The 137,368-nt window shown below is 41.5% G+C and overlaps 16 protein-coding genes across 25 annotated transcripts in view; 8 read left to right on the top strand and 8 right to left on the bottom strand.

Moving 5' to 3' along the window:
* Positions 1-38,455, top strand: part of runx3 (RUNX family transcription factor 3) — a 40,393-nt gene extending 1,938 nt beyond the window's left edge. Inside the window, exons 3-8 of the mRNA XM_079572983.1 lie at positions 14,495-14,733; positions 15,115-15,271; positions 16,192-16,296; positions 28,505-28,645; positions 32,726-32,800; positions 35,978-38,455. Coding sequence (XP_079429109.1) covers positions 14,495-14,733; positions 15,115-15,271; positions 16,192-16,296; positions 28,505-28,645; positions 32,726-32,800; positions 35,978-36,459 — 1,199 coding nt within the window. The 3' untranslated portion in view covers positions 36,460-38,455. The remainder of the gene's footprint in view (positions 1-14,494; positions 14,734-15,114; positions 15,272-16,191; positions 16,297-28,504; positions 28,646-32,725; positions 32,801-35,977) is intronic.
* A 9,674-nt stretch (positions 38,456-48,129) lies between these two features.
* clic4 (chloride intracellular channel 4) lies at positions 48,130-58,255 on the bottom strand. The gene is made up of 6 exons (XM_079574357.1): positions 57,829-58,255; positions 50,808-50,917; positions 49,633-49,758; positions 49,453-49,559; positions 48,456-48,637; positions 48,130-48,375 (listed from the first exon to the last, which is right to left on the bottom strand). Exons 1-6 carry the CDS (start codon positions 57,895-57,897, stop codon positions 48,211-48,213), a joined length of 759 nt encoding a protein of 252 aa, XP_079430483.1. The 5' UTR covers positions 57,898-58,255; the 3' UTR covers positions 48,130-48,210.
* A 181-nt stretch (positions 58,256-58,436) lies between these two features.
* srrm1 (serine/arginine repetitive matrix 1) lies at positions 58,437-65,601 on the bottom strand. The gene is made up of 17 exons (XM_079574199.1): positions 65,496-65,601; positions 64,736-64,825; positions 64,516-64,638; positions 62,625-62,795; positions 62,465-62,550; positions 62,196-62,405; positions 61,926-62,111; positions 61,437-61,556; positions 61,157-61,350; positions 61,010-61,078; positions 60,860-60,946; positions 60,634-60,769; positions 60,477-60,560; positions 59,702-60,145; positions 59,435-59,621; positions 59,172-59,348; positions 58,437-59,088 (listed from the first exon to the last, which is right to left on the bottom strand). Exons 1-17 carry the CDS (start codon positions 65,514-65,516, stop codon positions 58,978-58,980), a joined length of 2,496 nt encoding a protein of 831 aa, XP_079430325.1. The 5' UTR covers positions 65,517-65,601; the 3' UTR covers positions 58,437-58,977.
* A 675-nt stretch (positions 65,602-66,276) lies between these two features.
* On the bottom strand, positions 66,277-68,377 carry tdh2 (L-threonine dehydrogenase 2). The gene is made up of 7 exons (XM_079573680.1): positions 68,253-68,377; positions 68,109-68,179; positions 67,882-68,031; positions 67,627-67,799; positions 67,457-67,547; positions 66,759-67,028; positions 66,277-66,650 (listed from the first exon to the last, which is right to left on the bottom strand). The coding sequence occupies exons 1-7, from the start codon at positions 68,258-68,260 to the stop codon at positions 66,499-66,501; spliced, it is 915 nt and encodes a 304-aa protein (XP_079429806.1). The 5' UTR covers positions 68,261-68,377; the 3' UTR covers positions 66,277-66,498.
* A 1,876-nt stretch (positions 68,378-70,253) lies between these two features.
* LOC306976156 (myotubularin-related protein 9) lies at positions 70,254-74,072 on the bottom strand. Of its 2 annotated transcripts, XM_079574043.1 has the most exons (11): positions 73,690-74,072; positions 73,475-73,531; positions 73,006-73,111; positions 72,805-72,930; positions 71,798-71,971; positions 71,483-71,700; positions 71,245-71,406; positions 70,992-71,133; positions 70,682-70,902; positions 70,463-70,614; positions 70,254-70,386 (listed from the first exon to the last, which is right to left on the bottom strand). In XM_079574043.1, the coding sequence occupies exons 1-11, from the start codon at positions 73,869-73,871 to the stop codon at positions 70,286-70,288; spliced, it is 1,641 nt and encodes a 546-aa protein (XP_079430169.1). In that variant the 5' UTR covers positions 73,872-74,072; the 3' UTR covers positions 70,254-70,285. The 2 variants fall into 2 exon arrangements, with proteins under 2 accessions (XP_079430169.1, XP_079430170.1); XM_079574044.1 differs by lacking the exon at positions 73,475-73,531 and having other exon boundaries at positions 73,690-74,071.
* A 560-nt stretch (positions 74,073-74,632) lies between these two features.
* On the top strand, positions 74,633-76,541 carry fam167b (family with sequence similarity 167 member B). The gene is made up of 2 exons (XM_079572950.1): positions 74,633-75,011; positions 75,618-76,541. Exons 1-2 carry the CDS (start codon positions 74,709-74,711, stop codon positions 75,879-75,881), a joined length of 567 nt encoding a protein of 188 aa, XP_079429076.1. The 5' UTR covers positions 74,633-74,708; the 3' UTR covers positions 75,882-76,541.
* A 1,778-nt stretch (positions 76,542-78,319) lies between these two features.
* Positions 78,320-87,819, top strand: lck (LCK proto-oncogene, Src family tyrosine kinase). Of its 3 annotated transcripts, none has more exons than XM_079574159.1 (13): positions 78,320-78,439; positions 79,425-79,536; positions 79,716-79,776; positions 79,879-79,969; positions 80,560-80,658; positions 80,801-80,904; positions 81,353-81,502; positions 81,592-81,744; positions 83,174-83,353; positions 85,654-85,730; positions 86,960-87,113; positions 87,212-87,343; positions 87,466-87,819. In XM_079574159.1, the coding sequence occupies exons 2-13, from the start codon at positions 79,429-79,431 to the stop codon at positions 87,660-87,662; spliced, it is 1,506 nt and encodes a 501-aa protein (XP_079430285.1). In that variant the 5' UTR covers positions 78,320-78,439; positions 79,425-79,428; the 3' UTR covers positions 87,663-87,819. The 3 variants fall into 3 exon arrangements, with proteins under 3 accessions (XP_079430285.1, XP_079430283.1, XP_079430284.1); XM_079574157.1 differs by having other exon boundaries at positions 79,674-79,776; XM_079574158.1 differs by having other exon boundaries at positions 78,334-78,439; positions 79,428-79,536; positions 79,674-79,776.
* A 219-nt stretch (positions 87,820-88,038) lies between these two features.
* LOC306976235 (putative histone deacetylase 1-B) lies at positions 88,039-91,720 on the top strand. 2 transcript variants are annotated; one of them, XM_079574133.1, is made up of 14 exons: positions 88,039-88,186; positions 88,674-88,786; positions 88,877-88,994; positions 89,086-89,160; positions 89,234-89,372; positions 89,465-89,606; positions 89,691-89,783; positions 89,856-89,964; positions 90,033-90,173; positions 90,255-90,363; positions 90,445-90,575; positions 90,692-90,844; positions 90,968-91,019; positions 91,094-91,720. In XM_079574133.1, the coding sequence occupies exons 1-14, from the start codon at positions 88,135-88,137 to the stop codon at positions 91,119-91,121; spliced, it is 1,455 nt and encodes a 484-aa protein (XP_079430259.1). In that variant the 5' UTR covers positions 88,039-88,134; the 3' UTR covers positions 91,122-91,720. The 2 variants fall into 2 exon arrangements, with proteins under 2 accessions (XP_079430259.1, XP_079430258.1); XM_079574132.1 differs by having other exon boundaries at positions 90,692-90,862; positions 91,094-91,716.
* A 180-nt stretch (positions 91,721-91,900) lies between these two features.
* On the bottom strand, positions 91,901-94,063 carry tmem54a (transmembrane protein 54a). Its single transcript, XM_079573254.1, has 6 exons — positions 93,938-94,063; positions 93,120-93,316; positions 92,834-92,893; positions 92,478-92,669; positions 92,274-92,411; positions 91,901-92,178 (listed from the first exon to the last, which is right to left on the bottom strand). Exons 1-6 carry the CDS (start codon positions 93,948-93,950, stop codon positions 92,062-92,064), a joined length of 717 nt encoding a protein of 238 aa, XP_079429380.1. The 5' UTR covers positions 93,951-94,063; the 3' UTR covers positions 91,901-92,061.
* A 1,053-nt stretch (positions 94,064-95,116) lies between these two features.
* Positions 95,117-101,675, top strand: pabpc4 (poly(A) binding protein, cytoplasmic 4 (inducible form)). Of its 2 annotated transcripts, XM_079573253.1 has the most exons (14): positions 95,117-95,731; positions 97,379-97,572; positions 98,318-98,433; positions 99,188-99,327; positions 99,399-99,493; positions 99,846-99,983; positions 100,064-100,159; positions 100,227-100,496; positions 100,573-100,663; positions 100,753-100,845; positions 100,942-101,072; positions 101,144-101,234; positions 101,319-101,449; positions 101,541-101,675. In XM_079573253.1, exons 1-14 carry the CDS (start codon positions 95,539-95,541, stop codon positions 101,640-101,642), a joined length of 1,881 nt encoding a protein of 626 aa, XP_079429379.1. In that variant the 5' UTR covers positions 95,117-95,538; the 3' UTR covers positions 101,643-101,675. The 2 variants fall into 2 exon arrangements, with proteins under 2 accessions (XP_079429379.1, XP_079429378.1); XM_079573252.1 differs by having other exon boundaries at positions 100,753-101,072.
* A 404-nt stretch (positions 101,676-102,079) lies between these two features.
* On the top strand, positions 102,080-104,291 carry ppie (peptidylprolyl isomerase E (cyclophilin E)). Its single transcript, XM_079574055.1, has 10 exons — positions 102,080-102,127; positions 102,365-102,463; positions 102,527-102,570; positions 102,675-102,701; positions 102,786-102,867; positions 102,946-103,052; positions 103,133-103,256; positions 103,327-103,512; positions 103,584-103,726; positions 104,149-104,291. The coding sequence occupies exons 1-10, from the start codon at positions 102,097-102,099 to the stop codon at positions 104,215-104,217; spliced, it is 912 nt and encodes a 303-aa protein (XP_079430181.1). The 5' UTR covers positions 102,080-102,096; the 3' UTR covers positions 104,218-104,291.
* A 1,077-nt stretch (positions 104,292-105,368) lies between these two features.
* On the top strand, positions 105,369-107,266 carry gjb10 (gap junction protein beta 10). Its single transcript, XM_079573003.1, has 3 exons — positions 105,369-105,441; positions 105,870-105,892; positions 105,931-107,266. Exon 3 carries the CDS (start codon positions 105,956-105,958, stop codon positions 106,766-106,768), a length of 813 nt encoding a protein of 270 aa, XP_079429129.1. The 5' UTR covers positions 105,369-105,441; positions 105,870-105,892; positions 105,931-105,955; the 3' UTR covers positions 106,769-107,266.
* gjb3 (gap junction protein beta 3) lies at positions 105,960-111,649 on the top strand. Of its 2 annotated transcripts, none has more exons than XM_079573002.1 (2): positions 105,960-106,081; positions 110,131-111,649. In XM_079573002.1, the coding sequence occupies exon 2, from the start codon at positions 110,171-110,173 to the stop codon at positions 111,035-111,037; it is 867 nt and encodes a 288-aa protein (XP_079429128.1). In that variant the 5' UTR covers positions 105,960-106,081; positions 110,131-110,170; the 3' UTR covers positions 111,038-111,649. The 2 variants fall into 2 exon arrangements, with proteins under 2 accessions (XP_079429128.1, XP_079429127.1); XM_079573001.1 differs by lacking the exon at positions 105,960-106,081 and adding an exon at positions 109,496-109,647.
* A 410-nt stretch (positions 111,650-112,059) lies between these two features.
* hmgcl (3-hydroxy-3-methylglutaryl-CoA lyase) lies at positions 112,060-115,219 on the bottom strand. Its single transcript, XM_079573943.1, has 9 exons — positions 115,086-115,219; positions 114,800-114,883; positions 114,345-114,452; positions 113,968-114,063; positions 113,457-113,605; positions 113,314-113,377; positions 112,847-113,035; positions 112,647-112,772; positions 112,060-112,578 (listed from the first exon to the last, which is right to left on the bottom strand). Exons 1-9 carry the CDS (start codon positions 115,179-115,181, stop codon positions 112,477-112,479), a joined length of 1,014 nt encoding a protein of 337 aa, XP_079430069.1. The 5' UTR covers positions 115,182-115,219; the 3' UTR covers positions 112,060-112,476.
* A 718-nt stretch (positions 115,220-115,937) lies between these two features.
* Positions 115,938-119,441, bottom strand: zbtb8a (zinc finger and BTB domain containing 8A). Of its 2 annotated transcripts, none has more exons than XM_079573844.1 (4): positions 118,891-119,441; positions 117,224-118,065; positions 116,953-117,119; positions 115,938-116,879 (listed from the first exon to the last, which is right to left on the bottom strand). In XM_079573844.1, exons 2-4 carry the CDS (start codon positions 117,885-117,887, stop codon positions 116,532-116,534), a joined length of 1,179 nt encoding a protein of 392 aa, XP_079429970.1. In that variant the 5' UTR covers positions 117,888-118,065; positions 118,891-119,441; the 3' UTR covers positions 115,938-116,531. The 2 variants fall into 2 exon arrangements, with proteins under 2 accessions (XP_079429970.1, XP_079429969.1); XM_079573843.1 differs by having other exon boundaries at positions 119,054-119,441.
* A 123-nt stretch (positions 119,442-119,564) lies between these two features.
* On the bottom strand, positions 119,565-122,529 carry gale (UDP-galactose-4-epimerase). Of its 3 annotated transcripts, none has more exons than XM_079573802.1 (11): positions 122,441-122,529; positions 121,757-121,882; positions 121,534-121,652; positions 121,051-121,164; positions 120,649-120,825; positions 120,458-120,571; positions 120,309-120,375; positions 120,145-120,230; positions 119,988-120,065; positions 119,809-119,923; positions 119,565-119,702 (listed from the first exon to the last, which is right to left on the bottom strand). In XM_079573802.1, exons 2-11 carry the CDS (start codon positions 121,878-121,880, stop codon positions 119,638-119,640), a joined length of 1,059 nt encoding a protein of 352 aa, XP_079429928.1. In that variant the 5' UTR covers positions 121,881-121,882; positions 122,441-122,529; the 3' UTR covers positions 119,565-119,637. The 3 variants fall into 3 exon arrangements, with proteins under 3 accessions (XP_079429928.1, XP_079429930.1, XP_079429929.1); XM_079573804.1 differs by having other exon boundaries at positions 121,534-121,649; XM_079573803.1 differs by having other exon boundaries at positions 122,355-122,486.
* Between the last annotated feature and the right edge of the window lie 14,839 nt (positions 122,530-137,368).

The following is a 137,368-nucleotide window of genomic DNA, read 5'->3' as shown; positions in this document are numbered from 1 at the left end:
GTGAAGTTTCTCAAAGCACTTCTAAAAACACATAGACTGTAGATGTTTGACCTCTTTCAGTGTAGACAGAATAAATGTAGCATGTGATGTGCAATATCAGATGCACTTCGCGTGAGAAGCGAGCGCACAGCTCACCTCAGAAACCTCAGTCCTCTGCTCCAGCTTGGGAATGCACACGTTCAGCTCCTGATACTTGCACATACATAGTATCACATGTGCTGGAATCAAGATAAAGGACAAGAAAAGGGAAAAACTTCAAATGAAATGGAGTTTTTACGAACAAATTAATGTGACGTGATGCCTAGAGCTCCTGGCCACCATGACATACACCTGCTCACATTCCTACTGCAGAACTCGCATGAAAAAGCTACATTTTCTGCACAGGGCACTGTGCACAGGGGGTACCTATGCTAGTGGCTTGTAGCAGCTGTGCTGCGGTTGGTCATATCCTTGGCTTAGTTTCTGCCACCACATTTCCTTCCACTGAGTTTTCTGTTTTATATGAGGGTCCATTTTAGAGTGTTACGCTGTTAGGAGCCAGCTCCTTTGTGGCACAGAAAAAGACTCTGCTTTATTAGGGTGGGAATGGTTTTATGTGTTTGGCTTATTGCTTTGAATGAATGGATGTGTGGGACTGCGTGTGAGAAGTTGCAGGAAGGTTATTTTGGACTATTCTATGGGACTGCTTTGTTCTCGCAAGTTTAGTAAGGCCTACAGAGAACAGTGGGAAGTGCACATGTCTGCAGTACTACAGTGAAAATTCCCAGGGGATAAGAGAAACTTTCAGAGTCACAGATACAAATACAAGCAGCAGTCTTCAAATATGTCGTCAAAAAGCATGTCTTAATGCTTTTATTATTAATACACAATATGTGGAACATATGTATCCCTCTTCACATAACTGTGCTTTAGTGGACGCTGCTGGTCAGAGCCCTGCTGTGGTGGAGGCTATAACTGACGCCAAAACAAGAAGACCGGCTGTGCGCTGCAATGTGTAACCAGATATTAGGAGTTTCAATGGTCTAAAATGAAGCCAAATAATAGAAAACTCATGATGACCAGGGAACGGTGAGATCCTGTCTCCAATTTAACCCAATATCTATTTATAAAACTCTGAAGGCATATTGGACAGAAGAAAAAAGACCTCTGGACTTGATTAGGTCTGTAAACGTTTTGGAGGTACTTATTTACTTTTTGGTCTGTCTCGCCGTTTTCACCGTCTGTCAACACGACTTTATAGGAAACACTTATACTGGGCTTGCCAGTAAGTCGGCTCGCAGGTAGTGTATCCAAGCGGCTGTGTTGATTATGTGGCGGGCTAATCCAAAACCCGCCTACGCCCTTAAACTTTTTGGCCCTTACCGCCACGTACTACTTTGGTCAAGGTTAAAGTTGTGCTATGCATGGTAGTAAATACAATTTTCTGGTGGTCGGCGAGCAACCGCAAAGGCCAGACTCCAACGGTTGATCTCAAACATGATAATATGAGCGTTACTTTGAGTAAGAGGAGAAAGTGCTTTGAGGGATTCAGTATTTTTAATGAATTCACAAGGGATTTGGCGTTGTATGTTTGACTAAATGATTACAACTACAATACGGCTCAGATCCATCGGTGTTTGAAGAATTCCTTACCGTTTGACAAACAGACCGCAGCTACTTTGTTCAATCACTAAAAGAACAAAATGTTTCGTTTTAGTTGAAGATAATATCTATACGTGCAGCAGGGTTTTGCGGCTTGATAGAAAAAAGCCTGCTGTTGCCAAATAGGAGCAGTGCAGCAGAGATTGATCTTTGTTAGTTTTATTTTTAGATCTATCTGCTCTCCTCTTCTTTTATTGTATCTTCTGAAAAAAGTCAGTCATATTATAAATCAACTCCTAACCCAACTATGTCATGGAGTGTTTCAGTTGTGCTGGAAAATGGTGGCTTTCTGAATGGCCGGTCCATTCACAGAGCGGAGGAATTTGTCATGTCTAGACTGCCCTGAAACTAGACTGAGAAGCTGCAGACTGAAATGATAATTGAATAATAAGGTGGAAATTGTTGTGATATAAAAATGCTTTTGCTAATTTAAAAAGAAAAAAAAAAGGCGGATGAGGTTATACTGTGTCTGTGAGTCATTTTTCATGGCTTAATTAGCCCCACTTACGAGCTGATAATATTTCATGGAAGCCCTGGCTTGAAAACGATTACATTGCCATTACTGCTTTTAGACTGTTCATGATCTCATTTGCCCTGCTGCTAAATTAAGGAAAAGGCCTTCTTCCTGCATTATTTTTTTTATTTTTTTCATTTAGTTTGAAAGCTACACCCAAAACCACTGGCCTGACCCATAACTCATTACACGGCAAGGTACAGCTGTCAAAGAAATATTGAAAACTAATTATTCTGTCGCCCAGAACACCTCACATCTAAAATAATCTCGCAAAAACAGGGCTTTCAGATTCTGGCGACAACATCCTTTTTGGTAGAGTGTGACTCAGCACGAGCTATGAAGCAAGGCACTTTTGTTTTTGACATTACAGTCGCGTATAAGCCACAAATGACTTTAATGGGTGGGCATGAGTCTGCTGCCGCCGCGAATCAAATCGCTTTAACTCATGTAGATCCCACATGTTCAGAAACAGAAAGGCTAGTTTTTCTTTCTCGTGGATGTGACACACGAGGGGGAAAGGTGGGGGGGGGCTTTATTTTATCATGTGCGAAAGTTTAGCGAAGATCTGAGGCTGGAGGAACTCATTCTGTCACCATCAAAGGATTAAGGGGAATGCTTCTCACGGACTCCAGACGAGGATCTTCACTTCATTACGAGCGACTTTAATCACGGTCAAAAACATCCTCATCGCGCTCCCCCGCTTCCCATAAGCAATAAAGAAAAAAGTGAATTACGGCGAAGGGAAATATGCAGATAATGAGAGGACGCGATGGGCTGCCGGCTGGAGATGTTTTTGGATTCTCCATTTTTACCCCATTTCTGGCTTTATTATTTTGCACATAGTTTCCACAAAAGCACAATTATTTCTCACAATTACTGATGGAGTCTATGAGAACACACTACTAAAACCAATTCAATACAGTCATTATTTTTCAAGATTGTAGTGACAAAAGGATCTTTAAAAATGCTGCACAAAACATATATCGTAGGTTGCATCATTTTAACCTCTTACTTAAAGGTGCACTGTGCAACTTTTTAGGCGAAAAAAAGAAATCTTAATATTGCCTTGAATTTGACCTTTTAATGACTCGGTGGCGTTATGGGTGCAGCGTGGCACCTTTGTTTTCCCTCACAGTGGCCCCTATGATGCTCCAGGATCAGTTGTTATTAGGGGTTCGTACCAGAAACGGGCCAGAAAGCCAAAAACAATTGATTCTGGAGCGTCAGAAAGGCTGCTGTGAGGAAAAGCAAAGGTGCCATGTTGCACCTATAAAGCCATCAAGTCACTAAAAGGTCAAATACACACAAACATCAAGTCTTTTTTCTTCCACATAAAAAGTTACATAGTGCACCTTTAACCGAGGCCATTTTCTCCAGTTTTACCCAAATCTAAAAGCTTCTGGACTGAAGCTGACAGCCTGTAGGCAGAGTACTGCCTCATTTGAAAGCTAAGACCAACAACACTGATCCTCACTTTTTTTGTCACTTTCTTTCCCTCTTTTTTTGTCGAGTTTTTGTCATTTTTGTTGCTTTCTTCTTCACTTTTTTCCCCTTGCTTTTTATGTGTTTGTCATTTTTTCAATCGTGGTGTTTTTTTGACGCTTTTATATTGTGTTTCTGTTGCTTTTCCAACACTTTTTTGTCACTCTTTTGTGGCTTTTTTATGTTGTATTTTCATCCGGGATTTCGTGGCTATTTTGACGTTTTGGTCAAGATGCTTTTAGATTTGGGTAAAGCCAAACTGGAGAAAATGTGCTTGGTTCAGGTGGGGGGGGGTTAAGGGGTTAAAATAGATGAGCTTAAAATATCCTGTAGAATTTCCTCCATTTTCGAAACAATTGTCAAAGTTTTTAATGCCACACGATGCACCAGAGTAAACTTGAGCGGCCGCCCTGTGCTTTCTCCAGAGCGGCTCACTTCTGCATTAGCTCAGTGGAGACACCGAGCCAGGGATTCCCCCTCAGCTGTGCGGCAGAAGTAGCCCCTACCCCTGCTGTGTCTGCTGCTGTGAGGTCAGTCTGTCTGCAGCCAGCGCAGTGTCATGAGCTCTCACACACGCTGAAGTGGACTTATGGACTACACGTGCGCCCTTGTACACACACGCACACACACACGTCATGCGCCTGACGCTCTCCCCGTGCTGCTGACGAGCCACATATCAACATGTTTCTGCCTCTCAATGCTGCTGGTCTCACTGTACGAGCTGGTCCAAAATGCCTCAGTCTGTCACAACTACTATACCGCTATTTAGCACCATGTATTGTTGTATTGTATGTCGTTGTCGCAAGAAGGCTAAATATCAAAACACTGAGGTCTTCCATCTGAGATTGACACATGTACTGGAACCTAAACATTTGCAAAAGTTCAGTTTTAGTCATATTTTTTTGTCATTTACATGCATTTCAGCCTTGTTTTGGTCCTGATTTTTTATTCTTCTTGTGTTCATTTAGCCACAAGTGACACTCTACAAAGCTATACAATATTGTGATATACTCAAATCCAGCACAGTAACAAAAGAAAGCCCTAATTGGCTTGTTGCACGTTCTGGCTACACTAACACTGCTACCATGAAGTTACAAGCACCAGTACTTCCTGTCCAATTCACTTCCTGTGGAGAACACCATTGACTTGTTCAAATAAATATATTTGGTTAACATTAATTTGAGGCATATTCAAATTTAAAGTGCAGCAAAACTGAAATAATCTGTATTAAAAAAATAGTTTTGCATTAATTTACGTATTTAGCTTCAGTTTTAAGCTTTATGATAAACTTGCCCACACTTTTATAAACACAGACATCTCCTCTGGTGAAGTTTTGACATCCTACAACATGTTCTTAACACACAAGTAATCATCAACCAGGATTTTACAGTTCGCTAAGTAATATTTAAAAATATATATTTGTTCGAACAGGTCTAAGTTAATCCCCATTGGAAATGAATATGATGGGAAGTACTGGCGCTCGTAACTGTGGGGTAATGGAAATAGCACAGCTACATTGAGCATGCGCCACTTTTTAAGTTCAAGTAGTCAGTAAATCCAAAAACCTTCCAAAAAGGGCCAGCCAACAACACAAGACAAACGATTGTGTAACAGGAAGTGAAGCTGATCAGGTACCTAGTTCAAGTTCAAGTTTATTTATCATATGTGTCAAGTACAAGGTGCAATAAAGTAAGAGAGTCAGATGGGAGGACAGCTCTCTGTCCAAACACTGGTGGACTCGTGTGCCCCCTTTAATCAGCCCGATGACCCGCTCTTTCAGTCACTGTGGTTTGATTGACCTAATCATGCTACTCATGGGTTTTGCAAATGTTTCTTGTCATCGTTTTGTGTCATTAGTTCGTAGCCACCCTGACGTGGTGCAGCGTAGTGCCAGGCTTCAACACAGCAATCAAAAGATTAGTGTGCAGTTACCTCAGCAAACGCTCAAGGCTATGAGTAAGAAGGAGAGACGAAGTAACAGACTAACTGCTAACATGCGCTGCTATCAGTGCTGAAGGAGATGGACTCAATATTTGTGATGATTTGGGCAATAGCTGCACAAAATGAGAAAAAAAAACATTGAAACATTGACTATTGCAATAACAATATTATTGTGATTTTTACTGTTTCACTGAATCAACAGTTCAGCTAAACTGAAAAAATCAATTTTATCAAATTGTGTCAAGACAAGGAATAAAAAAAAAAATAGATTCAAAATAGTGGAACTAAATTAGGACAATCATGACTAAAACAGAACTTTTGCCAATTAATCTATTGAACTAAATTGCATGCTAAAGATCACGTTTATGAGAGATGACAGTATTGTGTGTATGAGGGCTCTCTTGGGCACAGCTCCGGTCAGCTCGAAGACGCCACACCCTGGTTCCCTCTGATGAAAAGCCTTTGGGTCTGGCCAGGACTTTCCAGGAGCTGTCTCATGTCTGCAGAGAAAAGTGGCATGGGCAGTTGTCAGGAGGCAGAGCTGCTGTTGGAGCTATGGACTCTATGGTGACTGAGATGGTGCTTGGGAGGCTGAGCCCCAGAGAAGAGGGAATTCAATGAAACTTCAATGTAGAAACTCTTTGATGTTATTCAAAACATGAATGAGTCTGACAGAACCCAAGATGACCCTTAGAAAGCAAAAGAACATTCCAATAATCACTATAATTAAGTAGAAGAAAAAAAAATCCATGTTCCTCTGATCATTTGCACAACACAGTTAAAGACCAAAGGGATTTACTGAGTTTGTCGCATCTCAAGTCATCCTCAATAAAGCACAGAATCAAGAACAATACAGTTGGCACCGTGCCCAGTTGGCACTCACTAATGATGGTTTGTGGCCATGTCATACTTGTCATACCTTACCATGTTCACAACTAAGAAAATACAAAAAATAAAAACATGTGGTTTTTGTTGCAGAGAGGAATGAACAACAGCATTCCACAAGCAACCACATCAAACATCCACACTTCTTTGGGGCCAAATGAGGGCAGACTGTCCTACTTGTCCCTCCTGACACTACTGACAATAATTAACTAAAAATGCCTTTATTCGAGATTCTCAATCTTCTTATCAGAACTTTAATCCGCACAGAGCACTGTGTGCCAAGCATCCCTTCGACTTCAGATGGGACAGTCACCAACAAGCACAAAAGGGCATTGTCTGCTGGTGAAAATGTGGTTTACAGCCTCTGCTGTAACGTCTTGGCGGTTGCTGGAAGCCATGCACATTTCCTAATATTCGTCTCACATGCAATTTCATTTTGAGACAAAGACAGAGTTATGAGGTTTTGCCTTTGTGTAAGAGAGTGGGCTCGCCGACAGGCCCGGGCTCCTGTGCCCCCTCCCCGCTCTTCCCTCTTTCCCCTCTCTGGTGGCACTACTATATTTGAGCGCGATCTCTAGCAATGGAAGAGTAGACACAGGCTGCATTGCCAGTCAAACGTGTTGGGGCTGTCAGACTGAACGGCTTCCAGCTCTGTGATGTGTCTCCTCTGCTCGTCAGTGGGAGTTGTTTGATCTGACAGAGGCTCCATTAGAGACACTGGGAGGTTGGATGGCTTCAGCAGTCAGAGAGGAAAAGGTTTGCACACAGTCTGGTTGCAATATTGGTGTCTGTGCTGTGTATCTATAAATGTCTCAGTATTAGCTGTCCTAGTCTTTCTACTAGGTGTGTGTGGTTTCACATTGGGGAGTGCATTGCAGTGATATATTTTTGGAACCTGCAGCATGAAAGAGTGATGGTGTAGCAATGACATAGTAATTGTGAAGCGTGGATAACAGTTAAAGCTCATTCACTATCATAGTGACTTTAGCTACAATTTCCTCATTTGGAAATGCCTGCTAGATTTCCAAAGGATTTGACAGAATGGCTCTTTCATTTAATTACGTACCAGCTTTCACTGACCAAGAGAAGTGCCAATAGCAATATTGTATCACCTGAAATAAAGCTTTTGCCGTGTGAAGCAGAGTGAGATGTGGCTGTGTGAAAGATGCTTATCCCAATCTGTGCATGGCAGCTGGTGCTGGCAGGGCTTTGGCAGCGAGGCTCGTGGCAGTTAAACTGTCACTGTCAGGAACCAGAGGTCTTTAGCAGAAGGTAAATGCAACATGACAGTGCCACAGGTGTTTGTGTGTACTGCTCGCCCTTTACCAGTTTGTCACAATGCCCCACTTTACTGACAACACCGCTCAACTGACCTGAAATCCTCCCCAAAACATTCTGTCCGGACACAGTTTGGCAAAGTCCAAAGCGTCAAGATACTTCTGAATGGGGCGGGGGTGCTGTCACTTTGGCAATGCAACTGCACATATTGCAGCGATTACCACAGCGGAAAAATGTTTTTCTGCAACATGCAATTACTACAGATTACAGATTGCCGTCTTTGCATCAGAAGCTTTGGCCAGAAAGAGAAACTGTGTGACTATGTGGATGTGTTTTTTGTGTGTGTGTGTCATCACATAAATAGAGTGAGAGACAAAGAAAGATGAGAAATGATTATAGCTCACACCATAAACCACAACTGAAAAAAATGGGGAGTTGACGTATTTATGGGACTGATTTAAAAGTTATACTGAGTTTCAGCAGAATAAATAAAGATGTTGGGGAAAAACACAATCTGCCCTTTAATGAAACGAGAAAGTCAGGCATGGCACATTTCAAACCGTTTGTCTATCATCATCAACATTATGACAAAAACTGGACGATTCAAGTCTATCCAGAAATCAATATACATCACTTTATTTTGAGCTTTGTTGAGCAACCTTCAGGTCACGTCATGCTCAACAATATAGCTCAAACGCAGTAGCCTGGAGCAAGACCGGGCCCTATTACAAACCCACCAGATCAAAACTCAACCCAAAGTGCTCTTTTAATAGTAGTGAGGCCTTCTGGTTGAGCCTGCCATCCTATGCTACTTTTAGTGGGTTCCAAAGAATAAACAGGCTGCAGGACCACATCACAGGGTGCTGACTGTCATCATGGGGTGAGTGTACCCGACGAATGATGTGAGGGAGGAGCCACAGTCACACTGGGGTTTCATCGCAGTCCCCCCTTTTTGCCGTTTCGGGTGTGGTGTATAGAATTGATGTGCCATAGAAAGGACAAAGAGTTCATCTCGAAGCTTGTCAGGAAGTTCCTAACAGCAGAGATCTGTGGTAGCCCACTCTGCAGCAGTAATGCTCAACTGGTGCAGCTTTGAGACTCACCATCAGCCAAAACAAAAGAGTAATTCCAAAATATAAAAGTATGTTGCCGTTTTGCAGTCCTTGTAATATGTAGTAGCTAGTCTGTTTTTCCCTTCATCGTTCTGTTAACAACATAACTAACATCAATTGGAAAGATGATCAATATAAACATGTTTGGCACTTGTCGGGCGCCCGCCCCAAAGGTCAATGTAGTTAAATTGTTTTGGTAGTTTTTGATAATTCATCTTATTGATCAATGCCTAGAGCAGCAGAACTCTGAGAAACAATTTTGCAACTTGACATTACACCTGGGCTGTCACAATAATTCCTATATCGACTCATCGTTCAATAAATAACGACATATTTTTTCAGTTACATCATATTTCATGTTTATTGCAGCTTGTGTGATATTTTAGGATAGTAGTTGAGTTGACAGTATCCAGAGTCAATAATATTGTTTATCGCGATACTTTCAATATATCGAACTTCAAATTTGTTATCGTGACAGGCGTACATTACACATTAGAATGATGTTTTTATTAAAAGTTGACTATTTCTACTTGGGCTTATCTTCGTGGGTTGAAGGTTAGTCCTGAAGCACTGCTCTAAAGGAGGGGGAAATGAAGAGCAAACAATCGGACACTCATGCATGCTTGGTGTGTTTGGAACTTACTAAGACATTTACATTCGGCAAATAAAAACACAGCCTAAGCAAGATTGTAGTTGCAGTCGTCCCCCAACAGCCCTTATGCTACTCAATTGATTCTGAGGGTTTAATAAGCCCCTGGCTCCACTCTGGCCCATGTATAAAATGTAGGCAGAGTATTAAAGATGGATGAGATGAATGTGCTCATTGTCTCGTCTGGTGACTTTTGCATCTCGGCATCACGCTTACATGGTAATTAGCTGCTGGGTTTGGCTATGTCACCCTGCTCTTCATCATTTTTATGACAATATATAATCTAAACGCCTTCAAGGACTCAAAATTGTGACTGGGTTTAAGCAAAATTGCCAAACTGCAGAAAAGCACGGAATGAAAAAGTGTGCTTCGTTTTTTTATGGATTATATGACCCAAAAAGTCACACAGACTCCAGCAATAATTAAAACTAACACAGACGGCTTGAGGAAGAAAAAAAACAACATAAATTTACACAATACAAACAGTTCAATGTGTTTCATATTTTCTCGTCTGAACATCAAAATGGACAAAAATGACCACCAGTTGTGATGTGCTGACATGTTATATAATCAAAGTTCGAGAGGGAATCAGGCATCAGAGCCGCACCAGCCCCAAACCCAAACAGTCTGAAGCCACTCACTGTTGTTTAAAAGTTTCTTCATATACTTGTGTATATAAACACACTGACGCTACAGTATGAGTTGGCTTTGAGGAGACTGGCACAAATGGCTTTGGTGACTTACATCATGCTTGGACCTCTAATCACAGACACTCTTGTCATATCAAGCAGAAAAAGTCCATTTCATAGAGAGCTGTGTTTCAAAAAAGGGAGGGAAGAGTAAACAAGCCTGGCGTTCCAGAGCCACCGCAAAATTCATCATTCATACAAAAAAATACCCAAAGCCCCAAAGTAGAGCTAATTTGATCCTGGAGGAATAAAACTCTATTTCATAGAAGTTGTCCATTCACAACACTCATATTTCCACCAAGCAGAAACCCCCGGCTGAAATTCGAGCAGACACTTTTCGGAAGGAATGCATTCGGTGGGTTGAGGGCCAAACTTGCCCTATAATTTGTGAATGTACAGAAATGTGTGACCGCCACAGTTTTCTCTAAAGATAGAAATCTTTGTCTTATGTCATCACTAAACCTCAAACTATTCCTAATTGCCATCGTACCCTGTATCCAAATGAATAGCTACCCATCCAAAAGCTTATGTGTGCATGTCTGAAAATAGCCCGGGAGTTTACGCAGACTAATAGATCATTTTATGAAAAATGAAAACTTTGAAGGTCTCTGTGTATCTAAGTCAATCCCCATCTTCAAAGTGGCTTCAAAGTGGCATTAATTTTGTGTGGGTGGCACTGAGCATCAGGTGTACATTTACACACCCCAAAGGGCTCCCCTATATATCACACTCATTACACCATTTTGATGTGTTAGTGGACGAAAAGTGCATTGGTTTAATAAATGTGGGATGGGAAACACTGACATCTGAAACATTCTCAAATGCGTTTGGCAACAGAAATGCAAGGAATCAATGAGTCTTTGCTGCGACATACCACAAACTGTGTTAATATTCGTATCAAAAAGGATTCGGTTTCTTTTGATCCTGACCGGTGCAAAATTGTATATGCTGAGGCCTATTAGAGGTGGGTTCGAGGTTTCACATTCTGTCTTGATTTCAGACTAAACCCAGCCAGATCATTAAAAATCGTTCAGGGGCACAGCGGGCTCTGTCCTCAATGCCTGTGCGGCTGAAACTGTAGAAAGTGCATGTTGAAATGCGGAGGTCTAAATGTGACAGGCGCCCGGAGCACACATTAAGGCTGAGCAGGGAAAGCCGGAGCATGTGGTCACATATTAATAATGAACAAGGGTAGGAGCACGACTAAAATATCAGCAGCACTGTCATTGTCCTAGTCAAGCTTTACTTAAAATAGAGGCAGCGTGATAGTGATCTGTCAAGGGTGAGCTTCAGTTCCACTGAGTTATATGCCATTATTTGTGTAGAGTTATATTTGCGTAAATATTGTTTTAATATTATTTAGGTGTAGACAGAGGTGGGTAGTGCTCAGGTAGTAACTTTTTGAAGTAATTCTACTTTAGCCAGTAGTTTTTTCATACAGTACTTTTTGCTTCTACTTGAGTAATATGAAAGTGAAGTATCTCTATTCTTATTTGAGTCAAATAATAAAGTAACTAGTGCCACTGTAAGTAATCTTTAACAGAAAAAAATCTTAATTTTGATGCATAAAATGTATGTATTTTGTGTTTGATTTACTTCATTCTTCATGATGATTTCTTTTTATACCTTTTTATGGAATTTCCTTTACATTATTTCCTCTTTTGTTTCTCAAAATGAATGTCACGACAGAATCGTAAATCAGACTTTTTTGCTGAGTTACTCAATACTCATAATATACTCAAGTAAAATTTTCTCCTCGTAAGACTTCTTACTCTTACTCGTGTAAATATTTGGCCATGTCACTATACTTACATATTCACTACTAAATATATACTACTTTTTTACTTTTATTTAACCAGGAAGGTCTCACTGAGATTAAGAATCTATTTTACAGGGGAGTCCTGGCCACAGAGGACAGGCTATTGTACATGTTTTAGTGGTAGGGGAAAGCGGTGTACCAGAAAGGCCCAGGTGGGAATCAAACCCAGGACCTTCTAGCTGTGAGGCACGAGCGCTAACCTCCGCACCACTACTTGAGTAAAATTATCATAAAGCAACATTACTCTTACTTGAGTAAATATTTTGGCTACTCTGCCCATCTCTGGGTGTTGACTGTAAAAAAAAAAAAAAAATTAATGCCGAAATTAAGGCTTGTATGGTCAATGTGGAACTTCACAAAAATACAAAGCAATTTTATTAGCATTAAAGAGTTGTTCTCAAAACTCCAAACAAAGCAAATGTCTTTTTTGCAGCTTAATGACAGTGAGTTACATAACAGCAGAAGGAGTCAGACAAAGGCATTGCGTTCTGTCCTGACTCACATTAATGTGGCCTGTGGCTGGTTTGTCGGTGTTGCCACAGCAGCTGTTGTGCAACAATTCTCTAATATTCAGACAGAATCACGAAGAAATTTAAAAAAAAAAATCTTTCAATTCAATCTTTTTTTCTGTAACAGCATGCCTGCTTTGATCGGTTTGGATGAGAAAGAAAAAAAAAGAAAATAATCCGCCATCGCACGACAATTACTGCACGTGTGTGTGTGTGTGTGTGCGCATGCAAAATAAACTAATTTGTCCTCAGACGGCTGCCTTTTGAACAAAAATAAGCAATTTTTTTAAGACAAAAAAACAACAATGTAGGCTATAAAAAAACCGTCGATTTAAACAAATATTGCCAGATTCCATAATCAGTGCTTACCTTAAAGATCTTGCGTATTACCTCATCAAAGTTTATAAGCTACTATTGAAACGCTCACCGGTTATAGCAGAATAAACAGGCTATAATAGATTTGAGATGAAGCCTTTTATCTAACACTGTGTCAAATATGTCTAATGAAAAATGTTTTATATTGTTCGTTCTACAATATTTTCTAATATCCTTCTAAGGACAATTTAAATTCTCTCCTTAATTTGTGCACGCAGCCGTCGGAAATGAAGCCTAAAGCCTGACGTTATTTGTACTCTAGCCTGCAATTATTTTCACTCTACGAACAGACGTACAGATTTTATTTAAGCGGCTGCTTGTGCGCGAAATATCTGAATCAGTACGAGCTGATTGAAAAGGCAAACGCGCCAACTAGTGTCAGAAAGCAGCGCAGCGCGTGAGGAGCGGGGCGCTGGGTGCGCGGCTGCTGCTGATGGAGCCTCTTCATGCCTTTGGCGCGCGCACGCACTGTTTGATGTGGAGGATGGGTTTCGGTTCTCTGCTTGAATTCAGTAATTATTTGTAATTAAAGAGATACACATCTGTCCTAAACCAGTTTGATGTTATCATGCAGCAAAGTGGCGCAGCCAGGTCTACAAAAACAATAGGCCTCACACACGGACCACACTGGCATCACGCCCCTCCTGAAGCCAATCACTGTGACGTTTAAGTCACAATATGCTTTATTATAGCAGCTTAATTTGACACCACAGACTGAATTCATGAAGTCCTAATGAGAGAGTGAGTCTATTCGAAACTATAACGATGATTCGGGACAAAACAAAACGTTCAGTCTACAGCATGTCAATAGGCCACACACACAATGGGCTGGAATATTAATTCTGTCGAGCACAAAGTTTCAGATCAATAAGCACATCGAGTGTGTGACAGTAGCTAAGGTTCAAGGGGGAGAGAGCGAGCGCTGTGATTGGTGTAGCGGAAGCCCAGCCCAGCAGAGTCATTGGTGGAAACCCTCTTTACACTCCCAACCACCAAACACTAAAATGACTTGGGTAAAATAATACCGCGGCACTCTGCTCGCACAGCTCGCAGTCGTCTCTGCGCGTAGGATTCAACAACTTCAGCAACTTCAACAAGCGCCCCTTGGAGCGACGCGGCAGAGTTTAGCGCAACTTTTACGCACGGACACGGACTTAGATTTTTTTTTTTTTTTAAAGAAGTTAAGTTAAAGCAAGCTCGCCAGGACACTGTACGCGACATAGATAAGAGCGTTAATTTAGTTCTCCCAAAAGAAAAGGGTTGTGTGGAGAGGCACATGTTGGCTCATTGCTGGAATATTCTGACTACCCCAAAATATTGCCATTGACAGTCGCGCGCAGCGGTTTAATTCTGTTGAACTTGCGGCAACTTTGATTCTTTTAAGACAGTCGTGCCTACAGTTTGAATGCCAAAAGTCTAGCGCACACGGGCATCTTGATTTTGTCGCTGACGCTGTGAGAGACGTTTTCCTTAAACTGGGCAAAGTGTGGACTCTCGAGACTACTGGTCCCCGGAGACGCATCTTTAAGAGTGTGAGACTTGTGACAGAGGCCCAGTCAGGTGGCTCTGACCCCAGCTGTTGTGATGCATATTCCCGTAGAGCCGCCCACCACGAGACGGTTCACGCCGCCCTCCACCTTTCCCTGCAGCAAGATTGGAGACGGAAACGGGACCATGGCCACCCCGGGGCCGCTGAGGTCGAGACCGGACACCAGGAACGTGGTAGACGTTTTAGCAGACCACGCCGGAGAGCTGGTCCGGACCGACAGCCCCAACTTCCTCTGCTCTGTGCTGCCGTCTCACTGGAGGTGCAACAAAACTCTTCCAGTAGCGTTCAAGGTAATCAGACTTTTGCCAAGTAATTAACATAGGCCTAATTGATAAACAAATAACACTATAATAAAACGTACGAGCAGTTTCATTTATTTTCGGGGGAAATGTGACACTGGCATTGTATATTTTCATGACACTTCATGTGCTAGAGCCTCTTATAGAAACGCGGGTCTGTACACTTGATTGTTTATTTAAAATTACACGCCATGTGTATTCTTCAAACGTGGCTAATAAGGAGCACAGAAGGAGAATGTTTTACGCATAATATTGTGATAATTCAGAAAACACTAAAATAGGCCTAGTGTCCAGGGGTTCTCCAGACAATTCGGTGTTTTACGCAAGTGTTGGTGACCCCAAATGACCGAGCCGTTATGTGTCCGCGCGCAGGTCGTGGCTCTCGGTGACGTGCCCGATGGGACGCTGGTGACGGTGATGGCTGGGAACGATGAAAACTACTCTGCTGAGCTGAGGAACGCTTCTGCCGTGATGAAGAATCAAGTGGCCCGCTTCAATGACCTGCGCTTCGTGGGAAGAAGCGGCCGAGGTGTGCGCACTTGATTTGAAAAGCCCAAATGATTATGCAGATGACTCACGCGCATTACGGCGCAATTACACTGAAACTGAGTTTATACAGACAATTTACTGGCCTTATTTTTACATTTCAAAATCACGGTGCGGATGAAAAAAAAAACAATCTGAAAAAGACCATCTTAAATTGCTTGTACAAATGCGGTGAAAAACATCGTGGCATTAGAAAAAGAGACGCGGCAGACTAAACTAAATGTGGAATCGTTTATGCGCGGAGTACAGCAAGTGCCCGCAAACTGCCAATTGCTGTCCACGTGTGTCACGCGGAACATCTGGCTTGTGTCACGCTGAACTCTTTCGATGTGACTGGTAATTTTCATAATCCAAGGAAGAAAAATAATTATCCAGGAGGAAAGGCCTGAAGGACATGGCACCTCAATTACGTCCCGAAGTAATTTATCGAGACACCTTCATTGTTGGGACGTTTCTCTGTTTAGAAAGGCCTTTAAATGTTTATGCTGCCAATAATAAATGTAGGCCTCAGAGCCCACCTTTTATAAATAGCATGTTTTCTACTGTAGGCTTTCTATGTGATAATTAGCCTATATATATTGGCCAAGGGGGGTCCGTCCATTTAGTGATTTTAAATTCGGGTTAGGCTATATTAAAAACTAGTGTTACACACGACATTTACGCCCCTCTTAAGTGCAGCTTTATTTTTTTCCTTGTGGGCCGGGACTTGCGGGACAGTTCAACAATTAGCGCAACTGTTGCAGCAGGCCTCCCGGAACCAAACACAGCAGTAACCTTGTTCAACACCTGTCGGGCTTTTTAGTGCCAAAATATGCACAAAGTAACGAGGATTATTAATTGGTTATTTTTGTAACAGAAAAAGTGCATTAGATAAAAGACAGTTAAAATGATTGCTCTGCGCAGGAAAGAGCTTCACCCTGACCATCACTGTGTTCACTGGGCCGCCACAAGTGGCCACATACCACCGCGCCATTAAAGTCACCGTGGATGGACCTCGTGAGCCGCGAAGTGAGTACAAATCACAATATAAAGACATTTGTTGCGCATATATTAGTACTTACAGTAATAAAGAGGATAGCTTTAATAGGCAAAACCAGTCTAGATTGAAATGATTTGAAATGCTGGGTTTATGTGCCTGTGTGATCCACATTCAGTGGCTTGCTCTTCATGTGATTTGGGGATGCAAATAAAGGATTGGTTTAGTTATGCCGAAATTATGGGCAATGCCTTCACAGCTCACAGCAGGGTGTGTGATTTTGTACATGGTGCGGGATAGGGCCGGAGGACACTGTGAAGTATATTAGTGCAGACCGCTAAGAGCTGTTGAGTGAGCTTCCAAGCCGCAGGTGGTTGAGCCTCCTCACCCCTCTTCACCTCCAGCGCCTTCTGCAGGGCTTCAGAGACTTCTACCTGCTGACCACATAAGTGCCTCCTTGATTTAACACAGAGAAGAGTGAGAAAGATGTATCTGTTGTGTGTGCCACTGGCTGCTCAGCGGCAGCGATGTGGTTTGGTGTCTGAAAAAGTAGGTTGCACAAATGAGTCAGTTGCTCAAGGGTAGTGTTGCATGTCCACAGTTTTGAGCTTAAGGTGAGAAATACAAGCTGTAAGCTGTAGATATCACACAGATCTTGTAGTAGGAGATCCAAAATATAGGTTTAAGGTGTCAGCTGGTGCAAGGTTGTGGTCTGGACTCATGTTGTTGAAGATATTCAGGGCAGGGTGGATTCAGCCTATAGTCAAAACAAAACGGCAGTGGGGAGTGAAGTGCCACACATGTGGGAGTCTATGGTGGCACAGAAGGAGGGGCAGCAGAACCCCAGACATCTCTGCACATATGAACAGTCTGAAAGCTACACAAATTACCAACAACAAGCATAGAGTATTATTCAATAGGTTTATTCAGCTGCCTCATTTTGTGACATTTTATTGGGGCCTCTGCTTGAAATAACTGATGGTTGAGAATGTCTCCTCTCTGTCTGTCAGATGTAACTGCTCCAGCTGGGTGTGCTACTTTTACACTGGCGCTGCCGTTGTATAAAGTCACACCGTTTAATATAGGCCAGGGAGAATTTAGAAGTGCAGTCAACTGAGAGCTGTGAAGAGATTCACCGACATCTTTAAATCATTAACATATTTAGTTTATTTTTATCAGAATAAATGAGGGAATAATAAATGGACGCAAAGCCTCTGTGTACAGGAATAAAAAACAAACACATGAGTAAACAAGCACTAAGCAACACGACTGTTTAGGTGCAGTAGCACAGTTTTTCATCCAAAGAGACTCCATTTGTCGCTTTTAATATTTTTCTCATTAGTGCCAGGTTCAGGCTTTGTCACTGTGTACTCACCCGTGTGAGCTGGACAGCGCGCACTAAATTTACAGGCTGTTTTGTGTAGGGCATTTGCATGGCTGCTAGCCATACAGTGGTGGGAAGTAGCACTGAAGGGGAGGAGATTTATTAATGTTTACAGATCCAGTCAGGAGAACCTGATGGACAGGACTTCTGCAGATCTCGCCTGCAGCAATATGCCAAAGCACACATAGCTTTGCAAAATACATCGGAGTGTGTAAAACTCAACTGGGCATGCATGGGTGCACACATTCACACTTGAACATGTTTAAGTGAATGTAAACAGAAACCGTAATATCTTCCTCTTTAGTCTAAATAAATGCTGAGCAGCATTTTTGCCATTTCTCTACCAATTTCCTGATCACAGACGCTGTCCAATCATTTCTCCGCCTCTACGTCCTAGTGGCTTTCTTCTTACAAAAAAACATTTAACTATTCATTAACTTGTAATTGTAAATATTTTTGAAATAATGTATTAAATTACAAATAACTATTATTAATTAATTAAAATCATTACATCAATAAAATAGTTAATCATGTGTAGTATTAGCTATAGGACCATGTCTCAAATTCTGCGTTGATGCTATTTATTTGGCTGGGTGTGTTCACTGGGCTCACAGAATGACACGAGGGAGATGGCGGGTTGACTCTATTTGCATTTGACACACAGACTGTACAAAGTATGCAAATAGACAAACAATGACATTTGCTGTTTTATTTTCCTTGTGATATTGCCGTCTCTCTAAACAAAAAGAGCATGATGTTGCTGCATACAGATTTGCGTGTGCAAGTGCCCAGCTCATGCACCTGCCAGGTGTATCCATCTTTTTAAGTTGACTCCATGAGCCACGCCCATGATCCACAAATCACATGAAAGGCTTACCCTCAGTGTGAATTGCTCTCTCAAAGGTAACTTTGATGTAGGAAAAAGGAGCTGGAGTCTTTGAAAGAAAGTCCTACAGGTGTAGAAGTGCCAGGGGTGGGGAAAACCAGTGGCATGTCTGATGCTGGGTGCTTTCCTGTCTGCCTGTCTCGCTGTAAACAAGATACACAGTATTCCAGACAAACGCAAGACTAATGGCTAGGCTCAACAATCAAACTCATGATCATTTTATTTACAATTTGGTTAAGGAGATAGTTTGCCTCAAAACCACCCTCAGACAGATTATGCTCGATAAAGGGTGACTTTTATGGTTTATAAGTGAAATAACTGTAACTTTTGCAGACTGTGGCGCTCCCTCTGCCTGGGGTCACCTCAGATGTGTCATACTTGGCCCCAGTGATTAGATTTAAAGCAAATATTGACCAACTGATAAATACAGAGGAATGCACCAGTAAATGTGGAGTAGGTTTGGATTAATTTCAGAAAATTCTTTGCCATAACAAAAGCTTCACTGAAGCTGCGCTGACTAACTACACAAGTTAGAAAAGTCACATAAAAAACAATATGTTGTCAGAATCAAGTAGATTCTTTGAAGATCGTCTGAATAGCTATCTTTCAACTGCAAATAGACACTAATCTAGAGATGTTTGAGAAAGAATAACTAATTAAAGCCGCAAGCGGCATCGAACGGCCCTCGCGGGCCGTGCCTCCTTTAGCGCCTCTATCTATCCACGCCATAGCCCTACCGAGAAAGCCAGCGTGGCCACACTGCTTTTTATTGCCCTCATATGCCATTAATCGTTGTGAGTAAACATCTAAGCTACATTTTTAGCCCCTCCATGTAAGCAATGGCTCCAGCCTGCAGAGGGCGCAACCCCCCCCGTAATCTTTTTAATTTCACAATTAGCATCAGACGGCCCTAATGGGCCGTACTTCCATGACCACTGTCCACAAGCTCCTGACAGAGGGCGCTAACGCGCTGTGATGTTGTAGAATGTGAGATTTATGTGTCAGCCCCATTAGATTAACATAGGAGGCCTTGGGCGTCACCATGGCAACACCGTACAAAATAGGATATGGGTCTCATTGGCTTTTTGGATCGGGACGCCATCAACTATTTATGTGCCGAATTTCATCCATTTCCGACAAACTAATTTTTTTCCCATAATGCATTTTTTCTTCTGCACCTAGAGGGGGCGCTATTGCGCCCAATGTCACTTTTTCACATTTGTTGTGTCCAGGGGTTAAAGGTCAACAAAATGTATATTTCCGATTTTTAATCGGAGTTTGTTTGTGCGAATGGGAGCGATTTTTTGTTTCCGATGAATCGCAAAATTCTTCTCAAAGATTGCGGCGTTGCCGCAAACAAACCGTAAAACTTAGCCAAAAAATTTGGATAACTTTTGATGCCCCACATCTCGAGATGAGCTGGAGCGATTTTGAGCTCATTCGGTGAAACGCCCTAGGAGGAGTTCGTTAAAATGTGATGTCAGAGAAAACGCTGACTCAGCATTTTCCAGACTTCCTGTCAAAATGGCGGACTTCCGGTTTGTCAAGGGGCGTGGCCACAATAATATTTTTTGTTTGTCGTCACATGACGAATATCTGTACCGAATCTCGTCGCTCTCCGACAAAGTTGACGTTGGTCCCGCCTCCATGGACGCAATGTATTTTGATTCACCATGGCAACACCGTACAAAATAGGATATGGGTATCATTGGCTTTTTGGATCGGGACGCCATCAACTATTTTTGTACCGAATTTCATCCATTTCCGACAAACTAATTTTTTTCCCATAATGCAATTTTTCTTCTGCACCTGGAGGGGGCGCTATCGCGCCCAATGTCACTTTTTCACAGTTGCTGCGTCCAGTGTTGAAAGGTCAATAAAATGTATATTTCATATTTTTAATCGGAGTTTGTTTGTGCGAATGGGAGCAATTTTTAGTTTTTGATGAATCGCAAAATACTTCGGAAAGATTGCGGCTTCGCCGCAAACAAACCGTAAAACATAGGCAAAAACTTTGGATAACTTTTGATGCCCCACATCTCGAGATGAGCTGGAGCGATTTTGAGCTCATTTGGTGAAACGCCCGAGGAGGAGTTTGTTAAAATGCGACGTCAGCGAAAACGCTGACTCAGCAATCTCCGGGCTTCCTGTCAATATGGCGGACTTCCGGTTTGTCAGGGGGCGTGGCCACAATAATATTTTTTTTTTTTCGTCACATGACGAATATCTGTACCGAATCTCGTCGCTCTACGACAAAGTTTACTTCGGCCCCTCCCCCATTGGCGCAATGTATTTTGATTTTTGTAGGTGGCGCTGTCGCGCCATTTTTTTTCCCCCCAATATGAAACACACATTTTAATTAATTTTTCGCCGGACCTGAATTTTGGGCAAAGTTTGGTGAGTTTTCGACTATGTTCAGGGGGTCAAATTCCTGCTCAAAGAGCAGAAGAAGAAGAAAGAAGAAAGAATTAAAGCCGCAAGCGGCATCGAACGGCCCTCGCGGGCCGTGCCTCCTTTAGCACCTCTATATAACCGTACCTAAGGCGCCAGCGTGAACGAATTGCATTTTATTGTCCTGATGAGCCATTAATCTTTGTGCGCAAACATCTCAGCTACATTTTTAGCCTCTCCATGTGAACAATGGCTCCAGCCTGCAGAGGGCGCTAGCGCGCCCGTAATCTTTTTAATTTCATAATTAGCATCAGACGCCCCTGACGGGCCGTACTTCCATGTCCACTGTCCACAAGCTCCTGACAGGGGGCGCTAACGCGCTGTAATGTTGCATAAGGTGACATTTATGTGTCAGCCCCATTACAATAACATGGGGGGCCCCGGACGTCACCATGGCAACACCGTACAAAGTACGATAGGCGTCTCATTGGCTTTTTGGATCGGGATGCCGTCAACTTTTTTTGTACCGAATTTCATCCATTTCCGACAAACTAATTTTTTTCCCATAATGCAATTTTTCTTCTGCACCTGGAGGGGGCGCTATCGCGCCCAGTGTCACTTTTTCACATTGGTTGTGTCCAGGGGTGAAAGGTCAAAAAAATGTATATTTCCGATTTTTAATCGGAGTTTGTTTGCGCAAATGGGAGCAATTTTTAGTTTCTGATGAATCGCAAAATACTTCGTAAAGATTGCGGCTTCGCCGCAAACAAACCGTAAAAGTTAGCCAAAAACTTTGGATAACTTTTGATGCCCCACATCTCGAGATGAGCTGGAGCGATTTAGAGCTTATTTGGTCAAACGCCCTAGGAGGAGTTCGTTAAAATGCAACGTCAGCGAAAAATCTGACTCAGCATTCTCCAGACTTCCTGTCAAAATGGCGGACTTCCGGTTTGTCAGGGGGCGTGGCCACAATAATATGTTTTGTTTGTCGTCACATGACGAATGTCTGTACCGAATTTCGTTGCTCTACGACAAAGTTGGCGTTGGCCACGCCTCCATCGACGCAATGTATTTTGATTCACCATGGCAACACCGTACAAAATACGATATGGGTCTCATTGGCTTTTTGGATCGGGATGCCGTCAACTATTTTTGTACCGAATTTCATCCATTTCCGACAAACTAATTTTTTTCCCATAATGCATTTTTTCTTCTGCACCTGGAGGGGGCGCTATCGCACCCAATGTTACTAATTCGCATTTGCTGCGTCCAGGGGTGAAAGGTCAATAAAATGTATATTTCCGATTTTTAATCGGAGTTTGTTTGTGCGAATGGGAGCGATTTTTAGTTTTTGATGAATCGCAAAATACTTCGGAAAGATTGCGGCTTCGCCGCAAACAAACCGTAAAACTTAGCCAAAAAATTTGGATAACTTTTGATGCCCCACATCTCGAGATGAGCTGGAGCGATTTTGAGCTTATTTGGTGAAACGCCCTAGGAGGAGTTCGTTAAAATGCGACGTCAGCGAAAACGCTGACTCAGCATTCTCCGGGCTTCCTGTCAAAATGGCGGACTTCCGGTTTGTGAGGGGGCGTGGCCACAATAATCTTTTTTTTTGGTCGTCACATGACGAATATCTGTACCGAATCTCGTCGCTCTACGACAAAGTTTACCTCGGCCCCTCCCCCATTGGCGTAATGTATTTTCACTTTTGTAGGTGGCGCTGTCGCGCCATTTTTTTTTTCCCCAATATGAAACACACATTTTAATTAATTTTTCACCGAACCTGAATTTTGGGCAAAGTTTGGTGAGTTTTTGACTATGTTCAGGGGGTCAAATTCCTGCTCAAAGAGCAGAAGAAGAAGAAGAAAGAAAGAAAGAATAATAATATTTTTTACAAAAACAATATCGTCGCTTTCGCGACGATGTCATATTATACATTTTTGAAAAGCTTTCAACGATCCGCACGCATCCGTGGGGCTCCTGGGGCTCCTGGGTGGATGACGAGCGCTTTGCGCTCGTCATCCACTATATACCCCCATTCACACTATATACCCCCGTTCATTTTAATGCAATAATAAGTATAAAGGCCCCACACCTTCGGTGTGGGCTTCACTGTTTTACATGGTGAGTTTACGGTTGATATGGGGACAGCGCTTCGCGCTGTTTTTGTGCGCTCCGCGCACTTAGGTTCAGTGCGCTGCGCGCACTGCGCTGTGATTACGATTACAATAGGCCCTTGCGACGGCAGGCCGCTCGGGCCTAATAATAATAATATTTTTTACAAAAACAATATCGTCGCTTTCGCGACGATATCATATTATACATTTTTGGAAAGCTTTCAACGATCCGCACGCATCCGTGGGGGTCCTGGGTGGATGACGAGCGCTTCGCGCTCGTCATCCACTATATACCCCCATTCACACTGTATACCCCAATTCATTTTAATGCAATAATAAGTATAAAGGCCCCACACCTCTGGTGTGGGCTGTCACTGTTTTGCACGGTGAGTTTACGGTTGACATGGGGACAGCGCTTCGCGCTGTTTTTGTGCGCTCCGCGCACTTAGGTTCAGTGCGCTGCGCGCACTGCGCTGTGATTGCGATTACAATAGGCCCTTGCGACGGCAGGCCGCTCGGGCCTAATTATCACAATACTAGTTCAGGTAAAATGTTACCCACTTGCTTATTTTCGTGTGAAGACATGCCTCAGGCCAATGTTGTAAATTATTTCTGGGCTACAATCTGGTATTTATGAACATGATGCTGTTGAGGTTTCAACACCATCTGTTTTGAACCCTGTTCAATTCTGTGTAACTACTAGAAGTATGCAGGTTTATGTGATTTGTGACAGTGAAAGACACACACAGAACTGTGTTGGCAGTGCTTTGGTTTCCTATGTTTCTGTCCACTTTTTTACTGGACACAACCCTCCAAACTAACAGGCCAAATGTGGTTCCTGTTTACCTGCCTAAGAGGGGGAGAAAAATGCCCACTCTGTATGTGTTCACTCATATTTACACTAACCCACGTAGGATTCAACCATTGCAGCCTTTCAGCAGTAATTCAATAAAAGTTTCGAAATCTATTTAAAAAAATAAATGCCCAGTGAGTGGAGGAATATTTTCTTTAGGACAATAAACACATTTCTATGTTGAGGTACAGGCTCTGAGGATGGTGTGGGAGGCTGTTAGAAGGAAGAAGGCACTTGCAAAGTTAATGGAAATGATGAACGGTACTACCTTGTGATTTTGGACATTTATTTCCTCAGCCGTTAATTGTCAGAAACAGCAAGAAAAATACTGCCACTTTGCATCCCGCACTGATGTCCAATTACCATGCAGTGCTATACAATTAACCCTGATGGTGCTCAGGCCTAATGATAGAAAGTTATAATCCTTATTGTAAATGTAAATTAAAGTTTACGTTTATAATAAAGAGAGGTCAGCTGCATGGACAGCATGTCACACTCAACAACAACAAGCTTTCTCAGTAGAACATTGCCACATCTCACACCTTTTATAAAAAGCACCTGAGATCTCGATTGTCATGCTGAGGGTGTGTTATGGAACAGATACTTGTGGCACTTTATTGTGTACAAGTACACACTTAGGTGTGAAGGCAACATTGTTTGACAGATTGTCTCTATGTGACAGCAGCTGTGTTTCCTTTCCCACAAACCTATGCAGTCACAAGCAGATGCGGCTGCCCTAGTATACATGAGTACAAAGTATGCCAATTACTGCAGGTTACTACTTTATTATGACTCAAGCCCAAAATATGCTCAGTGCTACACAAAACCAAAGCAAGCAGAACTGAGAAATCTACTAAGCTGTCAGGCAAGCAGCCAAGAGGGTCTAAAATAGAGCACCCACAACACACCTTAAGTTTCAAAGAGAAGACAGTTACCCACACATAAAAGCCATTGAAGAAAAGGACAAAAGACAGGTGATTGCGATCAATCTGCTACGGGTTTTCTGTTGTTAAAGAATCATGGTGTTTGGGCTTTATATGGCACCCCTTTTCAAAACAACATGTCTGAACCCGTCTCTCATAGTAGTGCCCTTGTGTGACTGCAATGTCAAATACAGACACTCCTGCTCCTCTTTATGTCTTATCAGAAAAGGAAGGCTGCTCAAACAGCCACATGTAGCAATTTCCGCTGTGTCGGGCTTGTGTTTTAGGCCTAGTAGGGGACTTTCACACTTTCGCACTTAATATTCCCAGAGGGACTGATGCATCGGAGTGTGGTGCTCCAGGCATTGACAGCCCTTCAACTGTGCCTTCAAAGGGTGGGCTACAGACAAGAGATAAATGAAGGCAAAATATTTGTAGATACCACCCAGAAAAACGCGTAAGTAAGTAGAAATGTAATTCAATGTTAGGATGCGGTAGCGTGAAGTAATGAAACTGCGCCAGAAATGGTAGCCACAATCTTCAGCCGAGGGTAAAGCCACATCCTCGTGGGTCAGCCTCAAAAGAGTGACTCCTGTTTTATATACTGCCAGGCTGTGATTACTGCTGCATTTCTTATCACAAAATGGTATAAAATTGTTATTAAGCCTTACACAGGGAAGAGTCATCAAGATGCAGAAGTAAAAATGTGGAAGAAAGTGCGTTTGTCAGACACAGGGTCAAAACACCGAGTCTGCTGAAGAGTAGGAAGTGGAAGACAGGTGTAGCTTTAGCTCAACAGATGTTGAAACCTCTGCCGCGTCTGTTGAGAGCAAAGGAAGTTTGCTTGCTGCAAGATAGTTTTGCTCTAGAATGTGTTCAACTGTCACCTGCATCGTAGGCTGTTAAAAAAAAGAAATAATAATTACATGTTGCAAAGTATCTTCAAAACCAAACCATGTTTTTTTTAGGGGTCAGGCATTTTTCTATGTAATTCTAAACCACACAAGACTACAGGCCAGACATAGTTTTAAATGCAATACATGCACTTGAAGCCAATTCAAGTCTGTTATCAGGGTCCTATCAAGTCCATTTATACATTGAATACAAATATTTACACTTCAAATATATTCTGTGCAGACTTGGGTTTGAGCCAAAGCACGTATTGCCCTTTGCCGTCCAGATAGAGTTTCACTTTGCTCCTGAAAAAGCGCTCAGCCCTTTACTAAAAAGAGCTTGTGTTTAATGTGTCTCCCTTCGGACGTGAACATATGTTTCTTTCTTTCATAGACATTGAGGCAGGCAGACTGAGAGAAACCAAGAGAATCTGGCCGTCAGTGTTTAAGGCCTGGCTGTCACCTTACTGCACAAACAGAGACTCTGGCTTGAGCTGATATGAACATTGTTGAGGGAAGGCTCTCCGGGCTACGGCAGCGTTTTCAATTGTGCTCTTTCACAATCACTCACAATTATACCAGTCGCTTTAAAGCTAACAGGAGAAAAGCATTAATGTAAATGTAAATTTTCTTCCAAAACTAGAGTCTCAGAGTGCATTGTTAATACAAGATATTTTAAGCATTTTATGTATTTTTCATAGAGTACCCTAATGCTTTCAAATGATGCGACCACTGCTCTAGGAGGGGGCTAGTAAATCAACAACCGTTAGCATCCATTTTGGCTCCGCTTATTGAGCGCAAGTGTTTAGGACTCATGTGCACACAGGCCCCATCTCCCAACTCTATCTTGTGGTTATGATATCATAGAGAGAAAAACAGGGCATTCTCTCCTAAGTGCACCCTGACCCATTAAAAATTCATCTGACCACAGAAACCCCTCTGAAATGAGGGCTAGTGTTGAGTGCCAGCACCCTTCTGGCCCCCCAGCTATACAGTACGAGTCAAATGTTGGTGGTCAAACCTGGAAAACTGTGGCTGATGTGGGGTCAAACGGCCAAAAACAATATTAACACATGGTTTAACAGCACAAGAACAGCCAAATAGAGTCAAACCATTCTGTTGGTAGCTGTTTATGTTGCAACACGCACAGAGCAACAGTTCCACTCCAAAAGTAGATAAGTGTGAGACAGCATAAGTAAGTCTATTTAGATTTGCAGTATTAAAATCGGGATTCAGTTCATAGTGCAGATTTCACCAGGAGTGTGTTAACACAAGAACACAAGCTAAACAGGTTTAGACTACAGGGTTTGTATATAATTCATTGCCATCGTGTATTTTAATTTGAGCGCGATAAATCGAATAAAGGTGAAGATCAACTCCTCCGAACAGAAAACCAGACCTTTGCTCGAGCTGGGTCCTGGGATCTAGACTCAAGTGTGCATTTGTGGCCAGCTGAATGATCACTTTCATCCTCAAGAGCAGCCAGACTTGCCGTAGACCACCAATGGCCAGAGGAAAACGGTCCAATTATCATTTTTTTGCTCTCTGTAGGGGGATGTATCATTTCCTTGACCTCAGATGTTTGAGGTGGTGTAAATCTCTTAATAACTACACACGGATACATAGAGAGACTATATTTGGAGGGTTGCTCCCCTGCTTCGGACTGGAGCACACAGTAGACACACTGTGGGCAATGGAGCCTGCTCTAGAGGCGCACAGAGTCCATTTGAGGAACAACTCTGGCCTTCATTACAGTGTTTAAAAGGAAAAGCCTATAAACAAACAACAACAAAAAAGTCTTAATTATTTGATCTACAGTATATTGCACTACAAACTATAACAGCAAATCTCTCTGTTGGCATGTCGTCACTCCTTTGGAAATCAGAATTTTGAGAGCACTCAGTTTCTTCAGTATTGGACTGTTAAAGTGAACGCCAGCATGCTCTTTTTTTTGAGACTCGCCTCAAGTCAGTGGGGGTTAGAAGCTGGATCTTTCTATACAGTCGAGGTAGAGAGGATGTAAGGGAGGTGGCGGGCACAAACAAATGGACAGAGCGGTAAACGAGAGGAAACTTTACCCATGGGTCAGCCTCGGAGGGAAGATATATTGCCCATGGGTCAGTGAGGAGAAAGGACGGGCAAAATCCATATTGGTCCGTCTGGCTTGCCCCCTTTATATAGTGATAAAATATTCAAATACAGCCATTACTTCACATTAGGCTACTCTACAGAGATGCCAGCGAGAAAACCACAGAATGTATACATGCTAGATTGCACACAGTTTTGGTGCATTGATAGTTACATTAAAATCTCGGCTTCCCATTAGAGGCAGAGCCCTCATCCGGACTCATGTCTGACGTTTAAGGTGTGTTCAAGTGGATGTATGTGTATGTGTACATATGAGTTCTTTCTTCATGGACGGGACAAAGCGCTAGGGCTGTTCCATTGTTTCACTGGGACTGGACCACAATCCTTAACACGGCAGTTTACTAGATTAGAACTATTACTATAGACTATTTCCATTTTCAAATGATGTTGTCAGAGTGACACTACGACAGGTGCAGCGCGAATAACAGTGTCTAGCAAATGTATTCCAAGGTCTCAAAACATTCTAATAATATTTGGTGTTTGGAGGCTGGGAATGAAAGCGAGGCACCTATACTTACATCATTGTGTGTGTGGGTGGGTGGGTGTAGTGAGCAAATAATGAAAGCTCAAAGAGTAATGAGTTTTAGTTTAAGGTATAATGTGTTGCCGATGTAACGTGTTGTGTGTTTTATGTAATTTCAGGACACCGGGTCAAAATGGAAGACCCTCAGAAGATGCAGTTTTCTGACAGGCTGTCTGAGATTGAGCGTTACCGGACAATGAGGATAGGCTCAGTCAATAATAATCGCTCCATTCATCAAAGCCACCTCAGCACTCCACAAGGTGAGAATCATCTCCATGACAGAAAAAGAGTTTTTTTTAGGGGGGGCTATTATCTCTGTCCCTAGATGCCCCACTTTGTTTGTCCTTAAGTGTGCAGTTTCACTGCATGACCAGGTGGTAGCAAGGCAGTGCCAAACCAAGTTGGTCTATGTTCCAGAGCTGTCCTCCACAGGGCACTACTACAGTAGCAGGAATGTAGCAGCCGCCTGTTACCTTGGCAGTCACGTCACCGTCAGAGCGATGGGGCTGAGGCTCGGGCTGTGTGTATGGGAGCAGTGGACAGCTGTGTGGGTGATGTTCTCTCTGTCATATGTCAGAGCCTCTTTAACAGGATGCCATGTCTGGAAGCATGCAGACAAAACACACAGTGCCCTGCTTCCCCGCCCACTCTCTGGTTCTCATGCGAGCTAATGAATCTCATCACCTTTGTATCAGCATGTTGCTGTGTACAGAAGGGCTTGTTTGGGACTCTTGGCAGCATGTGGGAGGGACTCTATAGCTGCAATATACCAATGTTTGGCCTTGTGCTGGAGCTGAGTCACCATTATGGACATATCTATCAGCTGACTGCACAGAACATGCTCGCCGATGTTCCCACTGAGTGTTGGTATCGTGTTCCTTTGGACGGTCACTGTGAGATCTCAAATGAATTTAGGAAAACCACTGACCAATGCCAAGTTAAAACAATCCGGATTCACAAATTGTTGTCTGTCAATATAACACAAAAAAGGGCAGGAGCAGTACCCAGATTTGGTCGAGACTCCAGACACAAGATGAAGCGCAGCACTTTTGCTCCACTCACGTCTGCACACAGAGGATTAGGACAGGAATTACACTGTCATACACTTGACAGGCTTCAAAGCCTGCAATGGGGCAATACGCGTACACACTGATAGTATGCACTCAAAAAACATTAAGATCACAGGGTACTTTTGGAGACAAAAAGGCCTTGAGCTTCATCTTACAACACTAACTGGAGGCTGTCTGAAAGACGTAGGCAGTATATGAGTGTGAATGGGAAAGGTTGAGAAAACCACACGCCTTAAAGAGTGTTATTATTGTTATGACGGTGTACCGCAGGGCAAGAGTTGTAAAACAATTAAAGAACAAGCCGAGTGCATCTTTTATAAGTGTATGAGCCCAGACTGAAGGACGGGTAGGATATGCCCAACATTACAGCATTAGAGAGGAAGCCCAAGCAAAAATAGACTTGTTGTAATAAATCCTGTGCAGAGACACAGAAGGTGTTTACATATCAACAGCACACACAAGTCTGCTTTTGGCAGCTCTTCCAGACACGGTTGTATTTTGAAGATACTCTTAATCTTGGTCTTTGTTTGTTTGAGGATTGCCCAGCAATGGTTGATCCATTAGCACATCATAACTAAATTGATTCCAGTTTTGCTATTTCAAAATATGTTTTACATAATCTGGGATTTGAAGATTGTATTTTCAGTTGATGACAACAAAATAGGAAAATACTGGCACATCTCCCTAAGGCCACCTTGTTTTATTTTACTGCATGAAATACCGTCCGTTTTGTTGTCAACAGAGCGCAGCTCCAGACAGCCGTACAACACAGACCTGGTTATGAATGCGCACACACACACGCAAATGATTGCAGCAGACTGTTTTGTGCTTGTGTTGCAAGGTTTCTGCCTGTGCCCCAGACAGACAGGGTAATTAAGAGCTCATTACAGTGCATGCAGTGACAGGATCGCGCACCCTGGCAGACGCTGTTTTTTCAGTCTTTGTTATTGTTCTTCTGTGGCCACAGGTAAGCCTGCTAGACATGTGAAATGATTCTGCGAGAGGGAGGAGGGAGAGTGTACACAGCTCAGAATCTGGGATTTTAGTGCAACCAAGCGCATCTGACACTCAGACAATCAAGACCTAAACTGTTTGCCTTCTATCTCGTGTGTGATTTTAGCGTTAGCACATTAGTTTATACATCACCATTTTCAACCAAATATTATTGTCTTGGCACATTTATTTATTTCTCTGTAAATTGTTTTTAATATTATATTTAAGAGTGCTTCTTTAAATGCTTGCATCCTGCTCGAGGTTTGTTTGCGTGAAAGACATGATTCAGTATGTTTAGATTATGGCCTTTGAACTGTGCATAGGCTGAAAAAGGGTGTTTGATGGAGGAGCAGCCGTGAGTAGTTGAATGCTCTCGCCTCATCCACAGTGACCACACTGTTTACTCCACATAAACAAGCTGACCGCCCCCCCAGGTTTGAGGTGGCACGCTGCTACTGCTGCAGCTGAGAGGTTCACACAAATTCACACATCCAGAATGACATGATCAGCCAATTAGGAGCATAAGCAGCTCAGGAAATTTACGCTGTCAGGTAGTTTTGCTGTGGGCTTTGGGTGTTGGGGGTTATGCAAGTTGGCTTCCATGCCAGCGTCGGCTACAAAACAAGCAGGAGACAGACACTCAGAGGCCAATACAAGCTGGTACAAATCTACTCCACTCACACACTTGTGTTCTTGCACACACTTCAATGTCATTCACTACTTTGAAGGCTATTTGTTATAGTGACTGAAAGCATCACTTCCAAGTGTGTGATGGATAATTCAAACTGATTTTTTTTTCTTTTTTTTTGGATAAAAAAAAATATCTTTTGAAGTCTGCTCCAGAAAAAACACCAGTTCTGTTCTTGTTAACCTGACTTTACTGTTTGTATAAGTTATAATTTCACATCAGACTCGGGCTAGTTTTACATTTCAGCAATTACAGAAACTACATGTGCGCCATGAACAGTCTCTATTGAGTCTGGGGAGAGGGCGGGAGGACAAGTTCTTCAAGAGAACATAAGATTTTTCAGCCCATGTGTTTGTTTTTGCTCCCGTTAAAAGTGAGGGCTCAAAAGACATATCAAATGTCCCACATAGCGGAGCCAAGGCCATGCAGCTCCTTCTCTAACACGCTCTCTTTCTCCTCTTTTCCTTGCTGCAGTCTTTCTGTCGCTCTGCCTCACTCTCTCTCTCTCTCTCTCTCTCTCTCGCACATTCTCTCCTCATTGCGACGCCTCGGGCCTAAGAGAAACAGGAAGCCAGCACAAGGGCCAGCATTCACTGTGTCTCAATGATACGCTTCATTACAGCAGGCGCATTACATGTCTCAGAGGCGCTGCCGGATCCAGTCATGAGGACAGACGCCATTTTGGCTCAAAAATCTTTCGTCTATAGACACTTCAAAGCAGAGCAATTGTTTTATTGTGTCACGAAAGCTTGGCTGGCATTACAAACATCTGCTTAGTAGTGACACATTGTATCTCTCCCACTTGTTTGTCACTGGGCCACTTTTCTTACTTCCGCCCAGGGGTTAACTCAAGTAATCTATTCCTGGTATTGATGTTGTCTGCTTTCCAATCAAAATATTTGAACTAAATGTTTATTTTCTTGAGCAAATCGTACCATCAGCTTGCAAGGTTCTCTGAATGAGGTCATTTATGTAAGCATTAACCATTGTGTGAACCTTACTATTGGACCTCTGTAGAGTAAAGGGGCCTTTCCCTTTCTTAAATAACTTTAGAAGTAAAATAGTTGTCACTTAACATCTGCAAGTCTCAGACTGAGAGCAAACAGTTTATGTTGGTGGCAGACATGCTGTGGTGTGGCCTTTCAGTGTGAAGAGCGTCCCACGCGTTGGGCCAGTAGTGTCTTTGACCCTGCTTGGCTTCATGACACATTGGTCGGACGGCCAAGCTTCACAGGTGCTTGCTTTGCCCATAAGTCTCATACCGAAGATCCAAAATATCTTCCATGCAGCCATCAAGCATGTTTTTCCAAGGCTGGTCTCATGCAAGTGTGAAAAACCCTCCTCATCTCTCTCTTCAGTGCTTAGTCAGCAAAGGTCAGTCAATAACAGAAAGAAATCTCTCAGTCCACCAGATGTCCCTGCCATTTTGACAAGTCTGTCGTGAGGGAGTTTTTGGATCACAGTTTTAACTTTCTATGATACTAGTAGAAAACCACAAACATGAATGTGCTGAACTGAAGAAATGTGACTCATTGATGAAACATTCAATCACTTTGCTGAATGTATTTTGTTAAATTTCTGTTTCACAGCAGCTCTTTGGCAAGAGCAAATGGACACTCCAGCTCTGAAGACATGCAAAGTAGAAGAGGACCTTAGATGGCCGGGTGAGACATTTTCCTCAAACACGGTTACATGAAAGTGTGTTTCTACAGCAAATCACAACATTGGACTTTCCCCAATAAACATATAACTAGTTCAATTAAAAAACAGAGTAATCCAATCTTTTAAACAAAGCAGAGAAGCTGGAAAGGCCAATTTGGAGTCTGTTCCCATTCAGCTCATAGCACTTCACTACATCCAGGACATTCCAGGCAGGCCACCACCCTTCTTCTTCTTCCTTCTTTTAAACTTCACAATCATTACTGCATTCTTTCAATTCTTCTCCATAGAATTCAAAAGGCAACTCTAACTTTATGCAGAACAAAATGAATCTCTTTTCAGAGTTCATCATTTTCCTCAGTTGAGTCGAAGTAAAACATTAACAGAAGAAATGAGGGTTTTGGCAGTATAACATCAATGTTGATTTACTGTATCAGAAGCCCCTGTCCTATCCAAAATGTAAGGTAGCTCGGGAAGTGCATAAACTCCAATATATTAATCTGGTCATGTCAAAGCTTATAGGCTATACACTTTCAAAATGTGAGTAAATCAAAATTACAATTGTTATACAGCCCATAAAGCATGTCAGAGTGGGGGCATGCAAAACTGTTGAGCAGCCTCATGATAATACTCGCCACATGGATGAGGCTCCTAAGCGGTTGGCCACAGTGCCACAGGAGAGGTGATTATCATTTGCATGTGACATGATGCTCAGGCCCAAAGCCCTGGCTCCTAAATAAACACTTGCAGATCATTTGTGTTCATTTGCTCTCCTACTCTGTGCTACATGCACTGCCTTTTCAAAATCATTACTACCCCTCTCTGACATCTGACTGCTTATTGGCAACCATGTTTATATTTGGACGTTTCTGCTATGATTGGACTTCACACAGCAGCATATGTAGGTAGCTGCTTGCGCTTAGGGCTTCTCTCTCTTTCCATCCCTTCTCCTTATTTGCCTGAGACACCATTCCCTGGGCGCAGTCCGTCACAGTTTGCATCAACCCTGAGTAAACATTTCACAGGTGAGAGCATGGATTTGCATTTTGCCATTGCCCGTCACCACAAGCCAACAAACACAACACACACACACACACACACACACACACACACACACACACGACCTGCACTCGATCACACACGGACGCGACCGCCTCCAACTCGGCTGTATGTTAACAACCAAAATCAGTTTCTCCCATAAACAAATCAGGCAAACCTCCAGTCATACATGGGTTACACGCTTGACTGTGGAGTAGTGGACTTGTTGACTCCACCCTTTGTCATAGAATAAATGAGGAGCACACACAAGTACACTGTGTTCTGAGTAGAAGTTGATTTTCCACCCTAAATAATGATAATTATTTAGCTACACCCTAAATGGTAAGTAGAGCCAACTATCAGCAATCTTGGTTCTTCTGTTTTAGCAAATTATTCAGCACATGATAAGGCTGAAACAGATCATGTGTGTGGTTTTAGGTGAGTTTCAGAGACAAGCTCTCTCTGCTAGAAGCTACCGTAGCCTCAATGGTGATGCTGTGATTAGAAAGGAGGGTGGAATGTGTTGATTAAGAGAAGGAAAATGCTTTGTGCGTAAAGTTGCTATTGAATTCTCCCGGGTTGTTTAGTCCTGTCCTCCAGAGGGAGCTACTGCACTGTACGTGGCTGTGGGCTCCCAGCCAATGCTTTGATATAGCACAAGCCCATTAAAGTGTTGTGATAAGTGTCCAGTCCAGTTTCCTCTGACAGAATGCAGAAGTCAACCCACAGCCCAGTTTAGCCAACACTTAGTTCCAACAACTCCAACTGGATTAAAATCATGAGGCGGGCTGTGGCAGCTAGAGCCATTTAGTTCACTAGTCCTGCCCCATTTTAACCCTTAAGCCTGTATTTGGCACAGGCAAATGAAGGACAGTCAGAGAAAACACAAGACTTTTGGGTACTTGGGGACTTTTGGTTGGAAATAAAGGTCCAACTCCACTACTCTTGAATCAACAGGGGCTGAAGGTTTGGATTTTCTTTACGTGAAATCAGATATGAAGCTCTGTGCCTCGTAGACTCTGGAAAAAGAAACAGCCCCCCCACTACCACATAACGCCCACATCTCAGAGGAAGAGGGAATTCTGCTGTAGCAGTGTGTTCTCGGGTAGAAAAAGCAGCAGGGTCATGGAAATTGCAAAAAGAACAGACTTTGGTAGCTGAAAATGGACCCAGTCCTCCAGACATAGGGAAAAGACATTTCAACAAGACTGTGGCACGCAAGTTTGGCATGCTCCCCCCCTCAGGCTTATGGCGTGCAAGTGCTTGCTATTTCACAAATACAAGCTCCCTTTCTCTGGCATTCAAATCCACATTTTACACTAAACATCATGTGAGCATATTGGACTCGACAAAGATACATGCAGACAAACAAAAACTGGCAACCGCGCTGGCGCAGAGCTAACAGGTGTGTACCCAGCGGGATGAGGTATGAGGAGCATTTCTTTTGTGTCGTGCACAGTGCGTACAGGTAGAAGTATTTATTGCTGACAAGTAATGCTTTGTTTACACTCTCTGCATTGATGTGGATGACAATAACCGGACAATCAAGGTTCTTCACACCTTGATGATTAGAACGATAAGGTTAGCATTGCAAATCCGCCATGACTATATTATACTGTTGTCCCAAATAGTCACCTGAATACACAAAAGAATGTGCAGGTTACGAAGACGAGCAGCGCTGCCTTGTCTGTCCGGTTTTATCCGCTTGGAATTGGTTCACACACACCACGTTTTATTTCGCTTTGACTTCATTGAACTTTTTGCTCTGTCATGTTGCGGTTGTCATTGTCTGGTATTGTTGTCAATGTATGATTTATGGTGAGCAAGAAGATGTTGGTGTTTACACAAAGGGCCCTCAGAGACAACAATGCTTCTTTTCAAGGCCTTACAAAGACTGTCCTCCGCTTTTGAACATATGGAAGGATGGAAAATTTTAATTACTGCAAAGGCATGAGTATGGCGAAAAGGGGTTTCTTCATGATCAGTTCCTATTGTCAAATAAAATCCTTATCATTCAGAAAGTTACAATACCCAGGAGTTTGAAATTATGCAAATGTACATGTTATATCTAACTTTTCTAACTTTTTACACACTGTGTAGAATAGCTTGAATTAATCATCTACCGTATGTTTTTTTGCTTCCAGGCACTACGGACATCTTTCAACAGAGGACAACCTTCCCTTCATTGTCTCCACTGACTGACCCGCGCTTCTCAGATCCACGCATGCACTACCCAGGAGCCTTTCCTTACTCCACTAACACATCCAGCACGGGCATCAGCGGCCTCAGCATGCCAGCCTCTTCACGATACCACACCTACCTGCCGCCGCCATATTCAAACAATCAGGGCCAAAACTTCCAGTCCAACTCCTACCTGTATTACGGCACAGGATCCGGCTCCTATCAGTTCTCCATGGTGGCCCCAGGAAACACTGGAGGCGAGCGCTCCCCCACTCGTCTGCTGTCCTGCTCGGGGGCGGCGGGCGCCGGAGGGGCCAACAGCCTGATGAACCCGGGTCTGAGCAGCCAGAGCGAAGGTGTGGAGGCGGACGGCAGCCACAGCAACTCCCCCACAGCCATGAGCGCCCCGGGACGCCTGGACGAGTCCGTGTGGAGGCCTTACTGACTCAAGCCAGAGAGAGAAATGTTCATGAGGGTGCTGGACAAAACTGAACACTGAAAGACTCACGTAATGGTGCATGGTTCCTTTTTAATACCTGCGCTTACTATGATCTGCAATGTACTTTTTAAACACGTTCAACGCAACTCTTGGTACTATGCTGAAATGATTGACAACTATAACAGCCATACAGTTTAAATGAAGTAAGAGACAGTCAGCCAGGCAACGCCACATAAAGAGATGAACTACTACATCCAGAAGGTTGCAGTAAAGATGATGAACTGAACCGTCTAAAGACTTACCTCCCGAGCTGGAGAAAAGACTCATGTTTGCTCTTCGCGCAGACTTCAACAGCGCTCACCGGCTGTACTGCTGTAGCAAAAAGGTCCTTTAAGCTTGGACTTCTGTTAGAAACAAAGTACAACTTACGTCAGGATTTTGTTGCTGGTCGTCATTTGTGACAATTAATTTATTTTTCAGTAAATAAAATCTCTGTGTTACAATACAGGGGGAAAAAACTGCTGCATCACAGACATCTTCAAAACCATTTAGACCATTTATTTTTCTGGTAAAATATTGTTTCTAGTCTGTTCAATTTATTTCAATCTTTGGCAGATTTTTAAAGAATGTACAAAACCAATGTGTGCTTTCAGCTTAAGTTTACCTATATTACCTTTAATTCACATTTTGAAGATGCCTTTACCTTTGTTTCCCCAATATTTATTTGAGCCAGACCTTAAGAAAATGCTTGCTTATATTCAGAACATTGAGGCATTTAAGTCATTGTTTTTATCTATAAAATTTCTACCACACTTTCTTAGTGCAACTTTGGAATTGTGTAATATATTTCAACTAAATTATGAAAATCACGTTCAATGTTTGTCTTTCATTGCAGCTTTGATGCACTATTAACTACTCCTTTAATGGGCTGTCAAACATTGTGTTGTTTCTTCTTACCAAAGATTTCATAGCTGTGCTATTTAAGCCAAATGCTCATTGTTTGCACTAATTTATTTGAATGCTTTCTCATGTGTTTGAGTACGACTACAGTATCTTTATAAAGCCAAATATAAGCATTCCTGCCCTAAGTCAAATAAAATGGGTTACGTGCACTTAGTTTATGAGGACATTTCCCTCATCCTGATGTCCTACGCCTTTAGTTAGAAGACAGCTTTCCCTCCAGGAGGACATGAGATGAAGGGATGGAAAGAGAAGGTGGGATTACAGTGGTGTCTTCTTACAAACACCAAGGGCAGTTATGCTGAAGAAAAACCTTCCCAAGTCCCTTTGTTCTACATAATCATCCGCGAGTGCTTTGAAGCTTTTATGGTCCTAATTCTGCAGTCTTCTCCAGTCTAATTTACTAGCCTCCAGTGCCAAGGGCTCATTGCTCTGCCAGTAGTTCAATCACCTACACATACACGTTAGCCTGTGTTGTTGGCAAGTATTTTGCTGGTATCAGGACTCAAAAATGTTTTAGTTTTGTTTTTTCTACATGAATTGGATAATTAGCATTCATCACTCCATGCAAGGGCCAGATTCACCGAATGCTTTTCTGATGAGATTTGAAGGAGACTCTGCTTTATTCTTGTGCCTACTGTAAAGGTTTCATTCCTGTTGCTTTTTTTTTTCTCCCCTGAAAGGTTTATTTATTATGGGCAAAAATCATGCAGCTAGTGAAACCATACAAAACTGTATGGTGATTCCAAAGAAACCAAAGAGCTTTACAACTGCCTGTATTACTGTTTAGATGAGTATGAAAATGTGTGATGAGCAACTTAATTTTCAATCACAGAAGCCAAAAAGTACAAAATGTTGTATGGTGTATATTAAGTTCAAAAGAAAAAGGAAAAAAAGGACATTTCTTACAAAACAATGTTTCATCTCATTCTGTCTTCATACTCAAAGCATGTACATCAGAGGTTAATTTATCAATTTTACGTATGTATGTCTTGCCATTAATGCCTCCTAAGTGCTTAAGTAATGTTTGCGGACTATGTAATTTTCAATCATTTTAATAAAGAAAAATAATGCCAATGTCTTGACTGTTCTACAAAGAAAATATTGATTCGCTTAACAAGATCTGCATGAACTGACCCTTCGATACACAGACTCTACACAGACACCAAAGCAGTTTACAGTGTACAAGAAATGTATTTAACTTTTTCAATACTTAAAGGGCCAATACCTCTACCATTACAAACAATGAAAGAGGAAGCCACTAAATTAAAAATGCTGGTTGTAGTTTAAACTCATTCCTAACTTTCCTAACATGTCTGTAGCAATCCTTCACAGGGTTGAGTTCATCGGCTTCAACTTTCTTTTTTGTCTTAATCGCCTTGGAATTTGACTGGTTGAGTCATTGAAACAAATATGTAATACTACTAATACATGAATCACTAGGTGCAGCTTATCACAACCTACATTTATGACTAAAACTAATAAGCTAAACTGGAGAATGTTATTAAATGAAAGGTTATTAAATCCTTCTATTGTCACATCTACAGATCCCCTTCAATCACTGGAAAGTGTAGCTACGAGTCGACTGTGGTTCCCGACTGTGGATGGAAACAGCTCAGTCGGAGCGGCAGCACCCGACGTGAAACCACCACAGCCCTGGCAGCTCCCACATTCAAGCGAGTTGTCACTTGTTGCAAATAATCCACAAGAAGATGGAATGTCGCTGACATTTTTACCAGCTCGGTGGTTGATAATTTATGTAGCTCGGCTGGCATCTGTTTGGCTCATTTGATGTCCAGCCACAAGATGAAACACTTCTGATGCAACTGGGGTGGTCTGATATCTGTTCAAATGATGTACATAAACACGTTCTGACCTTTATTATTTCATGTATTAAAATGACCTGGACGAGTCTTTGTTCTTTCTTTTGCTCGGAGCAGAACTGCCTGTAGTGTGCTTCCTTTGCGCATGTCCGTGTCAGGCCTTCTATGGGGGCAGCGCTGGCAGGACAACAAAGACTTAGGACACACTAGCGGCTTTGATACACATTGTATTCAATTAACTCGCCACTCAAAGCATTTTCACGACTGCCAAAGGAGAATCTTCTCTCACGCACACGCACCCACGGCCTCCTGTTGTTAAACCTTATCCTAGACTCACCGCAGTAAACGCTAAACTCCTCAACCAAAGCGTCTAAGCTGCTCTGCTTTGTATTGTGCCTTGTTGCTCACACACTGCCCAGGAAGCACAAAGAGAAAGATGATAAGCTTTCAATTAGACTGGGCTCAGGGGAATGTTCCAGCTGTCTTCACACACTCTGTGAGGTTCAACGCTCTCATCCACATGTGCAGAGCAGAGGCTCCCATCTGGCTCTGTCTTTGTCGTGGCTTCATCTTGCCTTTGTTCTCACTCCACCGCAATCGAGAATCTAAATATGTGAGAAGAAGAAATCCAACAGTTTTAAAAAGTGTGTATTACAAAAGAAATATGTGAAGTGAATGCTTTGTCATTTCTCATGACCATCGGATCCTGATTCTTTCACACCTGCATCCATGACCGCTACGGCCTCTGCAGCCGCTGACCCCGCTCGCCTGAACCCATGAGAAGGAACCGCCTGCGACCAGTTTGGCTTGGGTGCATGGTACATGACCAGAAGTCTATTTTCTAACCAGAGCAGTGGTGGGAACAGAGGCTGTGGTCCAACATCAGGGTTCCCACAAATTGACAGAGAAACACAGGGGCCAGGGGCTAAGAAACCACCAGAGCTGTGATGCAACTGTTCTCACACGAGTGACGGAGCCCAACTTCCTCACTGGCACGGAACTGAAAAAGGAAATGGAGTGTCCCAGTTCAGAGGGGTCCCAATGAAGGTGCTTTCTCATCTTTGTTAGGTCATCAGAGACCACTCCTTACAGCACATCAACCACAGCCTAGTTCCCACAGTGAACATCTCTCCGAGAGACTGAAACAAGGTCCTGGCAGGTCACTAACAACACTTAGGTCAATGGCTTGGTTTTGAGCATCATATGTTGACAGACAGTACCTGATTCTGCCGAATGGTGTTTTCTGAGATTTGGACAGTTCCTCAGAAACTGTCCAGCGGTAGTGCAGAGCGGGTCCCTCATAAACACCACATTTGAACCAACAAGACACAACACACCACTGCGCTGTGCCAGTTAAGGAAGGCCCTTCTCCAGTGTTCTCTGTGTGGGGCGGGCTGGGGGTGGTGGTCCCTCTAGACCAGGTTTACATTCACATCCTGCTTGAGCCAGGGAACTGGCCAAATAATTTGTTCACATGCCTTAATGTTTTCACCTACGACATACAGCAAGTACAATAAAGAGAGTTCCAGTGTGTTTTGTATCAGATGGGAGCAGTGACAGAAATCTTTCCAGAGCCCTTTTCAATCAAATGCAATAACATTCTATAGAGGCTCTGCAGATTCTTTCTATTCATATAGAAATAGAAATGGAACATCAAATGAATGGACAAATCAAAGAAAAACACAAGAATAACATTGCAGACAAAGCCGCTCAATTTTCTTTTGCTATGTTATGACATCACAAGCACAAGCTCTATTGTTGTAGCTCAGTTTAGAAGTAGATTTTTTTGGTTGATTAAACAAGGTCCAAATATTCGAATAATATTGCATACTCTTGCAGACAACGAAAAACGTTTTGCATTTCCTCAATGTGTAAAGTGTAAAAAAAAAAAAAAAATCCAATCAGTTTTGTATCATTAAAGTCAGCCAAAACAAGGTACAGTATTCACCAAAAGTCAATCCATTATTCTATAGTTTCTATTTTGGCACTTTAATGGCCAGACTGTGTCATCACAAGAATCAAAGCAGGGCCAGATAAATGCGTCTGGCAGACACTAATAAAGCATGAGGCATTGTTGTGCTGGACAGGTGAGATGACTAAATGCTCTTTGTGTCTGCAGTGTGCAGTGTATGTGCCAGGCTTACACACCCCCTGTCTGCCCCGCAGGCCTCTATAACCAGTTCCCATGGTTCCACTGTAGCAGCTATGGAGCTCCTCAGGGGACACCTCCCACTCACTCATTTGTTTTCGTCCTTAATGGCAGATCATCTTGCTCTCCCGATGTTGTGCGCATGTGAAGTAAACATTTATGTTTCTCAAATTTGAGTCTAGCAGTCAGAATAAAGAAAATGTGTACATAGGAAAAAATCCTCTTTTAACTTCAAATGAATTGGTAATTTGGTGAAAGTTATTTTGCTATTCAGGACAATTATAATGTAAGCCAATAAATTACATCATTCAAATGGTCGCACACCATTTTTATCTTACATTTGTACTTTAAACAGTTGAAGGACTAAAATGAAATGGAAATGAAGCTGTCTTCTTGAGTTATAGATTAAAGGTTGAGTTTAGCTCTGACAAAAGTTGTCACAGAGTTCCCTGGGGTTGATTGATGACAGAAGAAGAGGCTACAGAGCTACACAAAATCTGACAATTCAGTCCAAAAGCAAAAAAAGATTCAGGTTATGTGATTGACCTGAGCTTTAAACTGTACTTTACCCACTGGCCCTGCTAGTTTCTTTGGTGTTTTTTTTTATAAATACCTCCCTTTTTCCGGGCCTGCTCCAATTTTCTTTAAATACAACCGTAATTGGTTTGATTTCCTACCTCCGGCCTCTGGTGAGGGGGTGGAGGAGACGTGGAGGAGACATGGAGGCAGAGGGACACAGCAGACGCTCTGCTTTAGCACCAACACAGGCTGTACTGCTGCATGACAAGGTCACAGAATCCTGTCAACAGAAATACAACTTATCCCACACACATTCGCTCAGGCAGCATTATTATATGATCTATGCATACTGAGTTTGTGGAAATTCTGTGAAAAATACAGTGACCACAAAGAAACTTTGACAAGCAAAAGGTTTGTCTTTGGACAAACACAGACATAATTATACATAAAGAGGAACAGAGGGAACTGCACAAGATGTGAAAAAAAACTACAAGATTCAACTTCAATATTGCAAAATTAATATTTATTATTAATGATATTACGATTGTTTTTTTTTATGAAATTGTGTTAAACATATTAAATAATGGTTTTGTACATTTGTTTTTTATATATAAGCTGTGTTAAAAGTGTGTAATTTGGCAATATAGTGTGCAGCCTTGTTGATTCTTCTTTCTTTCTTTCTTTCTTTCTTTCTTTCTTTCTTTCTTTCTTTCTTTCTTTCTTTCTTTCTTTCTTTCTTTCTTTCTTTCTTTCTTTCTTTCTTTCTTTTATTCGGACCATAAACAAAACATATTCTTCCTCTCATCAAGATCAGGATCAATAAGCCATTCAGTATTTCTTCCTTGCCATAGCAAAGACAGTGATATTGAAAATGGTACTTGTTCTGTACAATATCTCACCATTACAACATTAGGCTTTGTAGTTCTACACCAAACAGTCAACAGATTGTTTGTAAGGAACTGCTTCATTCTGCTGCATTTACCAGAGTAATACAGCAGGATATTTCTCCTCTGAAAACCACATGCAGAATCAGATCAAGCTTCATTGCAGAGTCCTGTCTCAGAAAGCCAGGCCCAAGTGGCGCCCTCAGATTAGGCAGAGGTGTAGAAAGAGTTGAGGGGCAGCCTGAAGCAGGCCCAGTTCGGCACATATACACGGCGCTTCCCGTCAGGCGACAGTCATCTTTGGAAAATTGTGGTAACCGCTGAATTAAAATCCTAAGTTTTGAAGAACTGCAGGCAGGGACAGTCCAGGGCGCACAGTGTGCACATTATCCTAATAGCATGGTGACAAAGACATCTCAGACATTTTACAAAAGATCCTTGTGGGTGTGTAGACAGACATTAAAACTTAAAACATAATTGACCTTTAACATGCTCTTACCACTGACACCTTGAAATATCTGTGGAATAATGAATAAAGAACTGAATGCTTTGGTATAAATTCATATGACCTGGGTTGACATCAGCGATACAATTAGATCTTTAAAGAATAAACAACAGAAGACTAAAAAAAAATATGTATCATTTGATGAGTTGGAACACAGTGGCTCCACTTTTGTAATGGTTAAAGCATCTGCAGGCTGTTGTTACTTAAAACATGCTGCCTGTACAACAATAATGGAGGAGGATAAAAGCCATTAGACTAGAGGGCTTACCAACACAAACTGCCCACAGGCTTGAAGGGAGCAGCTAAGGGCAATCAATACCTCTCTCCTCATTCAACTCTTTTCTCTTCTGAGCACAAGCGCTAAATAACACTGTTCTTTACAGCTTCGGCTGGGCACCAAACATCACAATTATCAGAGGAAATGAACTTCATTCCTCTGATCAGCTGAGTCTAAAGACAAAAAAGAGCCCTTTGACATTATCACAAAGGGCAGAGTAGTCTGTGGGCATTTTCCATGGTGACACTGGGGAAGTTGAGGGGCATTTTTGTGTAACAACACAAGCCTGTGCGGTGACAGTTTGAAGAGAACGCACAGAAACAAAACTTGAAATAGCCCGTCTCAGCTCTAAATGTATCACACAGTATGACATGTCAGTGGTATTGGGAGCACACCTACCCCCAGGTTTGTTTTCCTGTTGACCATAAAACAAAGAATGAAAAGTAACAAATGCACAGTTGGAATAATCACAACACAGACGTTGAGGGTAGGCCTGTCATAACAAATGCGAAGTTTGATATATTGAGGCAGGAAAGTATCGCAATAAACGACATTAATCACTCTATCTATCTATTACTCTGGACTGTCAACTCTCTGGCATAAAAATGACAGTGAATCATCACATCCTAAAATACCACACAAGCTGCAACAAACATGATATATAATGCAACAATCAATTTGCTTCAGTTAAAAATAAAAGCAAAAAAAGGGGGGGAAATGCTAAGAAATGTACAGACGACAAATATCGAGCCCAAAAATATATCGTGTATCTGTTATATGTTGGACGATAAGTCGATACAGTAATTATCGTGACAGCCCTAGTTGGGGGTTTGAATCCCGCCTCCTGAAGGTGCACACTGTCATTGTGTCTTTGGGCAAGACACTTCACCCGCCTTGCCTTCAGTGTCTGCATACATTGGTGTATGACTGAGAGTGTGGAACAGCACCATATAAGTTGAGACCATTTACCAAATGTGCAATCCACTGATACACTGACTGCACAATAAAGCGTAAGCACCATAGATGTGACAGTAGACAATACAGTTAAATAATCCTTTTGTTTTTGTTTTTACAGCAACTATGAACTAATGCCAGACACCCTCAGCCTTTCCAAACTATAAACTGGTGTAAACATTGAGGTGAAGCTTCTGATACAAGCCCAGGTTTTTTCTTATTTTCTCTTTCAGCATACTTGCTTTAAGACCACTCATACCTGCCCTTGCCTTCTCACAAATACACCAGTCTTTTACTTCCTATGAAAAAGTGCTGACTTTGTTATGATAACAAGTTCTCTAATCCAGAAGGGTATAGGCATAGCATAGGTGCGTAGGCGCACACTTCTGGTAGACGAGTGTCCTCTAGTGGTGGTTGTAGTGAATAGCGCCCAAAGATCTTGGGGCCCCTCTGCATTTTTAAGCAGCCCTACCACAGAGTGGGACCGTGGGACACATATCAAATTAGTTAAATCTCTGCAAAGAAAAAAGGGGAGAAGGCGATGTTTGTGGGCAGCCCAGGGGTCCACCATCTCCCCACCAGGCCACCACAGTAGCCACTAAAGCCCAGAGAGGGAGAAACTTACCACATTTTAATGAGGGCTAAATTAACACTGAGCTGTTTAAAATAATTAAAATAACCATGAAAAAAAGAAAATGGACTTTTTTTTAAATTATACGGTCGGAAGAGCTGGCGGTGCATTTTGTGCGCTTGATATTTTGGTATGTTCGGTTTAAACCACAGTATTGCTCCTTGTGTAGCTTCATTAGTCCACTTGACTTGTTTGAGTAAAAATACAGTTTAACATGTAAAGAAACGCAGCCTACCTGCGGGTTGCAGATCCTCTGCTGCCACCGGGTGAACAAACATGGCACCAGCAACAGGTCACGAACCGAGGCCGACCCACGGGAAGAGAAATAAATACGTCCAGATGCCATCAGTTCACGAAAATAAGACACAAATTAATTATCATTTAAAAATATATCATTTATTCTCACTAGGATTATTTTTTGCTTTTAGTTTGGTTTTCTTTGCTGTTGTTGTTTTTTTCTTCTTTTTATTATGATTTATTTTATATAGCCTATATAATTTTTAGTAAAATCCACAGGATTAGGCTATACAAGTGTGATGAAGCATTTGGATAACATTTGGGTTTACCAGACACAAATGGTGATCTTAAAGGCACACTGTGGAACATTTCAGGTTATAGGCTACGTATGTTGTAAGAACAAACTTTCGCAAATATTGACACATAAACCATGTAAGTCAGCAATGCCAATGCATGCCCATTGATCAGCATTACACCATTAACCATTAATAATAATCATATTCTAATAATGGCTTACACTTGTATTGCGCTTTACAAGCCTGTGTGACCAGGTTTAACAAAGTGCCATCTTGTAGTCATTATTATGGCAGGCTTTATTTAAAGGTGCAATATGCAACTTTTTAGTTGGAAAAAAATTGATTTGTGTGTATATTTGGTCTTGTAGTGACCCAGCGGCTCAACCTACAAAACATTGGATCCTGGAGCGTTGTAAAGCCCACTGTGATTGAAAGTAAAGGCGCCATGCTGACCACTCATACAACCACTGGGCCACTACAAGGCCAAATATACACAATAATTAACTTTTTTTCACCTAAAAAGTTGCCGAATGCACCTTTAAGCTTACCTGGTTTTATTGTTTTAACATATTTGTTTTGTGTACATTGTACCATGTTTGTGCAGCACTTTGGACAGTTTCTTAGTTGTTTAAATGTGCTATATAAATAAAATTGGATTTAATTATTCATTCAAGCCATAGGCTACTCGGTGGTGGTAAGCTACGATTGTAGCCACAGCTGCCCCTGGGGTAGACTAACAAAAGTGAGGCTGCCAATCAGTGTCATCAGCTCCTCCAAGCACCACCACTCACTCACACTTGTAAAGGCACTCTCATTCATTCATTCAATAAATGGCCTATCGTACATATTTTAAAAGTACCCAGAGAAAACCTCCAAACTCACACAGAAAGAGCCCGACTGGCCCAGGGGATGTCTGTTGTGGGTAAGAGGGCCTAATTGACTGTACACAGCTTATCATTGGCTACCTGTGTTCAAAGCAACTTGCAGACATGAGCTGGTGATGTCCCGCTCCCTGCAAAGTTAGCTCTGGCCGCTCACAGGTGTGTATTTTTGGCTGACACTCAACATTGCATTGCATCCACAAAATAAACCCCTTACCCCCAAACATTTGTACCCATTCTGTGATCTGTGTATCTGACCACACAGAGAACTCAATAAAACAGTGCTATGATTGCCAAGTAGTTTATTTCTGATCAGTTGATGTTGGAAAATAAAAGGCCATGACTTGGATTTTTATTTGTGTACACCAACATACCCCTGTTTCAATTAAATGTGAACAAAATGTTTCCTGTAAAAACTACAGAAGACAAAAATAAGGCAAGGAGCATGTGTTTTCTCCGACTTAAAAACAACGCAGGCAACAAACAGCCCTTTTCCTCAAAATTCGGACGAAATATCTAAACTTTACAAACTGAATTCCGAGCATACAACAAATATTTACAATTCCATTTTAAATTCGTTTTATAACAAATGAACTGCGGTGTGCCTTATTCACACTAAAGCACTTTCAGAGCTACTTTAAAACATACATTCACTACCCTACAAGTCGATCTACAGAGCAATTTGACATAAATATCTTTAGTGTCACCGTTCACGGTATCAGTCTGACTGTCCCCCCATCCGTATGCTATGGAGACAATAACTGCGGATTTGTAGATTTGACTTGACAAGCCAGAGTCACCCTGTCCACAGTAAGATCGGAATAATGTGCCCCTTTTTTGGTTCGCAATGCACGACTACTGCTACTGTGCACAGTGCATTTTGGATAACTGAACTGGGTGGCTTGAAGAGTAAAGTACAACCCTGCTCAGTGTGTCGGTGTCTAAAAGGAACATGATTTATGATTTCTGGAATCTACAGAGACAATTTGTTCCATAAATGTTGACTTTAAACCACTGAACTAGTAGTGTTTCGCCAATCTCAGACATTAGATTATCTGCAGGCGATGACGGTTTACTTGAGCAATCATAAAATAAAGCATCTCTAATGTGACATGTTAAACACCCAGGTTTGGTTGAGCCTTAAGCGTCTACATAAACCCTGTGCAATACTGCAGCTAGAAGCAACAAAGCTTCAACACTGTTTACACTGTGTCTTTAGCCAAAAGGCAAAATAATGTGTACTTTTATTGATTTCCTTCAAAAAGCAAGTTTATATTAAAATCAGGCAGATTTTTAATAGCTTGAGATAATGCCCCTTTAAGAAGCAAGGAGGTCATCTTAAAGGTCACTTGGCAAGGAGCATGTTTAAAACTGCTCCATGTATAAATGAGCATTGTTTATACATGCAGGCCATCAGTGAAAGATTATCATGTTCTTAAACATTCATAAAATAAAAGGCAAATTATGACAAAATCTTGAATCAACTAAAGAAGTGTTCATAAAAGCCAAACACAGCGAAATGACCATGCACAAGGACCTCAGAGTTGGACCAGAGAAAAAAAAAAAGCGTCCAGAGTTTTTTTTTTAAAGTCCTGGGGCAGAGAGGATGGTGGTAGGTGGTGGGAGGAGATCAAACTGAGCTTATTTGACAAGCCTTTTTGCTACATCCCCGTAGGCTATTTCAATCTCTTTGTCGCTCGGGCAGGTGTTGGTAAACTCTTCTCGCGTGTAGGCATTGTTCAGATACTTCCAGATGGCCGTCATCTCTTTTGGGATATCAAAGCCTCTGTATTTCTTTGCCACCACCTGAAGAGATTGTCATACTTGAAATATACTTTTCACATAAGACAACATTTTTATTATTCTTTTTTTTTTACAAAACTAACCTTTACAATATGCAATTTAGGCAATAGGTTGCAGTCAGCCAGTGTCATTTCTTCTCCATCCAGAAACATTCGGTCAGAAGCCTTGATGTCCTCAATGCTGTTGTGGTCAATCTCATCAGGGAGCGGGTAGCGCAGGTACTCGTCCAGTTTTTGGAGCGTCTTCAGCAGCCCGCGCTCCAAACCTGTGAAAAATATTAATTTAAATAGAGAATGGCCATAAACAACAGCCTATTGTGCATTTCTGCCTATTCTAATCAACCACAAGAGGGCAGCAATTCATCAGTGGTCACACCAGGGAAAGTGAATATTACAGTACATTGCAATGATATTTGATCATTTTAATTACTGCGCCTATGCTATTCTGTGTATAGACTGATTATTTCATGATTGTTACATAAATCCAGGCTTAAAAGACATTCCTCTAAGCCATGATGTGCTTAAAAAGCCATGTGAATTAATCCAAAAGTATCTTAAGGTTAATTTACTTTTGTTATTAATGCTACTTGTTTTGAACATTATCCTGTTATTTTTTGATAGTATATTTTTTTAAGACTGTTTGCACCACCTGAGTGTTCTTGAGAGCGATTGTGAGGTATCTGTCATTTCCCAACAGCAGGCACAGCTATCTTTGTCAGATAGCATCCGCAGTACTTATTTATTTGATAGGGACAAGTGTGAGCACAGTACACAACATTATAGCCAAGGCTAGTACATAATGTCTGTCCCTAGAACTACACAAAGGTAATGCATTTAAATGCTATCTAAAAATGATTGCACACCGGGTCTCTTTTTAAAATGTGCTTCAGTTCATTTTTTAAAACCCCCAGACCTAAGTCCTGTTTCAGCTCAGGACAGTTCCACAGTTTAGCGCCTGGACAGTAACAGCTGACTCTCCAAAGGTGTTATTCTTCTAGGGGGCACTTTCACTTTCACTTTCCCTGCATTTCACATACACAGATCAATGAATGCTTTGTGTCCAACAAAGACAGAAGCTCACCTTCATTTGCATCTGGTTTTGAATTCTTGATAAAGGCAGAGAATTTAGCAAAGATGTCCATACCAGCAGTGTTTGACTCTGGGTGCCTAGCCCCCAGTTTGATATACCTAAACACAATACAAGAGGTTAAAGGGTGAGCATAAACCTGTATCAAATCAAGCTTTAATGTAAAACACTTACTTTGGTGGGCATAGTACTTCCTCCAGGAACTCTTCAATTTTGTTGACATCAGTTTTGACCTCGCCATTGAAGGTGATGAACGGTGGGTGTGTACCAGGGGCAAGGTTCTGGAGGTCTGCAGGTTTCCTGGTCAAAGACATAGCAGAACAATATATAAGTCATTATCAAAGAGGTAGAAAAATACTGGCAACAATGCAAAACCCTTCAAACAAATATACCAGTTCCATTTTATTATACTATTATACATATCTTTATGTAAATATTTCCTGGCTCTCTATTATCAACCACAGAGTTCAACACCATGTTAGTGTTTTCCCTCTGCAGGCTTCACACAAACACGTCTTGTCCCAGATGTCGCTGGGCAGCAGTCGACACAAACAGAAATGAGCATGTGTTGAATGAGAAGTGTGAACAAACACTGAATCATATTATTTCCAAGAGCCTTGTATTGGTGTTTGTCATTACAGTCTTGAGCTTTTACAGGCCAATAACAATAGTGCTTGTTCATGGTGAACTCACGGTAAAAGAGAAAAAATATATATATATATATATGCTCTTTAACACCAGCTTCCACTGAAACATATTTTCTGTGGATGTTTCTTTTGCAGTACAAAGTTCGGACTATAGGACTGAAGTGTAAACAGACACTTCTGGGTAAGTGGACATCCTCCACTGCCTTTTTACAGTCTCTGCACAAGACAAGCAGCTCTGTATTTCTCAGGCCTCTTAGACTCCATGATCTTGTTGAACAAAATCAAAAAGCCCCCTCTCTGACACTTCCACTCAACTGATCTCCAACACTGATGTCATTTGCCTCATGTTGAGGACATCCGTACTCTTTACAGAATGCAACTGCAGTGAAAACCCTGTAGAGTCAGTGTGTTCATTAGCTCCAAGCAGAGGTAGTGACATGGTAAATGATGTTGTGGTTTTATAGACAAATTTGCCAAATGCCAACTGGACTTTCTCTGCAGATGAGAAGGTTTTATGCTAAACTGGTCATGGGAAAACCAAATAGGCAGTGGGAAAGCAGCAAGTCTGTCATAGAAGCTAGAGTCGGGTTCAGTGGTTTGGAAAAGTGTAGGAACACCCAAAACAGCTACAGAAAAGTACTAGTTTAACAGCTATAATCAGATGACAAATATTGAGGACATAAAAAAGGATTTCAAACTCACCTTTTGAGGTCCACGGTGGTGACATTGAAAACAACTCCTTTGAGCCACAGGATCATAAAGAGTCGCTGTGAAAAGGGACAATTTCCGATGCTCTCTCCATCACTCCCAGCCTAAAAACACAAAGCCAGAGGAAGTTAATGGAAACACTCCAATAACAGTTTTTAGTTTCAGAACAAATGTACAAACAGTGATTATCCTGATGGGATTTACTGACATAAATTGAGATAATGAGTCAGGTAGTCTTCATACAGTCTGAGTGAACATTTTCAGTCTTTAATAAATTGGAGAATCTAGAATGATGAACATCCATGGTTTACGTCAATGGTTCCTTTACTTTTCGAGCTGCGAACCCCAATAAAAATCACCTGAACAACAACAACACAGAACTGCGGATTGTAAAATGCAATAAGCGTTTCTAACAATTTAAGTTGCATAATGTTTCAAATCTGCTTTACTAATGTTTTTTTTTATGTTACTTTTTGGGCCAAATTCCACAAAATCATTTAATCATCATCCCACCCCGACGTCGATAAAGTTAAGAGCTCTATCATCTGAAGTCTACAGCTGCATGCGTTTTTCATTTGGCACTATCCATTGTGAACAAACTTCCCATCAAACTGAAACCCTTAAGGACGTTTTGTTTCTTACACAATTTTACAGAATTTCAATACAACACAAGTCCAGAAAGTATTATTTTCTACCTTCTGTCAGGTCTGAACAACTTGGCGCTGTTGTCGTCTGTGCTACACATTTGGATAATTGTGTTTGATCTGCCTGCCGCTGGTTCTTATTATACAGTGGCAGTCCTCCCCGTCACTGCTCAGGCTTCACACAATCTCTCTCTGAAAGGATGGATTAGATCACTGTCCTCGGTAAACAATGAAGTGGGCTACTCATTTCGCCTGAATACTATTCCATTTTAAAGCAAAGCTCTGACCAGTCGGAGGCAGTATGCTATGATGAAATGCCGTGCACCTGCATTAGCTGGTTCATTTGGAGACAGAGAAAGACTTCAATGGCCTTTATTTTGCCCACAGCAGTACACCTACAGAGACCCATTCACTTCTGGATCAAGGGTGGCAGCTGCACAGCAACTGTTCCCATGGCAATAGGACGCATGTCATTCACAGGAGGTCTTAGGTAAATGAGCTTTCAAAAAGAGCACAAACACAAATCCTGGAAATCAGAGTGTTTTTTCTATTAATCTGATCTAAATTTGATCTAATGGGAAAACTCACACTTTCTTATTCATCTGAAATCTGAACTAAAAGCCATGTCAGCCAGGCCCATAGCCCAGAGAGTACAGCACCAACGCGTATCTGTCAAAGTCATGGTAAAGTGAGATGTACTCCACAGAGAAGAGTGGGAGCCATTACAGGAAATGAAGAGATCAAACGGTCTAACTAGAGACTCCAGCAGTAATGGACGCATCCAGTGAAAGCTGTACAAAGACATGGTTCTGTGGAGGTTCAGCACTTTGAGCAAGCTGCACGTTTCTTCCTCTTTTTCTTCCCCTCTCCTTACCCTGGGCCCCTCTGCCTCCACAGAGGGGGGCTGGGCATTTGGGAGGAGGGACAAACTATTCCAGAAATGTCCTGTTACTTCCACCAACTGCCTTGTTTAGTTTATGGGATGATAGTAGTGGCACTGGCTACAATGATACAAGAATTGTAGTACAGAATTTACAGTGATTTAGATGCACCAGAATACAGAAAACACACAAATATGTAAGTTTCGGGATTTTATTGGACACTACCAAGCCCACTTTAAGGCTACTTTTGTTGAGCATGACTCATAACAAGGTGGACTGTTAAAAAGTTTTCCAGGTACCCTACCAGCTCAAAAAGCGAGTGTGGAATGACGACTGCCAATGCTAACAGACTTGAGCTTTGTTTGGATGGCGAGTGAGTCAACAGCTGTAGCGCACACGCAGCTGCCCAATGGATGGTGTGAGTCAAGTCGGATGTTATCGGGCACAAAAAGTCCTGGAGAAGGAGAGTCAGTACAATCAGACCCCAGCCTTAGAGCACACCACAGAGACGCAAGTGAGGTCACAGTTTCAGAGAGACTAGGCTCATGCTCGTGAAGATCAGTCCATTTCAGCCTCATGGGTTGCACTACTTTCAAGGCTTTTCGACATTCGCTTTAGGTGCCTCCTTGAAGTTCAGTCTTTTATAGAGACGTAAAATGTTTATCAGCTTGCTCACAAACTCTTCTTGGTACATATTAAAATGCTGACATCACATGAAACAGTAGCCTTTGAAGTGAAAAAGGGTATTCGAATATTAGAGACAATGTAGTCCGGCACGTCCCTCCTGGTCCCTCTGCTCACGGTCTAATTTTAGGAGCTTGACGGGCCCAAGTTTCCCCTCCCTGACACACTTCATTTTCTAAATTGGGTGGGGAGCTCAGCAAGATCAAGCCACACTTTGACCGAATAAGGAGCTGACGGTGTAAGGCGCACTAAAACTTTCCCCTCCTGCTCCAGCACACAGCATGAACATCCGTTTGAGACACGGTCACCATGGTAATAGCCTGGTCATGGCAACGCAACAAGTGCCAAGGCTGGGGGTGAGAGCCGCCGCTGTAGCCGACTCACTCAGATACCGATCTTCTGACGTGAACATCGTCTGATAGAGCATTGTTTAAGGTAGAGTATGTGTTGTGTACCATGCACTGTTCCCATTTAAAACAAAAAGGAGGGGGAAACAAGGCACGCACTATAATAGGTCAATCTGGCAAAGGGCTAATGTTTATCGTATCGCAATCGAGGTTTTGACTACTGCAATAACCTAACCTCAAGAGGCTGAGGTTTTTTCTTCTTCTTCTGTCAATGGCATTCGAGAGAAATGAGAGAAATATTCACCAATCAGAATTGTCGCTATGTGATTCCATCCCGGACTTATTGTAGTCACGTGGCTGTCCCCCAGAGGCACTCTCTTAGGCTCTGTCCACACCTACATAGATACTTTTATAAAACACACATATTTGCCTGCGTTTGGGCCTTCTGGCAACATGCATCCAGATGAATGGCGTAATTACTTTGGATACTTTTGTAAACGCTCTGCAAAGTGGAGACTTTTGTAAACGCTGTATAAACGGAGAGGTGTGGACAGAATATCTGGATATTTATTTCTTCGAGCTGCGCGTATCCATGGCAACGTTATTGGTTTGATCAATAAATGAGCCCATGGAGATGGAACGTTGTGTCATCGCTTGTGTAAGCAAACTCTGGTGCGGACAGAGATATTTTTGTACACGGTTGTAGAAAAGTCTGTGTTTGTTGAGATATCACGACACGTGTGGACATAGCCTTAATGTCAGGGAAAGGTGGAAACCAACCCCCCTAGAAAATCTTTGACAGTAGATTGTGTATTGTTCTAATGTGAGGCAATTTGAGCAAGAATAAGGTATGTTGTTTGACAGTCTAAAAGTACCATAACTTCCTTCCTTTATTTCTATGGTTAGTGCCACAGCATAGCAATGGTAGCATGGCAACAGAAGCCAAATGAGTGACAATCCTGCATTGTTATTTGCATTAAAACTCCAGTCCAGAACATTGAGCGTTAGTTGTGAATGAAAATTACATGCACTGTGTGTATCTGTATGTTGTAGTCATGAGCCACATGTACCAAATTCAATATATCAAAACAGTCACTAAAATCAGGTGTATCAAAGTTAGAAACAGTGGAGTTCTTTACAAAATTGTACCTTGGATTGGAAACATGACTCAGGCTGACGTCACTAGTGGAAAGACAGCGGCACACGTCCCTGTGAAAGTTAAAGGCCTGGTGTAACAGTAATGAGCTCTATAGCCAGTGCGTAGAATAAAAAGTACCCAGTCAGCCCAGACTGTACAAACTCATGCCAACATAACCGCCCACCTATTTCGACTCTCACTTTAACAGCACGTCTGCTCCGGCCTGGAGATTTTTATCCCAGTCAATGGTCGGAAACCTCTTCACGCTGATGATCATTCACACTGATGCACACTCAACATGAGTCACTTGAGTCCATGGGATGAACATGTCACGAGCCCTTTCTCTCAAACAACTTTATGAGTTTCCATGTGGTATAGTAGCTCAGGATAGGAGTCTACTAAATAAACAAACGTTGGCCAAAAGGTTGTTAATTTGTTACAAAAGGTGCATATGTAAAGAATGCAAGAAAGGAGAGCACAGTTTCTTGCAAATTACAGCAACAAAACTGTTTTAAGTTGCTTTGGACTCATTAAGGACGCATTAGATAGGTCTTAAGAAACAAAGGCTTTCGTCTGTTCTGTAGAACAATTTCTTCAAGTGCTTTTGCTCTTAACTTAGGGTCGACCAAAAGACTTGTCAAATGTTCATTGAACACTGACAAACTAAACAATATTTGTTAAAACAATTTTAAAAGTGTTTTCAGGGACCATCTGTATGTCAGTCAGTGCAGAGCAAACACCTCATTGCCATTGACCAATAGTCATTTTCTTGTAAACACTAAAATGCATAAAATGAAACATACATGCTCCAAGTCCAAAGGGTCAACTTGTTGAAGCCTTTAGTCACTAGAGCAGAAACAGCTGTAAAGTGCAGCAACAGCAAAGCCCAGAACAGTTACAAGCTATTAATCTTTGTCCCTGAACCCATGATGCTGACTACTAGCTAAACTGCTCCATTGATTTTTCTATAAAAGAGAAAGCGCTTGACTGTGACCGCCGACAATACCCCCTGAGGGAATAATATTTATTTTAAGGTGAAATACTGTGTAAACAGGATGGGTTTGTGGAAGAAAGATGATTATGTTTTATCATGTTTTTCTCATCAAAAGAGTTTGCATGACAATAAATTCAACAGGGGCCATCAGTGCTATTAAGATGACAGTTTTCATAACTAGGACATCACAAGGCACAAGTCTGTATGTCACATGTTACAAGTCGAAAACGATGGACACAGCACTTTCCAAGGCTAACGAAGAACTTCCAACAGTAGTTGAAAATACTTATCCCAGCAACATGGTGTAGCATATTATTACTGGGCAAACTCTGCAACATGACCAAAAATGACAAACATGAAAGTGTTTTCCCACCAAGTTTACTGGCTCTGCCGCTGGTGAGTGGCGAGCATATGAAGTCTGGGCACAGGAAGGCTTTACAAGCACAGAGTGACCTTGGTAAGAAGCACAAAAACTGATAAACCACCTCTTTTTGGAGACGCATCTATATCCTCAATGCCGTCACATGATAGAGGCAGACTGTACAATTCCAAGAGCTAATCAAAAAACACCTAATTTCTGTCATAGGTTTAGATTTAAACAATTGCCGGCCCTCCAAAATCCCAGTCAAGTGTTTTGAACAACGATAAGGTACCTCCTAGTTACTGTTCTAAACATTATTTAATGGGCAGAGCTATGGAGAGGTCAAAGGTTTCCCTATTTACAATACCATTACGACAGCCTCATTTGCAGCACAGAGCAATAAATGTGAAGGATGACAAATATTACACACCCACAGAGATGACACCAGCTATAAAGTGTTCCTATAGCAATATGACAGTTGTTGACATCAACATATCTGATACAATAGAAAAATTAGCTGGTCAGCAGAAAAACTCCTCCTAACCTTTGAACAATTGGTGCTATAGAATGCCTTAGTCATTTTGTTGGAGTGCCACTGCCTGCTTTGAATGTGGCAGTGTCCTAACAGAAGTGACACGCGGCTGTGTAGAGGGAACACACAGTTTGTTATCAGCTGTTCCCACAGGCCAGGCTCGCAGTGTGCCTATGGCAACCTGCATGCCTGCCATTGTCTGCTACCACCACTGAGTTTAATGCACACGGCAAGAACAAGGCCATCCATTATGAATGTGCATGTGTCAGAGACGGCTGCATAAGAGTCAAGCAAGGCTGTGTCATCTTTCCTGTCTGTGTTAAGAAGCACTGAGGAGGAACTACTGTATAACCAGCACACTCTTTGGTAGGGGTGGGAATGAAGCCACATCATGTGTTAACTATCACAGGCCTTAACACAACAAGTAGCCTATAAAATGTACTTTTATAGGCTGCTCCAAAACGATATTCACTCACTACACTTTTACTCTATCATGAGCAAAAGACAATACCAAAAAAAAGCCTATACTGAAATGTATTCATTGTTATGCAGTGTCATTTTTTGCCCTGGTGCCATACAATGCCCACCCAATAACAGGGCCCTCCTCTCATTACCCTGTCCCCCTGTGTTCCAGCCCAATGCCCCCCTTTTTCTTCCACTTGGTGCTTTCCCGCCTTGCAACAGGCAAAGGAAAATGAAAAACAGCCATTCACAAGACCTCCATCCACCATCACCAGCAGCCTCTCCCACTGCAGCCATTTCCCCCGCAGTTGTAATGAGTGTGACAGTGGAAGTACAGTAGAAGTGGGCAACAACTTAACAGATGATAGACTAATGAAGCAAAGAAAATATACAGCAGCTAAAATGTGCCCTGTCCAAAGTCAATCATTGGAATTCAGAATAAATGCCAATTTAAAAAAAAAGGAGGGGCAATCCAAAGAACATGGCATTGCTTAATAATAACACCCAAAAGAAGAAGGATGAACAATCCATCCACACAGAAGCTTCCTTTGTTCCCCTTTTGCGCCCCGTCTGCAGCAGCCCGAGCATGGCAGTCTATCCCATGCTTTCTCCTCCTGGGTGGGGGCATCGCTGCATCCACCCAGCAGAGCAGACTCACGTCGCACTTCACCACGAATTAACAAGTCCTGTTCATTTGCAAAGGTGTTTAAATCAAACGCCTGAAACGTGCGTAATTTCTTTGGCGACGGTCCATCTGATCCGAAGTCTGACTTGTTAGCGTGAGTGCCAAGGAAAAACCACGCGGAGAGGAGGACACTACAGCTAGCTTCTTCAGCTACACACCAAGAACACACTAAGAAATATTCAATTGTGTTTTTTTTTTTGGTAAAAGTTTTATATTTGTTACCTAAGCATCAAACTTTTTTTTTTTTTTCAGCAGCCTATGAAATGTGTGATGCAGTGCGGTCTTACCTTCACAAAAAGCTCAATGACGGGTTCGCTGTCCCCCTTGACTCCGTTTTGTGGCACAGAAAGCGACATTTTGCTGTAGTTTCTGTACTATTACTGACTTCTTCCTGCTACCACGCCCGTTAGTTTAGTCCGTTTTCCTCAACCAGCCCTATTTTCCTGCAACGAAGCCGAGTCCCTTCACTTCCAAGGACCTCTCCACACGCTCGTCTGGCACAAGACGCGCACACAAAACGCACGGTGACCAAAGCGGCGATTCCCCCCAAACTGTTCCTCGATGGGCGCAGGGTTAACTTGGCTCTGCGGTTTAACTAGAAAGACATAGTCCAGTGCGCAGGACTCCGGGGATGAGCGGCGATGATGAGGACGGGGTCAAGAAACAACGGGAATATCAGAGATGTGATGTCAGCGTAGACCCGAGGCAGTACAAAAATGTGGGAGGAGACGTGGAAGAGGGGCGTTAACTCAGAAGGGGAATAAAAAAAAAAGGAAAGAAAAGATTCTAGCTGTCCAAGTTTTGGAGCAGAAAACGAATGGGTAACCTTTTGATTAATGACTTTGACAATCGGCTCACGCTGATAAAAGTGATCGGAAACACACTTAAAACAATCTCTACAAAAAGGTTTTAATTCAGAAAGGATGACAAGATGACAAGATCCAAAAGTAGTTCACAAAAAAATATAGCAGTCTCACAGACCTACGAGTACAGATCAAATTATAAAAAAAAAAAAAAAAAAAACTTTATCTAGGTGTGATTGAAACTTGGGTATAAGCAGGCTAAACCATGTCAAACAAATCATAACGATTGCAATATTTATGCTGTTTTGTTGAAATTATAGCCGATGATGGTGTCAGAGCATAGGTATTGCTTTGGAGAGCCCACTGTACTAGTAAATTAGAGTGGTTCATGCACATGTCACACCAATCTATGTACGTAACCAGATTTAAGTAATTTTAGATTGCAAAAACAACCATTGCAAACCAATAACCTGTGTAAATTCTTTAAACAATTTTACGATTATTAACATATTTAATGGTCACAATGAAAACACGTTTAGCCTGTAACTAAACCGTAAAAAGAAAAACCTCCAAGTCTGTACATTCTATAGCTGAGGTTGAAGACATGTCACACAGCAGGTGAAAACTGTAACTTCAGGACATCTCTGATGGAGACAGTTGGGCTTTTCTCATTGATCTTAGCGCCTTTTCCCTCAAGTGTTTCTCCAGGTCATCCAGGCTGTCCTCTACCTCGCTCTCTGATTCCTGAAATTACACAATCAGAACTATTTTTAAACATTTTAAAAACCACTCCATCCGAAACTTGCACATACAAGTCAAACATTTACCTTTCTTGAATCGGCATCCTCCTCTGGATTTTGATTCTCTTGTCCTTCTGCAGTCACCGTCACCGCAGCAGATTTCTCCTTCTTATGCTTCTTGTGCTTCTTGTGTTTCTTGTCTTTTTTATGTTTCTTTTCCTTCTTCTTTTTCTTCTTCTTTTCAGTTACTTCTACATCTGAATTCTGTCAATGTAAAAAGAGAAACGATACAATTAAAAATTAGCAAATTTTCCATAATAAATTGAACTGCGGCCCAAAAAGCAATTTACCTTATTTGGGGACTGACTGGCAGAACCACTGCTGGCCTTCTTAGCAGGTGGTGGAGACACACTAGCGGACCGTGATGGGGATGGGGACGCAGACATGGGGGCAGGACGTTTTTGAGCTGCTGGCTGAGGAGAAACGGACCTAGATCTTGAAGAAATTCTCCTAACAGGCTGTGGGCTCACGGAAGCTCTGTTGGAACAAATTTAACATGTGAAAACAAATTGCAACTGAACTAGATTTGATAAACTGTTGATTGGACACTTTCATACCTCTGGACATTGCGAGGTTCTGGCGTTCGAGACACTCTTCGGATTGGTTTGTTATTTGGAGACCTCTGTTTTCTGTAGTTGGATGGAGAAGTTTCAAAACGCCCATGTGGACTGGCAGAGCCTCTTGGATTACGAGGGCGGTTTGCTGGTGAAGGAGACGGACGGCTATCCCTTTTTGGTCGACTCGATGGATGCACAGGGCTCCTCCTGTGTCTGGGCGGAGACGTAGAGGAGGGAGGAGTGCGGCGCCTTTGGGCTGGAGAGCTCCTTCTTTTAGGTGACCTGGAAGGTCTGCGTTTGGGCCCAGGAGAAGGGCGCCTCGGAGGAGAACTAGATAATTTTCTTTTTTGAGATGGCAAAGGTGATGGGCTATAGCGGCGCTGAATAGGAGGAGAGTAACGTCTAGGAGACGGAGATCGTCTTCTGAGAAGTGGAGATGGTGACCTAAAAAACAAAACAATTCCGTCAGGCATGCATTGTACGAGAGGAAAATATTTAATTGTAAGTTTATCTATAGTTACACAGAAGACAAGTACAGTGCATACATGGTAGCAGAGATTTTCAAATGCCCTGCCTGTCCTGACAACTCCTGCCAGAAGTGGCTTAAGTTTAAATAGACCTTTTGCTTATGTATTGACTTGTTCTTGCATTTTGACTAAAAGGGCAAGATGAAGCTTCTGAAGATAGAAGTGAAATGTCTTCAAGTCAATCCAATCTTCTACTGAAATGAATAATTCCTGGTTGACAGAGGTTACACAAACATACACCACAGTACCTTCGTCTGGGAGAAGGAGATCTGCGGCGTCTGGGTGGGGAGGGGGTGCGACGCCGACGTCCAGGGGATGGAGAACGTCTTTTTCTATTTTACAAAATAAGTCAATATTGGACTAATCAAATATCAGTACGTAGCCATTTTGTACTGGTTGTCAAACCTTGGGGAGGGATCCCGCTGACGCCTTCGTGGGGAAGGTGTATGGCTTCGCCGTTTTCTGACATCACCATTTCTGGCTCCAGGTCTTGCTGCAGGCCTCTTTGGAGCCTCATCTTCAGAAGACGATGATCCTGTATCTGACGTGACACATGAGAATCAATTAAAATGAGGAATAAAGCAACATGTGTGAATATAAATACATAAATCAAATTGCTTTTCAAATCAACCTGAAGATGACTGACGATTCTGTCTGCGATACTGACGCCGCTGCTGAACTGAATCTGCAGTTGCTCCCTTGTCATTCTTATCGTCTTCTAAGAATAAAATATAAAGTATGTTCCTACTCAAAGCAAAACAATTATTAAATGGTAACTCACCTGATTCAGACGCTTCTGATTGTCTTGCCTTGGTAGATGGAGAATCACTTCTTGCACTTGGTTTAAAGCCTGAAAATAAAAGTTACAATGAGGCTGAGGCTGAGGCTGAGAACATGTTGTTTAGCTTCTATAGCTCTTCCGTCTTACCAGACGACCTGGGAGGAGACACAGAGCCACGAACCCTTCTCCTCAGTGGAGAGGGAGACCTTCGATCTTTGCTGCCAGGACCATGTACTTGTTTTCGTGGTGGTGAACTTGATATTCTTTTTTTCATTGCTTTCCTAGGAGACCGAGACCCAGAAGAACTGCTGCCAGATGATGATGCAGAACGAGAGCGCCTCCTGAAGGACAACAAGAGAATTGTTCTCATGAATGTTAAAAAATAAAAAGGATAATAACCATGAACAAGTCAAATACAATTACTAACCTTCGAATAGGAGAACGTCTATGTCTGTGTCTCGAGCTGGTGGGCCCACGTCTGGGGGGACTTCTTCGACGAGGGGAGAGTCTTCTTCTGGGGCTCTGCCTTCTACGCGGAGAGTAAGACCTAAAATGGAACAACATTACAAATATTTTATGCACTCATCGATATAGTCTCATGTTCACATGAAGTAGGTCAATAAAACTAATTAGTGGTATTACTAGTATTGCAATATTAGAATGTCATCTTAAATTGCATGGACTTGTGTAATTGGCAACTAAGAGGCAAATGCTTTCTTTAAATGTAATTTGAAACGTCGCCACAACATTGTTAGGCAGTGAAACCAGTCAGTCTCTTATTTGGATCAGATTCTGCGCAAATAATTAAAGGAAAACAAGCACATTTTTCTCTAAATGAATTGTTTGCTAACCAATAACAACTGCCCAACAGTAAAAAATGATGTCTTGTTACACGTTTATAAAAAAGTGAACATGCCTGGAACGGGATCGGCGCCTCCGGGAACGGGAATGAGAGCGAGAGCGGTTGTGTGGTCTTTCCCTCCTGCCATCCTTTTCCCTTTCACGAGACTTGGGTCTTTCTTCTTTCTTTGGAGTTTTCTCTGGAGATGGTTCTTTTACATTAATCACAGAATCCGCTTTTACGACTTCTTTTGTTGCATCACTGTGATAAAAACAAGAAAACTTATTATAATCAAAACAGCAACCCAGTGGCTCACGGGTTTCTCACAGCAGTATGTGTTCTAACCTTGTGGAAGAAGCTTCTTGAACAACAGGCTCGGGCAGAGCCCCTCCTGTTGTGTCCGGCTCTGTGTCCGGGACAGTGGTGGCCATGGGTGGAGGGGAGGGAACAGTAGCCACAGGGCTCGGTCTGCGCCTTGGCGAGCGGGACGGGCTGCGTTTCCTGTCCCGCTTTACTGGAGATCTTCGCCGCGGTGATGGGGATCTCGTTTTCCGCCTAAACCAAAGAGGAATAGTCAGTAAATTGAATTAAGAACATATATATTTATTTATTACCTCTTTGGGCTCCTTGACTGAGGTCCATCTTTGTCTTTTTTGTCATCATCTCCCTTCTTTAGAGAAGCAAGCTTCTCCTGTTCCAACTGCAAGAACAACACATCACCCATCAACACATTTTCCAAAATAAACACAAAAAGCCATGAAATATAGTTCCAACCTGTCTCTGTCTAATTTCTTCTTTCTTTTGTTCTAGAAAAGCAGAAGGGATGCCAGCAATGTTTTCCTGGGCACTCAGCAGCAGGGGCCACAAGTCCTTCATAAACTCCCGTGCATTCTTGCCATTCAGGAAACCTGTCAGGTTGATCTGCATCATTTTGGCATCAGGGTGCTGCAACATACAGAGCGAGGACAGAAAAAGAGACAGTGCAAGCATTAAAAAAACTGGAATTAAAGATTAAATTAAAGATTAGCATACATTATAAAAGGCCTGCCAATACAGTTCTTACTAAATAATAAAATTATGGCAGCATATGTACAGTAATATATTTTATAACTCGTTTACCAAAAGTTATCTACTCAGTAGTAATCTAATATTAAATATTTTTCTTAACCAAAAAAAAAAAAGAAAAGTTTTTTTTCTTTATCATCACAATCTAAGAAACTGAATGTAATGTAATCTACCTGTAGGGAAACATACAGTTTCTAGCACTACATAAATGGCATGCAGTATTAGATTTCATATTAGAAAATATATATGAAATATCCTACCAATTATAACCCAGAAATGACTTTACTTTTACTACCCACCCACTTTATCCAGTCTCCCCACAGTCTGTAGCAGTTAAACAAATAGCCACAATACAGAGTGCATTAAAACCCAACACTGCAAGTACAGATCCGGTGTCTTCAGTGAGTCCCGTGGGATCAGCGGGCATGGAGCTCCCTTGGCTTGCTTCCGCCTCCCTACCGCTTGAGACTCAACCACCATGAGCTTACTGTTATATCATTTATCTAAATTGCAAGAGACGAACAAGCAATAATGAGTAAACAGTTACACAGACTTTTCAACAACTAAAAAATATGAGAACTTAAATTTTCTTCTATTGCACAATATGCGCTATAAAAAAAATAGCATCAATTATATCATCATATAATTCAAATGTCAAACATACAGTACTAGAAAAAGTGCAAAATATACTGCATATTTAAAAGATATTACTTGCCAGAGTAGTTCGGGAAATCTAAAGTGACAATGACACAATGTGCAGGCCAGATAACATTTCAAAACAATATGGCAGATTTAATGCTATGGCTTTGTGCTACATCCAGGTACACAAATCCCAAAAAGGCAAGTCCAAAGGGTCAGAAGGGATTTGTCACTGCTTGTTATTAGATTTTTTTTCTTAATGCCCAAGCTGAAAATACTTCTTATGTTCTAACCACACACATTTGCGGTTATGAATTCTTATCATACGCGTGTGTGTGTATACAGGTAACGAAAATTATGACTGCAAGTACGATTCTATGAAACCCAAATGGCCACCAGACACTGGTGGTCAGTTGGGATGAAATAGAAATTTTGGTTTCAGCTTGGTTTTATGACACTGTTGGTTATTTTTCGTCTTCTTAGACATTAGGGAGTAACCTATCATAATAGTTATTGCATAATGCAATTTAACTATGAATAATACGACTATCATTCGTGGCCTGCTTTTGTCTGACATGGTACTGGTAATCCCTGTACACAACTCACCTCAAAACCACACACAGCATCATGAAGGGAGAGTTGGGCCAGAGACTTTGGGCTCAGGAGAGAGCTAATTAGGTGTTGGTGCTATACTTCTGAAGCAAGGTATAACATCCCATATTGGTTCAGGCCTTTTAAATCATAAATCACATCATCATTAGAAGACTGCTGCATAATGGCACTTTGTATAACAAAACATGTCTACTTAATAACTTTTACCCACTGATAAGTTTAGTGTCCAAATCTAATCTGAGTAGGATGTGCATTATTCTGGTAGCCAACTCTGAATTGACTAAACAATACTTTCTAATTTAGTACTTTTGCAAAAGAAAAACATAACAAAAATGAAACCTGACTTTACCTTGTCCTCGAGCTGATTAAAAATAAACTCAATGACGACATCATCTTCAAAGCCCAGGATTTCTGTCACTTGATGTGTAATCCAAGGTTTGATGACTTCTAGGTTCACCTTGGTCATGTCCACCTAAAAAGAAATAATAATTTCGTAAATGACGAAAGCACACCAATTTGTCATTAACAAAAGGGACAAGTGTTTTGTTTCTTTATGATAAGAAATATACCTTCTTGTCAAGACATTCTGCAAATTTCAGCTGCTTCAGGAGCTTCTTTTGCTTGTTGCTGAAACGGTTATCTTGCTCAGCACTTGTGCCCTGAAAAGAACAGTAAACACCACATAATATTAACACAGTGCAGCGATGAGATAAGTTGTTTTAACAATAAGTTTGCACTGGTGTTGGTACACCACAACAGTGGGCTTGACTATATACAATATTTATGTAAAAAAAAACAAAAAAAACAAATGGGCCTAGATGATTTACCCAAAATAGCCGCAACGCTGCTACTTTAGACAACGTGTACTGAGTATTACGTTTGAAACAGTTACATTTTATACACTTTTAAGTTAGTTCAGCTAGTAATGATGGTGTGTTAAAAAAATGGTCGTGACTGGCTCACGGAGAAAGCAAAGCACCACCCCGCCGCCATCTTTAGTGAGGCTAACACATTGAAGCTAACACGCTAGCATGGTGAAGCTAATCTACTTGGCTTATTCGTTCATTTTTTACAATGTAAAAAACAAACAGGATTCGGGGATGGTGACGACGGATAGGGTTGGCTGTCAAGATTAAACACAATGCAAGCACTGTACAGAAGCCACGCATTTTGGGCATAACCTCGTTAGCCGTAGCCAATATCCTCATTTGCCAGATTGAATCCAAATGCCCAGAATCAAAATCTTGCACAAGATTCAATTGGACAGATCAATAACATTACAGACAAACAAGTAGAGTCTACAACCAACAAAAATACAAAAATTCTTACGCGGAAAAATCCAGAGTCCATCGTGTGGATGAGACGATATCACACGGCGCTGACGGACCACCAACTACCGCTCAGACTGGACAGAGCGCCCCTACAGGCAGCGATACATACTGCAATGATCGCAATAGGAACTGTGCACTGCTCAAAGACTGTATTACTCTCAAAGTCAAACTTTTTACTGAATCACATCAATAAAACAAACTTTTCTTTGACAGTAATATAGAAATTGTACCTTTATCTTTATAATCTGAGGTAATTACAAGTACCCCCTGCCAAGTGCTCAAGTACCCCCAGGGGTCCCCGTACTCGTGTGGGGAAACACTGCTGTGGAGTACAAACATGACAAAACTAGTCTTAAAACAAGCTTTATTAAGAATGTATGCGTAAAAAGGCATGACATCTTAAACCATATAACCAGTCTTCAACATTAGAAGGTTAAATGTGTGAAATCATTTGTAATACACTATTTATTCACATGGAAAAATGAGGTATCATAAATGGTAAACTATCCAACATACCAGACGACATAAAAGATTCTACCTCGAGGAAAGAAAAAACATCAGATGAATATGTTTTAGCTAGTTTGTGGTGTTATTTAATACTACACGACAAGTTTATGATCATGTTAATGCAAATTATGAAAAATCACACTTGCAGCAAAACAAGAAATATAAGTTGTTAAAATTTGTCCATGTATATATTATTGTATTATTGTGAATAAAATACTATATAATGGGTTAAAATGTTTCTATTTTCCTACCACAAAACATATTTGTAGCTAAATAAAGTGTATGAATACAATGAAATTGAAAATGACATGTGAAAATGTACAAATCCCTGAAAATGTCTATTTTGAGTGAGTAATTGCTGTGAAAATGTGGTATTTCCTGCACCTGCTGTGACAGATAATGAAATCGATCTAATCTAACATTTGCTTTGCTTTTTACTCCCAAACCTTCAAAAATATTCCATGAAAAATATTTCATGTTTACAAACTCCAATTTTACACAAAGTTCAGATGCAATCCTTCCGTGGTCCTTTTGTTGCGAATGGTTTGCAGCATATCTGACACAAGCTCTTCTAATCCAAAGGCTGGTTCCCAACCCCAATCTCTCCTTGCATTTGAGTCGTCAAATCTCACCGGCCAGCTGTCTGCTACAATTTGGAAAAAAATGTTCAAAGTTCAAGTGAGAAAGAGTTTTAAAATCACAAAAAAGCAAATAAATACATTAAAGTCACAAAACTAAAGTAAAAGTCACATACCGATAGTCTGGCGCACAGAATCAGGACTATAGGTGATTTTGAGGTGAGGAAGGTGCTTGCGTATCTCCTGTGCCACTTCTTCTGGGGTGAAACTCATGGCTGCAATGTTATATGTGCGTAAGGACAGCTGGCATTCAGGAGCCTGCATAAACTCCACAGTGGCTCGATGGCAGTCAGAGATATGCATCATGGGAAGACGAGTATCCGCACGGAGGTAACACTTGTGGTGACCTGTGCTGAGGGCGTCGTGAAAGATCTGAACTGCATAGTCTGGAGAAAAAAATAAATAAAAATTATTCCAAAAATATTTTACCTTCTGCATATGCAGTACAGTATGTATATTATGTGGATTTTTGTTTGTTTTTTAACTTATGAATGGTCAAAAACAGCACAACACTCAGAGAAGTGGGATGCGTTTGCAATCATTGTACAAGGTCTCCACATCTCATTTAAAAACACATTTATTCAGACTGGCACATAGCCACTCGACTGCTGTTTTGTTGACGTAAAATTGGTGGTTTTATTGATGTCTTGATTTTTGTTTTTAATCTGGAAAGCATCTTAAGCACCATCTGGTGCTATTCAATTTGATTCATTGAGCCATAAGTCACTAATATAATATGCTATGTAATAAAATCTAAATAATAAAAAATGGTCTGAAAACTTTCTGAACTAACAGCATTTAAGTCCCACATTACCTGTAGTCCCGCCTCCAGGCGGTGTATTGACTGATATCACACCTGGATAACGCAGGCAACGAAAGTCCAAGCCATATTTGTGATGCAAATACTACATACAGATATAAAATGGAGAAAGGAGTGAGAAGAAAACATAAAGTCTGCATTTGCAAAATCACAGATTACCCTACCTCCCCCATTAGTTCACCATGCACTTTGGAAACCCCATAGATAGTTCGAGGTCTTTGGACACACAGATCTGGAACTGGGTCACGAGGCGAGGAGGGCCCGAAGGCTCCTATGGTACTGGGAACGAAGAGGCGCAGGCAATTCTCTAGAGCCAGGTCCAACACATTGTGAAGGCCTATAGGGGACAGATACATATACGTATGTGCTCTATTACAATGAGTACAAAGCATGTCAAATCCAACGGTGTCAGTACGGACCTGTGATGTTTATTTTGCGAGCCAAAGCCACATTAGCTTCGCCTACAGCACTAAGCAGAGCACTATAATGAACTAGCCAAGTGATCTGATTATTAATAATCAGTTCCCTAAGATGCTTGTAGTCCAGAACATCAGCATATACAAAGGGACCTATTAAGGAAAAAAGGCAGAGGATGATTAGTCATAAAAAATAGGGCTTAAAACTAAAATAGAAAACATTGCCATACCGCTGCGAAATACATGAGGTGGAGGCTTCTTTATATCTGATAAAATTACATTGTCGGTCCCATATTGCTTCCTTGAAATTAATGCAAAAGCATTCATGAGAGAAGTTTGGAAAGGAAAAAAGAACTGTTGTTGATCTTTGTTACCTCAGCATCTCTGCGAGACCCAGACCCAGCTGCCCCAGACCACCTGCAACAAGGTTGTTTATGTATGAAAGGAAACATCTCTAAATTAATTACTATTTTTACCGTTGTGCCTGAGTTGAAAGGGCTTGTTTGTTTCAATGCATTGTTTCTCTGACACAAGAGTGACAATAATCTATTATTCTCCCCAGCGTGTTTCATTGGCCCTTTTACATCCCCAGCTCTGTCAGAAGAACACTGCCTATTGTAATGACTGAAAACAGGACCTTGTCAGGGCCTGAAAACAACCATCTGCACTGTGCCGTGTTCAACGTGTTTGTGTTACTCTGATCAATCATGTATCAGAATGTGGATATTTTGTACAATGGGTTCAATATTTCCTAAATTAATGTTGGTGGAAAACAATACCAGAAATTATCTTTAGAATAACAGCAATGAGAGATGTGTGTTTTATTACCTGTTATAAGGACACGGGGATTCTCTTGAAAAGGAACACTGTTGCTCATCTGCCTGGAGAAGCTGAAGCTGCTTAAGCCTGACAAACACTGGCTCTTGGTGGGAGCATATCGACCCCATAGTGAGAGTCCCAACTTGTAGGACACACAGACACGTACACAACGTTGCATTTCGATTTACAACCTGATAGGGAAACAGGGAAATACATATTAAAGCTTGTTGTTTTAGTTAAGCATCAGTGGCACAGAAAACATCCAAACATACTTGCCTGTATGACACCCTCTATGAAGTACCAGAAGATTGAACAATTCCAGAAGGATTCACTTGTCCTGAATGGCAAATTGCCTGTAGATGCCAAAACAAGTCCTAAAAGCTAATTGTGTGCGTTCATGCATTAAAAGTCAAAGTATTAGGCCGACATGAAATAATTCTGTGTGCCATGGTTCTTGATTAAGCAGTACTAGTCTCCTGCTCAAAGCTCCATGTGTGAAAACACGGACTTGCTGCGCACAGGGATTTGTATTGTGAAGAGTGTTTAGCTGAGCTTAACAGGACTGGGAGGTGTGTCGTTCAACCACATATAGTCTACTGATCGATTTTGTAACCCGAAAGAAAAACAATCTTTTTATTACAGCTCATTCTGTTAGTTTGATTTAGCCTGATGAGTAGGTCAAATGGACACATGCTGCTCAGTAGTCATTTCATAGATGGTCTTATAGAGGAAAAAGTCTCTATGGGTCAGGGTGTCCAATTTGGACTTATTTGGACCAATTGCTAATGCTAGCTAGCCCAGAGGCACAGGCACATTCCTGTACAGTGTGCAGCACACTCACAATATATTACACTTATTAGTTAAATAAGTGTAAAAGGTTTTCACGTTATCGTTGTGATGTCGTGACAGAAAGTCCCCACCAAACTTTTAAATTAAACACAAAACAGAAAGTATCACTTGCTTGTTTGGGTCTGTGAAGTTTTCTCAATGACAGTAACATTTACTCACTGGAATGAGTTAGGGGGAGGGGTTATAAAAATGATTTTTTTTTATGACACTATGAAACGTGTGTTTTTAGATAGGCTTATCTCCAGTTAGGCTTACTAAATTGTAGGTAATTAATCTTGTTAAAGAAGAGCTAAATGATAATTATTTATTGTTTACATAGTACAGCCAAAAGGTGCTCACAATGCTTCTCAAAATAAAAACATCAATCAAAACAACAACCAATCAAAAGACACAAATGTACATATGTCTACGATAAAAACAGCAGTCGAGTCAGTGGCAACATACCAAGAGCTTGTATAAATAGGCTAAATGTATTTTTTAATTGTGGTGTAAAAACACTCAGTGTTTGTTGTTTATTGTTAATTTATTTTGATCCCCTTGAGCTGTCACAGCATTCACTGCTACTTTTCCTGGTGTCCCTACACTGTGTAGGCAAAATGTAATGAATAAATGCACATTCCTCATTGCACATTGTAATGAAATACTTAATCCTACTTAATTTCTGGAACCCATTTCTGAAAATTATCCTACACATTCCGCTATGTGACTAACAGGAACACTGACTTGAGGGAATTTGTCATCATCTACGTGCTAGCTTGCCCCACTCAATGATCATGTTCCTTATATCCTCCTGTGCCTCTTCAAGATGCCGATTTTGTGGAGTCCACCTTAGGAAAAAACCTAGAAAAATACAAATAGTGGCATTTTTTAAAGGGAAGATATGCTTGCAATGTGTGAGTGAGAAAGAGTCATGTACTTCTCCAGAGCTGCAGGGACTGAGGGTGAACTGAGGGCCATATTGCCAAATCAGTGGACTCATACAGTGGGTTAGTGTAAATCTCTCTCTCCACCGACTTCAGCAGAGCTTGGAACAAACAGTAGGTATTCTCCTTTACTTGCAGGGCACACCTGGATATTAGAGGAAACATTTGCACCTTTGTAAGAAGAAACAAAAATGCATCTGTCATAAACAAACCTTTCCAGCTCGCTGTTACACAGGAAGGTGCCATAGTTAGAAGCATATGCTTCAGTGGCAAGTCTCAATAACAAGGCCTCAGAGAAACCCAGTGCTAGTGGGAACTGTCTCCACAGCTGCCACACACAGTCTAACATCAGCAAGAAGACAGGAGACTCCTGCTGTAGACGAGCATGTGAGTAGGCTGAGTGGAAGCATCGCTGTTGAAAAGGATGCCCTGCCTTAAAATGAAGCCATGAAAACAGATATTAATTTTACACATGTGCAAACAAATGATCAAAACCACTGATTTATAGCAATGTATTTGCACCTGCACCCACTCTCTCTCCAGTAGACAGAGGAAGCCCTCCAGAGAGCGGCAACTAGGGTCCATTATCAGTTGGGCCAATGTGCTGATGAGCAAAGTGGAGTCTGTTCCTTCAGAGCCATGAACAAGAACTGAATGGCCATCCCTGTTAAACAGAACAGTATAAGTATATATATATATATATATATACTGTATATACACACACACACACACACACACACATATATATATACATAATGGATTTGTGTTTATGTACCTCTCCACACACTCAGCCACCAGTCCAGCCGTTGACAGAGCAGTTTGGACATGTGAAAGCCATTTTGAATTCTCCAGTTTACTAAGCCAGCGGTCCATATTGTTTGACTCATCTCCGCAGGCCTCTACCAGTTTAATAAAACTTTCCTGCAATGTTTTACCCCTAAATTCAAAACAAAACAAAACAAAACATGATTTACCTATTATTTAGTCATTAATTAACTTAAAAGTGTACCCACTTCTCCACATTTCTATGCAGTCTCTTCCAGCAGCTATAACAGGATTTTGGCTCAAATCCTCCCCCTATCATCCGCGCCTGCTGGGACTGCTGACCAGAGCGAGTATCAATGATGTAACCCTTATCTGAACTACCAATCACAGCCTGTAGAAGGCACTCGTCTTCCCGGCAGCGTTTCTTATTGGCTCCAATCAAGGGCTGACTACTGCGCATTATTACCTACAAAAATTAGTTCAATTAGTTAATAAAGTGAAAATATTTACTAAAAGTGACCCTAGAGAATACAGCACTGGGCAGCAAAAACTTTCTAACTCACCATTCCATTTTTACGGTGATAGTAGCAGAGAACAGGGAAGCGTCCGCCCTGTCTGAATTTAGAAACTTTCTTCAGTGACTCGTCATCTATATCTTTGGGGACAATGAGCAGTGGAGGGTAGGAAGGGCAGATCGAAAAATCTCTGTTTACAGCACTGAGTCTCCACAGAAAGGACTATAAGACAAAAAAGATATAATGAATTAATCATTTAATTTACTTACACTTGTTCATTATAGGAGGAAGTGATAGGGCCAACTATGAGCTTCAAGGCCAAGGCGGCATTGCCATGTATGCACCAGTAGTGACAGTAGCTTCTTCAGGTGGTACATCTGAGGGTCATCTGCAATGTTATACTTTAATCATTTCAATAAGAGCCTATTGCATTTTGCTTGAGTAACGTATTTATGTTAAATGTATTTTATTCTGGTTTAGACATTCATCATTTCCTGTCAGTGATTCCCAACATGGGGCATGGCTTAGTCTGGTGAGTGGTCAGATAAAAAAGAATTATATTCTTTAGAGCAAAATAAATAGTAAAAAAACACCACATGACTGTCAAAACATATTATATTTGTCTGAAGCAACAACAAAAAAAAAGCTTATTTGCAATATTTTTTCTGTTTTGATGCATTTGGTGTTCTGAGCTTGACTCCAGCACACCACAACCAGTGGGGCTGTAATAAAAAAAGAAAGCTCCACTGCACTCTGTGTCAATGCTTGCCTCGGCGTCGACTAACTACAGTGGCTTTCTATTCTCAGAGGAAGTGTATCAAGAACAAATCAAGCTGTGAGCAGAGCAGGCTGAAGTCATGGAAAAACAAACACACATACAGAGGGGACACTGCGAGAGACCTTACAGTGGCTTCCTCTCTTTCTTGCAGTTTTCCTGACAGGAGGGTATTGCATTATTGGGTCGAAGTTCCTCCCAATAATATGTAATGTACAAATGCATTAAGGCTATTACACAATGTAGTGTTAATATACTGTACATATTATAGGTCTCTTACAAGTCCCTCGGTTTCTCTGAAGAATTGTTCAGGTGTTGAAATCCCCCACTGTCTATCCAAGCTGTGGTTCGGTGGTCTGTAAAAGAACGGATACATCTCCGACACACAGTTGAGATTGGACAGGGTCTAACAGACAGAAACAGATTTAGGGTAAATAAACAGCGTGGCATAGCAAGGCATTCTATATCTTTAAATGTGTACCTCAATTGAGTGTGCGATGTTAAGACACTGCTCCATGCCTGGGATGTCAATCTGGAGCACATGAAGGTCCTTACATTTAACTATGATTGTGCCTGAAGATCCTGACCTACAAAAACAGCAAAAGTCACGGAAATCGAAGGTGGGCCTAGATCTTTTCATTGAGAAAAGCCGCTTAAACTTTAAAGCGACCAAAAATCCAATAGCCTATATGATGTGCGTTGTGAGAAATATCATATTGTGCATTTGAAAAAAAAAGGTTGTATGTTAATGTGTAGTCTGTAAAGCCTAATTCAAAAGTGTCACAATCAAATACATGTAGACATTTTTGGCAAAGCATGAGAAAAAACGTGTAAACTTCAAGCAAAGAGCATTCTAGGATTGCAATGGCACAGCTTCACGTTGACACATTTCCTGAGCAGCCACACACAGAACTGAACATTGCGATAAGCTGCAACACAGGATTTCAAACCTTTCACCGTGGTCAGCAAAAGAAAACAGACTGGAATAGCCCACAAGGTTTTCCACACTGGTTAAAAAGATTGAACATAAATTAGAAGTCAGTTTTTTGTTTTTTTTAAATATTCTTCAGCCCTTGATATTAGTTATTATTACTCAATTTTGTTGCGATTCTAATTCATATTTACGTTGCAGTTAATATAGCAACAGTCTACAGGGTCGTTTCACCTTTTCTCTACAGCATCGATGTTTCTCAGAAGCAGTAAAACCTGGCGGCTGCTGTCCTCTTTGTCCGAGAAAAGCAGGTGGTGTCCGGTGATGCAGAGCGTGCCCTTGCGCGCTGGGTGTAGCGGCTGCCGCAGAACAACATCCTCCACATTGGCAGTTTTGATGTGCTCAGAAAACTCCATCAGTGTCTCCACTCAACGATCATGAAGCCTGGACAGCTGCCATGACCAACTTAGTCCCGCGGAAAAAGAAATAGTCTTGCTGTATAAGACACCTGTTTGGTCATAAAGAAAGTGAAAGCAAATTGGGGAGCAGTGCACCCCTTTGCTCACTGCGAAAATCCCTTATTTAGTAGGCCTAACTTTCATTTTGCTGTAAACATCTCAAGCGAACCCTTTCAGCCCCTGAGTGAACACAGGGAAAGTACACAGGGCAAGTGACAAATAATGTTTCAGGCGACAAAAGACGGAAGTACACATTTCCTGAAGATTCAGAAAGCGGCGCAAAAACTGTAGTTCGGGGGTTTTTGTGAACTCAAGGGCCCGCGTCGACATGCGCCAAATCCACTAGATGGCAGCATAAGCAAGGCTTTAGTTTTCTGAGAGCCACGGGCCACAACATGCTAGGCAGATATCTGTGGCCTCGTGCACCTACCAAAAACATGATTATTTGTCAATATTGTATTTGTCCTAAAAACCTTAAAAATATCCCGCAGGCTTATTACATTTCGCTTAATACAAAGCTGAAGCGGTTCTTAGCAGAGAGCAGGCTTAATAATACAAATGACATGCACGTACAAAGTGAAAAGAAGGATAAAATATGAAAGTGTGTTCGCAAATTCAAAGACAAAACAGTGAAACTGAAAGAACCACGAATGGTCCAGCCTCCTCCATCCCATGTGGCTCATAACTGCTCCTTATCTTCCTATAAAGGAGGGAGGGAAGGACCTGTTGCGCGTTAGTGTCAACAGAACCAAGAAGGCAACAACGGAGGCTGAATGATCTGCTGATCTCCCTGAAATGGATTTAAAAGAAGACGAGTCGTCATCATCATCATCATCCGATGGAGATCCAGAGGACTTGGACAGTTTAAAGGCTCTCACTCAAAAGTTGAAGTTGCAGACGCGCAGACCATCCTATCTGGAGTGGCAGGAGCGACTCCAGAGCACACCGTGGAAAGGAAGCTTTTCGTGTGACCACTCAGAGCAGCAAGCTGTTTCAGAGCCCGCAATTTTAAGAAATGAGAATTCTGAACTAGTTGTGCAAAACATTTGTGGATTTGACACAATTGATGATGCTTTTGAGTTTTTGAGAAATGAGCTGGTGAGTTGACTTATAAAGCATATTTGAAAATCTTTTTTTTTTTTTTTAACTATCTCTGGTCTGTGCAACACATTTGTTGTGCAATGTCCCTGTGAAATAAATAAATAAGCTATATAAACTAGACTAGAGATATTTTGACACAATGACCCAGTCAAAAAAAAATGTTTTCTTTAGCTTGTTGTTTATTTTTTGGTGAAGATAAAGAGTAGGGTGTGTTCTTTTTCTCCTTTATATTATAAAACAATAAGTAATATATACATAAAACATAAGAGAAAATGGTGAGCACCTCTTGGATCCTTCTTGGTGTGACTCACAGGTGAAACAAATCTATGGGTGTTCACTGGAGAATAGGTGGGTGAATTGTTTCTGCTTCAGAAAGCATATATATATGCTGAAGCATATATAAAATATAGGTTGGTGATCCATAGCCCTTATTGATCGATATAATATTGTTATAATAGTTAGTCAGTTTTTACACTATGTTTACTTCCTCCAGCAGCACACTGATGAGTGAAAGGTTAGGAAACTAACTATAGTCAGAATGCACCATGCCTATCATGGAACAGACTCAATTAATTGTTATTGATCCTCTGTTGTCTCGGATAGAGAGAGATGCAGCTCCAAGATAACCGCCTGGCCCGACAGCTGATCCGACTGCGCACTGAGATCCACCGGCTCAAAGTGGAGCAGGTGTGTAACCGGCACAAAGAGATGCTGGAGGATGCCTCGTACGAGCTGGAGGAGTGCGGTGAGGAGTCAGACCTGCTGTGTGACATCCCTATGAAGGCGACCTTTGCCCTGTCCACCCCCCTCAAGCACATAGGGCTCACCAAGATGAACATCAACTCCAGACGGTTCTCTCTGTGTTAATGCTGCTGCCCTCCTGCTGCCTGTGTGGCCTCATCACAAGAGCAAGGCACCTCTCGAGCTGATTCTCTGGCACACAGACAAAAAATGAGTCATGAGTGTACAGAAGTGACTTTAAGAGGCTTTGCTTCATGCACAAGTAAGGCCTGCATGAAGACCCAGATAAAACACAATGCTCCTACACTCCACTGTGAAGGTATGAAGACACAGGCACAAGTTCAGACTGAAATGTAAACAAAGAGCTTTGTATTTAAATTTTGAAGACTGAGTCTATTGTAATATTTGTTTAACATAAGGATGTTTTTTCAGCATAAGAAAGCAAACATACTGATACATTCCTCTGTCTTATGACTAGTGCCAGCTACAAACCTTACAGAGGTCAGAGGATGTGAAAGGTCATACATTTTTACACCTCTCCTTCAGGTTCCAAAAATATCTAGTGTTGTGACAGGACACAGACGGCTCTGTCTGATTTCTCCACATGCATCACACGCTAGATTATTGATTAAAAGCATCATGGAACTTCGACCAACCATGTTGACATGACATAATAATGCAGGGAAAACAGGTTTTTGAAATGATGTCATGTCAACAGTTGTTAGGAAGATTGTAGCAATTCTTATTGGCACTGTATAGCCTATACTCAAATACCAAGATATGTATTTTTACATAAATTGTCTAAATTTCTTTACAGAATGTAAGATTTTCTTTTATTTAATCATATTTCAGCTTTGTAATACAAATAATAAATGTAATGAAAAAAAAGAAGATGATTTTGTGTACATTTTGCATCTCAGTCTCGTGTGGTGTCTGCTTGGTTCAATCGTGTCAGTATTGAATTACTGTTTAGCTTCAGTGAGTTCTCAGCCGCACAATAGTTTCTTTTTTCCCTCGAGTCTTTACAGTGTCGCATCTAAACATGAGGCCCGAGAGGGTTGAGCACCACCAGAACTCATGTAGTCAAACGTGCTGTGTTTTGGCAGTGTGGCTGCTTTGAATAATGAGAGCATAACTAACAATATTCAAAGCAACAAAACGCAGCATACTCCGGGACATGGGTGACCTCATGTGACTTGAGATCTCAGCTATAAAAGAGCCCACGTAAACATATATTAAACAAGAATATATGGGTGAAAGCGGCACAATTTTAGGGGCTGTTCCCTGGTGAAAGCCTTCACAAAGAAACTCCAAAACTTTATCCTTGTAACTGTGTGTCTGTTTCTATAGGCCATTCACTCATACAAATGACATGCCATATATTTTTAACTTACAATATGTTAGTAACAACACATGACATATCCAGTGGCAGGTGTACTACTCTGTTACATTTACTCAAGTACTTGAATACTATTTGTAATAAGTAAGTAATTTTACTTATTAGTAAATCTTAGTTTTATCACACAGTCCTTTTCGCTCTCTACTGAAATATTCTTCCTGAGTAAAAATATCGACTGTTTCCACTGTGTGTCTGTAAGTGCAATCTTTAAGTGCAAGAGCGTTAACTTGAAAAAGTAACGTTTGTCTTTCTTGTACTGTAATTGGTGAGGTGTGGCACAACTCCACTTAAATGGGAACAATCCGCACCTGCATTGTCATACAGCTGATAGCATCTTATTGTGATTGCGTAACAGAATATGATTTCCAACCACTAAAGGAAGTATCCATTTCCAAGGTCAACAGGAAAAGAGGAATTCCTCCCCAAAAATAGTACCATTGAAAAGGTACACACTAACAATATTGTATATAGTATATTGTATATATTCGATGCACAAATGGTTACAGCGTGACACGTTCTGTGGCAACACGGTAAATATGTGCACTTCCTGTAATGTTTGGACTGACTTCCTGTCTGCATGCTCTGAAGCAGCAGCTACTCACCACAAGCGAGAAGATGTGGCCCGCAACAGACTATTAGAGTAGAATAAGTCGAAACAATAAAAAACTAAAGTACCATTCACATCTGTTTCGTAAAATACTGTATTTCAGATAATGCACCTTGATAAAACTGTAGACATTGGGGTTTCATCAAAGGCTAGTATTTATAAATGGCCACTAGCCACAATAGGAAACCACATAGACTTATTGTATCACTAAATTGCTACATATATAGCTACATGTAGCAATACTGTATAGCAAAGTTTTCCACTTCCAGAAACAATATTATGAGCTTTTGTAATAATGTTACTTTAATGAAAACGAGCTCTTTGATGATTTGACTGAGTCCTTCTACTTGTCTGACGCCTTATGAGAGGATTGGAAATCATCATGCAGACTCCCACTTTGGAAAAGAGCTGTCCTGACCGCTTTAGCGTGGAGCCTAACGTTCCCCAATGTGAACACACAGCTGCATGATGAGCACCTGTTAGCAGCAAAGAGTAAGCCTCAACCTTTCAACGACAGGAAACACTGGGCTCCTACAGTCAGAGAAGATGCGCATTGAGCTATAAGAGGGGCAGATGATGACATCTTCACACCAAGCTCCTCTAATGAAAACTCACTTAGTGTTTTACTGTATAATAAACTGATTCCTGACGACCCTGGATTATTTCACTTAATATAAGGTAAGCGATCATAATGCAATTACACTGAGCGAAGGATATATTCTTTTGAATTAAATTATTAAGTTCATTCAACCATAAGAATTTTAATACAGAAACCAAACTGCACTAACTAACAAATAATGTGTTGTAGTTGAGTTTTTATTTGATTATTGATATGAAAAAAAAAATTACATAAAAGTACAATTGTGTGTTTGATAAGCCACACTGACAGGTATAGGCGTTAATCTACAGTCACTACATATTTGTTACAGAGGAAAATAAACTACTGTCCCTCTTAGACAGTTTTTGTGTTGGAGAGCTTTGACTGTCAATTATCAAAAGAGGAAGAGAGAGAGCCTTACTGGAAAACGATGACTTTGTTTGCTTGACTTTTATTGCTGTAGACATAGGAGTGCTAATTATGACAAAAAACCTGGTGGCCCGGTAATCCCCCTGTGATTTATTCAATGTGGTTGAAATTCGGGTTGTTACTGCCGGGTCAGTCCACTTCAGATTTTTCTCACGGCTCCCAGCCTTTGGGACCAGTGGTTGCAGCGATTAGCCCACTGACCCTGATATACGAGTGCACCACAGGGAACGTGAGCCTGAGAAAGGCAGTTTGTTCTGACCAGTGTAAACCAATAAACAAACACGCACACACTTCAGAACAGAATCAATATTCAACAAACGTGTACAAGATTAGATTAGCATTGAACACAGCCATTTCCTAATTTTAATGCCATTTTATTTGTCATTTCTTACTTAATGATACTATTACACCAGATTGGGTGAACACTGCAGTACAGGCATCCTTTTATTTCTAATGAAAACGTTTAGAATGTTACCAAAAAAAAGACCCAAGCCAAAAGCAGCTTTATTGTCAATCAATATAAACATGCACTTGTTGATTTTATGATATTCTCAAATCCTTAACAGCATATAGAGCAAAATATTAAAAATCTACACCCTATTGTTTTTTCAATGGCTGGACCTCTTCCTCTTTTAGCAGGATGGGGTGTAACTGCAGTTCAGACTACTCGGACAGTGACTGGATCGAGAATCTGGATGAGATTTGTGAGCACTGCAACTGTCCCATCCCGCCATCATCATGTAACACAGTAAGCGCCCATGCCGTATTAAACTTGTGTATTCCTTTAAACGCCTTATCAAATTGTTGATTACGCCGCAGTGGTAAAGAAGTCTTTTGCTAACTTGCAGTCCTTGTTCATTTCATACACCGCATTTTGTCTTACAGAAAAACGATCTCACAATGTTCCCTCCTATGCTCTCTCATCAGTACACGGACGACCGGATTCCCTATCACTCACCACAGTCGCCCCCCATGTCGCCCTTGGCTGGTACAAAAACAATTAGTAATCTGTCACACCACTTTCATGAAGTGATTGTGCGAAGATAAGTGCGTGCTCTAAAATGTCATGTCTGTGTTATTTTCATTTTAGATAATCTGGCAATGGCCATGCACAGCTATGAACCGGCCCATGACGGCGACCTGGGCTTTGTGAAGGGAGACAAACTCAAAATTCTTAACAAGTAAGCAAGAAGACACACGTACTTTTACCTTTCTACACAATATAACATTTACTCCAAATAAAAAAATTCAATAAGACCGAGTGCATTTTCTCCGCTTCAACTTTACCCAAATCTAAAAGCTTCTCGCCCGGAGCTTACAGCCAATAGGCCAGTGTAACGCTTCATTTGAAAGCTAAGATCGACAAAACGGATCTAAATGGTTCTTTTTCCATCTCATTTTTGCCACTTTTTTGTCGCACTTTCATTGCCTTTGTTGTCACTTTTTTTGTTGCTTCTTTGTTGAGTTTTTGTCACATTTTTGTTGTTCTTTTGTGGCTTTTTCGTCACACATTAAGTCACACTTTCATCGGTTCATTTTGTTGCGTTTTCGTACTTGTTTTCTTCTTCTTCTCTTTTCTGACGCTTTCTTTCAAGAAGCCTTTAGATTGGGTAAAGCCAAACTGGAGAAAATTTGCTCCGTTCAGGTGGAGGTGATCTTGAGGTCAAATGTTTTTTGAGATGGTACTTGGTGTGAAATATTTGAGAAAAATAGTCTTCAGCTGCGTTTTCTGATGCCAAAAGTATGATATTTTACTTTTTTTGACAAACAGGGATGATCCGGAGTGGTATTTCGCCGAATCTCTCACCAGTGGCAAGACGGGCTTCATCCCATTCAACTTTGTGGCCATGAACACAGTAGAGACTGAACCGTACGTCGCTAAACTCACTCATACAGGAAATATACCTACGCCCGTCTCTCATCACCATGACAACCATAAAGTTGCACTCTAGACCCGGATGGGGGATGTGGTTAGATCATAGCCTTGATGTTTCTGTGTCTCGATGCTGCAGGTGGTTCTTTAGGAATCTTTCTCGTAACGATGCCATGAGGCTCCTGCTCGCTCCGGGAAACACCCAGGGATCCTTCATGATACGGGAGAGCGAGACCACCCCAGGTGAGCTTGGAATCTGACCCATCCCCGTCATCCATGCTCACAATGATAATGTGTTATTACAAAATGAGGTCAGGTATATACATCTCTCCAAACGTTATTCCCCCATGAGCTCCGGTTAACAATAGCAGAGAGCAACTTGCTTTGAGAAAACACTTGCACAGTTTGTAGCCCAGATGATATTTCAGCGCAAAGAATTCAAATAGTTTTAATGTCGTGGTAATACTTAACACTATTTACTGATTGTGTTCATTGTTTCATTCATTTGGTGTTCAGAAAAAATATGTGTTTCCCAGATGGTAATCAAATTTGGCTCATTAGGCTTTTGTAGAAATGTAGAAATCCTTTTGGGAAGCTAATACCCATGCTCTAACTTGTCTAACTTTCTGAAAGTAAGTAAGAAAGTCAGCTTGTCTCTACTGTTGAAATACTGTTCCATCTTCTACTGCAGGTTCATACGCATTATCTATCAGGGATTTTGACCAAAACAACGGTGATGAAGTCAAACACTACAGGATACGCAAAATGGACGATGGCGGCTTTTATATCACGGCCAAGATTTCCTTTAACTCTCTGAAAGACCTCGTGCAGCACCACACGCGTATGTAGAAACTCCTCTGCTGGGTTTGCTATTGAAACATTGCCTGTTTTCAGAGTAAACACTAAATACCGGGGGGACATTTTCACCAGGATTTGCAGATGGATTGTGCACCAAGTTGGTGAAGCCGTGTCAGTCGAGGGCGCCACAGAAGCCTTGGTGGCAGGACGAGTGGGAGATCCCACGCGAGTCTCTCAAACAGCTACGCAAACTGGGAGCCGGACAGTTTGGTGAAGTCTGGATGGGTGAGCATCAGAAGATCACTGTGTGCAACATGTGACTGAGAACACAGAAACTGGAATCTGTAATTTACTCTGAGATCTAATTTAAAAAGATAAAGAAGATGAAAGTCAAAGACAATATTGTAGGGCCAACATTCTCAACAAAGTCCTTTTTAGCTTTTAGTCATGCTTCATTTATTTATACCCATAATAATAATGCTAATAATCTGTTTTACATAGATATCATTACATTCAATTATGAATGATCAAAGGCAAGGTGCCCAAAAGCATTTTTGGAAAGCCTGAATAAAGCAAGGACCTTAAAATTAGAGACCCTCAAACTTCTCAGGAGTTCATCTTATGTATGCTGTATATTATATTGTTTTTCTGCGATGATTTGTTGCTTGTTGCACATCCTGCATTTCAAAAAGACATTAGCCAGAACTTTTCTGCCGAGCACACAGAAAAAGGTTTCCTTGAAACAATCATAATTGCAGGCTTGCTTTAGCTGGTTAACTCCAGAATGATGTGGGGGCATTAGCCGGGTTACACAACATTGACAAAGCTGGATGGGTCCACAATTTAAGTAATCCGGTAGACTGAAGGAATTGTCAATACTTGCACAAATGTCCACTGGGTCTCACAGGAGTGAAGTCTTCCATAACACAACCCTGTTATTACTCAATTAGTGGGGTACTTTCCACTTCTGTTTTCCATCTTCATTTGCCAACAAAAGCTGAAAATGCCAAACAAACCACACCACCAGATCCAAACACGGGGGCACACAACCCCTGCTTCTTTGTTTGTATAACATAATCTTGCCTGCAGACTGGGCATTGTATTTCTGTATGTCTAAATTTAAAAAAACACCGGGCTTTATGCAGTGCTAGCATGTAGGGCTTCACAATTAATCAAAATCAAATAGAAAATGTAATGATTGATTTAAGCAAATTCCAAGTTAGGCAGTATTGGAGTCACAGCTAACTGGGGGTAGACAGTTGGAAGTGCAGCTATTAATCTACAATAATGCCCCCCCCCCCAACAACCCACTCACACCCCGCTTTCACACATAGGCAAGGTGTAGTATCTTGCCCAAAGACAGTCTGCAACAGTTGGAGCCGGGATTTGAACCTTCCTCTAATAAGACAAGGGCCCACTGTAACATCTGAGCCACAGTCGCCCCCACTGTACAATGTTTAACCTTAATGCTAACCTGGTTGTTCAGACCGCCTGACATGCATGTGACAAATGTAATTCCATCCTCATGTGCACAGTGAATTGCACCTTGATTTCAAGACATAATTCACTGTTCTAATCCCACTTGGCATACTTACTATACTTGCAATAAATTAGCATTTTGCTGTACTACTATGTACATAGATTTGACGTGTTTATATTATCTTTTCATATTCAACCAACTTAAATATGTCTTTGTTGAATTGTGTGTTCCCAGGCCAGTACAACAATGATCGAAAGGTGGCTATCAAGAATCTTAAAATGGGCACCATGTCAGTGGAGGCCTTCCTGGCTGAAGCTAATATAATGAAGAATCTCCAGCACAAGCGCCTGGTCCGCCTTTTTGCTGTGGTTAGCCAGGAGCCAATTTGCATTGTCACAGAGTTCATGGAAAATGGTGAGTCAAAAACTATACTTGCTTCAACTTCAAAGGAAAAGAGAAGTACAAGCAAAAGCGTGTTGAATGAGTATTTCCAAGAGGAGGAAAAAAATAATTAGGTCATTTCTTTGCAATCATGCAAACTTCAACTCAAATATGTCTGGGCTTGCTTCACATGCGTCAGACCTGCTTAATCTCCCACCAGACTGTGTAGAGAGGGTAAGCCCACACAGTGAGAGGGATTTAGCCAGCATTGAGCCATAGTTTCAGGATCAAACTTGTTGATTTTAGTATTGGACACGGAGTGCCAAAAGGTGTGTCAATACCTTTGGCTTGGCACTGTCAAACAATGAAATCCAAGTATAACCGGGGACACATTGTTGGTATTTAGGGGAAATATGCTTTGATTATAATCATGGCTGCATAGGTCTTTGAGTGTTTTTGATTTGATGTGAGAAGTGTAAAAATATTCCCTTCCAAAAATACAATAGCATTTAAAAAGGAATGATGTCCTATTCAACGGGGTCATTTCCAGTAAATTTTAAGACTAAACATTTGATGTAATATTTGCTTCTGTCCCAGGATGGAATAGTAGGAAATATTTAGTCCAAATCCACCAAAAAATATATGAATAAAAGAAAGAATAGACCCTGGGTTAAAGAGCAATAGAGCAAAAGCAATAGAGAAAATAAGAGTTAACACATCAAGGATGAGCAAATGCTGTTTTATACAAGTTTTATATAGTTTTAATGGCCTCTGTATAGATCTTCCTCACTCCTCTATTCACAGGGCCGTGTTAAAATGTTTCCAAACAAACATGAACTTTGTCTTGCTTCGCGTGCCCCATCCAAACGTGTTTACTGACGTGAGGAGGGAGCCTCCTGGTCTATGAGGGAGGGGTGTGAAAAGGGAAAGCGTGCACCGGCTTATTGTTCCCTAACACCCTGATGACGCTTGGCTGCGTTCCAGCGGCTCGATTACGCACATTCACCGACAGATCAACACGCAAATACACAGGACCCCTATGCGCGCTAATACTGACTCCAACATTAGGTAAGAAGCCACATGAGAGACCATAACATGAGGGAATGGCAGATACAATCATTTCTTTTGGTACATACTGAACTTGGTCAAAGCTGCACCTTTACAACTGCAAGATACATAATTTCACGCTCCCACAGAAATACACGCCACAAAAATCACGCTGAACTGTGCATTCTGACATGAGGAACCCATAACAGTGATCAAAAGACGAGCCCGTCCTCCCTTCACTCCCCACAAGGATCGACTCTGTTCCTACCTTGGACCACTTTTGACAGATATTGGCCACAGCAGCCATTCCCATCTCTAAAACTATGTCATCTGTCGTTTTGGAAATGCCCAGGCCCTGTCATATTCCTATCATTATTTTCTCAAACTTGCTCAAACACGCATTTTTGGTGGCGCTCCAACTATGACTCCAAAACATTACACTGACTTTGGGTGACGCCTTTCTTTGTGGAGTGTGCACGTAGGTTTCCTCAGGGAGTCCTACTACTAAAAAACATGTACAATAGCTTCCCATCTGGGGTCAGGACGCCTCTAAAAATGGGATTTTGATATATCTCATTGGGACTTTCCTGGTTGAATAAAGGACTGATATAATAAAACTGTGCCAAGCAGAAGAGAGGTAATAAATAGTTTTGATACTCCTGTAATGTTGCAGTACACTGTGACCATGGCAGCAGAGGTGAATAGAGTGCCTTTGTCCAGTTTGCTCAGAGTGACCCGTAGGCCAGTGACAGTGGTCCTATGAGGCTGCCTCTTTGTCCGGGCCCCTTGTGTGCACAGGACACAATAACCGCTTCTGTTGTCATTTCAACAAATATAAAAGATGGCTCAGAGTTCCCATCTCTTCAATTAGACTCTGCTTTATTATGAGGGAGGACAAAGATGTTTCAGGCGTGTCAGTTCAGTGTTCCTTTATGATCTTGACAAAAAAAAGGGCTTCTATGGCTCTTCACTTCAAAAGCAAGTCTTGAGAGTGAAAGCCTCCTCTTTCCTGGCACAGATGTTCTTTTTTTTTCAGTGCTTCCTTAGATTTAACTTATGTGCTGGGTATTGTCTCCTGCTAATCTAATTTAACCAAAAGTCACAGGAAGTGGTCCTTGCTGTCACAAATAATGCATCACTTTGACTGAGTCTGATATGAGCCTTTGAGTCCAACCTTGTTTATTTATATCCTTGAATAAAGGTCATGATTTTGTCAAAAGGGATCCAAGACACAATGTGATATTAAAAGGAAAGTAAAAACAACAACTTGTGACTTTTGTTTGCAGGCAGTCTTGTGGATTTCTTGAAAACACCAGAAGGAAACAGCTTGAGCATAAACGTGCTGATAGATATGGCCTCACAGGTAAATCTTTTTGCATCTCATGTTCCATGTTCTATTTTTGGAACAAAGCTACCGATGAGCGCAAGCAGCACATTTCCAGAGCAGAAGACCCACCAAAACTCTGAGACCAAAACTATGCAACAACACAGGCCAATGGTTTGTGCAGTCTTTACCGAGATGCATTGCGGGTGTGTGAATGTGAGAATGGAAAATACAACCACAGGAAGAAAGACAGTAAGGTATTCGCAACATAAAAGGGCCGAGCAATTCTTCACGTCTGGGTATGCAAATCTTTTGACGTCTTTGCTCACCCAAGAGCAGCAGATTTTGACAAAGCTTTGCGGCCAAACATGTACAAAAAAAATCTAGCCTCTAAGCTGCTTTCTTGCACAGGCAGCATTTAAAGTGTATGTACAATTGTTTCTACGGAGCAATACTTTGACTGATAGATATTGCTGGGTTTCAGACGACTCCACAATATTTAAGAGCCAGAAAGATTTTTATATATGTTGGAGCCTGGAACTATTGTTGATCTAACCCTTTGTGATATGGTTTGATAAATACGGTAGGATGCTGGACGTTGTCTCTATAATTGATTGATTAGGTACAGTATAACATTTGTGGATCTATCATATAAAAAACCTCTAAAATTGATACAGAAATACTTATTGTAACATGATCATAATCTACAATCTTATAACAACAAATGCTTGTAGCGTATTCCAGCAGTCAGGCCACTAAGAGATACCAAGATACATGTTCCAAAGCAACTTTCAAACACTTCATTTGTAAAGAGGTGTTATTTTTCTTTTACATCACAGTCTTATGACAGGACCTTAGGCCAAAGACACCTCAGTGCCAGATTCTTAAGTTTGAAATGTAAACCACTGACCTACCTAAACTGAAACGCTAGATATGCAGGCACAAAAGATTATCTTGTCCCAACACTTTGAATTTCAGTCCCACAGGAATCATTACAGGGAATAAATCGAATATTGTGTTGAAGGGTAAATTCTCTTCACAATGAAAAGATGAGGAGCGTTTTTTTGTCTCAGGAAACATCTGTTACCAGAGCTGGTACCGAGTGCAGAAAGCTGCGAACCTGGGCGGAGTACTGTATGTAGAATAGAAACTGACCTATGGAAGTGGCTAACACCCTGCTGTTGGTTCTCATCAATCCACACATAGTCAGTCTGTAAATCATCAGACTGAGTGTGTACTAAGGGCTTGTCTGTTGTGTCCCCCTGCAGGTGGCAGATGGAATGTCCTTCATTGAACAGAGAAATTACATCCATCGAGATCTACGAGCTGCAAATATCCTGGTTAATCAAGAACTCATCTGCAAAGTGGCTGACTTTGGACTTGCAAGACTTATTGAAGACAATGAGTACACCGCCAGAGAGGGTAAAAATAACAATCTTCATTGTTACGGCCCAAAGCATTACATCTTAGAAGAGGAGAGTGCATCATGTCTCATTGTATGTCCTCATTAATCATTTTAGGTGCAAAGTTTCCAATCAAGTGGACTGCTCCAGAAGCTATAAATTATGGTACTTTTACCATTAAATCTGATGTGTGGTCATTTGGGATCCTGCTAACTGAAACAGTGACATATGGACGCATTCCCTACCCTGGTATGATGTGATTTTCTGAACAAATTTAAATGTTTTGTAAATAAATGCACATGAACTTACTTTGTTTGTTGTAGCCTGTAAAGTGTTGTTGTTATAATACCGATTTTTTCTTTTTTTAACAGGCATGTCCAACCCAGAAGTCATCCAGAACTTGGAGCGAGGATACAGAATGCCAAGGCCAGATGAGTGTCCCGATGCTCTCTACGACGTTATGCACATGTGCTGGAAAGAAACACCAGAGGACAGGCCCACATTTGAATATCTGAGAAATGTTTTGGAGGATTTCTTCACTTCAACAGAGAGGCAATACCAGGAATAGCCTACCAAGACAAGAGGACAAGGACTTGTATATTTCATTTTCTTAATTATTGTTGACATTTTTGTATATCCTATCAACATATTGCCAAAAGATCTAGAGCTGGCATATCATTGCTTGATTGCTTTGTCATGACTTTTTTTTCTTTTTTTTTTTCTTTTTTAAATAAAGACATGTGTATTTTTACATTGTTTCTTTGAATTTGAGGTTGTTATATGAACAGTTACACATCAAAATGTAAGCTGCTATGACAGACAAAAAAAACTAACTAAATAAAATCATTAAATTCGTGATCTGTGGCTGGCTGCTGTGCAAAGTTGTTTGTGACCGACCGACAGGCGGACTCTGGCGACATCTACTGGCCAAGGCCGGCAGCACATTCCTCATATTTGTACGGACCTGATACGATCCGCCTCTTGTCGCTGTTGTCTCACGGTGTGTGCGGTGTGCGCTGGAAGCTGCTAAAGGGACTAAAATGGCGCTTACTTCACAAGGAACAAAGAAAAAAGTTTGCTACTACTATGACGGTACGTACTTACGCGTGTCGCCATGTATGCAATAATTTCACCGATGAGCTGAAGCTGGGAAATGGTGCAATGAAAGACTTGAGTTTATTTTGCATTTTGCTAACCTGCACGGTTGCTAACCTAGCTAGCTCGCTCGCTTCATCATTCTCTGCGGTGCATGGCATCAAATGGAAAATTGTAGTTATACGTACAACCCGTTTTGTAGAAAAGTCTTGATATCACAACTTTTGGTGGATGATCTCACAATGCAGCCGGTGAACTACTCATTAATATAATTTGTATTACTTGGTGCCGTCGTAATTAACGCCAACGACGTCTTCTGAAAATGGTAGAATACGCTCAGTTTCTGGAGCATTACAGTCTGCGTAAAACAGACTTTCCGTACTTACTTATTTATTGTGTTTTTATACTTCGCATAAATTCGTTTAAGTGCAATAATTAATTGTATTTTATTTGTTTGTCTTTTTTTTTTTTTTTTTTTTTTAAGGTGACGTCGGAAATTACTACTACGGCCAGGGTCACCCCATGAAACCACACAGAATCCGTATGACCCACAACCTGTTACTGAACTATGGTCTGTACAGGAAGATGGAAATTTATGTAAGTACAATAGCGTTTTATTTTAGTGTTTGTTGTTGAGTCTCATTTAAGCTTTAGTACGATAACTAACCCTTCTTCCTCTTCTTCTAGCGCCCACACAAAGCCAGTGGAGAAGAGATGACCAAATATCACAGTGATGACTATATCAAATTCCTGCGTTCCATCCGTCCAGACAACATGTCGGAGTATAGCAAACAAATGCAGAGGTGTAAGTTGACCAAAGATGCAACGTTCATTCTTCTGATTCAGACAGCAGGACTTCTGACTTTTCTTTTCTTTTGTTTTTTCCTCCTATTTAGTCAACGTGGGGGAAGACTGTCCTGTTTTTGATGGTCTATTTGAGTTCTGTCAGCTCTCAGGAGGGGGCTCAGTTGGTAAGTTTGTTATGGCCTCCCTTTATTAATGACTTAATTCCAGGTTTTCATCTGATAATCTTCTTGTATTTAGCCGGTGCTGTAAAACTGAACAAGCAACAGACAGACATCGCCATCAACTGGGCTGGAGGTCTGCACCATGCCAAGAAGTCTGAAGCCTCTGGGTTTTGCTACGTCAATGACATTGTCCTAGCAATCCTGGAGTTACTGAAGTGAGCAAACAAGCCTGGTTACATCTGTATAGCACACTCTTTGGCTTTATTCTAATGTGAAAATGTGTTTTTTTTTTCTTGTGTGTCTTTAGATACCATCAAAGAGTTCTGTACATTGATATTGATATCCACCATGGTGATGGCGTGGAGGAAGCCTTCTACACAACAGACCGTGTCATGACTGTGTCCTTTCACAAATACGGAGAGTATTTTCCCGGCACTGGTGACTTGAGAGTAAGCTTCATGCCTCTATTCTCCCACAGTTATCAAGCACTGTAAACATTATCTGACGTGTGTTGTTTATGTGGCTTTCTGCAGGATATTGGTGCTGGTAAGGGAAAATATTACGCCGTGAATTACCCACTGAGGGATGGCATTGATGATGAGTCTTACGAGGCCATTTTCAAACCAGTAAGTGAATCGTTTTCCTCATGCAAGGACACATTGATACATGTAATGTGACTAAGGTGTTTTCGCTTGCAGATCATGGCCAAAGTGATGGAGATGTACCAGCCCAGTGCTGTAGTTCTTCAATGTGGGGCAGACTCGCTGTCCGGAGACCGACTTGGCTGCTTCAACCTTACCATTAAAGGTAAATCTTCTTTCTACAACACTGCTATTACCTTTCATTTGTTTCGACTGACAATTGTGTGTTCTCAGGACATGCCAAATGTGTGGAATACATGAAGAGCTTTAACCTTCCTTTGCTAATGCTGGGTGGAGGAGGTTACACTATTCGCAATGTGGCACGTTGTTGGACGTACGAGACTGCTGTTGCGCTCGATGCTTCTATCCCTAATGGTATTTTAAAGATTCTTGTAACTTTTTAAAGCATTGTACTACAATACATTCAACAATCGGGTAACTAATATATCTTCGCAGAGCTCCCATACAACGATTACTTTGAATACTTTGGACCAGACTTCAAGCTGCACATCAGCCCCTCCAACATGACCAACCAAAACACCAACGACTACCTGGAGAAAATCAAGTGAGCACAAAATGAACTATGTAGTTATGGGATGAGTTGATACTTTGTTTGTAATTTGAGAACAATGTTTTTCTTCTTCAGGCAGCGATTGTTTGAGAACTTGCGCATGCTACCTCACGCCCCAGGAGTGCAGATGCAGGCCATTCCTGAAGACGCCGTGCAGGAAGACAGCGGAGATGAAGAGGAAGAGGATCCCAACAAACGCATATCAAGTAATCAGATGTTACACAGCTCAGAACATTTATAGAATATAGATACTGCGACCCATGACATTTTGAAACCACTATGTTAGCCCTAGCTTTTACTTATTTGATCCTGGTTTTTGTAGTTCGCGCCCATGACAAGCGGATAGCGTGTGAAGAAGAGTTCTCCGACTCCGAAGATGAGGGCGAAGGAGGCCGCAGGAATGTTGCGAGCTACAAGAAACCCAAACGACCCAAAACCGAAGGCGAGAAAGAGGGAGAAGAAAAGGAGAAGAAAGGTGAGGAGGAAACAGCAGGTATCTACTCATTTTTATTATTTTTTCAACCAATCATTCAGAAATATGTCCAGTTGCATTATTACGTGACGGTGACCGATCCGATGTAAATGTGTTTGATGACAGAAGTAAAAGAAGAAGAGAAAGTGCCAGAGGATGAGAAAATGGACACTTCAAAGTGAGTAAATAAATGGCTGTTTAGAAATCTTTCAAGGCCACAGCGTAACAGTTTCTATCTGTGTCTTGCTTTAGGCCCAAAGAGGAATCGAAAACACCATGAAGTCTCAGTTAGCATCCTGTGACACCAGTGGAATCTCCTTGGACTGTTTTTCCCTTTCCTTTTCCATGCAATCGCTTTGGAAAGTATTAACGGACTGACCCTTTGTTTACTTAATGGGAATACGATCCCAGAACAATTTTTTAGGACTTGTTTAGAACATTTTGGACCCAGGTGAAATTGTTTTTTTAAAATATACTTTCTCTGCTTTTGTATCCTATGAGGCTTTTTCTTGTGGAACAACTGTAAAAATTGGTTAGTGTTTATGTATCAAACGGATTTAAGTTATTTAAAACGTAGATATTTGCCTTTTTATTCCTACTTTTGTCCTGTGCCTTGTCAATATATAGTATAGTTGGAAGCATGCTTGTACACGTGAAACTCATTTCTTATGTCTGAACACAATGTTCAAGCATAATTATGTTGTGTACACATTCTCATGTTGGGTAAAAAGTACATCCCTATTTTACGGTAGTTTTATAGTGTTTTTTTTTTTTTTAACTGGTAACTTTAGTATGTTAATATTGTCTACTAATTTTTTGGGCAATCTTTAAATTAGGATTGCACTGAAGGCGTCTTACGGAGGGTGAATTTGTATATTGTATATATTTTTACTCCTTCACCATCCAGAAGTGTGTTACAAGTGTGTAAACACCAATTAAAACTGTTACACAAGTAGGTTTGGTTCACTGTAATAAATGAAACAGGCGTGTACATTATAATACATCATAAAAAAAGTCAACACAAAACATTCTTGGAAATAAAAATCACACACACAGCATATTTCAGTGAATTCACATATAAAAGTTGCCACTTGTAATAGTCAAGTGGAGGGATTACATGTTGTAACAGGCACATTATAGAAGCTCGTCTGAGGTGCTGTGTTTTATATGCATGGGTCTAGCAGTGTACATCCTCGTATTGTGTTGAGCCTCTCTCTAGTTTAGAGCCAGTCACTCTGAGCCACTGTAGTCGCCCTGTCCAGTAGTTCATGTTCTTCTGCAGGCTCTGCGTCAGGCGAAGGTGCAGGTGGAGATTCAAGACTTTGCTCAATGCGAATCTGTAATGATACAAACCCCAAATACAGTAGGTTATTAATAGAAAACATGGTTGTGCCTTAGAAGGTAGACATTCTGATGACAAAAAGTAATTTACCCTTCTAGCCAGCAGTGGCCTTTTCCTGCATGGACAGAGGTAAAGCGACGATGTGCACACAGCAAAGCAACGAAAGGCAAAAACCGCTTCCACCACTGATATGACGATTAGAGGCACCCACAGAATGAGTGTTGTCGCCTGAGAAAATATCACAACATAAACTCAACGTAATGTCACAATAACCCAGTAGAAATATTTACATACATATAAACGAGTGGGGTCAAAGGGGCATTCATATGTGATGCTTGCAGAGCCAATATTGTCCTTAGAATTGCAGTGTGTTAGCAGGCTTTTCCCTTTATGAATAATCGCCTGTACCATGGAAACACTCAAACCAATGGCAGAGGCAATAGCCAGAAGTCCCACCATGAAACTGAAGACCAACAGGACCCACTTCTGAAAATACAAGAGACATTTGAAGAACCCAATTACGACTTTGACAGTATACAAATTGAACTTCAATGTATGCCTGAATTGGCACTAGCATTAAACAAGACATGTTCAAGCATGAGCTGCAAATGACAAGGCTCTGTGCCAATAAGAAGGGAAAGGTCACTTACTAGGATCCTGTTTCTCTTGTTTTTGGACAGTACAATGGTTATTATTCCATTAATGATCCCCTGTAGAATATAAGAAAATACGTATAGACGGCTGAAGTATGTTCAGAGACCACAGGGCACTCTTAATGATATCTGTCCCATTATGTAGCAGTCTAAATCATGCAAATACATTTTCTATTAATAAATATTCAAAATCATATAAATGCATTCCCTACTCATAATTCCTACAACACAATAACAAATGAATAAACAAGGCTATGGTTATTACAAATACTGGCCAACTTACAAACAATCCAGCCACTAAAGCAATCACATTGGAGATAGCGTACACCATAGTGCGCGCCTGATGGTGGACATTGATGTGCCTCAACACCGCTCCATGGACCAGTGCACCAAGAAGGAAGTTGATATGACCCACAAGTACCAGACCCAGACCCATTTTCATCAGGGCCTTGTTGTCCTTGAGGTTGGCACAGCATACTCCTATTGAAGAAATGAATAATAGACTACGTGAATGTAATCAGTCTATGGACAATAGTCTTTCAAGCTGTGATACATTCCAAATATATATTAAAAAATAGTGTACGAAATCTTTGCACCATGACAATTTGAAAAGAGGCAATTACCACAATCATCTCTGACCCCTGCAGATGGAGAAGATTGCGGTTAACACATCCTTTAATAGCACTCTGTGTAAACCACTGAGACCTGATCTCTGGAGACTGTAGGGCATTTAGCTCATCCAGGTCCACAAGACCCTAAACTGAAGGGGACAATGCACCGGGTGGAATGTCCACACATTTAGGTACCTGCCCGGCCTACCTCTGGAAAGAGGGCAGGTTCACAGATTTCACAGACCACATTATTCTCATTAAGTGCTGTTGGCAAAAGTCTGATTTGAACATTTATCTCATTCATTCATTTCATTCTTTCAATGTCTTCATACAGAGATCTTTCTGTAGTGTAGTAACACTGCTATAACAATGACATGAAGCTATCCGTTTACAACAGCCTAGACCACGCCTAAAAACTTTGTCAGTCAATATTAGCCATTAGATTTGAAAGCTTTTCAAGTAAAATACGTCATTAAAGCATTAAACTTACCTAGATACGGCATGGTGACGATGTGTCCCTAGTAAAATACTATGGTTGACTTAGTAAAAATATCATTTCTAGCTGTTTTTAAACAGCTTTTTGTGCAGAAGTCGATCGACTCTTGGTTCACCTGCGTGCGGACAGTTCTTACTTCCGCCCACCTTTGGTGAGGCTCCGCCCACAAACCTTAAGCGCCCCGCCTCTTTGGGGGGTGGCGTACAGGTACAGACGACTAATCATAAATCAGCCAGGCTTCGTGTGTCAACTCCAAACTGACCGAGGGGAGATGTGGTAGATTCAAAACTCTCTAAAACCATCTACTCCAGGTCCAACTTGATCTTGTATGTCGGTCGGGACAGCTTGCTTGAGCAAACCAAAGAGTATGAACCTATAGCGCTAAGAGGAATGCTGCCATGCTTGTTTTAACTGTTAATAAAAAAGGCAGACTGCTGAAGATATTTCCCCGAATAAGGTCTGGGAAAATAAATAATCGGAGATAGGAATCAACTGACCATAGCTGGGTTTGGAGAGAGTGGCACGTTCCGCTGAAGTGGCTAATACGCATGAAGCTGTAAACTGGATTAGTAAAGTTGTAGCCTCTTGTTTTAAGGTTAGAGTAGCCTACATGTGCAGAGGAGGATTGTAGCCAACATGTCATGTCATTTGTCCTGTCATTTGAGCAACATTTGCTCAAAGTAATAACGTTACTTGAAATAGCCTAATTCTCCTCAAGTACAGGTAACACGTTTACCCAAATAGTACTGAGTAACTGTTTGAGTGTAAAAGTCTGATTTATGTTTCAGTTGTGACAGGATATTTTTGGTCTGTGTAGCTTCTGTAACTTTGAAAAATGTTCTTTTAGTGGCACAATAACAATTTGTTTGTTTTTTACTCAAGTAAGAGTTAAAGACAGACTATACTTTACTACAATATTACTCAAGTTGAAGTAAAAAGTACTGAATGATATAGCTACATGTATAATATCACTGGTGGTCTTTGGATTGTACACAGATGTCGCTGTGGGGAGCTATGGGGAGTTGTTAGGACGCAATGCGCGCTCTCTTTTACAGCGCGTGTTTTCCCCCCCACCTATGTTTGACCCTGACCACTATTTCCTCCGTAGCGCACGGTCTATAAAGTGCCCATGCTTTCCTCACGCAGTCTCTTTCCCCTGCCACAACAACCGTGAGTGTCTAACTCACAGTTCTTGGAAAAACTTAAAGAAAAAATATTATAAAAAATATAAAATCTTAAAAATCTTCATACAAAAACAAGAAACGCAATTCTTAAAAACAAAATAAAAAAAAACTATTCTAAAAATTGCAAAATACAAATTTATATATAAAAAAAATACATAAATAAACAAACACACGGAATCCTACGCCGAAGTTTCCTTCCTCAGACGAAGAACACATTCAAGAAATCGTTTTTTGGATTGTTATTTTTGCGCTTGGGCTTTTTTCGAGCTGGGAACGGTTCTCGGGGCTGCTGTGATCGAGTGTCCCATACGGCGAGAGGAGACGCGCAGTTCGGACCCACACGGCCTGTATTTGGTTTCTTTCTGTGCCTCTGAGACAAAAAAGATTATTTAATTTAGTCCTTCCTGAGATATGAACACAGCTCAGGGAAGTTATCCAATGGCTTCTCTTTACGTTGGCGACTTGCACCCCGACATAACCGAGGCGATGCTGTATGAGAAATTCAGCCCGGCCGGACCCGTGCTCTCCATTCGGGTCTGCAGAGACATGATCACCCGCAGATCTCTGGGATATGCCTATGTCAACTTCTCCCAGCCTGCCGACGGTAAGCAGCCTCTGTATATTGGGAGCACGTCAGACACTTTTATCACCTGCAACATGTATACTTTCTGCTCTTTAAAGGGATTTTTTTTATTATTTGGCTAGACCATAGACTGTATAGACATGCCAAGACCCACTTCTTACATAGACATTATGCCTCTGAAATGTGACTATAATTCGAATCCTTCACCATTTCTGCTCCATTACTACTTACTGCCTCTCTTAGCTCCCTTGACCTAAGGTGACCCAATTTTTCTGCTAAAAATGGCCAGTAGTTATAGCTGCTGGCTTTGTCAAAGAAAATTCAGACAACTTTTACACTGCACAACTTAAAAGTCATTATTGATAAAGGATTGGCAAATAATCCATTAACTCTCCCTTTACATCTGTCAGTGAATGTGCTTCACTAGTCTGGAGCTGTGTTCTCAATATCTTTACAGTGCAACCTAAACATTTGAGCAGTTGCAGCAGGTGTGACTGTTTACATTGTGTGTGAGAGAGACTTTTTTGTCTCTTGTCTTTGCCCAACACCTGTCTATGCCCAACACCTGTCAAGACAAAATTCAACCCCAGTGGTTGTGGGGAAATGAGGGACAATCACAAGCTCTATGTGACAAGCCAACTGGCAAGATTTGGTTGGTGTTGTATACATGTGACACAGTATGTTGTCGTATTAAGATCGACCCAGGGTATATTTCGACAGTACTACACAGTGTAAATGCAGCCTATGTAGCATGGTTAGATGGGATGCCTGTCACTATCATTGCGTAAATACCCACAAGGTCTGGAGTTACTCATTTGAGCATTCTTGTTGTAGGTCTATTCCCCTTCAATGGTAGAGAATACTTTACTCACTTCATGCTGCACATTCCTCTCAGGACCCCTCTCTAATTTTAGAACATCTTCCTGACTGTCTCACAATTTGCCTGCACACAATATGTAGAACTGGTATTTGTCCAGTTGCAGCAGTTTTTACTACTATCTGCTATACAATGTGGCATGAGTTACAACATTAGTCAATATGCTGTTCTAAACAAAGCCACGTGTTTAGGCTGTAATCACCAATCTTCTGTGAGCAAATGGGTTGTAAAGTACAATTGCAGGGCAAACTGCTGATGCCAGCAGACGCAAGGCAGCTCTGTTTTGTTTACCAGACACTTTTAGCTGGAAAGCCCGGCTGTGTGTCTGACTGAACAAAAGGGTGTTTGCCACATTAGAGGACCCCATTATAAAGGCATATAGGCTGTTTATATTTATCCTACCTATATCAACTAAGTGCTTGATTTTAACATATGTTATTATGGTTTTGAAATTGTGGAGCAGTAATCATATCACATGTATGTGAAGTGAAACAGATAACACTAACAGGCTACTGCTGGTCAGCTAGGCGGGTCAAGGCCCAGCTGCACCATGAGCCACTGCAGCTGCCCACTTTTGTCCCAGCTGCTCCCACAGAGTGTGTCTCCCACATGGTCTAATGCAGTCTGTTACATGTCCCTCTCAGACCCTAGTGCACTGTAGTTTTATATATTTAACAAAGACTGATACAGTTGACAAATCACAAATGCATTATGTTTTGAATATTTCTGTAAACATACCCAGAATTGCACCATTTCCTTGACCTCTGCCATTCCTCCCCTATCACTTACAGCTGAGAGAGCTCTGGACACCATGAACTTTGATGTGGTCAAAGGGAAGCCAATCAGAATCATGTGGTCCCAAAGAGATCCTTCCCTCAGGAAGTCTGGAGTGGGGAACGTGTTCATCAAAAACCTTGACAAGTCCATTGACAACAAAGCCCTGTATGATACCTTCTCTGCCTTTGGGAACATCCTCTCCTGCAAGGTACTGCTGACTATTTTACCAATAAACATTTAGGGCAGGGGTAGGCAACGTCAGGTCCAGCGGCCAAAACTGTCCCTCCATCGTAGAATCTCTAGCCCTCAAGTTACACAAATCAGAGATCAAATGCCTGTTAAAGTGTTAATTCCTTTAATTTTTATGTGCAGAACACCCATGTAGGCCATATATGATGTACTATACTGGCATTTGTAGACAATGATGCTCCTCCAGCAGGCAAACTTGCCTACCCCGACTTAGGGGGTCATTTACCAAGCATTTGTTCCTGTGCAAAACAAGTTGTAGCCCAAGTGGAGTTACAGTAATTTGTGCGTTATCTACTCATGTTACGTGGCAGTCTCTCAGTTATATACTGTATCAGATTTGTGGCCCTTATACAGTATTTCACATCATTTCAAATGTAAAATCAGGGCACGAAATGGTATATTTTATCATTCAGCTTGCACTCACTAAGTCCTTGGTAGTCATTGTACATAGGATACCACTATTTTACTATTCAATTGTACTTTGTTTATTTTTCACATTTTCTGCCTATTTGCACACCCTGAATGTTTCTAAGAGCTGAATGTAACAAGTAAATGTCTCCATTGTGAGATCAATAAAGGCTATCTAGTTTTCACATCACTCTTTTTAATGATTTATTAACATTAAGTTAGCAAACTGAGGATGCTCCCTGTTGATAGTATTTATTTCTACTGCCATACCATTAACAATCTTTAATGTGCTTTAGGTGGTGTGTGATGAGAACGGCTCCAAGGGTTACGCGTTTGTTCACTTTGAGACGCAGGATGCAGCAGATCGCGCTATTGAGAAGATGAATGGCATGCTTCTGAATGATCGCAAGGTGTGAGTGTCTGCTTAGGAATTCTTGGATGTCAATGATCATTAGATAAATATGATTTTCCTATTCATAGATTTTACAGATTCAAGTCATTTATTCCTATAGCGGTGTGTGTATATATAACTGTTGTCATTGTTTTATGCTTGGTGTTGAAAATAATGTTTGCTCTTCTATGAAGTTTTATCTGTTGGGTGTGTGTGTATGTGTGAATTAGCTAACTAATGTGCTCACCCCTGACCATGGTCCTAATGACTACTTACTTACACTGGCCTTCCAGTTTGCTCTTTCTGTTGCACCATTCGTCCACTTTCTGGCCACTCATCTTCAAGTGCCTGCGTGTGTGCGTGCGTGACCAAGCTTGTTTGTTTTAGTGACGGATCGAATGCAGGAAACATAACGGGATGGCCGAGGGAACGAGGTCCACGTAGCCAGGTATATAAGATCCTTTGGTCCTCCTCAGCTTTCCCTTTGTACTGTGAGACTCCTCCATCCACCTGCGTATAGATCAAGTTTGGGACCAAGATGCTTGATGGTTGTCTTGGTGTTTTGTGTCAAGCATGCCAACATATCTGCCTGCTTCTGGTTTTCGCAAGTTAATTTTGTAGTTTTTGTCAGAGGTCTCCGACGTACGTATGTCCATAGTAGTTGCCTGCATCATTTGTACCTGGAAGTCTGGAAACTGTTGTTTTAGTCACTTCAGAAGTAAATGCAATCTGGACTGTATTCTGAATGTATTCTGCCTGCCTCGCCTGTATTCAGGTTCGTGGGACGTTTCAAATCACGCAAAGAGCGAGAGGCTGAACTTGGAGCCAAAGCCAAAGAGTTTACCAATGTCTACATAAAAAACTTTGGGGACGACATGGATGATGACAGACTGAAAGAGATGTTTGATAAATATGGTAAACTGATACGCATTTTCATTCAAATGTGATGTGGTAATTATTAATATTAACCGTGTAACCTCTTTCAGGTAAAACACTCAGTGTCAAAGTTATGACCGATTCATCAGGCAAATCCAGAGGCTTTGGCTTTGTCAGTTATGAGAAACATGAGGATGCAAACAAGGTACATTGCCTCTATGGCCTTTGCGATGCCCAATCCTGTCAGACCTTGGAAGCTAAGCAGGGAAGGGCCTGGTCGGTACTTGGATGGGAGACCGTTTAGTAACACCAGGAAGCCTAGCGAATGTAGTGTGTGAGTGAGTGGTTGGTGGTGGTCGGAGGGGCCGATGGCGCAGACTGGTTGCCTCGCTTCCGTCAGTCTACCCCAGGGCTGCTGTGGCTACAATAGTAGCTTACCACCACCGGGTATGGAGTGAATGAATAATGCAATGTAAAGCGTCTTTGAGTGTCCAGCAAAAAACGATGCATTATTATTATTATTATTATTATTTAGTTGATACCTTTGTCTGTCCAAGGCTGTTGAAGACATGAATGGCACCGATCTCAACGGCAAAACTGTGTTTGTGGGTCGAGCTCAGAAAAAGATGGAGAGGCAGGCAGAGCTGAAGAGGAAGTTTGAGATGCTGAAACAAGAGCGAATCAGTCGTTATCAGGTCTGAAGCATTGTGTGCCATGAGCATTTTTTTTTTAGCTATGAAATTAAGTGTGTCATTACTATAAGTATTTGTTTTAGGGGGTTAACTTGTACATTAAAAACTTGGATGACACAATCGATGATGAAAAGTTACGGAAGGAGTTTTCTCCTTTTGGATCCATTACAAGTGCCAAGGTACAAAACATCAACTTTAATCAATCACACACAGTGGAGCCTATACACCGAATGTTTCTGTTTGCAGGTTATGCTTGAGGAAGGTCGCTCGAAAGGCTTTGGCTTTGTCTGCTTCTCCTCCCCAGAGGAGGCCACTAAAGCTGTGACAGAAATGAATGGACGTATTGTTGGCTCCAAACCACTGTACGTAGCTTTAGCCCAACGTAAAGAAGAACGAAAAGCCCATCTCACTAATCAGTATATGCAGCGTATTGCTGGAATGAGGGCCATGCCTGCTAATGCCATCATTAACCAGTTCCAGCCGACCAGTGGCTACTTTATGCCCGCTGTGCCACAGGTGAAATAACTGATTTCACTATTGTTTTGCCAGTTTAGAGTAAATATATGACACAATGCTCTTACTTCATTGACAGGCCCAGAATAGAACCACATACTACGCGCCCAATCAGCTGGCTCAAATGCGACCTAATCCTCGGTGGCAGCAGCAGGGTGGCAGAGGTCAAGGTAAACACTGGGAGGCTATTTTTCACTATTCCGATTAATTAACACTTTATTTCTTTGCTTATGATTCAATGCCATTTTCTAACCCTCAGGTGGTTTCCAGGGCATCCCCAACTCGCTGCGTCAGCCAGGACCACGAGCTAATCTCAGACACATGAGTCCCAACAGCGCACAGGGTGCTCGGGGTCAGTCTGCTCACAAACACATTTTACTTTTACAATTTACTATTCATTATGTGATTTTGTGTAATGCTTTGATATTTTATTTTTCTTGCTGTTTAGCCTCTGGTCAGACAATGGCTCCCCGCCCTTCAGTGGGGGTTTCTGGTCCGAGAGCTATTCCTCCGTACAAATATGCCACTGGCGTTCGGAATCCTAACCCACAGGTTGTTCAGCCTGTTGCATTACAGCAGGTATGACCAATATAACAATACACATTATAAAGTTTGTCGTACATCCGCCATAACACATTAATGTGCTCTAGTCACAGCCTGCTGTGCACGTCCAGGGCCAGGAGCCTCTCACAGCATCTATGCTCGCAGCTGCACCGCCACAGGAGCAAAAGCAGATGCTCGGTAAAAGCCAATTTCCTGAAACAGTGGACTATTTGCTTTCATTGTTTGACCATAGTTTAATGTATTACTTTCTCTGTCTAACAGGTGAGCGCCTGTTTCCGCTGATTCAGGCCATGCATGCCAACCTGGCAGGAAAAATCACTGGCATGTTGCTGGAGATTGACAACTCTGAACTGCTCCATATGCTAGAGTCTCATGAATCTCTGCGTTCCAAGGTACTTTAATTTGTCCTTTTAACAGCATCGAATATATACCTGAATGTGGGATTTGCATATTTGATTATTATTATTATGCCTGTTTCCATAGGTGGAGGAAGCTGTAGCTGTCCTTCAGGCACACCAGGCCAAGAAAGATGCCACTCAGAAAGTTGGTAGCATCGCTACTACGGCTCCTGCTGCCTCCTCTTGAAGGCTAAATGATAGAAAAAAATCTTTATAAAAATATGCTCAATTAATTAATCATTATTAAAACTTGAATAATATACAGATTTTGGTTTGTATCTCGTAACGTACACTTGCATTAATATTAAAAAGGACAGAAATTTGTTTGCAAATGTATTTTAACATCATCATGTTTTTGACATGCTGTAAACCTATTGAGAATAAAAGGATGATGTGGAAAAAGGGTTTGATTTGCCTTTATGCGGATTATATATAGATGCATAGGTATATATATATATATATATTAAATTTACAGTTATTTGCTCACACTAAAGTGAAACTGAAGTGCATCTGGAGGAAAGGTTACCGCACATGTCCAGCAGGTGGCGCAGAGATAAAGTGGGCGGGGCAAGAGTTGAAGCTTTTTTTTTTAACCAATGGGAATTTGCTGACGTCAGAGTTGAGAGGTCAAACAATCCAACATGGCCACGAACAAACGAGTGTTGTATGTTGGTAAGTTGCCTAAATTGTGTGTTTATTACTGTTGTAATAAGTTGTTTTTGTCCCGAACCTGGACTTTGATGTGACTGTGTTTAGCTTCACTTCGCATTTATTGCCTGAACCGTGTTAGAAAGTGCTACGTATTTTTGAATGAACCCCAGCATTCATGACTGAACTCAACGTACTGCATGCAATTCAAAGTGTAAAAACTAAAATACTATTATAATATACTGTGCGCCTTTTTGCCAGGTGGCCTGGCTGAAGAAGTGGACGAGAAGGTGTTACATGCAGCTTTTATTCCTTTCGGAGACATTGTAGACATTCAAGTCCCGTTAGATTATGAATCCGGTGAGTTTTACTTAAATCTTATTATGCCTATTTTGCATTAACTGTTCCATTATTACTTTTCAGAAAAACACAGAGGTTTTGCATTTATTGAGTTTGAACTGGCAGAGGTATGTTGAATTTCTCAGTTTACTCCGGTACAAAAAGTTCAGTACTTCTTCATATTATTTCCTTATGTTTCTTATTAAAAGTACTACTATTTGTTTTTGTTCAGGATGCAGCAGCAGCTATTGATAACATGGTATGCACATAATAGTTGCAGTTGTTTTATTCTTTATTTACTATTATGCAGCATGACTATTTGTACTGTGTGTGTTTTCATCAGAATGAGTCTGAGCTCTTTGGTCGCACTATAAGGGTCAACATAGCTCGACCTATGCGAATCAAAGAAGGCTCATCCCGTCCAGGTGCAGTAGTTTAACACACTAGTTTTTACTGCTATAATTTCATGAAGGTATCCTCATGTGGTTTCCTCTTTGCTACAGTGTGGTCAGATGATGATTGGTTGAAGAAGTTCTCAGGGAAAACGATAGAAGAGGCTGAAGCTGAAGCAGCAACAGCTGGGGAGTCGGCTACTACAGTCGGACAAGAGGTTGGGATGATTTAAGATTTTCTTATAACAGTATTACTTCATTTCTCTGTTTCCATATTGTTCATATGAATCCTTTGCAGGATGAGCCCCCTGCAAAGAAGGGTAGAGTGAATCCACAGGTTTATATGGATATCAAGATTGGCAACAAGCCAGCTGGAAGGTTACGGTTTCTTCTTCGAGCTGACATTGTTCCCATGACAGCAGGTAAGTCTGCTTGTAATTAGACTTATATTATTTAGTCATAGATATTTTATGTTAACTTTATATTTTGCAGAAAACTTCCGATGTCTGTGCACACATGAAAAGGGCTTTGGCTTCAAAGGCAGCAGTTTCCACCGCATCATCCCTCAGTTCATGTGTCAAGGAGGGGACTTCACCAACCACAATGGCACTGGTGGCAAATCCATCTATGGGAAAAAGTTTGAGGATGAAAACTTTATCCTTAAACACACTGCTCCAGGTGAGACATGTTCTGTTGAGCTAATAAGCTCCACAAATGCCACATAAATTTACGGTCTCTTTTGCTTTCAGGGCAGCTCTCCATGGCCAACTCCGGGCCTAACACAAATGGGTCTCAGTTCTTCATCACAACTGATAAAACAGACTGGCTGGACGGAAAACATGTGGTTTTTGGTGATCTGGTCGAGGGAATGGATGTAGTTCGAGCAATGGAGGTGAGTGGATTTCACCCTCTGTTTAGTGTTTTGGGCCGCACTGTTGGAGGATATTAAGAGACGAATGAGGTTTATTTATTCCACAAAAGCAAAGTCTGTTTTTTAATTGTTTCATGGCTAATTAAAGTAATTTTAAAACATACATTCAATCATCTAAGTATATTAAAACTTTGGTTTTCCAGGCTGAACCACCTGGGTGTTTGTTTGTTGCTTTTTATTATTCCTCTTTCTGTCTTAAATTTGGCCAAATATAGGTTATTACACACTGCACAACATGTTATAGTAACATGATTAGGGAAACTGGCGTGCACTTCCAAACTCTACAGGAATCACACACAACTCAACCAACAACATGTACATTAATTTACTGCTTCTATTATTTCCACTTTTCTTTAAACTGCCCTTTTAAATTTTGTCCACAGGCACAAGGAGCAAAAGATGGCAAGCCAAAACAGAAGGTGATCATCTCCGACTGTGGAGAGTATGCGTGACATAATAATTGTGCTCCTTTTGTGTCCGCTTTGTCTGCCATGTAGATATTTGAATAAAACATTTTTATATGAATTGTATGAGCGAATGTGTTCTTATATTCTGTTTGACACTTCAAGTTGCTCTATTACAGAGCTGAAAGTGAACACGACCATTCCCTGTGTTATTGTGCATTTAAGCTCTTTTCATTTTTTTTTTAAATTGAACATAATTAGTAACAGAACTATATCAGTCGTGTAAAGAAAACATCAGTACTAACAATGAAATGTCTAAAATTGCATCAGGTTCATATTTTAACAAAAAACACACATTCAAATTTATAAAGGTCAGTTAGCTATAACTTATTTTATGCCTAACCACTGTGGAAATCAAAACAGGACATTTTAATACTCGTACATCAACAGCCTAATTACTACTATGGCACAGATTGAGTAGAACCACAATATAATTATGCGAACACCAGAGGTGAGTAGAGTAGCTAAAAATGTACTCAGAAGTGAAAAGTGGTTAATGACTCAAGTAATTACCATTATATTGTATTACTCATTATAATATTACTCAAATATTAAAAAAACAAACAAAAAAAACGCTGCTACAAGTCTGATTTCAGTGAAACACAAAATACATTAAACATTCTGACATTTATAAAGAGAATACCATAGAAATGTATAATAACAATAATTAAAAGGTGAAACACTTTTATTATGTTTTTATATCAATATAAAGCTTTTGCCTCTTAAAGAGTGACGCACAGGAGAACGAGCTATGTATAGATACTTCCCTATAATATGACTCAAGTAGAAGAGTAATAACTAGCCTACTCCAAAAAGCACAGTTAAAAAAAAGTCTCAAATACTTAAGTAGTCTAAATGTAATTGAGTACAACACGCCCGCACAAAACACACAAAAACACTTCTGAACAGCAAAAGTGAGTCTGAGTGCTGTGTGTGCTCTTTCCTATTCGAGTCTCAAGTTCCGCGCGTGATGCAGGTAAACAAACGGGAGATAAAAGGATAAATAACTTATCCCTAATTAGGCAAAACGTTTTTGTGAAGTGGCGCTGTTTGCCACACCTGAGCAGGTTAGGTTTGCGTCGACCATGGCAGACAAACAACTCCACCCCCTTCACTCCCGTTCAGTTGAGAAAGTCGAAGATTTTCATCAGTGAGCTTTATCCGGCGCGTTCTCCGCTTCGACACGGAACCGCCGATCCACGACAAAAAACAGTAAGTTTTACTAAACTCTCGCTGTATATTCAGTTGGACTTTATTACGGGGATTTTAATTTTAATCTTACTTTTTGGTTGTGCGTAATTACGCACGGAGAGTAGGCTACAAGCTTCAAAGTAGGCGCCGGGACAAAGTAGCTGCTCGTTCGGAAACTCCTCTTGTGATAATGGGCTTTACAAAACATTGATTGTTGAATGTAAACTATCTTTTCAATCATCATGGTACTATTCTTCAGCGTTATTATATGTTGTTATTATTATTAGGCTATTATTATTATTATCATTATTATTACAATATTTTCATCAGTTTTATTTGTGTTTTTTAACCCTTGCTAATAGACATTCATAAATGAAACCACCCGTTCTTATCATTCTTTGTTGAACTGCTTTTTCCTGTTCATTGTATGACATGTGTTGTTCTCGCAGATACCAGACGTCTGCCTGTGTGAGTGCTGCTGTAAGATCTCTGTGTCCCGCGGCTGGAGAGCAGACAGCCTTGAACAAACCCCATCATGAACTGGTCATTCCTCCAGAGCCTCCTCAGTGGGGTCAACAAATACTCCACAGCCTTTGGCCGTGTGTGGCTGTCCATCGTCTTCCTCTTCAGGGTCATGGTGTTTGTGGTGGCAGCAGAGAAGGTATGGGGAGATGAGCAGAAGGATTTTAAATGCAACACGGCTCAGCCTGGCTGTCACAACGTTTGCTACGACCACTTCTTCCCTGTTTCTCACGTGCGTCTGTGGGCTCTGCAGCTCATCTTTGTCACCTGTCCGTCACTGCTGGTGGTCATGCATGTTGCCTACAGGGATGACCGGGAGAAGAAACACAAGGCCAAATATGGAGAGAACTGCCGCAAGCTTTACCAGAACACTGGAAAGAAGCGTGGAGGCCTGTGGTGGACTTATGTCCTCACTCTGGTCTTCAAAATACTTGTGGATGCCACCTTTGTGTACCTCCTCTACCACATCTATGAGGGCTACGACTTCCCCTCCCTCATCAAATGCCAACAAAGGCCCTGTCCAAACGTAGTGGACTGCTTCATTGCTCGTCCCACAGAAAAGCGAATCTTCACAATCTTTATGGTGGTCACCAGCCTGATATGCATCGTGCTCTCAATATTTGAAATCGTCTATCTTGTGGGCAAGCGCTGCAGAGAATGCTTCTCTGCACAGCATCGCTCTCGCCGTGCCTTGACAGACACAATGTCCAGTGGAAGTACTCTGATGGACAACAATCATTTAAAAATGAGCAAATCTGCTACTCCCGATACTCCAGCTCCTTCATACAACATGGCCATTTCCAATGACAATCTTTTAAAGGCATAATAGCCTCCTCTTGCAAGAACTTTCTGAGAGACTACGCAGGCAGTTGTCTGTTCCAAACTCTGAAGGAGGAAGTTCCTTCCTGCGCTGAGACAATGAACTGGAAAAAACTGAACAGCAAAAGTGTATTGTGCCTTTCACAATATGTCTAATAAAATAGAAATTCTGTCTATTAGTGGTTTGGAAACACATCACAGTCTGAATGCAGATCCTTCACTGACTCAGACTTTGTACAAACATGTGGGTTTCTGTGTAAGATTTTCCCTCTTTTCAGAGTCCTTCTTGCAGACGCTTCATGCTGCAGTGTGGCTCTTTGTTCTAATGCGCACAGTGAAAAGTTGCTCTTGTATATACAGTATTGTAATTTACATAATTTAAACCAGAGGTTGAGCTGCTATGCGACTTACAATCTACGACTGTTTAAATGGTTAGGAATGGCAGAATGATGAGGTTGCCAAGTACTTTTGTAAGCACAGTTGCTGACATATTTGTTGCAGCAGAAAGGCTGCCTGGATGTATGGTTGTAAGAATTTTTGTTCAAATAAAGAAAGATTTTCATTTTTTAAAGATTTGTTGTTTGCATTTCAGTCTTTAAATAGATAGAGGTATCCTTTGGCGAACGTGTGGATTTCACAACTACATGTGACTTTTCATTTTTTCCATGTGTTTCATAAACTCCTCCCGCCCACAACAGCCAGCGGTTGTTCAGTTGCTAGGAGCTGCGGCCTGGACTGTTTTGCTTGATTGGTACTTTAGGAGCGGGGCAAAAGGAGGAGTCATTCTTTTCTCTTCATTTGATTCATCTGCATTGACGTATGGACCCACCCAGAGCAGGAATTCTTCAGTCCACTCTAGTGTGTGATACGGGTGATTAAAGGGGCTGGAAGCAAGTTCGCCATTTTATACTCACTACTGCCACCTCAGGCCATATGTGTAACTGCACCTTCTATATTAAGCTCGTGCATGACGGCAATTCGGGCCGAAGTGACACATTTTTGAGTGACCGTACAGGATTTTAGAGGCAGTTGTGGCGAACAGGTCTGAGCTCATTCTACACACTAGGACATGGCTGGAACATGTAGGGGGAGGAAAATACTTAATTTTAACATTTTTAAACTCTTTATAGTCCCTTTAAGTGTTAAACAAAAAAGAGGGAAAAACATACAATCCCAGGAGTTGACATAAGTTGTTCACAAAGGTTTTCTAAGACTGGAGTTGTGGTTTTAGAATAGCGTTTGCCCTGCCCTACAGATGACTCACACTCACATTAAATGATACTGGTACATTACTGGCATTCAGTAGACCAGTAAAGTATTAACAACAGGGTCTGTGCTTCATCAAACCAACTACCCCACTGTTCTTACTTCTTTATTTAGAACATCACTCTTAGCTTTATGGTTTTGACTTGGCAGACTTGTGTAAATTGGACCTACTGTTTTATATGAGCTTGTTTGTTGGTATGTGACAGTTTCCTTCCAACTGGGTGGTTCTGTAAACACTTGATGATTACCCTCATTTGGGAAGCTTCTATCTGGGGGTCTTAAATGCCGTGATTGAATATTCTTTGAGGCAGAATGCGGCCTTCCTCCAACATTAGGCACAATGAGAAGTGATGTGTTTATCAACTTGAGTGGATGCTTCTTGTTGTGACTTGCAGCTGGCTGGCCCTTGACTCATGCGCACATTCTTCCAGGTGTGCCTCGACCAACAGCCTGGACCAGTTCTTCACAAAGGCACATCCTCCTCAACAGGCAACAGTTTCTGCTATCTCATACATGTCAATGACTGTATTATGTGCCCCAAACGTCCCAGAAAAGCAAGAACATCCAGGGAAAATGTAATCTGCATAGTATCTGCCCAGAATAAAATAGAGTGATACTGATGTATGCTTGTGTGTGTGTATACATGAAAATTAAGGTAATAACAATAAGGATTATATTTAGCAGAATTATTAAAAATGATATCCTTCCAATGTAAGTCACTTTGAACTCACTTCTGGGATTCCAAACAGGTGACATATGCTGTAATATAAAAGTCATGATTTGGCCATTGTGTCTTATTATACAACCACTCAGGAGTGATCTTTCTAGAAAAGCTTCATTTTTGGCCTGTTCCTGTTCCTTACTCTGTTACAGGCACAGTTAGACAATGGCATTATGGGCATGAGTTGACATGAGATAAGCCATAGACGCTCAGTGTACACTGGGATTTTATTCTCATATGTCTGAACAAAAGAACTCAAGTTACTGAATACATGCAGCAGCCTGCAACCACTGGCATGCTTGGGCACAGCATTGGCATTTCCTATCCAAACAGATAACTGGAAAGTAAAGGCAGTGAGTAAACATGCATTAACTTTGGTCTCTTTACAGAAAAGACTTTGTTAGGCGCTTGTAATTGTTATCCTGTGTCTAAAGGGAGGTTTCTGTGTTATTTGAGTTGAGTGTAAGATTGAAAAGCTGAAAAGGAAATGCAATACACCCAGCCTTTGTAGTAAACAAGAAAGTCTACTATGAATAACTGACAAACAGATGTTTCCCCAAACTAGAAGTGATTTACAAAACACTGAGTTTTCCACACAGCAGAAGTGTGTGAGAGAAAAGTAAAAACCATAGACTGTAAAAAAAAGTGGGAGAGGGAGGGACGTCCATCGAGGAGAGAGAGAGAGAGAGAGAGAGACAGGGCGCAACATCAGACAAAATTTTAGTTTCCAGTCTTAAACCACACCCACAGGCGCATTTCTTCAAGCTGTGCTGTCTACCTGTCGAAAGTCGCCGTGTAGGTGCGCACATTTATCCAAAACACAAGAAAAGTGTTACAAAAGGCGCGTAGAAACTACTATGTTGGCGTTCGGTCGATTATGATGGATTAGACTTCACTTGGTAAGTAACACAACTCTCGGAAAGGCACTGACGGGCGGGTGACCGACCCACGATCTAATGTATGGCTCAGCAGCAATAACTGTGTTCAAATGTTGTTTTGTTAAACGTTTCACAATGCGGGGGTTATTGGTATCGATAAGTGGGTGATCAAAAGGGCCAGAAACAAAGGAGAAATATGACAATACTTGCTAATCATACTGTACCGTGTGCGTTTTTGTGTGTGTTAGTTTTTACCTTAGGACTATGTGTTTTATGTGACGCGAAGACCAATACACACAAGAAAGGCTTACATGGGTTTCTGTTAAGGCCCATGTTCTAAGAGTGTTTTTGTTGTTCAGTCATTTACACAGGAATGATTCCTCTGTAAATGACGCACAGTGAAAAACTGTACTGTGGGAATAACAACAATAGTTTTACCCCTAGAATATTTTATTTAAAACCTATGAACCTACAGTAACCATGCCACGTTTCTGTCCATTACAGATTCAACATTAAGCAAGAAAGAATTAATTGAGCCAAGAACATGGACTGGAAGACCTTCCAAGCCCTGCTGAGTGGGGTGAACAAGTACTCCACAGCGTTTGGCCGAGTGTGGCTGTCGGTGGTGTTCGTTTTCAGGGTGATGGTGTATGTGGTGGCTGCAGAAAGAGTGTGGGGCGATGAGCAGAAGGACTTTGACTGTAACACCAAACAGCCCGGCTGTGCCAATGTCTGCTATGACCACTTCTTCCCCATCTCCCACATCCGCCTGTGGGCCCTGCAGCTTATCTTTGTCACCTGCCCGTCCTTCATGGTGGTCATGCATGTGGCCTACCGTGATGACCGCGAGCGCAAGTACCATGCCAAGCATGGGGAAGACGCCAAGAAGCTCTACAAGAACACAGGCAAAAAACATGGAGGCCTGTGGTGGACTTACCTGATCAGCCTCTTTGTGAAGACTGGCATCGAGGTGGCCTTCCTCTACATTCTCCACAAAGTGTACGACAGCTTCTACCTGCCTCGGCTTGTCAAATGTGAGGTGTCCCCATGTCCAAACCTGGTGGACTGCTACATTGGCCATCCGACAGAAAAGAAAGTCTTCACCTACTTCATGGTAGGGGCATCTGCCCTTTGCATCATTCTCAACATCTGTGAGATTATTTATCTCATTTCCAAAAGAGTCGCCAGATGTGCAAACAAGGTGAAACGACGTCATCGTCACATGGCAGTGCCTGAGCAAGACTTCAATGAGGACAATTTCTTTAACCACAGCACCCTTCCAGTGTCAAATCAAGACCTGAAAGACTTTAAGGACAAACCCCCCTCATTTAAATCTGTGGCCCCAGCACACAGACTCAAGCTAGAGGACAAAATACATGCCTCTGCCCCTAACCTCTCCTCTTCTAAATAATGGGAGAATTAACTGAACTTGGACTGGAAAAAACAAGATGGTCATCTCAGAATAAAAGAGCGACATCTCAGGAGAAACTACTGCACATGCTAAAGCTGACACACAGCTATGGACTCCTTAGCAACGTAGACAGGACCTACAGTTTTATCATTAATATATATAAATAAATAAATAATTTCCTGTATTTGTTTTTCCTCTGAAATTACCATAAAAGAGGAAGAAAAGACAACACCTACACAAACACAAGACACACCTGGTAGAAGTATTCAGCCTCCCTGTCACTGCCAACATGTGTGTCCCTGCATCGTCTAGAACAGACAACTTCATTTTGTACTATTTTTATTCCAGGAAACTAAAATCAAATGTAAGTGTGCATCAATGTACTTAAGTATTACTTGAACAACTGGCTTGGTAGTGGTTCAATCCACTGATTTTTGTGTTTCTTTTATGTTATGCATACTCTGGTTTGAACACTTCCTTGTCTTGTGGAAGCCTTATGCTGATCTGAATGAGGAGGAAATGCTGCTGCTGGATTCTTGGCAACCAGGTGGACTATCAGAGCCAAAGGAATGAGGGGATTTCAGTCATATTCCACAAAAATGTGGCCAGAAACATGTCATTGTTTGTTATTCTTAAAACTGTAAATATAATAAAGTTATTGATTTTTCTATTTGGTCTTTGGCATTCAAGTCAATAATTATGGCAAAAGGCTAATTAGCATAAAGGGTTTGCCTATTAACAAACTTCCAATTTTCATTGCACTATGGAAATTTGTTGTGAGTCATAATGACTTTCACATCTTTATTGAAATAAGTGCGTGCGGTGTGTGAAGGTGTGTGTCCTAAGAATCTCAGTCTGGTCGCTCGACTTGTCTGTCAGGTTTTCCTCAAGGTGCGGCAAAGCAGAACGCTTTTGTTTATTCTGTTATTCTCAAAATCCACCAACAGCTTTCAAAATCTTTACCTTTACGATAAACACATTTAGTATGATGTACTTTCAGACACAGTTATACTTTGATTGATCATTTTATTATCAATTATTTGTTAGACATTGAAATAAATAAGGAAAAATATATTACGTTTATGTATTTGAACACAAAGATAAACATGATTGATTTAAAAAAAAATCAGCGCTTACACCGTGCCCTGGTTCAGAAGAACTGATTTTTTAGATGCCCCAGTGTAACCAATCACTACAAAAAGCCTGCAATAACCGCTTTTTAACCTGTTATTACCGGACAAGAGCTGGTTAACATTTTAAAATAGTACTTCTAAATATTAACAGAAAATATAACTTGAGTAGAAAATCCAACTGACTCTACAAGGCACAGCTTTCCATTTAACTTGTATTTTACAGTAATTACAGTAAAATGAATGTCTAGGTTCGTGGGGTGTTTGGTATAATCCATCATCAGAGAGCACTGTGCTTGCCAGTGTGAACTACAGCTTGCAGGTGGCTTGAGCAACTTTAGAGCTTGACTTTCTGTCCAGGGTACGGCAGATGAAAGCTCCGGCTTCCATCAGTTTAGACATGTCCACTCCCTGAAACAAAGAAACAAATATACTGAGTACACCCATGTTTCCCAGAAATGACAATGGCTATTACTCACTGTCTGAATCCCAAGACCCTGGAGCATATATACAACATCTTCTGTCGCAACGTTTCCTGATGCACCTTGGGCATAAGGACAGCCGCCAAGTCCAGCTACTGAAGAATCGACAACGCGGATTCCCATCTTCAAAACACGAAGAATAAAGATCAGAGCCTTGCACCTCCACATTTCATGACGCTCATTCATAAAATATGGACCTGTAAAGCCACCAGAATGTTAGCCAAAGCTTGTCCATATGTATCGTGACAGTGTACAGCCAAGGCATTGACTGGGACTTCTTTAGTCACCGCTTCCAGCATTAGACTCATAGCGCCTGGTGTCCCGACTCCGATCGTGTCACCGAGGGAGATTTCATAGCAACCCATATCGTAGAGACGCTTTGCTACCTGCAAAAAGGAGACAAAACCGAAGTCGTTTCTGATTTTACAAAAATATATCCAGGTATTTAGCATAAAGCAGCCATTCCCAAAGTCCAGTGTGTCGGGGTCCCACCCAAATATAAGAATTCACACTATTCAAAAGATATGTAATAACTTTGAAGAACAGCTTAAGAGTAACAGTAAATATAGACTAAATACTGGTTATAGAAACTCACTTAAAATTAATGTCAAAGTCAATTTGGACTCCACTTTGGGAATGGCTGCCGTAGAGAGTGAGAACCTACATGAACAACTTTCTCAGGTGCCACCTTGCCTTCGTATGGACATCCAAGGACACATGACACGTAACTATAGTGATAAAAAAAATGTAAGCTTACTTCTATATCAAATGTGTGTGTAAACATTGATTAGAAAGCATGAAACGTACCCTCTGACTGGTATACCAGCCTCCTTCGCTGCCTTCATAACCTCGTCGAATCGCTGTAAACTTTCATCCACAGAGCAATTTATGTTCTTCTTACTAAAAAGCTCAGAAGCAGCACCAAATATGGCCACCTCTGAAGCACCAGCCAACATCTGTTAAACACAACAATAAAAGCCGACGCGCTTAGTACCCTGGATTGATTGTTGCACATGGTAAAAACCCTATAGCTGCAATAAAAATACGGAAAACACGATCGAAAAATTACCACGACACAGACTTTTATAGACAGTTCAACAGTTTGCAAACAAATTTCCACAGAACTCAAAAGAAGACAATCACTGGACATTACGAAACAACTTCCCTGGGACATTTTAAAATTGTAAACAGCATTGTACCTTTGTATTATATGAATGAAATGCACTTTATTTGTTCTGAAAATAATATGTAAAATTGTTAAATCTTGAATAAAGGAACTTAAAAAAAAAAAAAAAAAAGTGAAAACCCTAGCACTCACAGCAGCCTGGAAGCCCTTTAGGTTTGGCGTGAGAACTGGATACGTGACTCCGGGTCTTCTGCAGATACCCTTCATTACCTCCATTTGGTCTGCCATCTGCACACACAAGAAATGAACAGGTAAACTACTCTTACAATCATTTTCACCAAATATCTTCATAAAGTAATCCACAGCTTCATTAAATGTAACAGATGTTGACGACATAAGGGAAGATGCTGGGATCTCTAAGCGCACACATAAGTATCTCTGCATTTTATACTTGATAGTTCATTCTCGTTGTTGTGTTAGTGGTTCGTTAAGCTTGGCATAAGCCTACATTTCTGTGCGGTTTGTTATATTACAAATAGCTTTCATAATTACACAACAAATTGAGTTACCTGTGGAACCCATTTTGGAGACACAAAACTAGTAGCTTCAATCACAGGGAGTCCAGCCTCTGACAACATGTCAATCAACTGGATTTTGGTTTCTGTTGGCACAATTGTCTACGTGGAAAAAAACAAAAAACAAAACAGGATTATGCAACACACACCACAAAAACGTATCTTATAAACACCTAGCAATCATACACGACAGGAAATAGTCTATTCTCTATCAGCTTCAACTACATCTGAATACATAATCACCAACTATGCATTTAACAAAGGAACCTGCCAAAGGACAAAGTGGAACCAAAGCCTGTCTTGTCTATAACTTCCTTTTGATCATTTGTTGAATATATTCCAACTGTAATGTAAAAGAAGTAATGTAAAATAAATAAATAGATAGTCTATTTCAAAATGGCTACTTCAAGTTATATTGTATTGATTGTAGTGTACTATTGTTGATTTACCTTCTCATTCTGAAGTCCATCTCTTGGCCCCACTTCCACTATTTTCACTCTTTCGGGAAGACCACGACTAGCTTTCAAACCAGCCTAAACAATTGCATAAAATACTGATTTAAACAGAAAATTGTGATTATTTCAGTCTGCAGACATCGGTGTATGTAAGGAGCTGTGTCCTGTGTGTATGTCATTAGCAAGAACCTGCAAAAAAACGCTCTGCAGCGGTTTTTGTAGGTTTTTGAAGCACGACATCACAACATGCCGCAGAGAGTAAAAGCTCAATAAAACTGACCGTGCTGGCCTTTGCAGCGGTGGTGACTGCGAGACAATGTTGGCCCATAAATGAGTTAAAAGTACTTCTGTTGACAAGCTTCATGACCGCCGCCATATTGGACCAGCCTCCCCTTCTGACGTCACTTGTGCAAACACAGGAGTACTGAACCACAGGAGCGACACCTACTGGCTAAACGTAATATACATAACTATATATTTATAAAGTGATGTTTTGTGACACAATATAGAACTTTATTAAAAACATATTCTAAAAAAGTCATTTACTCAAAAAAAAAAAAAAAATGTGTTAACTTTTCTTTCTAATCCGACGAGTGTTTCTTTCATACCTGTCAGTTTGAACTACTCACTTTCTGCAATCGTCCTCAGAGTTTGTCTCATGATGTTGCTGGGACGGTTTTGGTGCGGTTTTCCTGTCGGTGGAGTTAGGACAACAGCGCCGCCTGCCGTCCGACTTCTTCAGTACAGCGTCCCCCGGGTAGGTGAAAGCAAAAAGGCCCCTTGATCCTGGTTTAAAGTCCCGGGTGCACGTTCACGAACTTCAATTGCCTCCTTAAACCAGCGCCGGTGTTTGCATGATTTTTAGCTCTGTCCCAGCCCATGTGGTTCTCTCTTTTGTGCTGGTCAGATATGGCGGATTGAAGTTGAGCAGGTATTAAAAAAAATAAAAATAAAAAACACACTGGTCTGACAACTTAAAAAAAAACGTTTACAAGTTACCTGAACCTGAGTCGGCGCAGTGCTTGTTTATTTTTTATTGTATGCAATAGAAAAAGTATAAAGAAGTCATTATTTAAATACACCATAATATAGATACAAAATACTTTAATCAAATAGTAAAAAAAAAAAAGAAATAAATTACAGGTCATAGTGCATATCATCATAAAAATTACATAGCAGTTAATGTCTTAAGGACGGTGGAATAAATTGTTTCTAGCTCTCATCTGGGCATTATTACTATTATACAAATATCACACTTATATTTCAGCATCAATTGAACAAGTGTGTTTTCATGCAAATGTAGCTCTCAATACTTTTATTCAGTATTGTACATTTGGATGTGCATGCTTTGGATATTGTTTTTTTTAATCAAATGTAAAAGCAAAACAAATCAATATAACAATAAAACAAGAGACACAAGAACCTTCAGGAAAAAAATAAAGCTTGAGTTATTATCAATTCCTCGGAAAAAGAACGTGCTTTTTCATGTGAGTGGTTACAGCATTATGTGTAAAGTCTTTTAAATGGCTTTTTACCCATACACAAAAAACAGTCCTTTGTGAATTTCATTGGAGCTCCTCGTGGACTTGGTTGCAGCCGACAGTGAGATTGGATCTCAACTCCAAAAAAAAACAAAAACATTTTTATACAATTTAATAAATAATAGCTTTTATATTGTTACATAAATTAATAATATGATAAATTATTCCAGTGGAGGTAGTGGAGCTCAACTCTTCCCATTGGCTGCATCCAGACTCTTCTCAAGCTCCTCCTCACTGTCATCCACTTGTTGGATGATAAGATCAGCACCTGAGTCGTCGGCCAGGTCATCATCGTCATTTACCATCCATGCGGCTTTAGTGTCTCCTTCCTCTTCCCCGTCCACACCCAGTAACAGAGCTGGCTCATCACAGGCCCCATCAAGAGGGTCCATTGAGATATTGTCACAGCCCACTTCCTGAATGCATGCAGTGCACATGCGGTAGCGGCGTGTGCCCTCACACACCACATGTCCCGTTTCTTCAGTCACGGGACACTTGCACTTCCTGCACACCAACTTCCTGGCCTGGTGAATCTGTGGAATAGGACATACGCAGTAATTTTAAAGACTATATGAGTGACTTATTCTTTAGTTGTGACAAACTTACGGTCTCAAAATGGCTACGGAGATGCTCCAAGCGGGTAAAGCGTTTATTGCATGCCTGACAGGGGTATGGCCTTTCCCCAGTATGGCAACGCAAATGCCGCTTGAGGTCTGCCTTTCTTTTCACTGTATGAGTGCAAAAGGGGCATTTAAATCGCATGATGGGGTTGTCTGGAAATAAAATAATAAAATAATAATTAGATCAATATCTGAATTTCAATTAAGATTATTCTTATTGCAAGTTTCCCCCTGACGGGCTGTATGCATTCATTTACCCTTGTTAAATTGTCCAATGACTCCGACTATAGGAGGCAGTGTGGCATATAGCTCGTCTGCCTTTTCAGCTTTCTGTGTCCTGGCCCCTTGCAGATTCAAGTCATTGTGCTGGTTGGGGCGACTGCTGTTGGCAGCTTTTCTTTTCGAGGCTTTACTCCTCCTTCGGTCTGCTCCCGGAAGTCTATATAGAGGATCCTGTGGGTCCTCAGCACCTAGATCATTTACAGGGCTGTTTATCTCAGTCTTTATGGCTGAAAGGACCTGGTCTGAGTCCTTGCCTCCAAAAGAGGTTCTGGAGGTATCCCGTGTCCAAAGTGCAGGGGGAGGACTGACGGAGGGGCCACGCTGCTGCGTGTCTGCGGCATCCTCTCCAGGGGCACTGGTAAAACTACAGGTTTCCGACAAACTGAGGCAATGCTCGCTTTCCTCCTCTTTTACACTGATGTCTAGTGAAGATTTTATAAAGTTCTTGCAATACGTGATGACATTGTTCATCTGCAGGTAACTTGCTGCAGACATAACTTCAATGGCATTGGTGCTGGTGAGGTCCAGGTGCCCTGAGTAAATAAAATCAATAATGACAGTGAAAGTCTCGGGACTGAAGACGTCAAAAGTAGCGTTGACTGTGTCGGACAGCCCTTCGGACCCCTGCGAGAGTAGCATGCGGAAGTAGCCACTGCTGGCAAACAGGACATTTCGATGCGCTCTGAAGAGCTGGCCCTCCACCAGCACACTGCAGTCACAGAAGAGCTCCTGGCGCCTCTGCTGGTCCAGCTGCTTCAGCACGTTGCTTTGGTGCGCCACTGTGATGTCAGCAGTGTTGAACCACCTGAGAGGCTGCCTGCGGGACACACCCGACAATATCAATAATGGGACATCATGGACATCCTTCAAGTTGATTATTTAAAAAAAAAAAAAAAAAAAAGTTTCAAAGATAAGCATATAATGCCACATTTTATATACAAAGATAGCGAAAGAGTTTTGTTTTTGCTATAGGCTACAATAATATCCAGCCCAGCTCTGTGATTGGCTGCATGTAACATCAATCAAAGGGTAACACCCGACATCGGCAGGGACTGGAGCTTCGGGTGATAAACTCTACTCGTTTTTTTCCTTCCCTGACGAACGTGTTTCTTTTCTAACCACCAAATCGCAGCCTATGGTACAGGGTCCACCTAATTGGTTCATATGAGGTTTAGTACAATAGAAGGAATTTAACACTGTTTGTACTACAACCACATTCATAACTGTTCTGCTTTTCATATTAGCCATGTTATTTGGGAAATGCACAGACTCGTTTTAGATCACGAGGCGCTCTTACCGCCGCGGCGCCCGCGACCGCGCGGTGTTGCGACGCCCGTCTTCAAAGCCCTGTCCTACTCCCTTAACCCAGTGCCCGCTCCCTTAGCCCGTTGCTGCAGAACAATCTGGTCAGAGCAAAGAAACGAGCTTCAGGACTCGACCAACCAACGCCATGAGTGCGCTGCAGTCCTGCGAGAAAAGCGGGCAGCCCTGTGCTCGTCTGTCCTGGAGCGACGCCCACTTCAGGCTTTCGGCCACCACACAATAGAAAAACACACCAACATCGCGGTTCAAAGCACCACAATCTCCTGCACACCAACATATGTACGTGTGAGAAAGAAATGTCTTGTGTATATACACCCACTTTCATCCTTACGCACGTTCATCTCCAGAGGTCCGATGTATGGCGAGCTGCGGGGAGGATTTGCTGCTCAAAGCCCAACGCCTGCCTCTCTCCCAGGCACGGCAGTCGGCAAGACCCGCTTACGCCCCACACTATAAAAAGCCTCAAATACATCGATACTCACTGGTGTGCAGGTTCGCCCGGTGCCCGGTATAATCTACTCGACCCTATGTCTGCCATTGTCACTAAATCCATTATGTTAGATTTCTTCTTTCCTCCTTTTCTTGTTCAGGGTCCACTCGCGCACACAGGCACTTCCTGTTCAGCCCTAAAGACCGAAACCCGGCCAGAGCTCGCAGAGCCGTGCTGACGTGGGTGTTTATTAACTGGGCACCCGAGGGCTCGGGTATGCATTTAAATCCCCACTCGCTTCAATAGAGTGCTTGAAACAAACAACCTTATCAAGGGTATAGTTCAGGTTGAAACATTCTTTTACTGTAGCCTTTAAATTCTGCAGGTGTACCCCCAGACCCTCTCATTTCCAGAGCTATTGTTGCTCTAGTCTTGGTAAATGAATAAATACTTTTTCTTTTCTTTTTTTTTTACAAATTGCTTTATTATTTGCATCATTGTATGTTATTCATTATTAAGTTGTATTTAATAATTGCATATAAAAGAAAACTTTACATGACCAAACCATCTGGTACAAAAAAGAGAAAGAAATTAATGTGATTTTATTCAAAATAGGGAATGGCTTGCTTGGTCCTTTCAGGAAGCTGTGCATTTTGAAAATCCATTGGGGTTCATGGACTGCCAGCGCCACAGATCTTCGCCTAAAAAAACATATGTACCGTAAGTACACTATAGATCATGAGTTACCGGAAGCAGAGTGCTGCACTTAATGCAAACAAATGCATCCTAATATTAGCTGATTCTTACACATTTTTTCCAGGTCAAACTGAGCTTTCCAGCCCAGTTCCTTTTCAGCCAGATGAGGGTCTGCATAGCAGGAAGCAATGTCTCCACTTCTGCGTGGCGCAATTTTATATGCAATCTGAACAAAGTATAAATTACGTTTACAAATAGCAAAAGTAGGGGGCAAGACAATAGGACAGTACCTCTTTTCCTGACACCTTTTCCATAGCTTTGACCATTTGTAGCACGGAGTAACCTGTTCCTGTACCTAAATTATAAGCCTATATCCAGAAACATGGTTATAAAAAGGTTGTTTCCGTACATTACAGTGACATTTGACTTTGTTAAAGAAAAGCGTACCTTGCACCCAGAGGCGTCTTTCAGCTTCTTTAGAGCTGCTATGTGTCCTTTTGCAAGATCCACCACATGGATGTAATCACGGACCCCTTAATGGAAGAGAGAGAAGAGAACAAAAGTCATTTATAGAATTGTGAAGTAATTATGAGATGTAAAGCCATAACTACCAGTTCCATCCTCAGTGTCATAGTCATTACCAAATACACTAAGGCACTTTCTTCTTCCAATAGCAACCTAATATGAGGGTAATATAACAATGAATTATTATGACATTATTATAAGCATTAATAACAACTGTGTGTTTAAGGGGGGGTACCTGAGCAACATATGGGAGAAGATTGTTGGGGATGCCCTGAGGATCCTCTCCTATAAGTCCAGAGGAATGTGCTCCAATTGGGTTGAAATACCGCAGCAGCACAGCATTCCAGTCCTACAGACACAGCCGACATTGAGAGATCCAGATCTTTTGTAAACCTTTGTACACTAGACATACAAAATTTCATTCACCTTTTCAGCTTTACAATGGTCCTTGATCATCTCTTCAATAAAGAACTTGGACTTGCCGTAGGGGTTGGTGCAGCCTCCCACAGGGTGCTTCTCATCTATTGGCAGACACTGTGGATCTCCATACACTGTGGCTGAACTGCTGAAGATGAGATTGTGTACGTTGTGAGCCTGCATCACCTGGCACACGTGCACACACACACCACACATGTGTTTACAATCAGCAGCCAGTTAGGAGTGCATAAGCAAGGGTTAAATAACACAGAGTTTCAGCATAGGATGGAAGTAACTTGTAACATGCAGACAAAAGTCATATTATACCATCCCAACAGGCAAAAAATGCAACAAAAAAAAAGCTTTATATTGCGAAACGACAAGCAGTGCACCAGGATACTTTGAACTGACCTCCAGGAGATTCAGCGAGGCGTCGAGGTTAACCCTGTAGTACCGCAGAGGCTGCTCCACCGATTCACCAACCGCTTTCAGGCCAGCAAAGTGCATCACGGCACTGAAGGAATGCTGCACAAAAACATTTAGAATACAAATATAAACATTTAAAGGATATGAAATCAGTATCACCTCGTAAAATGTTTCACCTTTCAAGTACTACCAGACCTAGATCAAGATCAAAGGACAATACTGGGCCTAAAAAGGGACTAAAATAGACCTAAACTGGATTAAATTATGTATAATCTGGATGTAAACGGTGTCTTCACCACTTGAACTTAGATAAATTAATAAAGCACAAATCAAATTATCTTCAATTAAAATGAATAAAGTAAAATTGCAGATGAGCCATAGGACCACTTGAAGAAGCCCAAACCCCACCTGTGGTACAGTCACCACAGTGTGAGAACCACTGTATACTCTATGCAAAAAATAGCACACCTTTTTAAAAAGTTTCTCCAAACCAGGTCGGTCAAGAAGGTCGAGCTCATGAAATTCAATGCTGGTGTCGAAAAGTTTTTCTATCCTTTGTATGCTCTCAGGTAGATCTCTGTCTCCTTCTTCCAGAACAGGATGCACATGTGTACATAAGAGCACAAAGAGAATAGTCGCTGTAATTCTGACGTCATGGTACTTTCATTGTCTGGTATGAAAAGTATCTTACCTCGTACGGCATTACTGAAGTTATCCACTACTACTGGCTTGTAACCAGCTTCGATCAGTTCCACCACACAGTGACTGCCGATGTAGCCCCCTCCACCAGTGACTAGTACCTTTTCCATTTCCATAACTGGGGGGGAAATGCAGTAGATCTTTATTATTATTATTATTATTTTTATTAAGTTGCCAAGTATTTGTAAGCCCAAGTAGCAGCAGGTAGAAGAATAAAGTAAAAAAAGTAAAGACAATCCCTTGATTTGATACACAATGCACACACACCTCACAATGACGTCTTCATACAATACCAACCTGTCACGCCTTATGGGAACTCGTTTAGCTTTTCAGAAGAGTATGACAACTTGAAGGCTATTTCAGGTGATGAATGAAGTCCTATTTTGAGCCAATATGCAATTATTATAACAATATCAAAATCAGGCTTCTGTTTAAATTAAAACATGTATTAAATGTACATGTATTAAATGTATTAAATCATGAATATAACAAATACATATCTAAGTTGATGAAAATAATTAGATCTAGAGAATGAGGAACCTTAAGCAAGGCTACACAAGATTACTGAATGGGCAGAAAATTCTCCTTACCAAAGATGAAAGGCTTTGTCTTCCTGCAGAAGCGTACGCGTAAATCTACTACCGGATAAAATATGTAATAGGTGTAAACACGACACCTGTCAATGCAAAAATGAAGTTTTCCACTCTTGTGTGATCTTTGCCTCAGACATTTCATTACTTCCTGGATCAAGTGGAACAGTGGTGGCTGTCTGTTTCCTGTACAGTTACTTTCAAAGTAAAAGCACAAAACACCAGAAAGGCCTGACTGCAATCTCTTTGCATCTCTTTGGTTCGCTTTGTTTGAAATCAATCATTACTTTATTAAATGAAAATCAAAATGCAAACATAGTGAACTTATCAATAAAATGTTCTGAGTTTTGAAAACATTCACCACCGGATGCTTGTTGTTGTGTACCCGCAGCTTTACACATAAGCCTGTCGCCTACGTGGAGTCCAAATAAAACCACGCCTTTTATTGCTGAGTGTCACAACTTTGACAGAGAGATGATTGTGATGAAGGCACTCCGCCCTCTAGGAAGCATTTTAGTAGAGATAGATACAAATGTACTTTTATGAAAAGTAGTTTGTTTCACCATTTCATGTATGGTTATAGGTAGCCTACACTAAAATACAGTTTAGAAGGTCCCGGGTTCGATTCCCACCTGGACGGGGCCTTTCTGTGTGAAGTTTGCATGTTCTCCCCGTGTCTGCGTAGGTTTCCTCCGGGTACCACTAAAAACATGTACAATAGATTCCCCTATGGGGCCAGGACTCCCCTGAAAAAGAGATTCTTAATCTCAGTGGGACTATCCTGGTTAAATAAAGGTCAATAAAATGAAATAAAACAAAAAACGCTGATATTTCACAATATTAATATTAATTTTGTTTCCACGCGGGCTTGTCAAGAAACCTTTTAGCCATTTAGGCAACACCAGTTTGGAAAACTTACCGACTGACATGAGGGGGCCCCCTAGTGGAGAAGGACCCTCTCTGCACTCTCCAGCTGTTTGTCATCGAAACTTTAAAATGAGATGCAGAAGTGGCATTGTATCACAAGAAATGACAATGCCAATTATTGATATTTTTGTTCATGAAGAATGGAATCCAACAACAACAACAACAACAACAACAACAACAACAACAACAACAACAACAACAACAACAACAACAATAATAATAATAATAATAATAATAATAATAATATAGGCTATCTACAAGGCATCCTTTAGGTATCTTATTTTTTTTTCCATGTGATTTTCTAATTCAGTGTATCAAGTAGTAGAAAATGTTTTGTCCCCGTGAGGAAATTCATTTGTAGTGAGTAAAAAATACACAGAGACAACAATGACCACAACAAACAGATCCAAACATTGACAACATGCAAAGAACAGGCCTGAGCTCAAACCTCAACCTCAATATATTATGTTAAAATCGTTACCTACAACAGACCAGCTGTAACTGTAAATAATAATAATAATGAAAAATCACATGTGGCTGCTTCATCATCTTTACACCATCTTTGTTTGTTTAATTGTGAAATTACTTGCGGCACAAATGACGCCTGGTCTTGATTTTAGACAGGACTGGGCAGGGGGCACCTGTACCTTCGACCCGAGCACTTAGCAAGCACTTAGCAGGGAGTACTTGGAATATAATACTTTGCAATAAAATGTAGTTACTATGGTACTAAAAATCTGAGCTTCAGTTGATGGTTCTCTTCAAAAATTGGCAGCAATCTTGACTGGGGGTGCTTGCAGTATAAATAAAAACTCCAAGGGGTACGTGATACCAAAAGGTTGTGAACCACTGTTCTAATTGACAGAATGGGACAGCCTATTCTGTCATCTTTCTAGCCCATACTGTATGCATCACTTATATTTCTCATTACCTCTCCTTCCACACCGAGCCACTGCCTAACAACCATGGCCATATACCCCGAAAGCCCGGTGGGGAGTGTGAGCAGTGTGCAAATGAGGACAGACATCGCTGTGACCCAGATGAGGCTTGAGGAGAGCCGTGTGTGCCAGAGGGAAATGCCAAAGAGCCCACAACCCACATGTGAGCGCCAGGGACAGGCTCCAGAGGAGTGTGGACCTCAGATGGAGAGCTGGTACACCACTGACAGACAGGGATAGCTGCAGTGCAACGTCTTAGCCTACTGATTCACTGTTTGATACCCCAAAGAGAGATATCTGGCAAGAATGAACAGGCTAATGTCTTAATGATCATGTGAGCGGGCCTTTTGACTGATGAAGCGGCTTCATGACATGTTTACAGTGCAAGAATAACAATAGAGCACTTGACTTGAAACAGAACATGCACAATCACTCATCCATCTTTCTCATTGAAGTTGACAATTATAATCACAGTGTCCTCTTTATCAACGAAATGCTATTGAAGTAAATATCTACTAAAAAATAATCATATGGCTGAATAAAAACATGTTCACCCCTTATTATTTGGTGAAAGCAGAAGATGGACATTGCTGCAACCTGGAGATTCACTTGAGGGCATTTACTGGACAGAAAAACAAGGTTGGCCTCGGGGGGTAAAGCTGTCATCTTTAAAGAGAAGGGATCAGCGTGGGTCACCAAGGATTAGCTGGGATTTTAAATGTGAGGAAATGTAGATGGTGCCTAATAATTATTCTTTAATTAAAAATGTCAGTGTCTTATAGCTTCAGGGGTCACAGGCTGGTGTGCTTTTTGTGCCAGGGCAAGAAGGGCATCTATGGCAATAAAAAAAAAAAAAGAGAAAAGAAAAAGAAAAGCCAAATCAATAGGTGAGTCACTGCACTAAATGGAACAGATTACTGAAAAAAATGAAGATAATTGTTTATGTGTTAGGGTATATCTGGGGCTATAGGAGAGGTCACAGAGCAGAAACTAAATATTGTCAGATAGGGTTGTGTAATGTCTTATTTGAGCTCAACGAGAGGTAGTTCATGTCTATCTCCGCAAACATTAAATTTGGCGTGTAAGCTGACATTTCATGCGTCAGATCCTACTGCTGAATTGAATTTGTGGAAAAGTGAGTAGCTGGGAGCAGATGAGGGTGTGACCATCCTCCCTGGGCTCTGAGTCCCTTCATCTCTCTCTCTACCTGAGTGCCATTTAATCCTCCCCTCATCCCCGGCTCCCAGCTGCCCCAGTCTCAATAGCGCGCTGCATTAACACTGAGAAACTTTCCCCTGCTGCCTGTTAGTCAAAGCTGATTGGAGATTACAGGCCTGCGGCAAAACACAGCCCCTCCATCTCATCTCAAGTCACTTTCCTAGACCCTTATCTGCCTTATCTCTCGCCCATGTAGCCATTTTTCTTTATCTTATTAATCCCAAATCTCCTCCATTTCAATGTCATCATCCTTCACCTGCCATTACGCTTTGGCCCCCATTCAGAGCGATTTAAGTGTGTCTGAATGAGAGCAAGAGAAAAAAGCCTACTGCTGCAGAGGGGAGCCAGGATGATGTCATGGGGGCATTTGTCCTCCTGGTGTGGAGGCTTCCCTTCCTCTGCTAATTACCTTGTACAAACTCGAATCTGATATGGCGGATATGAGGCCCAAATACAATTATTGTGGGCTAACAAAGAGATATTGAGATCCAGGGAATGAGACCACAAGTGAGATAGCATGGACAGGCACACACACACATGCTCGTAAACACAACCACTTGTCCTTCCCCTCCATTCCCTCAGATAGGCTAATGTTATTACCAGGGTAATTATGCTCATTACAGCCAGCAGCTGTAGAGAGGCCAGTACTGGCTGTTCAGCCTCCACCCCAAACCGCTCTCACATCTCTCTTTGTCTCACTGCACAACTCACATTTATGTGTTTATTTTACTCTTTCACAGAGAGAATAGTTTTGCATATTTCAAAAGAGTTATTAATGATAGAATCTAATTCTCACAAAACAACATGAATGCACCTTCTCCCTCTCAAGATCAATGACAACCCAATTACATACCAAGCCAAAGGTTGTGAATTGTCACTGATGTAGGTGTTTTGTCAAGACACAAGGGGGCACTATTTAGTTTAGATAGTTTAGTTAGCCTAAGTTTTTGTCAAGCTGGCCCATCGTCCACTCAGTGGATGGTTTGTTTCATCATTAATTTTCCTAAAATACTTATTAAACGTCATTTGCCTGTCTTTATGATTGCGATAACAAACGGTTCTTTCTGCATGAAAGCTGCAGCTCTTGGAGTAAAGTGTTCAGTTTAAGGGCCTCCGACCATTTGCATGCGCTCCTCGGAAAACAGCCATGAAAATATCTCCCTTCACGCTTTTCAGGTTTATATCCGTCTGCATCTTTACACAGAAATTATGAGATCAACAGCTCAGACTGGTGCTTTACGCGCAGCACTCCCTCTTCTCCGGGAGATTGCTTGTAGTTTTATTACCTCGGTTGGTGCGGACAGTAGGTAACCTGTACACCGCAAAGCCCTGCATCAGGCGCTAAATGTCATGCATAGCTTGTTTTTATTGGCTGATTCGGCCTGTTGTGCCCTTCTCCTCTTCCTGGAAGCTATTGTTAAGAAGATGGTTGTTAATGCTGCTGACCAGATGGGCTCTTCTCCCCGCAGCCCTGACTGAGGCTGTGTACACGCACTGGGCTGTGGAAAACAGGTGAGACGACTGCTGGCGTGTGGACCAATCAAAGAGCAGCTCCTGCCTGCTCCCGTCCTGTAAACCTTTATTTGGCATTTCACTGGTGCAGGGGATGGAATGGTAATAACACTAAATCAAAGTAAATCTGTTATTTATTATAGGCTCTACATTTTCCTGGCTGTGGAGGAGTAGCAAGCTATGGAAAAGGTGGCATCACTATTTTCTCTCATCATGCTGTCTTCCCACATTAGTGTGTTTTAATGCACGAATCATATTTATTTCCACTATACTGACAAACCAGCTACATGACTTTTGAAAAGGGTCTCTCTCTGATCAAATGTTTCTACTATTGGTTTGGCGAACACATTCCTGTCTCTTTCCAGTATGGGCCATCTTGAAATTCTGCAATTTGGTATCATGGCAACAGGAGGGTGAAGTCGGCCTGGGATGGTTGAGGAGGACTCTTTTAAAGCTCCAAATCAATCTGGCCTAATGGATGACCAGTGGCTAGCGTGCACGTATGGATTAGTTTGTCCGGAGCACCTGCCCCTGCTCTGTCAACAGCGGATCAGGTTACTGGCTACATATTCACCAGGCTGAACCCACTTCGTCTGATTGACGCCAAAAATGTGCACTTATTCATCTACTTACTGGCTTCTGCCAAAGGTACATATAGACAATGGGGTTTGTTTCCATAAATAACAGCCATCACATTTATGGCACATATTTATACAGCATTATAACACCTGTCCCGCTCATTGAAGAAATGAGAAAAAAATGGTGCAAAATGAAGCCCCTCCGGTTGATTATGGAGTTAAGCTGGCGGAGCAGACCAGTGGAGCGAGACCAAGGCCAGGCTTAACAAGAGCAGCCGGCTTCTGACCTCAACTGGGAATCAGAGAAGAGAATCAAGAGAGCACAAATGTGCTCCTAAAGAGATTATTTTATTTTACCATGAAAAAAGCAAGCCTGTCTCATCTGACCTTGCACACTTCTTGGATATTTGGTCAAGTTTTGTACATAGAATTTTGTCAAAAGCAGCGTTTGAAAATAGCAGTTTACTCCAAATATTCCTCTGGTCATCATTTCAAAGCACGTTACTTGATTCTCCTGACGGGACAGTTGGTAACTGTGACCCTTTCGTGCAATGAAAAAGATATGGACTCTAGCCTTACCTGAAAAATACTCATTATTAGGTTATTAGATTAGTGTTTCAAACTCACAATAAAAAACATTTATTTCTGTAACCGGGTAGCCTAAGCCTAAGTGCTGATCTACCTTAAACACACATAACCTGTTTTTTCCTAGTAGTGGAAGAGTTTTGTAGTTTTGTTCTATATAGTGTACAAGCAGCAACATGGAAAAATTACCTTTGTGCTCTGTGTATCTTATGAGTTCCTCTTTCATCGATCATGATCTAGCATGCTCCTTGTTGTTGTTGTTTTTGTTGTTGTTGTTTTTGTTTTTGTTGTTGTTATTGTTGTTTACATAACCATGACAATATCGCTCCTGCAAAGTTATAAAACATGCTTACAAACTTAGAAATGTGATATGAAAGCGAGGCAGGAGTTTGGCCCACACCACTAACAATGCTACACGCTCCTTCTTTCAGTGTTTGTGAAGATCCATATCAGCTATAGAGCTTTTAAAGTCCACCCACACATATGAATGCAGCCGAGGAAGACACTGCGCTCGCACTCGCTTTCTAACATGACTTATCTATGTATATTCACTCGTGGACTATTACCTAGAATGCAAACATCATTTATGACCAGGGTAATGGCTCAAAGTCCCTGATATAAACTCATTACTTTGCCATTTCCTTTATTCTTTTGAACACGTAGCCTAGATCTGCTGATGGATGGCCCCAAGTGATAGACTTTGTTGCTCATTTTTTGACACCTTCTATCTGCTCCGTCCCGTCTCTCTCACTCTCTCTCTCTTTCCACCAGCTGCTTGTGACCCCTCCGCACGGGCCTGCCTCTGCGTGCCATGTGCCGGGAGTCAAAGGGGTCCCACCTATCGCTCATCAGAAAGGAACCCCACCATCTCCTGCCCCGCGCGGCGCTGAGTCACAATCAATCCGGGGCAGACAGAGATGGATTGGGATGGCCACGACCCTGTACCTTTTGTAAGGGAGGGGTCCCAGCCTCCCAATGCCCTGCTGTCACTGACACATAATAGAGGTTGAGGACGGGTGAACGGGTCAAGTCTGCCGCCCCGGGAAGGAAGTCATCCCGAACCAATTGTTTGAAATGTTTTTCTCTTTAACTATTGTAAAACGCCTCAGTAACAGGGAGAGCAGTGATACAGTGGGAGCGTATTTCAGCAAATTGTGTCAAGAAATGGAACTAACTCGGCTTTGTTAAGAAAAGGGTTGTGTTAATTTTAATCAGACGTAAGATCGCAGTGACTTCATCAAACCCGCATAAGTCACATTGTTTGACATGTGTCTCTGAAGTATATACAGTGGGGACCAGATGTTTACATACACTTTATAAAACGATGCTTTGGCATTTTTTTCACACTGTCTGACATGAAACCAGAACTAACTTTTACTCTTTTTTGTGGGTCAATTAGACTTTTAAGAATGAGAGATAGAATTGTTTTTCTTACTTTTAAGTTTTACACACACACTTCATTAATAATTGGTAGCATTGTCTTTAAACTGTATAACTTGCATCAAACGTTTTGGATTTCCTTCCACAAGCTTCTCACAATAGTTGGATGAGTTTTGGCATAACACATTTGTCGGCCACCTTGTGTGCACATGCCCTTTCAGCTCTGCCCATACATTTTCAACTGGATCGAGATCAGGACTTTGTGATGACCACTTCAAAACATTGACGTTGTTATTCTTAAGCCACTTTGTAACCAGTTTGTCAGTTTGCTTTGGGAATTGTACCTTTGGAAGACCCATCTGCGCCCAAGCTTTAACCTCCTGGCTGATGTCTTGAGATGTTGCTCCAATATTTCCACATAGTGTTCTTTCTTCAAGATGTCATCTATTTTGTGAAGTGCCCGTCCCTCCCGCAGCAAAGCAACCCCACAGCATGATGCTGCCCCCCCCTGTATTTCAAAGTTGCAAGATTTCCCCTTTTTCCTCCTAACGTGATGATGGTCATTATGGCCACAGGCTTTATGTCCAAAAATTAAAGTCTTAATTCATTTATTATTGGCAAACTCCTTTTTATGTTTCTTTTGCAATAAGAACTTCTTCCTGGCAGAGCTTCCTCTCAGCCCATGTAGGTACAGGACTTGTTTCACTCTGGATAAGGACATGCTCTTACCAGATTCAACATCTTCACCAGGTCTTTTGCATATTCACATTTCAGACACAGAACCCGCCTTCTTTCTGTCCTTTATGATGAAATGTGTATTTTTATAAAGTGTATGTAAACATCTGGTTCTCACTGTAACACTCACAGGATGTATGTATATGATTTGAGTATCTGGCTGCATAATAAGGTAAGATAGGACTTCACATTAGAGTAAAGTATAAAATATAAAGTAGATTTAGAATAAGGTGAAATATAAAAAATGAACAGTGCAATAATGAGCAGTGTGCAGACAAGCAGATTCTAAACAGTACATATTCACAAATGCGGTGGGGGTTGATGATGAAATGGAAGGAATAATGAAAAGAGGTGTAAAAACGATCCAAACCCGCTGTGGCAAAAGTCATGTACGACTGAACGATAAAGAGAGGAAATAAAGTTGAAGCTGTTCATTGGTGTGGGTCGTGTGTTTTTGACGGTCCGCTCGCTCTTCGGCGAGAATAATAGTCTTGACATTCTGCCTGGCATCATCGCGCTCTGCCTGTTTGAAGGGCGCCTGTCTAGTGTTTTCTGATTTACTTCACAGCGGACAGAGTGATTGCCCCATTCACACGAGCATCGACAACAAATTTCATTCATAGATGCGAAAGTCCCCACAATGCCATAACAGGATGATTTAGAGTGAAAGATCTTATTCACCTTTCTGCACCGGGGGCTGAAGGAGGATCATTCTCATGTAGATGTGTCCCGCTGGAAGTGGCTCGTATACAATTTCCATTTTGATCAGGTGTATACACAAATAAAGAAAGGGCAGTGGGTTCTTCATTTGATTAACTAATCATAGTCTTTGTAATGCTCCTCTGAGAGCCTCGAGGGCAGTGTGGGGCTGGACCTGCTGATTAGCCTGTGGATGATTGCTGAATATAGCAGAAATCAGCACAACTCAAATCCATATGTTAGACAGTGGCTCTGATTAAGCCGTCGATTAGATATAGTACAATTTCAAGTCTCTAATCACCTTTCCCACTGTCTGAGCAGCTAGCCATGCTGCAGTCCCTCATCGACAATGACTAACCCCAGGACAGATCAAGAGTGGGAGGTAATGAGGTCCTTACAGCTCCCTGGAGTCAGGATGCAGGTTGTCTGTAATCATGAGTTAAAGCTATATTTTGATCTTACTGGCTTTTAGAGCTGGGGACACATTCAAGATCCTATAAACTTTTTACACTGTGGGCAACTTTTATGATACAAAAATGGCAGGGAGCCACTTAGGGAGACACATAATGTAAGAAAATGACTGCTCTTTACGCTATCTACTCAACAAAGACAAAAAACGATGTAAAATTTGTCACATCAAGCTTATGTAGAAATACAGAAAGCCTTTTTGGAAGCTGGAAAGCTACTGTTGGAGATCCCTGTCCGAAAAAGAAATGTTTTAGATGTGCTGGCATTAGTATTTCACATTATATAACATCAAACATTGTCTACTAAAGGAAAAAAACAAGTAAAGTTATTTGACTTTGGAGCACACAAAAAACAATTCTCTGCAGGCACAGAAGGGAGTAGAGCAGTTTGAAATGAGCTAAAAAACAGCTAGTCAGGGGAGTAGCACAAAAGTCTGGGCCCTGGGTGCGAACCACTCCGACAGCCCCATAAGCAATGAGGTTTTTAATATAGTTTTGGGCAATGAAAGGGACTTCTGAGGGATCCTTCCTGCAGCGGGCCCTGGACAAGTTTAAAGTCTCTCCCCCCTGAGTGCGGCACATGGCGGGATAATACACTTTTGTAGCACAAGTAAAAGAAACCTCTGCTCCTATAGGGCTGTCGACAAACCAAACAAAGCACTCCTCCAGCCTCGCTCCTCCAGGCGCCGAGTGCTTCCGAGCCTCTTCCCGCTCCTCCACGAGGCTCTCGATGCGCCAGCGCGTTGTCCCCGCATCATCACAAGGCCGTATAGAAAACTCGGCGGCCCCCTCTCCACCACTGATCTCCTTTGATAGCGCTCATTATGCAAACTGCTCCCAACTCCTGCCGCATAATTAGTGCTTAATTAATTTGAGTGAAATCTTTCATCTGTCTGTGTCCGGCCAGCTCCTTCCTTCCATTTACAACATGATATTAATTTCAGAGGGGGGAACGGTAGCGCTGCAGATGAAAAGGCCGATATAATTAATCAAGTAGGGTTTCTTTTTGCTTCATTTTTGCAGGAATAATAATAAGTGTGATGAGCGGAGTCTGATTAACCCTATTATACTGCCTAATTAGGGTGATCATTTAATAATCAAGGAAGCGGCACAATTATCAAGGAATGCAAATCATGCCCACTAATGAAGAGTGGACCAATCCAGGGATTTCTTTGTTTGGGGAAATGTGGCATTTAGAAATCAAAGGTCAGGAAAAAGGCTCCTCTCTCAGCGTATTTTAAACAGTAAAATAATAAACTTGCATTCTAAGCGGATGCAGCGCATACAATTAAAAATGCCCAAATAAAACGCCTTGAACGCACCATCCTTTCAGGACCATGGACAGCAGACTGCAGAGTTCTCCACACAAGCGATGCGTTTACTAACATCCCAAAAAATGTAAAATGACGTGAAATAGAGTCATTGCTGATGGTAGTGTTTATGTGGTGGCCTTTAGATGAATGGGTTACGCTGACTAATATCTGTAAGGGGGAGACCGGGGAGCATGGCTGGATAAAAGATAGGGCCCATTAGGTTTGCCACAGGCCATTTTTCTTCCCATTGATGAAACAACTGCCGTATCCGCTTCCATCAAGATAACACTGACCTAATACACAGCCTCTTACCAGCATGAGAAGGATTTGTTTTTATTTTTCTCACATGAGGATATGATTCGTATCTAGGCTAAAAAACATACAAGGTTTCTTAGTTTGCTTTAATTATTGATAGTTATTTCTATTTATGAACTTCTCTGGACAATTAGGCTCCAAGTGTGATCGTCCCAAGTCAAATTTTCTTATTTGCCAAAATAAAATGTCAGAACCCTTGTCATCTCGAAAAAGAAAACGTGGTTCCATTCTGATGAACACCTTCTTCAAGTGAAATATAACCTGTCTGATATTCATTCATTTTGGGAATGATCTCTAATTGTGAGCCAATGATTTTGGATAATATTTGAGGCTGAATAATTGGAACCCTCCCTGAACCTCTTAACCACCCCCCCCCAAATCTAAAAGCTTCATAACTGGAGAGCAACAGTGTAATGCCTCATTTGAAAGCTAAGACCGACAAAAGTGATGGTAACCTTTGGATCACGTTGTCGCTGCGGTTTTGTCACATTTTTGAAGCGTTTTTGTCTCTTTTTTGTTGCTGTTTCAGTCCTTTTTTCATAGCTTTTCTGTTGTGTTTTCGCAACATTTTTTTTGGTGTTTTCATCACGTTTTTGTCACGTTTGTGTCCCATTTTTGTCGCTTTTTTGTCCCATTTTTGTTGCATTTTCATACTAGTTTTCGTCACTATTTTGGTTCTTTTTTTTTAAGCTTTTAGATTTGGGTAAAGCCAAACTTTAGAAAATGTGCTCGGTTAAGGCGGGGTGTTTAAAAGGTTAACCAATATCTCTGTCAATTGAAAGGACTTTCAGCTAAAAGATTATGAAGACCTAATCCCTAAGCACAAACTCTAGAAGCTACACTGCGCCGCCATCTTGGAACCGCCTTTTTACTGACACTCACTGTTTTGTTATCGACCTTTGTGTTTCCTGCATAGAGGCTGAATCATGTTACAGTCAAGCCTATAGGCACCACACTTTTCCTAGTACTCTTGTCTTCCCCCATTTGTATGTGCATTTGGGTTTAGAATGAATGAATGTACCTCAATTTGCTGCTCTTCACCCTCATAGTGCGGCCGTGCTTCGGAGAACTCTTGTGCGGTAATTGAATGAGCCGGGCCAGTGGGGGGAAACCTGTGGCGGCCAATGTGGTAGCCCGCTGCTCTTATTAACAGTAATACGGCATCCGCTCCTGCTTTTTTTTCTTCTTTCCCCCTGCCAGATCCTGCGCTCATGAATACAGAAATGAATGTGATGGACGTCAGAGGCAGGGCACAGGAGGAGGAGGAGGGGGGGGGGGGGGTTGCTAGAGATAGGCCATAGCCATTTTTAATCAGCTCCCAGATAGAACAATCGCTTTATCCACCTCTGCAGCCCCCCGGAGGTGAATGAGCGTTTAACATTCCAGGGCATGCTTTCCGACGGAGGACCCCGCCCCGACAACAAGCAACAGACCGATGATCGAGAGACACTCTGATGTTTCTGATGAGTAAATTAGGGATAAACATGCCCCTGGGACCACAGCCGCCGAGACGCAGGGGCACCACGGTTTACACATCCTGTACGAGAACAGGGGGTTACATTTAGACATTTAGATGCACAACTGTGTCACGGATCAGAGTAAAGGCAATTGAAACAAACAAGAGAAGCATCCAGCACGGAGGAGGGAGGGCTACACAGGCAACCACAACTGGATCCGAATGGCAATGTTCATGTCGCATTTATAGACTGCAGTTGTTAAGGTCAGTAGTTCTCAAACTTGGGACCAGCTCATAAGATGTCTGACTTTTTATGTACCTCCGGGCCTGGATCAAATCAGGACAAAACAGGGTCTAAAAAGGGTCTAGAACTGGATGACAAACAAAACCCAGGAAAGGAAAGATGTATTTCAATCAAAGGCATCAGTGTGTGGAACAGTCTTGAATGTAAAACTAAAACTTCCAAGTTCATTCATGTGTTTGAGAAGAATGTGTACTTTTCAAAGTTATAAAAATATGACACTGTAATTGATCTGACGTCTGCATAAGAGCAGATAAACCGGAGCTATTACTAACTTTGTCTTGATGGGGCAGAGGTGGGTATCTTTTTGAAGTACCTGTACTTTTCCTTCTACATGAGTACATGCATTTTCTTTTGATATTTCATGTTTCAATTCTCATAATCTATGTCAGTACCGAAACATAAATCAGACTTTTACGCTCAGTAATCAAGTAGCATTCCAAGTCCCAGTAGGCCTACGTTTTGTGCTCTGATCTTACATACACATACATACACTACATGCACTGCAAATCTAAAAAAAAATCACTTGTTTCCCCTAAATATTGTTGACTTAGTGACAGGATTGTGATGACTTGATACAATAATGTCATTTTCGCGCGGTGGGCTTGTAACGCTGTAATAAACGGCAATGGAGCATCTCAAAAAACGCTTACAGATCTTTGATTGTGCATATTACACCTGCAGTAGCTGTTCCAATGAATTATTTTCCGCCTGATTGTTTCTTTGACACATGCAAGAACATATACACGGCTTGTTTCTGCCATGGGATTCACAGTTTCCACTTCTAAAAGGTTTCCTGTTCTAAGTAATTTCACATGAAGCTCTAACATTTTTTTTTTAAAATTATGATTGCATGACGCAGGCACAGTCCATTCTAAAATACTAAAGTGAATTGGTATTGTCCTCAGTGGGTTATTTGCATTTCTAACTCACAATCAGGGCCACCCAATGCTAAGCTCCATTAGTCCCTTTGCAGTTTTTCCAAATCCACACGACGAGTGCACTCTTAAAAGTACACTTTAAAGTCTAGACAGCACTATCAGGGCCAAACAGCTACTTCACCCAGTGATAGTCGTCATTCAGAGAATATGGGAAATGTTCCATTGTTGCTGTTCAATGTAATCCTAAAGAAAATAAATACAGAAACACACAAAAACTTCAAAAGGAAAATGAGTATACTTTTACTTGGCACATACTTCAGAATCAGAATGCTATGAACAATGCCAAGTTATGTTAGTTACCCAAGTATTAAGATAATCGAGCCTATGGTGCGATAAAGCATAGAAAAATAGTGAATAAATAAATAAAACAAAAGTGAAAACAAAAAGCGTTTTTTGTGTGTGTGTGTGTGTGTGTTGCTTATGTATGCTATGTTTTATGTTGGCTACTTTTAACAAGAGCCATAAAAAAAATGACGTCGTGTCAATCCTGTAGTGTCCTGACAAAGTGTGCGCTCGCTGCTCCCCCCCAGGACAAAGGCTGAAGTCCCGCCTGTGCTGCGTCCACGGCCAGGCTGATTAAATCTGGGTCCCTCGCTGGCTCTCTCCATGGTGCTGAAAGAGCCCTCTATCAGATTACGCCCTGCCAAAATAGGACCCCGGCTAATCCATTCCAGTAATTGATTGACAGTGCATTGAAGGTGGACATGTAGTGAACACCAATTACAGTGCTGTTGTATTCCTCCTTTAAAACTAAAGCGTCAGTTGTGAAAGAACATGGAGCCAATCAGTCTTTTGAGTGTCACAGAAGGGGCTGCTGCTGCTGCCTGCATGTCTACGGCCGGGACAGAGGTCGTCTAATCACTGTGTAATGACTAACTGCTCCACATGTCCATCTGGTAACATGGTTAATATTTGACTTGAACAGATCGGAGAAACCTGAGGAAACCGCAGTGCTTTAGGCACAATCAAAAATGTAGACATATTTAAAATTCTTCCCTAAAGTTGGACCGGGATCATCTATTTCCCCTCCCGTATAGACTGTAGTACAGGCAATGAAAACTTGTGGAGCGTAGAGTAATCCCCACCTTATTAATTACTGCTGTTTTATGAAAAGTGGGCCACTTTATCACCGCCGCTCGCGCAGTAAAGAGACAATAGAGCGTAAAGAAGCGGGTGGAATGGGGACATTTGAAATCCTATACGGGGAGATACGTGTTGGAGGGCTTGCAGCGGGAAGTTGCAGCTGTATGCTAATTAGGCGCCTATGCTTCCCATCCGCGCAGGACAGCACGCGCCACTGAGCAAACAAGCGCATGCGCAGCTGCGTCCAAAGTCAGGCGGACGCCAACCCACGCGTCCCACAGAAATGATCATGGAGGAAAAAAAAAGAGGAACTCGTTAAAATGCCATCAAAGCGTGTAGTCAACAAAAAACATAAACAACTGAAGTAAATGAGTTAACATTGGTTTACAGCGTAAACGGAACGTAGGCGACGTATGTTTTGTTCTTAAAATAACTAAAGCAATAGGCTACTTTCCCCCCCCTTTTTCTTTTTATCTTCTGTGCAATCAATTTTGGGGGAATTCATTCACGTGAGTCAAAAAAGAAAAAAAAGGGGGGAAAAACGCACTCTTGAAACGCGCAGTAGA

This window comes from Gobius niger (genome assembly GCF_951799975.1).
Source record: "Gobius niger genome assembly, chromosome: 16".
Taxonomy (NCBI): Eukaryota; Metazoa; Chordata; class Actinopteri; order Gobiiformes; family Gobiidae; genus Gobius; species Gobius niger.
This window is presented reverse-complemented; position numbering and strand designations above follow the sequence as displayed.

What these genes read in the sequence shown, in the direction of transcription:
- clic4 (XM_079574357.1), bottom strand. Translation starts at nt 57,897, where the DNA reads ATGTCGCTTTCTGTGCCACAAAACGGAGTCAAGGGGGACAGCGAACCC. An exon ending in TCATTGAGCTTTTTGTGAAG is followed by an intron (nt 50,918 to 57,828) that starts GTAAGACCGCAC and finishes TTGTGTTTTTAG; the next exon opens with GCTGGGAGTGATGGAGAGAG. An exon ending in AAAACCAGATGCAAATGAAG is followed by an intron (nt 48,638 to 49,452) that starts GTGAGCTTCTGT and finishes TATTTTTCACAG; the next exon opens with GTTTGGAGCGCGGGCTGCTG.
- srrm1 (XM_079574199.1), bottom strand. Translation starts at nt 65,516, where the DNA reads ATGGACTCTGGATTTTTCCGC. An exon ending in AAGAAATTAGACAGAGACAG is followed by an intron (nt 62,551 to 62,624) that starts GTTGGAACTATA and finishes TTGTTCTTGCAG; the next exon opens with TTGGAACAGGAGAAGCTTGC. An exon ending in CCAGTCAGTCCCCAAATAAG is followed by an intron (nt 59,349 to 59,434) that starts GTAAATTGCTTT and finishes TTACATTGACAG; the next exon opens with AATTCAGATGTAGAAGTAAC.
- tdh2 (XM_079573680.1), bottom strand. An exon ending in ACCTCATGTATTTCGCAGCG is followed by an intron (nt 68,032 to 68,108) that starts GTATGGCAATGT and finishes TTTCCTTAATAG; the next exon opens with GTCCCTTTGTATATGCTGAT. An exon ending in TTCTGTGCGCCAGACTATCG is followed by an intron (nt 66,651 to 66,758) that starts GTATGTGACTTT and finishes TCCAAATTGTAG; the next exon opens with CAGACAGCTGGCCGGTGAGA.
- LOC306976156 (XM_079574043.1), bottom strand. Translation starts at nt 73,871, where the DNA reads ATGGAGTTTTCTGAGCACATCAAAACTGCCAATGTGGAGGATGTTGTT. An exon ending in ACATCGCACACTCAATTGAG is followed by an intron (nt 72,931 to 73,005) that starts GTACACATTTAA and finishes TCTGTCTGTTAG; the next exon opens with ACCCTGTCCAATCTCAACTG. An exon ending in CTGCATAGAAATGTGGAGAA is followed by an intron (nt 71,407 to 71,482) that starts GTGGGTACACTT and finishes TTTTGAATTTAG; the next exon opens with GGGTAAAACATTGCAGGAAA.
- fam167b (XM_079572950.1), top strand. Translation starts at nt 74,709, where the DNA reads ATGGATTTAAAAGAAGACGAGTCGTCATCATCATCATCATCCGATGGA. An exon ending in AGTTTTTGAGAAATGAGCTG is followed by an intron (nt 75,012 to 75,617) that starts GTGAGTTGACTT and finishes TGTCTCGGATAG; the next exon opens with AGAGAGATGCAGCTCCAAGA.
- lck (XM_079574157.1), top strand. Translation starts at nt 79,429, where the DNA reads ATGGGGTGTAACTGCAGTTCAGACTACTCGGACAGTGACTGGATCGAG. An exon ending in AACACAGTAGAGACTGAACC is followed by an intron (nt 80,659 to 80,800) that starts GTACGTCGCTAA and finishes TCGATGCTGCAG; the next exon opens with GTGGTTCTTTAGGAATCTTT. An exon ending in CACAGAGTTCATGGAAAATG is followed by an intron (nt 83,354 to 85,653) that starts GTGAGTCAAAAA and finishes TTTTGTTTGCAG; the next exon opens with GCAGTCTTGTGGATTTCTTG.
- LOC306976235 (XM_079574132.1), top strand. Translation starts at nt 88,135, where the DNA reads ATGGCGCTTACTTCACAAGGAACAAAGAAAAAAGTTTGCTACTACTAT. An exon ending in CTTCAACCTTACCATTAAAG is followed by an intron (nt 89,965 to 90,032) that starts GTAAATCTTCTT and finishes GTGTGTTCTCAG; the next exon opens with GACATGCCAAATGTGTGGAA. An exon ending in CGATGCTTCTATCCCTAATG is followed by an intron (nt 90,174 to 90,254) that starts GTATTTTAAAGA and finishes ATATCTTCGCAG; the next exon opens with AGCTCCCATACAACGATTAC.
- tmem54a (XM_079573254.1), bottom strand. An exon ending in ACAAGAGAAACAGGATCCTA is followed by an intron (nt 92,670 to 92,833) that starts GTAAGTGACCTT and finishes TTGTATTTTCAG; the next exon opens with AAGTGGGTCCTGTTGGTCTT. An exon ending in GGCCACTGCTGGCTAGAAGG is followed by an intron (nt 92,179 to 92,273) that starts GTAAATTACTTT and finishes GTATCATTACAG; the next exon opens with ATTCGCATTGAGCAAAGTCT.
- pabpc4 (XM_079573252.1), top strand. Translation starts at nt 95,539, where the DNA reads ATGAACACAGCTCAGGGAAGTTATCCAATGGCTTCTCTTTACGTTGGC. An exon ending in CTTCTCCCAGCCTGCCGACG is followed by an intron (nt 95,732 to 97,378) that starts GTAAGCAGCCTC and finishes TATCACTTACAG; the next exon opens with CTGAGAGAGCTCTGGACACC. An exon ending in AGAGATGTTTGATAAATATG is followed by an intron (nt 99,328 to 99,398) that starts GTAAACTGATAC and finishes AACCTCTTTCAG; the next exon opens with GTAAAACACTCAGTGTCAAA.
- ppie (XM_079574055.1), top strand. Translation starts at nt 102,097, where the DNA reads ATGGCCACGAACAAACGAGTGTTGTATGTTG. An exon ending in CATTGTTCCCATGACAGCAG is followed by an intron (nt 103,257 to 103,326) that starts GTAAGTCTGCTT and finishes TATATTTTGCAG; the next exon opens with AAAACTTCCGATGTCTGTGC. An exon ending in CCTTAAACACACTGCTCCAG is followed by an intron (nt 103,513 to 103,583) that starts GTGAGACATGTT and finishes TTTTGCTTTCAG; the next exon opens with GGCAGCTCTCCATGGCCAAC.
- gjb10 (XM_079573003.1), top strand. Translation starts at nt 105,956, where the DNA reads ATGAACTGGTCATTCCTCCAGAGCCTCCTCAGTGGGGTCAACAAATAC.
- gjb3 (XM_079573002.1), top strand. Translation starts at nt 110,171, where the DNA reads ATGGACTGGAAGACCTTCCAAGCCCTGCTGAGTGGGGTGAACAAGTAC.
- hmgcl (XM_079573943.1), bottom strand. Translation starts at nt 115,181, where the DNA reads ATGGCGGCGGTCATGAAGCTTGTCAACAGAAGTACTTTTAACTCATTT. An exon ending in ACATTCTGGTGGCTTTACAG is followed by an intron (nt 112,773 to 112,846) that starts GTCCATATTTTA and finishes CGTGTTTTGAAG; the next exon opens with ATGGGAATCCGCGTTGTCGA. An exon ending in AGGGTCTTGGGATTCAGACA is followed by an intron (nt 112,579 to 112,646) that starts GTGAGTAATAGC and finishes TCTTTGTTTCAG; the next exon opens with GGAGTGGACATGTCTAAACT.
- zbtb8a (XM_079573843.1), bottom strand. Translation starts at nt 119,124, where the DNA reads ATGGATTTAGTGACAATGGCAGACATAGGGTCGAGTAGATTATACCGG. An exon ending in CATTGGACAATTTAACAAGG is followed by an intron (nt 117,120 to 117,223) that starts GTAAATGAATGC and finishes TTTTATTTCCAG; the next exon opens with ACAACCCCATCATGCGATTT. An exon ending in TCCGTAGCCATTTTGAGACC is followed by an intron (nt 116,880 to 116,952) that starts GTAAGTTTGTCA and finishes CCTATTCCACAG; the next exon opens with ATTCACCAGGCCAGGAAGTT.
- gale (XM_079573802.1), bottom strand. Translation starts at nt 121,880, where the DNA reads ATGGAAATGGAAAAGGTACTAGTCACTGGTGGAGGGGGCTACATCGGC. An exon ending in CTTCAGTAATGCCGTACGAG is followed by an intron (nt 121,653 to 121,756) that starts GTAAGATACTTT and finishes CTGTTCTGGAAG; the next exon opens with AAGGAGACAGAGATCTACCT. An exon ending in AAGACGCCTCTGGGTGCAAG is followed by an intron (nt 120,066 to 120,144) that starts GTACGCTTTTCT and finishes TTCTGGATATAG; the next exon opens with GCTTATAATTTAGGTACAGG.